The sequence below is a fragment of the Salvelinus namaycush genome, chromosome 8, assembly GCF_016432855.1.
Source record: "Salvelinus namaycush isolate Seneca chromosome 8, SaNama_1.0, whole genome shotgun sequence".
Taxonomy (NCBI): Eukaryota; Metazoa; Chordata; class Actinopteri; order Salmoniformes; family Salmonidae; genus Salvelinus; species Salvelinus namaycush.
In genome coordinates, this window is record NC_052314.1 from 39,042,971 (window position 1) to 39,187,149 (window position 144,179).

A 144,179-nucleotide genomic window follows, 5' to 3' on the forward strand; every position below is an offset into this window, starting at 1 on the left:
CAGCAATAGAGTTGGCAAGAGCACAAACAGTTAACTAGCTAGCTAAGTTAGCTCAACGGTAGCTAATTTACACAATTGTTTAGCTAACAACTAGCTACCATTCACACTAAATATTTAGCTTCGCGTTCAGTTTCCGGTGTAACAAGATAGATCCGAGACTCGTTCAAAGAAATGGATGCATGTCAAATAATTTAACATAAAAGTTGGCATTTCAGTTTAATATTTAATTTGTTACGTTATATAGCTAAGCTCCCAGTGTTTACATTTTGAGGATACAAAGCAACAAGCCAATCATGTGACTCTCGCAGTGTTAGCATCATTCTGCAACGCGAATAGAGCTGTCTATACCACTATATACTCTTAACTAATCCTGAATTTCTAATAAAATAAAATAATTCCCTACAAACCTCACTACTTCCATCACTCCCACCCAAAATAACACCTACTCCCCATTCCCGTCCAACAAAAAATGTAATGGCTCATGACATTATAAACCCTTATAAACTTATTTAAACACCCCTTAAAACTTGTTTGGGATAGGGGGCAGCATTTTCACTTTTGGATTAATAGCGTGCCCAGAGTGAACTGCCTCCTACTCAGTCCCAGATGCTAATATATGCATATTATTATTAGTATTGGATAGAAAACACTCTGAAGTTTCTAAAACTGTTTGAATGATGTCTGTGAGTATAACAGAACTCATATGGCAGGCAAGAGAAAAAATCCAACCAGGAAGTGGGAAATCTGAGGTTTGTAGTTTTTGAACTCACCCCTATCGAATACACAGTGGGATATGGGTTATTTTTCACTTCCTAAGCCTTTCACTAGATGTCAACCGTCTTTAGAACGTGGTTTCAGGCTTCTCATGTGAAGTGGGGCCGGATGGGAGATGTTTGAGTAAGGGGTCTGCCTACAGCCTCGTTCTCAGTCATGCGCTTTCACTTGAGAGGTTGCTCTCGTTCCAGTGCATTTCTACAGACAATGGAATTCTCCGGTTGGAACATTATTGAACTTTTATGATAAAAACTTCCTAAAGATTGATTCTATACTTAGTTTGACAAGTTTCTTCGACCTGTAATATAACTTTTTGAACGTTTCGTCCGAATGGACCAGATCGCGCTTTTGGATTGTTTACCAAACACTCTAACAAAAGAAGCTATTGGACTGAAATGGACATAAATTATGGACATTATCGAATAAAACAAGAATTTATTGTGGAACTGCGATTCCTGGGAATGCATTCTGATGAAGATCATCAAAGGTAAGTGAATATTTCTAATGCTATTTATGAATAATGTTGACTACCCAACATGGCGGATATGTCTCTGTCTGGTTTGGGCTCTGAGCGCCGTTCTCAGATTATGCTTTTTCCGTAAAGTTTTTTTGAAATCTGACACAGCGGTTGCATTTAAGGAGAAGTGTATCTAAAGTTTCATGTATAATAGCTGTATTTTCATCAACATTTATTATGAGTGTTTCTGTGAATTCATGTGGCTCTCTGCAATATCACTGCATATTTTGGAACTACTGAATCTAACACGCCAATGTAAAATAAGATTTTTGGATATAAATATGAATACCGAAGAAAACATACATGTATTGTGTAACATAAAGTCCTATGAGTGTCATCTGATGAAGATCATCAAAGGTTAGTGATTAATTTTATCTCTATTAGTGCTTTTTGTGACTCCTCTCTTTGGCGGGAAAAATGGCTGTGTTTTTCTGTGACTTGGTGGTGACCTAACATAATCGTTTGTGGTGATTTCGCTGTAAAGCATTTTTGAAATCAGACACTGTGGCTGGATTAAAGAGAATTTTATGTTTAAAATGGTGCCTAATACTTGTATGTTTGAGAAATTTGATTTATGAGATTTCTGTTGTTTTGTATTTGGCGCCCTGCAATTTTATTGGCTGTTGGCGAGGGGTTCCGCTCGCCTTTAACCCTAGACAGGTTAAAGGTAATTGATTTGTTTCAGTTGAGTTCCCTTTCAACTGATATGCATAAGTGGGATAGGCATAAGGCACTATTACTGTCTAAGGCATGGCCTGGTAAGCTGGCATGTACTGTAATAAGGCTGTTTGCCAAACTGTCATAGGTGGTACCCCATAAAACCCTACACTGCTAAAACGAACTATGTGGCTTGAATGATGGCTGATCTAATGACTGGTAAGTAAACATCTGTGTTGGCCTCCTACCACTTGCGGATCTCCTAACTGGGTCGGTCTGGTTATCAACTGTTTGAGGAATTACAGCTCTATTGTCTCACTCTGTCAGTCTGATTTCTTGTTGGTGGTAATTTTCTTCTTCTGACATTATAGGTGCCGCAGGTAAGTGCTCCTCCTCTGAGTGTATTTCTTCTCGCCTCTTGCCTAGTTTCTCTTTCAGGTGTGACCACTCTGGAACGTTCAGCTTGGCGTAATGTTTATCCATGCACCGAATTCCTTCGATTCTCACAGGGAAGTCTAGTGTTCTCTCTTTCAGGTCCTTTCCTAACAGGTACTCTCAACCAGTATTGACTTGCCTAGTTAAAATAAAGGTTAAATAAATAACAAATATTTTAAAACATTTACTTCTGGGATATTCATCATTGTTCAAGTCTGTTGAATCACTGTTGTCATCTGGTGTCATCTCACTTTGATTTTGTTCCATCATCTGTCTGTTTCTTCCTCTTTTCCCTTTAAGTTGGATTGTCTTCTCAGACTGTGGTCGACAGGTAGGTCATTGACTAAGTGTAGTAGGTTTCAGAGTAGGATTCTGGTCTTGTTTCCACTTGTCTCAGGATATACTTTACACACTGGATTTGCATTTACTTGTTCTTTGAACAACATACACAGTTTTCTCCCAATATGACCTTAACTTCCGTGGACCTCCTCTTTCACCCAGATTCCCGACAAGTATTCTGTCTCCAGAGTGAAGAACGACTCCTTTCATGTATCGGTCGTAGTACTTCTTCCCACTTGCACTTGACTGTTTGCTGTTTTCAGATGCAATTTGATACGCTTCTCTCATCCTCTCAGCCCACTTCTCGGCGTAACCCTTAGAAGAAGGAGCCACTTCACCTATCATCAAACTAAACAACAAGTCTACTGATAGGCGTGGATGACGGCCATACAGCAAGTAGAACTTGAGAATCCTGTCGCTTCATACTTGGTACAATTATAGGCATGTACAACCTGTGGAAGGTGGTCTTTCCATCTTGAGTAACGTCCTGCTAAATCTTTCTGCTGGATTACCCTGTTGGTGGTATGGTGTTGTCCTCAAATTACCCACTCCGGTGAGTTGCTGCAACGTCTTAAAGGTTCATTCTCAAACTCGCGGCCTTGGTCATGTTGTAATTTTGATGGATATCCGAACTGTGGAATGAAATCGCTGAAGATCCTTTCTGCCGTTGTTCTTCCAGACTTGTTTTTTATTTGGATACGCTTGGGCGAACCTTGTAAAATGATCAATGACACCCAGGATATGTTCATAGCCACCTCAGCTGACCTCTAAATACATGTAGTCAATAGACACAAGTTCCAAAGGGGAACTAGTAGTAATGCTGCCTATTGGTGCTCTGGTGTGTGTAACCGGCTTCTTTTGCTTTATACAGTGGCACCGTCGGGTTACATGCTCGTAGATGTCTCTCTTCATTAATTGGGCCAGTAAAACCGGTGCCTCGCCAGGATAAGGACTCTCTCAGTTCCGACAGTTGTCTTCTCTGGCATGTCTTACGGTATAGTAGTCTATTGTCGAGGTGAAGTTTCCCCCATTCATGCATCACCTTCCTTATTAAAGGAACACTGGCTCCTCGTCTGTCATTACTGGTCAGGACTGTGTTGGTTTCTTTCAGTCTGATTAGTTCTCCAATGGCCCTATCCATTCACTGAGTCCTCACAAACTCATTGTGGCTGATCATCGGCAAGGGTCCCCTTGAGTCTGGTTCCGAGTTGCCTTGTGACAGGTTAAGAGCGGCCACCCAGGCTATGTCTTGTCTCTGGGCAGCTTTGCATTCAGCGACATACATGTTGAAATCCAGTGGCAACCGGAAGAGTGTGTCTGCATCCATGTTCGCCTTGACTCGTCTGCATCTGCTGTCAGATCTGAAGTCGGCAAGTTCACCAACCCATCTGTGACCCACTGCACTCAGCTTGGAGGAGCTCATAATCTACAGTACCAGTCAAAAGTTTGGACACACCTACTCATTCAAGGGTTTTTCTATATTTTTACTATCTTCTACATTGTAGAATAATAGTGAAGACATCAAAACTATGAAATAACACATATGGAATCATGTAGTAACTAAAAAAGTGTTAAACAAATAAAATATTTTTGATTCTTCAAAGTAGACACCATTTGTCTTGATGACAGCTTTGCACACTCTTGGCATTCTCTCAACCAGCTTCACCTGGAATGCTTTTCCAACAGTCTTGAAGGAGTTTCCACATATGCTGAGCACTTGTTGGCTATTTTTCCTTCACTCTGAGTTCCAACTCACCCTAAACATCTATATTGGGTTGATGTCGGGTGATTGCGGAGGCCACGTCATCTGATGCAGCACTCCATCACTCTCCTTCTTGGTCAAATAGCACTTACACAGCCTGGAGGTGTGTTACGTCGTTATAATGTTGAAAAACAAATGATAGTCCTACAAAGCGCAAACCAGATGGGATGGACAGTCCATGGAGAATAAGAGCACCTCCTCCCAGCTGCCCACTGCACTGAGGCTAGGAAACACTGTCACCACCGATAAATCCACGATAATTGAGAATTTCAATAAGCATTTCTCTACGACTGGCCATGCTTTCCACCTGGCTACCCCAACCCTGGCCAACAGCTCTGCACCCCCCGCAGCAAACTGGACCAAGCCCCCCCCCCTGCTTCTCCTTCACCCAAATCCAGACAGCTGATGTTCTGATAGAGCTGAAAAATCTGGATACCTACAAATCAGCTGGGCTAGACAATCTGGACCCTCTTCCTAAAATGATCCGCCGCCATTGTTACAAACCCTATTACTAGTCTGTTCAACCTCTCTTTTGTATCGTCTGAGATTCCTAAAGATTGGAAAGCAGCCGCGGTCCTCCCTCTCTTCAAGGGGGAGATACTCTAGACCAAAACTGTTACAGACCTATATCCATCCTGCCCTGCCTTTTTAAAGTCTTCGAAAGCCAAGTGAACAAACAGATCACCGACCATTTCAAATCCCACCGTACCTTCTCCGCTATGCAGTCCGGTTTCCGAGCTGGTCACGGGTGCACCTCAGCCACGCTCAAGGTCCAAAACAATATCATAACCGCCATCGATAAAAGACAGTACTGTGCAGCCATGTTCATCGACCTGGCCAAGGCTTTCGACTCTGCCAATCACCGTATTCTTATCGGCAGATTCAACAGCCTTGGTTTCTCTAATGACTGCCTCGCCTGGTTCACTAACTACTTCTCAGATATAGTTCAGTGTGTCAAATCGGAGCCTGTTGTCCGGACCTCTGGCAGTCTGTATGGGGGTGCCACAGGGTGCAATTCTCGGTATATATTTATCTGTATATATCAATGATGTCACTCTTGCTGTGGGTGATTCTTTGATCCACCTCTATGCAGACAACACCATTCTGTATACATCTGGCCCTTCTTTGGACACTGTGTTAACAAACCTCCAAAGGAGCTTCAATGCCATACAACACTCCTTCCGTGGCCTCCAACTGCTCTTAAATGCTAGTAAAACCAAATGCATGCTCTTCAACGATCGCTGCCCGCACCCGCCCGCCTGACTAGCATCACTACTCTGGACGGTTCTGACTTAGAATATGTGGACAACTATAAATACCTAGGTGGCTGGCTAAACTGTAAACTCTCCTTCCAGACTCACATTAAGCATCTCCAATCCAAAATGAAATCTAGAATTGGCTACCTATTTCACATCAAAGCCTCCTTCACCCATGCTGCCAAACATACCCTCGGTAAACTGACTATCCTACCGATCCTTGACTTCGGCGATGTCATTTACAAAATAGCCTCCAACACTCTACTCAGCAAATTGGATGCAGTCTATCCCAGTGCCATCCGTTTTGTCACCAAAGCCCCATATACCACCCACCACTGCGACCTGTATGCTTTCGTTGGCTGGTCCTCGCTACATATTCATCGCCAAACCCACTGGCTCCAAGTCATCTATAAGTATTTGCTAGGTAAAGCTCCGCCTTATCTCAGCTCACTGGTCACCATAGCAACACCCACCCGTAGCAAGCGCTACAGCAGGTATATTTCACTGGTCACCCCCAAAGCCAACACCTCTTTGGCTGCCTTTCCTTCCAGTTCTCTGCTGCCAATGACTGAAACGAATTGCAAAAACCACTGAAGTTGGAGACTTATATCGTCCTCACTGCAGCTGTACACAGCCCATCTGTAAATAGCCCATCCAACCAACTACCTACCTCATCCCATATTTGTTTTTGTTTTTTCTGCTCTTTTGCACACCAGTATTTCTACTTGCATATCCTCATCTGCACATCTATCACTCCAGGGTTTAATTGCTAAATTGTAATTACTTCACCACTATGGCCTATATATTGCCTTATCTCCTTTCTTCATTTGCACACACTGTATACAGATTTCTCTATTGTGTTATTGACTGTACGTTTGTTTATCCCATGTGTAACTCTGTGTTGTTTGTGTCGCACTGTTTTTGCTTTATCTTGGCCAGGTCTCAGTTGTAAATGAGAACTTGTTCTCAACTGGCCTACCTGGTTAAATAAAACTAAAATAAAAATGGCGTATGGCTGCTGAATGCTGTGGTAGCCATGCTGGTTAAGTGTGCCTTGAATTCTAAATAAATCACTGACAGTGTCACCCGCAAAGCACCCCACACCATCACACATCCTCCTCCATGCTTCCAGGTGGGAACCACATGCAGAGATCATTCGTTCACCTACTCTGCGTCTCACAAAGACACGGCGGTTGGAACCAAAAATCTCAAATTTGTACTCATCAGACCAAATTACAGATTTCCACCGGTCTAATGTCCATTGCTCATGTTTCTTGGCCCAAGCAAGTCTCTTCTTCTTATTGGTGTCCTTTAGTTGTGGTTTCTTTGCAGCAATTCGACCATGAAGGCCTGATTCACACAGTCTCTTCTGAACAGTTGATGTTGAGATGTGTTTGTTACTTGAACTCTGTGAAGCATATATTTGGTCTGCAATTTCTGAGGCTGGTAACTCAAATGAACTTATCCTCTGCAGCAGAGGTAATTCTGTGTCCTTTCCTGTGGCGGTCCTCATGAGTGCCAGCTTCATCATAGCGCTTGATGGTTTTTGCAACTGCACTTGAAGAAATTTTCAACGTTTTGACTGACCATGTCTTAAAGTAATGATGGATTGTCATTTCGCTTTGCTTATTTGAGCTGTTATTGCCATAATATGGACTTGGTCTTTTACCAAATATGGCTATCTTATTTATACCACCCCTACCTTGTCACAACACAACTAATTGGCTCAAATGAATTAAGAAAGAAAGAAATTCCACAAATTAACATTTAACAAGGCACACTTGTTAATTGAAATGCATTCCATGGTGACTACTTCATGAAGCTGAGAGAATGCCAAGAGTGTGCAAAACTGTCATCAAGGACAAGGGTGGCTCCTTTGAAAAATCAGAGAGTAATGAAAGCTGTCATCTGTCGAGACCCTTCAGCCATAAAACCTTGGTGATAGGCTTTTCCTTGGTTCAGAACTGAAATTCAGCTGTATCCTCCCAGGGTGTCTGTGCGATCCTGAATGGGTGGTAGAGGATGGCTGTCTGGCACAGTCTTGTGATTGGGTAGCCTGTAGTCGATACACAACCTGCGTGTTCCATCCTTTTTCAGGAAACAGACTACCGCTGTGGAGCAAGGCGATTTCGACTTCACTATCCATCCCTTAGCTGTAAGGGGTGCGTAACTGGTGGCAGCGAAGTCAGACGCAGGAGAGCAGAACTGGGTAATAACCGGAGCAGTTTAATATATATATATATATATATATATATATATATATATATATATATATATATATATATAACCACCGGCATCCAGAATAATAAAGATTGGGTACAAACCCGTCGCACACCAGACAACAAATGTGCACAAGCACTTACAACAAACAATACCACACAAAGACATGGGGGGAACAGAGGGTTAAATACACAACACGTAATGAGGGAATGAAAAACAGGTGTGTGGGAAAACAAGACAAAACAAATGGAAAATGAAAAATGGATCGGCGATAGCTAGAAGACCGGTGACGTCGACCGCCGAACACCGCCCGAACAAGGAGAGGAACTTCGGCAGAAGTCGTGACATTAGCTAGCAGGTCTTATACATAGTCTTTAACCTCCTTGTAAGAGGGCTTATAACTGGGATATCATCCTATAAGTTGAATGCCATCTGGAGGCTGGGGATGCATCCTGTATCAGTATTGTCGTGGGAGAATGCACATGATTCTTAACATGGCATCTGCTTGACAATCTTTTGTTACTCTCATCTCAAGATGACTAACATTAAATGAGAATGTGTTCTCAGTCAACTTACCTGGTAAAATAAGTGTAAAATAAATACATTTAAAAAACTGGTGGGTGCCAGAATGTTGCTGTCTCATCTCTGTCACCTTTTGGGTTGGATGATGAGCCAAGGCTGTTTACTTCAATGGCAGTTTGCTCATGGCAGTCCAGTTGGTCTGTCTGCACAATTGTTGCTACTGGCTGGATACTGCCTAGAGCTGTTCTTCTACAGTAGGTAGAGTCACGTCATGTTTGGTATGATTCCCTATTGGCACTTCAACGTAAGGTCTTTCTGTCTGGCAGATCTCCATTCGTCCCTCGCCAATGTCAAACTTCTCCAATGACAAGTTCTCTTCACTGGGTTCGCATAACACCACTGGATTGGAGGTGTCAACGCTATAGCTGGCACCTTACACTTACTACAGGCAACCTGACCAGGGTGAATGACAACATCTTGTAGACCTACTTTCACCATGGCATACTCGCAGTGGTTGAAAAAATTCCCAAATTGTCGTACTTGAGTAAAAGTAAAGATACCTTAACAGAAAATGACTCGAGTAAAAGTGAAAGTCACCCAGTAAAATACTACTTGAGTTAAATTGTAAAAGTATTTGATTTTAAATATACTTAAGTATCAAAAGTAAAAGTATAAATCATTTCAAAATCCTTATATTAAGCAAACCATATCAAACAATTTTCTTGTTTTATATTTACAATAGCCAGTTAGCCTACAATTAGTGAATGTGTATTTGTATTTTAAGTAGCCTAGTAAAAGGGATTTTTTAAAATATTTTTATAATTAATTGGGCAACACATTACCTTTAGCTATACAGAATATCTTACCACCATGCGTTTCCATCTCCTTGTCTCTTCTTTTTCTATGGCATATTGTCGATTGCACTAATTAATGTGCATCAGCCACCGACGGTGCGGGATGGAAACCGGATTCCAAAAACTTAAAGACAAAAAAACTACCAAACCACTAAAATAAATAAATAACTTTTCTGTAAAAGAATATAACAGCTCTGATCCCTACACACGTTCAACTCAAACCTAGGAGGGAGGGTCTTCTGGCGCCAGTACTGCTTTCAAGTCTTCAGATGTAAAATCCTTAAGTCCCAAAAACTTTTCTGGCGCAGCCACAATAATGTCCAGTTTCTTAGACTTCTTTGAGACTTGTGTCGTACATTTTGTAACTGTGGCAATGAGCGCCACAAAATCCACCTTTTAAACACACATGGTATCTTTTGACTTCCAGCAAACATTTACTATAGGCTGTGGTGCGTCCACTACCACATCTTAGCTAGTATCACTTGTTTTCTCAATACTTTTAAATCGCCTTCGCATAGGAGATTCGATTGACCGCTCTAACTTTTGCCACCTCAATCTCCTTCACCCTTACAGGGCACTCCAGGAACTTCGGATCATGACCCCCACCACAATTATAACACCATTGTCCTTCTACACACACCGTTCTTCAGTATACTCTGTCCATCTGCATACACTTGAAACTTTACAATTCGTACACTGCAATGGTTTGGGGGCGAAAGCTCTTACAGCGTATCATATATAACCAAGCTTCATATGCATAGATATTTGCTCTTTATAAAAAAACAACAGGACCGACAGACTTTCTTCTTTTTCTCCATTCACCCAGCGCGTCAGACGCCAGGCACCAACCACACCAGGAATTCTCCTCAGGTATTTAACCTGAACATCCGTCGTCATCCCTGAGATGACTCCTTTGACGGGTGCTCTACTCCGAAGTTCAAAACACAAAACTTCTGTTGTCCGGATTCTTTTGAGGCTCACTGAAATCTTCCTCTGTTCTTCAGAAATACAATTAATGAAAATAAGACCAATCCTGGTCACTCTGACAGACTCCACTTTTCCCAGCGCATATTTTCAACACCTCAAAAGGGTCTCCCACATGTATCCTTACTCAACAAACGCATCCCAAAAAGAAGCGACTCATTATCATTCATACACGTATCCTCCACTTCAATTTTAGACAATTTCCTTTTTTGTTCCAGTTTTTCGATACTACTGTTGTCCATTCAGAACATTCGCCTTTACCAACTTTGATCAACCCGCTGCTTGATTCGAACTCCACTTCGCATCCACTTCCGCCATCTTTCTTCCATCTCCTCCTCACTCTCCTTTATTTCCTGCTCGATTGCGCAGACAGGCTGTCAACAGTTTAGTGAAATATGTTTTGTTGCGAAAACATTTTACTATGGGATGTTCCGGAACAGATTTCACTTGGTTTCCCAAATTAAGCACTGGGTAGCTGCAGGAAAAGGTTGGACAGCCCATGGCATACATAGTTTGGGTGCAATATCACCTGTTCGGGCAGCAAGAGCATGCTCCTCAAACAGTGGTTGAAGCATGGAGTGAAATGGAGTTCTTATATTTATTTCTCAGCTGCACATAATAAGCACATGCTCCACTATAAAACCAAAGTAGCCTACAGAACGGACAGGCAGGAAAGTGCAGGGCCACCATTCCCTATTCGAGTGGTAGTGAGGCACACATCTTTCTTGTGTTATTATATAAAACAAAGGTAGTTGAAGTGTACAGCTACATTTCAGATGAATTTATGTAGACTTGAACAGCAGTAGGAACAATCTACCTTGTTTTATTAGGGCTCTAAAGAAATACTATTACTGAACAAAAATATAAACGCAACATGTAAAGTGGTGTTCCCCTGTTTCATTAGCTGAAATAAAGATCCCAGAAATTTTCCAGACGCACAAAAATATTCTTTAACTCTCACTTTTTTTTTGCACACATTTGTTTACATTCCTGTTAGTGAGCATTTTTCCTTTGCAAAGAAAATCCATCCACCTGACAGGTGTGGCATATCAAGAAGCTGATTAAACAGCATGATCATTACACAGGTGCACCTGGGCTGGTGACAATAAAAAGCCACTCAAAAAATTTGCAATTTTGCCACACAACACAATGCCACAGATGTGTCAAGTTTTGAGGGAGTGTGCAATTGGCATGCTGACTGCAGGAATGTCCAACAGAGCTGTTGCCATGGAGAATTTGGCAGTACGTCCAGCAGGACTCATAACTGCAGACCACATGTAACCATACCATGTCTGTAATAAAGCCCTTTTGTGGTGAAAAACTCATTCTGATTGGCTGGGCTTGGATCCTCAGTGGTGTGGGCCTGGTTTCAAAGTGAATGAGCCTATGCCCTCCATGGCCCACCCATAGCTTCGCCCCTGCCCAGTCATGTGAAATCTATAGATTAGGGCCTATTGAATTTATTTAAATTGACTGATTTCCTTCTTTGAACTGTAACTCAGCAAAATCTTTGAAATTGTTGCACGTTGCGTTTATATTTTTGTGCAGTATAGTCGTGCCCCCCTATGGACTTATAAAATGCCCCCCTCAGGCATGTCATCCTGGAGCCTGACCTGGCCCCATCATCTGCAAACAGGGAGAGGCCAACACCAGGCCCGACATCCTGGAACATGTCATTCACCATTATATTAAACAAAACTGGATGAATTACACTTCCCTGGAGTGTCCCATTCCCTATCTCCACTGACTCAGAATAGGCCCCACCAACTCTGACCTGGATAGTTCGGCTCTTCAAGAAATAAAATAAAATAAAAGTTTATTGGTCGCATACACAGATTTGCTAGTAACAGTGACTAATGTTCAGGGCAGGGTACTGGGTGGAGGCCAGCTAGTGGTGACTGTTTAACAGTCTGATGGCCTGAAGTTAGAAGCTGTTTATCAGTCTCTCGGTCCCATCTTGGCTGCACCTGTACTGTCTCCCCCTTCTAGATGGTAGCGGGGTGAACAGGCTGTGGCTTGGGAGGCTGAGGTCTTTGATTATCTTCTTGGCCTTCCTGTGACACTGTGAGCTGTAGATGTCCTGGAGGTCAGGCAGTGTGCCCCCGGTGATGTTTTGGACAGACTGCACCACCCTCTGGAGAGCATTGTGGTTGCGGGCGGAGCGGTTGCTGTGCCAGGCGGTGATACAGCCTAACAGAATACTCTTGATGGTGCATCTGTGGTAGTTTGTGAAGGTCTTAGGGGCCAATATACATTTCTTCAGCCTCCCAAGGTTGAAGAGGCACTGTTGTGCCTTCTTTACCATGCTGTTGGTGTGGAGGGACCATTTCAGGTACTTAGTGATGTGTACACCGAGGAACTTGAAGCTTTTGACCTTCTCCACTGCAGCCCCATCAATGTGGATGGGGGCGTGCTCTCTCTGCTGTCTCCTGTAGTCCACGATCAGCACCTTCGTTTTGTTGAAATTGAGATTATATTCCTGCCACCACTCTTACAGTGCTCTCCCCTCCTCCCTGTAGGCGGTCTTGCCGTTGTTGGTAATCATGCCTACCATTGTTATGTCATCAGCAAACTTTTGGAGACATGTTGGAGATGTTGGAGTTGGAGACATGCATGACCATGCAGTCATGGGTGAACAGGGAGTGCAGGAGGGGGCTGAGCACGCACCCCTGTGGGGCCCCCGTGTTAAGGATCGGCGTGGCAGAGGTGATGTTGCCTACCTTCACCACCTGGGTGCCTGTCAGGAAGTCTAGGACCCAGTTGCACAAATCTAGGACCCAGTTGCACAATCCTGGATCCAATTAAACAGGTGACCCCGCACCCCAGCATCATGCAGCCTCAGCAGCAGTCCCCCTTTCCAGAGCATGTCGTATGCCTTTTCAATGTCCAGTAATAACGCCACCACTTCCTCCTTGTTGGCCATCGCCTTCTTTATATCACAGTTCAGTGCTAGCACCGAGTCCATGGTTAATCCGCTCTGGTATGGAGAAAAGAGACCTAAACTCTCACACATATGTACTCATTTGTCTGTGACCATTCTTTCCATTACTTTACACAGTACAGAGGTCAACTCTATGGGTCGGTATGAGCCCGGGTGGAATGCTTTTTTTCCCGGTTTCACGATTGGAACTATGGCATGTTTCCACGCTGCTGGTAACGTCCCTTCCTCCCATAATGTATTCAATAATTCAAATACCTCCTCCAGTACCAAATCAACAAGTTGGTTGCCCGGGTCAATATTATCTACAGTACGTTATCTACAGTACACTGTGGATAGCAGTGGTGGAAAAAGTACCCAATTTTCATACTTGAGTAAAAGTAAAAGATACCTTAAAAGAAAATGACTCAAGTAAAAGTGAAAGTCACCCAGTAAAATACCACTTGAGTAAAAGTCTAAAAGTATTTTGTTTTAAATGTACTTAAGTATCAAAAGTAAAAGTATAAATAATTGAACATTTCTTATATTAAGCAAACCAGACAACACAATGTTCTTGTTTTTTAATTTACGGATAGCCAGGGGCACAGTTCAACACAATCACAAACTAAGTATTTGTGTTTAGTGAGTCTGCCAGATCAGAGGTAGTAGGGATGACCAGGGATATTCTCTTGATAAGTGTGTGAGTGAATTAGACAATTTTCCTGTCCTGCTAAGCATTCAAAATGTAACAAGTACTTTTGGGTGTCAGGAAAAATGTATGGAGTAAAAAGTACATTATTTTCTTTAGGAATGTAGTGGAGTAAAAGTAAAAGTTGTCAAAAATAGAAATAGTAAAGTAAAGTACAGATACCCCAAAAAACTACTTAAGTAGTACTTAAAAGTATTTTTCTTAAGTACTTTACCCCACTGGTGGATAGCCTGAAACGTTTTGACACATACAAGTAAGTCATCTTTATCTTTATAATTTACAGTGATCTCTTCTCCATCCTCCAACACCGGCATACCCATCCGTCTGTAACTTTCTGACATTCGCCAATCACTGCCCACACTTCCCCCACTGGTGTATCGGCCCCCAATTTCCCGCAATATTTCTCCAACACTCCCACTTAGCTCCCTTAATGACCTTCCCCACCTCCCGTAGCTTTAATACTCCACCGCTGAACCCTCCAATGTATGTTGCCTCAGGGTCCTGTATGCCAAATTTCTAGCACGAACTGCAGCATCACAATCCTTGTTCCTCTGTGTCCTAGGGGCATTCTCTGTGGGATAGTAAGCACAGAAGCTTGAATTATCATTGAACGCAGGAATTCATTCCATTCTTCAACAGATCAGTCACTGTGAACCTCACTGAAACATTCTGCACATTTCTCTGCAAATTCCTCCCATCAAGCTTTTCCAAAGTCCAGGGGTCAATGTCTTTCATCCACTTCCAACAGTTTCCGGCCAAACCAGCTCAGAATTGGGAAATGGTCGCTCCCAATTGTACAGTATACCGGTCCATTAAATCCCAATCCTCTCTTCTGGCCAGATCCCCCGATGCCAGCGTCAGATAATGCATGACATAGTTGCTCACCCAATGTGAAATCTTGTTGGGCATCCATCTTTTATGCAGACTAATCTGTGGTTGTAAAAGTTAAGTACTGTAATTCTGCACTGGACACGCCACACTTCAACCGCTATACATTCCAACATTACTCTTCCATACTGTACACCTAGTTTCAGAAACATCACCCCCCCCCCCCCCCCCCCCACTCGCTCTTTCCGATCAGCCCATGTGGCCACATACCCAGGCAAAACAAAATCCAAACATGGTTTCAACCACATTTCCTGCGCATACTGTCTCATGCTTATCTTTATATATATATATATATAAAGATATATATATATACTGTATATATATATATTTTTTCACCTTTATTTAACCAGGTAAGCAAGTTCTCATTTACAACTGCGACCTGGCCAAGATAAAGCAAAGCAGTGCGACACGAACAACAACACAGAGTTACACATGGAATAAACAAGCGTACAGTCAATAACACAATAGAAAAAAAGAAAGTCTATATACAGTGTGTGCAAATGGCGTGAGGAGGAAGGCAATAAATAGGCCATAGTAGCGAAGTAATTACAATTTAGCAGATTAACACTGGAGTGATAAATGAGCAGATGATGATGTGCAAGTAGTGATACTGGTGTGCAAAAGAGTAGAAAAGTAAATAAAAACAATATGGGGAGGAGGTAGGTAGATTGGGTGGGGCTATTTACAGATGGACTATATACAGCTGCAGCGATCGGTTAGCTGCTCAGATAGCTGATGTTTCAAGTTAGTGAGGGAAATATAAGTCTCCAGCTTCAGCGATTTTTGCAATTCGTTCCAGTGACTGGCAACAGAGAACTGGAAGGAAAGGCAGACAAAGTAGGTGTTGGCTTTGGGGATGACCAGTGAGATATACCTGCTGGAGCGCGTGCTATGGGTGGGTGTTGTTATCGTGACCAGTGAGCTGAGATAAGGCGGAGCTTTACCTAGCAAAGACTTATAGATGACCTGGAGCCAGTGGGTTTGGCGACGGATATGTAGTGAGGGCCAGCCAACGAGAGCATACAGGTCGCAGTGGTGGGTAGTATATGGGGCTTTGGTGACAAAACGGATGGCACTGTGATAGACTGCATCCAGTTTGCTGAGTAGAGTATTGGAAGCTATTTTGTTGCTGGCATCGCCAAAGTCGAGGATTGGTAGAATAGTCAGTTTTACTAGGGTAAGTTTGGCGGCGTGAGTGAAGGAGGCTTTGTTGCGAAATAGAAAGCTGATTCTAGATTTAATTTTGGATTGGAGATGCTTAATGTGTGTCTGGAAGGAGAGTTTACAGTCTAGCCAGACACATAGGTATTTGTAGTTGTCCACATATTCTAAGTCAGAACCATCCAGAGTAGTGATGCTGGACGGGCGAGCAGGTGCGGGCAGTGATTGGTTGAAGAGCATGCATTTAGTTTTACTTGCATTTAAGAGCAGTTGGAGGCTGAGAGTTAGATTTGAAATAACTATTTGAAAATGTAATTTTATTCAACAGCAAATACGTGCCAAATTGCATTTTGAAACTGGCTTTAGGCTAATGAAGTGTTTGGTGTCATACAAAAACAGTCTGTCTGACTTGTGGCAGGGTGTGTTCACGTGCGCCTGCTTTATGACCTTTACGGTAGCTATTCCAGACTCATTTTTTTTGCCTTGGGAGGAAGCAGCGGAAAGTCTGGGACCCAAGCACATCAGCGTTTACAGTCATGGCTGAGCGCCGCGCATTCGCCCAAAAAATCAACAGGTAAGGGCGTTACTTCCAATTTTAACACTGATAGAACTGAGTCCCTCTTTCAAGCTACGCTGTTTTCAACATTTAAAAAACTCTCGTCCTCTGCCCTCCGTTTCAAGGCAAAGCCATCTCCAAATAAGGCCCTGCCAGCTAGCTAGTTATCGTTAGCCATATCAAAGATGCCCCAGTGCCAGTGATAGACCCGCCATATAGTACAGCGCTGTCTGTTTCTCGCAATGTTATTTTTGTGTATCGTGCAGTTGCATGCATACGGGGTTGAAGTTTAGCTACGTTTGACATCTATCATACTATCAAACCCAACCACTATCTGTCTTTACAAGGATTTAGGTAAGCATTAGTTGGACTGACTTGAAAATCCGTAGTAGACAGTTGCGGTAACTTGTTGGCTACGGCTGGGTAGCACTGACACATCGACGAGAGAAAGCAACACAGTACCTACGATGCCAGTTGAGCGACGACTAATGTGGGCGAAATCGAGCTCCTAAGTGGAGCTCTTTACTGTAGGTGCTGATTTCAGTACCCAAAGAATAGCCCGCAATTACACAGAACAATGACTTGTGTAATTGCGGGCTATTCTTTGGGTGCTGAAATCAGTAGTTTATGATAAATAATTGTTTTATGTGATGGAGCTCCAGTTTGCCCAAACTGAGTCACCGCCCAACTCCATCCTAAATCGTGCCCAACTCCATCCTAAATCGTGGAGTTGAGTTTAATCGGCTATACAGTTACGTTAACTAACATCGTCATGGACAGTGGTAGTTTACCAGCAAAAGCTCTAACATTCAAAGTTATGTCAACCACAGTTAAAGGTAATGCATTCAGATCTAATGCGTCTATTGAAACGAACAAAACCAGAAGCGCTGTATCAATTGTAGTTGCTTGCTGTTCATGCCAGTGGAATTAAAGCTGGATGTAAAACAATGCATTGCATTGTTGTGAAGAAATTGCTCATATGTGACTCACCACCTGGATTCGGTCTTATGTAGCAAAAATTTAAATAGATTTTTTTTTTTTTTTACATTGGTGAAAAGTATACTCAGAGCTGCAAAATGGTATATCATACACTGCATTTTTGAGGAACAATGGGAAAGTAATTCTGCTTTGAAAGTTGATGAACTTGTGAACTCACTTTTGAGGAAAGGGCCTTTGAATGTTTTGGTACCTACTTGACAGCTCTCCTTTGTCTACACCCATTCAGCATAGTTCACACCCTCTTAAGCCAGCCCCACCCATCTGTTTAAGGATTCACATATGAGGTCATGTGCTAAACAGTGAGTAGAGTAGTAAAGATTAAGACTAAAAGTGGTAGTAGCCTACAATAAGGAAAAATTCCAGGTAAACAGAAAGTGTCCAGATGTAAAGATACCTTATTAGAAAATTACTGAAGTAAAACTAAGTCACCCAGTAAAATACTACTTGAGTAAAAGTCTAAAAGTATGTGGTTTTAAAAATACTTAAGTATGTACTTAAGTATCAAAAGTATAAATCATTTCAAATTCCTTAAACCAGACTGCCCTATTTTTATTTTTTATTGACAGTTAGCCAGGGGCACACTCCAACACTCAGACATAATTTACAAACAAAGCATTTGTCTTTAGTGAGTCTGTGTGGTATGTCACAAAATCATGTTACGACCACACATGTCAATATTCATTTTATATATCAATATTTTGCTAAGTCTTGCAAAGTGGATGGGTCTCTACAGAAGGTGTAAACGGTACAGCCAAAGGTTACTTGCATAGTAGCAATATCAGAAATAGATGGTGTCAATATAAATAAAATATACAGTATGTACACGAACAATATCAATAACGATAGTGATAGACGAGGTAGTTGTATGCATACAATCAGGGGTAAAGTGGCTGAGCAGCAGGAACAAATATAATAGTAGCAGCAACGTATGGCGTGTGTGTGTTTGGTGAGAGTCATTTGAGTAGAGGCACTGCAGATGGTGCTGACTGGTCCGTCCGAACCACGCATGAGCAAGGGAATCTACAGTTGAAGTCAGAAGTTTACATACACTTAGGTTGGAGTCATTAAAACTGGTTTTTCAATCACTCCACAAATTTCTTGTTAACAAGCTATAGTTTTGGCAAGTCGGTTAGGACATCTACTTTGTGCATGACACCAGTCATTTTTCCAACAATTGTTTACAGACAGATTATTTCACTGTATCACAATTCCAGTGGGTCAGAAGTTTACATACACTAAGTTGACTGTGACTTTAAACAGCTTGGAAAATTCCATAAAAGGATGTCATGGCTTTAGAAGCTTCTGATAGGCTAATTGACATAATTTGAGTCAATTGGAGGTGTACCTGTGGATTAATTTCAAGGCCTACCTTGAAATCAGCCAAGACCTCAGAAAAAAAATTGCAGACTTCCACAAGTCTGGTTCATCCTTGGGAACAATTTCCAAACGTCTGAAGGTACCACGTTCATCTGTAAAACAATAGTACACAAGTATAATAAACACCATGTGACCATGCAGCCGTCATACAGCTCAGGAAGGAGATGCGTTCTGTCTCCTAGAGATTAACGTACTTTAGTGCGAAAAAGTGCAAATCAATCCCAGAACGACAGCAAATGCCCTTGTGAAGATGCTGGAGGAAACGGGTACAAAAGTATCTATTTCCACAGTTAAATGAGTCCGACATCGACATAACCTGAAAGGCCGCTCAGCAAGGAAGAAGCCACTGCTCCAAAACGTCCATTAAAAAGCCAGACTACGGTTTGCAACTGCAGATGGGGACAAAGATCATGCTTTTTGGAGAAATGTCCTCTGGTCTGATGAAACAAAAATCAAACTGTTTGGCCATAATGACCATCGTTATGTTTGGAGGAAAAAGGGGGAGGCTTGCAAGCTGAAGAACACCATCCCAAACGTGAAGCACGGGGGTGGCAGCATCATGTTGTGGGGGTGCTTTGCTGCAGGAGGGACTGGTGCACTTCACAAAATAGATGGCATGAGGGATGAAAATTATGTGGATATATTGAAGCAACATCTCAAGACATCAGTCAGGAAGTTAAAGCTTGGTCACAAATGGGTCTTCCAAATGGACAATGATCCCAAGCATACTTCCAATGTTGTGCCAAAATGGCTTAATAGCTTCTTACGGCTGAAATCCCGTCAACGGGATGGATTTGACAACAGCCAGTGAAAGTGCAGTGCGCCAAATTCAAACAACAGAAATCTCATTATTAAAATTCCTTAAACATACAAATATTATACACCATTTTTTAAAAGATAAACTTGTTGTTAATCCCACCACAGTGTCCGATTTCAAAAAGGCTTTACGATGAAAGCACACCATCTGATTATGTTAGGTCAGCGCCTAGTCACAGAAAAACAGCCATTTTCCAGCCAAAGAGAGGAGTCACAAAAAGCAGAATTAAAGATAAAATGAATCACTAACCTTTGATGATTTTATCAGATGGCACTCATAGGACTTCATGTTACACAATACATGTATGTTTTGTTCGATAAAGTTCATACACTGCTCAAAAAAATAAAGGGAACACTTAAACAACACAATGTAACTCCAAGTCAATCACACTTCTGTGAAATCAAACTGTCCACTTAGGAAGCAACACTGATTGACAATAAATTTCACATGCTGTTGTGCAAATGGAATAGACAAAAGGTGGAAATTATAGGCAATTAGCAAGACACCCCCAATAAAGGAGTGATTCTGCAGGTGGTGACCACAGACTACTTCTCAGTTCCTATGCTTCCTGGCTGATGTTTTGGTCACTTTTGAATGCTGGCAGTGCTCTCACTCTAGTGGTAGCATGAGACGGAGTCTACAACCCACACAAGTGGCTCAGGTAGTGCAGCTCATCCAGGATGGCACATCAATGCGAGCTGTGGCAAGAAGGTTTGCTGTGTCTGTCAGCGTAGTGTCCAGAGCATGGAGGCGCTACCAGGAGACAGGCCAGTACATCAGGAGACGTAGAGGAGGCCGTAGGAGGGCAACAACCCAGCAGGAGGACCGCTACCTCCGCCTTTGTGCAAGGAGGAGCACTGCCAGAGCCCTGCAAAATGACCTCCAGCAGGCCACAAATGTGCATGTGTCAGCATATGGTCTCACAAGGGCTCTGAGGTTCTCATCTCGGTACCTAATGGCAGTCAAGCTACCTCTGGCGAGCACATGGAGGGCTGTGCGGCCCCACAAAGAAATGCCACCCCACACCATGACTGACCCACCGCCAAACCGGTCATGCTGGAGGATGTTGCAGGCAGCAGAACGTTCTCCACGGCGTCTCCAGACTCTGTCACGTCTGTCACATGTGCTCAGTGTGAACCTGCTTTCATCTGTGAAGAGCACAGGGCGCCAGTGGCGAATTTGCCAATCTTGGTGTTCTCTGGCAAATGCCAAACGTCCTGCACGGTGTTGGGCTGTAAGCACAACCCCCACCTGTGGACGTCGGGCCCTCATACCACCCTCATGGAGTCTGTTTCTGAGCGTTTGAGCAGACACATGCACATTTGTGGCCTGCTGGAGGTCATTTTGCATGGCTCTGGCAGTGCTCCTTCTTGCACAAAGTCGGAGGTAGCGGTCCTGCTGCTGGGTTGTTGCCCTCCTACGGCCTCCTCCACGTCTCCTGATGTACTGGCCTGTCTCCTGGTAGCGCCTCCATGCTCTGGACACTACGCTGACAGACACAGCAAACCTTCTTGTCACAGCTCGCGTTGATGTGCCATCCTGGATGAGCTGCACTACCTGAGCCACTTGTGTGGGTTGTAGACTCCGTCTCATGCTACCACTAGAGTGAGAGCACCGCCAGCATTCAAAAGTGACCAAAACATCAGCCAGGAAGCATAGGAACTGAGAAGCGGTCTGTGGTCACCACCTGCAGAATCACTCCTTTATTGGGGGTGTCTTGCTAATTGCCTATAATTTCCACCTTTTGTCTATTCCATTTGCACAACAGCATGTGAAATTTATTGTCAATCAGTGTTGCTTCCTAAGTGGACAGTTTGATTTCACAGAAGTGTGATTGACTTGGAGTTACATTGTGTTGTTTAAGTGTTCCCTTTATTTTTTTGAGCAGTGTATTTATATCCAAAAATCTCTGTTTACATTGCGCGTTATGTTCAGTAATGTTTTGCCTCCAAGACATCCGGTGATTTTGCAGAGAGCCACATCAATTTACAGAAATACTCATCATAAATGTTGATAAATACAAGTGTTATGCATGGAATTAAAGATATACTTCTTCTTAATGCAACCGCTGTGTCAGATTTCAAAAAAGCTTTACAGCGAAAGCACACCATGAAATAATCTGAGTACAGCGCTCAGAGACCAAAACAAGCCAAACAGATACCCGCCATGTTGTGGAGTCAACAGAAGTCAGAAATAGGATTATAAATATTCACTTACCTTTGATCTTCATCGGAATGCACTCCCAGGAATCCCAGTTCCACAATAAATGTTTGTTTTGTTCGATAAAGCCCATCATTTATGTCCAAATACCTCCTTTTTGTTCGCTTTTAGTTCACAAATCCAAATTCACAAGGTGCGAGCACTAAGTCCAGACAAAGTCAAAGTTCTATTACAGTTCGTAGAAACATGTCAAACGATGTATAGAATCAATCTTTAGGATGTTTCTATTATAAATCTTCAATAATGTTTCAACCGGACAATTCCTTTAACTTTAGAAATGAAAAGGAACAGACCTCGCTCTCACGGCCGCGCGCCTGACTTAGCTCATGGCCTTCTGCCAGACCCCTTGGTCAAACAGCTCTTATTCTCTCCCCCTTCACAGTAGAAGCCTGAAACAAGGTTCTAAAGACTGTTGACATGTAGTGGAAGCCTTAGGAAGTGCAATATGACCCCATAGACACTGTATATTGGATAGGCAAACGTACAAACCTCAGATTTCCCACTTCCTGGTTGGATTTTTTCTCAGGTTTTTGCCTGCCATATGAGTTCTATTATACTCACAGACATTCAAACAGTTTTAGAAACTTCATAGTGTTTTCTATCCAAATCTACTAATAATATGCATGTCTTAGCTTCTGGGCCTGAGTAGCAGGCAATTTACTCTGGGCACGCTTTTCATCCGAATGTGAAAATAGCGCCCCCAGCCATAAGAAGTTAAGGACAACAAAGTCAAGGTATTGGAGGGGCCATCACAAAGCCCTGACCTCAATCCTATAGAAAATGTGTGGGCAGAACTGAATAAGCGTGTTCGAGCAAGGAGGCCTACAAACCTGACTCTGTTACATCAGCTCTGTCAGGAGGAATGGGACAAAATTCACCCAACTTATTGTGGGAGGCTACCCAAAACGTTTGACCCAAGTTAAACAATTTAAAGGCAATGCTACCGAATACTAATTAAGTGTATGTTAACTTCTGACCCACTGGGAATGTGATGAAAGAAATGAATGCTGAAATAAATAATTCTCTCTACTATTATTCTGACATTTCACATTCTAAAATAAAGTGGTGATCCTAACTGACCTAAGACAGGGAATTTTTACTTGGAATAAATGTCAGGAATTGTGAAAAACTGAGTTTAAATGTATTTGGCTGAGGTGTACGTAAACTTCCGACTTCAACTGTATATAATGTAGGTAGATGACATAATGACTGGGGCGAAGGTTCACCTTCCAACAGGACAACAACCCTAACCACACAGCCAAGAGTGGCTTCGGGACAAGTCTCTGAATGTCCTTGAGTTGCCCAGCCAGAGCCCGGACTTGAACCCGATCGAATATCTCTGGAGAAACCAGAAAATCGCTATGCAGCGACGCTCCCCATCCAATCTCACAGCTTGAGAGGATCTGCAGAGAAGAATGGGAGAAAGTGCCCAAATACAGGTGTGCCAAGCTTGTAGCGTCATACCCAAGAAGACTCGAGGCTGTAATCGCAGCCAAAGGGTCTGAATACTTATGGAAATGTGATATTACATAAAAAAATATATATGTATGTATTTGCCATTATGGGGTATTGTGTGTAGATTGATTGGGGGGGAAGCAATTTAATCAATTTCAGAATAAGGCTGTAACGTAACAAACTGTGGATAAAGTCTGAATACTTTCTGAATGCACTGTATGTGTGTAATGGATTATGGTCATTGTAGTAAAATTACCATATTTTATGTGCTAAACTGTTGATTATTGGCCTGTTGGAAACTACAACTCCCTACTACATCACACAGTTCAGGCTGAATCTGATTTATCTCTAGAGAAACTGTGCAATGTGCGCATTGAGTTCACTGAAAAAACACGAACAAAATGGAATTCAAATAACTGAACCGACCGGTCAATTAGTTGTTTAAAAACCGAAAAATAACCAACATTTCTGTTAATCAGTTAGCACTAGTATTGACTCGGGTGTGAATAATTATGTAAATGAGATTTCTGCATTTTATTTTCAGTAAATTTGCAGAAATGTGAAACACTTTCTCATTATAGGGTGTTGCGTGTAGATGGGTGAGAATTAAAAAAAATATTTAATCTATTTTAAATTTAGGCTGAATCGCAACCAAATGAGGAATCAGTCAATGGGTATGAATACTTTCTGAAGGCACTATAGGTATTACAGACGGTTAGGTAGAGGTTGAAAATGTCAGTGAAGACACTTGCCAGCTGATCAGCGCATGCTCCGAGATGGCGCTGCAGTGGATAGCGGCCATTTCACGCTGATCAAATTTTTTTGGTACATAATATTTCCTATGACTGAAAACGGCTTCTGGACATCAGAACAGCTGTCACTATCTTCTATTTGGATGAATATTTCTACTTCAACGAGTCGGCAGCTATAGACGTTCTGCTTACTCCGGACCAAGCCCAGTCTGGCCAGGGACCAGGCCACAGCAGGGACCATAATGGTGTCAGAGGGAACAGTAAGGACCGTAAAGGCGACCAGCATGGCCAGGAAGAGCAAACCCTCAGGGACCATAATAGTAATGTATGGCCCACAACAGAACTACTTCCCTATTTGTTCTGTTGTGTGATATACAGCAGTGTCAGAGGGAACCATAAGAACAGTAAGGCCACCACCAGGGCCAGAGAGAGAGAGCCCTCAGGCCACAGCATTTTCATTATTTTTTTATTTAACTAGGCAAGCCAGTTGGACACACTGGGCCAATTGTGCGCCACCCTATGGGATTCCCAATCATGGCCAGTTGTGATACCCTGGTTCGTTTCCAGGCTGTCTTGTGACGCTGCTAGCACTGAGATGCAGTGCCTTAGACTGCTGCGCCACTCGGGAGCCCTTATAGCAAGGACAATAATATATAATAGTAATGTTTGGCTCACAACAGAACGGCTGCCCTTGACTATACTGTACCTGTCCTTCAGAGTGACCAGACTACTGCAGCAAATGAACTGGCCTTATCTGTTAACTTATTACGCCTACACTGCCCTTTTCCACTTTTCCAACCCGTGTTTGTGTGTGTGTGTGAGACATCTTTGACTGTAAGCAGCTTGGAGGCAACTTCTGACTGTGTTTTCCATAAGCAAAGCCTAGATTGAATAGATTAGACTGTCAAGTGGCTAGCCTCTGTCTGTACTGAAGGGTTGCCATTTGTTGAAGCAAATCATTTAGCCTATAGCCATGATCTGTCTCTCTGTGTTTGACCTGTTAACTTAATCTTAAGGATCGACATTCACTGCTAAGCTTCTCTCTCCTCACCTCCCTGCAGGACTGTAGCAGCTGAGGTGAGAAAGCAGATTGCTGGTCAGTATGGGGGCTCCCCACAGCTCCTCAAGAACCTCAACGTGGGTGCCGCTGCAAGCAACACCGTAAGCGTCTAACCACAATGCATCTTGGTGTTTTTGCAGAGGTAGAGGTAAATGGAGGGAGGGGGAAAGGGGGAAGGGTTTGAGTGTATCAGCTAACAATTAACAGGTCCATTCTTCACATCCTTTCACCTCTACGGTGTGGTCAATGATAACACTGCCTTGCTCCTCTCACCAGTAATGAATGAGTAGGTGTGTCCAAACTTTTGACACCATCCCTTTTGACACCATCCCCACGTGCTTTAAGACCGCAACCATTGCGCCAGTGCCGAAGCAGTCGACCGCATCAAGCCTGAATTACTTCCGACCTGTTGCACTCACCCCCACGATCATGAAGTGATTCGAAAGACTTGTTTTGGCCTACCTTAATTCCTGCCTCCCTCCAACATTGGATCCCCACCAGTTTGCCTACCGACTGAACAGGTCTACAGAGGACGCCATCTCCACAGCTTTACACTCTGCCCTGACCCACCTGGACAAAACCAACACCTATGTGAGAATGCTGTTCATATACTTTAGCTCAGCATTCAATGGTCACCAAACTCCATGACCTAGGGATCAGCCCCTCTCTCTGTAACTGGACTTAGGACTTCCTAACCAACAGACCCCAGTCTGTCAGGTTAGACAACTTCACCTCCTCAACCCTGAACCTGAACACCGGTGGGCCACAGGGCTGCTTGCTGAGCCCCCTACTGTACTCTTCACCTACGACTGCGTTCCTGTACACTGTTCCAACACCATTGTCAAGTTTGCAGACGACACCACAGTGCTAGGCCTGATCAGTGACAATGACGAGTCAGCCTACAGGGAGGAGGTCAAGCACCTGGCTGCATTGTGCGCTGACAACAACTTGGTCTTCAATGCAAAGGAAACCAATGAGCTCATTGTGGATTACAGGAAGTCTAAAAGCTGCAGCCACGCCCCGTTCTCAATGATGAGGTGGAGCGTGTGCCCAACTTCAAATTCCTGGGTGTCTACATCTCCGAGGACCTTTCCTGGACCCTCAACACCTTCAACCCTGGTCAAAAAGGCGCCGCAGCGCCTGTACTTTTTGAGGAGGCTGAAGAAGTCCCACCTGTCTCCCAAGATCCTGATGAAGTTTTACTGCTGCACGGTCGAGAGCATTCTGACTAACTGCGCCACAATTTGGTTTGGCAGATGCTCCGTGGCCTACCGGAAGGCCTTGCAACGGGTGGTGAAAACCGCCCAGCACATCACTGGTGCCCAGCTCCCTGCCATTGTAGACCTCCAGAGCAAGTGGTGTCTGCGTATGGCGCACAGCATCATCAGGGACCCTTCACATCCATGCCACAAGCTGTTTGCCCTCCTATCATCAGTCAGGCGGTACAGGTCTCTACGTTTCCGCACTAGCAGGCTTAAGAACGGTTTCTTTCCAGCTACTGTAACCCTGCTGAACTCTGATACGGTACTATCCATATCCACCCGCCCACCGCTTAGTACTGCCTCTCAGGGACCTTGTTGCACTACTCTCTTTGCACTCTTCTCTTTTTTTCCCTTTTATTATTCCCACCCCCCTATTTGGAGTAAACTAATGGACAATATCACTTAGGCTTCTACTTCCAGCTTTTACAGACACGGTATATTTTACATTAGTTATCTTTTGTTTGTTTTTAGTCCCATCCTTCAGCTACCCTCAACACCCTCCCATCTACGACGACCATCCAGTTTTGATTTCTATTTGCCAAATATTTTTCAACTGTTGTTTCACAAAAGTTCTGAACCTATATGCATTTTACGGAGACAGTGTATTTATCTTGTTTTTTTTAGTCCCACCTTTCAGCTCCCCTCAACCCCTCCCATCTATCTCTGAACACCAGTTGATTTCTATTTGCCATATATTTTTCAACTGGTCTATGATGTTTCACAGAAGGTCTGAAGCTTTCTATTCTCATAGTTTTTACAGATAGCAAAAATGTTTCTTTATTTACAAAGTATTATTGATCGATTGACTCTGACTTATCAAACCACCCAGCAGTGCTATATGCACAGTTAACTCCAGGTAAATGTTGCAATTCTTCATCCTTTCCTGAACCTACGACAAACGATCTAGATAATGACAGTACCAAAACCAATGTTCTGATTGTCTCTTCGTAGAACAATCCAAGCTTTGCAGATTTATCTATCTCCCATATATATAACATTCTATTTGTTGAAAGAATTTTGTATAATAATTTTATTTGAAAAACTCAGTTTTGAATCTGGCGTCGTTTTGTGTATCAGTACATAAACCATGTGCAATGGAAACGGTACACTGAAATCTCTTCCCGACTACACTGAACAAAAATATAAATTCAACACGTAAGGTGTTAGTCCCATCTTTCATGAGCTAAAATAAAAAATCCCAGAAATTGTCCGTACACACAAAGCTAATTTCTCTCAAATTTTAACATTCCTGTTAGTGAGCATTTCGCATTTTCCAAGAAAATCCATCCACCTGACAGATGTGGCATATCAATAAGCTGATTAAACAGCATGATCATGGGTGACATCTGCTGATGTAAAAAGGTCATTATTAATTTAAAAAAAATCAGATTACTCAGGTGCACCTTATGCTGGGGACAATTTAATGGCCACCTTTAAAATGTGTAGTTTCGTCACACAACACAATGCCACAGATGTCTCAAGCTTTGAGGGTTGCATGCAATTGGCACACTGACTGCAGGAATGTCCACCAGAGCTGTTGCCAGATCATTTAATATTTATTTCTCAACCATAAGCTGCCGCCAACGTCACTTTAGAGAATTTGGCAGTACGTCCAAACGACCTCAAAACCGCAGACCACATGTAACCACACCAGCCCAGGACCTCCACATCCGGCCCAAAAATGACACCTGTGGTACACATTTTATACATACTGAACAAAAATATAAACGCAACATGGAACAATTTAAAAGATTTTACTAAGTTACAGTTCATATAAGGAAATCAAGTCAATTGAAATGCATTCATTAGGCTCTAATCTATGGATTTGACACGACTGGGAATACAGATATGCATCTGTTGGTAACAGATACCTTAAAAAATAAAATTGGGTGTTGATCAGAAAACCAGTCATTATCTTATATGACCACCATTTGCCTCATGAAGCGCGACACATCTCCTTTGCATAGAGTTGATCAGGTTGTTGATTGGCCAGTGGTTGGCCAGTGGAATGTTGTCCCACTCCTCTTCAATGGCTGTGCGAAGTTGCTGGATATTGGCGGGAACTGGAACACACTGTCATACACGTTGATCCAGAGCATCCCAAACATGCTCAATGGGTGAAATGTCTGACTTTGCAGGCCATGGAAGCACTGGGACATTTCCAACTTCCAGGAATTGCCTACAGATCCTTGCGACATGGGCCCATGCATTATCATGCAGAAACATGAGGTGATGGCGGCGGAAGAATGGCACAACAATGAGCCTCAGGTTCTCGTATCTCTGTGCACTCAAATTGCCATCGATAAAATGCAATTGTGTTCGTTGTCCGTAGCTTTTGCCAGCCCCACGCCACAATGGGGCACTTGTTTCACATCGTTGGCATCAGCAAACTGCTTTCCCACACGACACCATACATTAGGTCTGCGGTTGTGAGGCCGGTTGGGTGTACTGTCAAATTCTCTAAAACAACGTTGCAGGCGGCTTATGAAAGAAAAACGGACATTTATTTATCTGGCAACAGCTCTGGTTGGCATTACTTAAGTCAGCATGCTCCCTCAAAACATGAGACCTCTGTGGCATTGTGTTGTGACAAAACTGCACATTTTAGTTGCTGTTTATTTTCCACAACACAAGGTGCACCTGTGTAATGATCATGCTGTTTAATCAGCTTCTTGATATGTGACACCTGTCAGGTGGATAGATTATTTTGGCAGTTATAGGGGTATACACAAATTTGTGTACAAAATGTATGAGAAATAAACTTTTTGTGTGTATGGAACATATCTGGTACCTTTTTTATTTCAGCTCATGAAACATGGGACTAACACTTTACGTGTTGCATTTCTATTTTTGTTCAGTATATTTTGCAATCTGTATGGCACAGCTGTCAATTTTTTGGGTCCTTAAATGAAACTGGTAGACTTTTTCATTTATCATAATTTTCTTTAACCAATTTTGGTCTTTAATGCAGGGCTGACAGACAAGTTCCTTACTTTCTCCCCCTTCCACACTTCCATTTTTTACGATACTGCTACAATTACTTGGTTGTAATTTTGGATAGAGCAGAAATGTCCATATTTTTGTTAGCTGCATGTGTGACAACTTCACCAGTCCTATTTATGATAAAATTTAAGGTTATACAATTTTACATTTTGTTTTCCAAATTAGTTTTTATCAACTAGTATAATTGAGTTGAACCATTATTTGTTGTAATATTTGTTCTCTCTTGTTGTGGATTAAACTGAAATTGCAACAGACTTTCTGTGGCTTGTTTTAAAAATAGTGATATTTAGAGAGTGAGAGGTTGTAATCGGAATAAAGGAAAAAAGTTATTATTGAACAGGTGCAATGCATTTATAAAATAAAAAGCTTACCTTGGAAGAGTTTGAGTGTTGGATAGCCATTGCCAGCTAGCTAACATAGCATCCCTCTCTGTGTGAGATGGGTGTTTGAGTGGACTATACTAGAAAACTAGCTAAGCTAGTTAAGTAAGTTAAACTTGAAAGTTAAAAAAAAATACTACGAAATATAGCTAGCTCGCTCTTTCTCCTCTCTCTCTCCTTCATTTTTTAAGTAATTTCTTGAACTGTTAAACTTTTGTCTTTGTCAACTACTCACCACATTTTATACACTACAGTGCTAGCTAGCTGTAGCTTATGCTTTCATTACTAGATTCATTCTCTGATCCTTTGATTGAGTGGACAAAATGTCAGTTCATGTGGCAAGAGTTCTGATAGGTTGGAGGACATCTATGGAAGTGGGTGAGAACCATGAGCCTCCTAGGTTTTGTATTGAGGTCAATGTACCCAGAGGAGGATGGGTAGTTCTGTTTATACCATGGTGCAACCCTACAGAGTGCTTTTGAGGCTACTGTAGACCTCCATTGCAAAATAGTGTGTTTTTAATAAATTATTTGGTGATATGTGAATATATTTAGTATAGTTTTATCCCAAAATTATAGCTTTTTTAATGTGACACTTTTTTAAATGAAATTCACTGAGGAGAATGGTCCTCCTCTGAGGAGCCTCTACTCTCTGCCAATATAGAAAATGCAGTTCCCTGATAATTGGTTTTGAAACGTTCTCAGGTTAGAACTTGTCTCAACATTTATCAAGCCACGGCGTTTGCTGACAGCTAAGCCTTGATATTTCTTTGCTAGTAATACAGCTGGACCTTTTGGGGATGATTTTCTGCGGCTAACCCAGTTAGGTAGGCCTTTTTCAGATATATTCTCTGATTTTTGTATTCACTCTAACAAAGCCTCTCCTCTCTGTTGCCAGGTGCCTCTCACAGAGGCAGTGGAGCCAGTTGATTTTGAGGAGTACCTCAGCACTCACCCACCTATCATTGAGTCGGGCCCCCTGAGGGACCTGATCGAGTTCCCCCCGGACGACATCGAGGTGGTCTGCACCCCCAGAGAGTGTCGCACAGTGGGACAGGCCGTGCCTGAGGAAGGGTAGGTGCTGGACTGGGACAATACTGACTGGCTGGGTTAGAGTTGGTCCTGAGGAACTCAATCAGATCAATCAATACAATTAATTTAAAGCCTTTTTTTTTTATATCAACAGTTATCAAAAAGGGCTGTACCGTAGACCCCCCCCCCCCCCAAAAAAAAGCCCCATACAGTACGAGCTGAGTCTGTATTATCAGTTGAGACATTATCAGATTCCTCTAGGCCTACATCAGGTCTAACTCAGTTGCAGCAAACAGGATGCATCTCCTCATTTTAACACGATTACACCAATTGATTTACCAAATGAATAAAGCAAATAACTGTTCTGGTTTTGACATCCAGTTAGGAGGGGTGTGACGTTACGCAATGTTTAGATATAAATATATTGTCTAGAACAGACATGAACTAACAGAAATTACTATTTGTGAGGTAAAATAGCTGGAATTTTTCTGTCATTGAAATCCTTGGGCTAGCCGCCCAAGCGTTTTTTGTGGTCGCCAATTATTATAATTTTTATACATTTTCGGGATGGAAAAACACTTTCAGTGTAAACTTAAACGTCTGAAACCAGATAAAGTATGTAGAAAAGATTATGGACCTATTATTTATTTTTAATAATATTATCTCTGAGAATTAACAATCACACAAAATAAAAGCTAGAGTCAAGGAGAATTTAAATAAAAACAATTCATTTAGACGTAGCACTTTTGTTATTATGTTTGAGCAAAATAACACAGCATTAGCCATGGCAGAATGCATAGAATTGCAGGAAATTTGCTTTAAAACTGCAAAAATGTCTCTTCTCCATGGAGACATTTTGTAGAATTGTAGGAAATTGGCTCAAAAATGCAAAGATTTCTCCACACCACCAAGATGGGGGATGTCATACCAAAAAGTGTCCCCCTCTGCGTCACAATGGGATTTGATAAACTATTAGAGTTTGTTGCAATATCAACGGTGTGATGGGCTAATGATTTGAATTTGAGGTCACTACAGCCTAAATTACGTTATTTTCATCATCGCTATGCGAACAAGGCTGATTTCCGCGACAATTTCTTTGTTTAGCTAATAAAATGAAAACATTACTTCAAACTACTTTTGGGTACCTTGTTAATATTACAACATGAAATCCATGTGTTAAACGTTGCTACCTTTTGGAAATAGCAAGGAAAACGTGTAATCTGCTTTACACATTAAAGTTACTTAACTTACAGATCAGGAAGTCAGCTAATTTCCACTCCATTCATATGCAAATCCGTTTGATTCATACACTGGCTTGTCTGGCTGTCATGTTAATATTTTAACCCGCCCTTCCCTTTATCTACACTGAAATAATATAATTTCAGTAGTCCTCTACTCTGATTCATTTTTTTTCTATCTTGCATAGCTCATTAGTATAACCTTGTGGTTGAACATATCTATCTCTCTATCTCTCGCGCTGGTCCTAGGATACAACAAGGAATCATGTGGAACAAATAAATACCATCAAAGGATACCTTACGTCTTACTATGAACACCTTGTGAAACAGCTGTGAAACCAACCTGGCAATATTTAAGATTTTCATACATAAACTTTGATCGTTTTTGGTACAGTTGGCATTATTTTCACCGATTTTTATATATTTTTATATATATATATATATATATATATATATATATATATATATATATATATATATATATATATATTTTTTTTTTTTTTGGCGGGGACAGTCACATGGCAATCATACTAAAATACTGGATTCTGGTTTGTGGAATTTTGAGGGGGTTGCTGTGTGGGTGGGAGGTTCTGCCTGTCACTTGTTCTCAACAGGCATCCAGTCTCGAATGGGAGATATGTACTTTTCATAACTTTTGTAAGGTATAGCCTACCTCAATGTGGTTCCCCTCTGGCTGGGGGGTTTGGAGAGGTAAATTGAAGAAGATTACCATTTATTGCTTTCTTAAATGTCAACCAAATAATTTTTACCTGGTCAAAAACCTTCACATCCTTCTCAGTCTGTGCCTGAAGGTAGGACTCGAAGGTGTTCTGATCTGGTTTGACAACTTCCACCACATCAGGTGGTGTTTCAGTGATCTGAAAGTACATTATCCAAAAATCGCAATAGACAAACAACAAACAAATCACAAATCTGAAAGACTACAGTATATACAATAATTGTATATACAATCGCATTGTTTGCCTCAGTCAACAGCTGCGGCTCCCGTCCGTACTCGGCCTGGATGCTGCTGTTGTGTGCAAAGAGAATTACCTTCAGGTTGTTCTCCCACCCTTCCTGGAACCAATCAAGGGACTTGCCCATGGCAGTCTTGAGGGTCTGGTTGGTCCATTCAGAAAACCTGGAGCAGGGGGTAGGAAAGTGATATCTCTTGACAATGTAAGATATAGAAATATGTCTGATTTATGTACCATGGGAAAAAACAACAACATTGTAATAAATAAATAAAACAAACCATTGTTGACAGAATATAACTTATAACATCCATACCTTGTTCCAGCGTTCATGACTTCGGTCACTCAAGATGACCTCAGGAGAACCGTGGGTGTTGAAGATGTCCATCATTGCCTTGGAGTTGGCCACGCCAGTCTCGTCCTTGAGGGGTATCATACAAAACGAAAATCTATTTTTGGTTGCAAGCACCCTTTTTTAATGGGTTACAGAAGAAAATGTAGAGTTAAGAACGTACTCGTCCTTTACTGACCTGAATGGGTATTGCCTCCACCCACTTTTTAAAGTGATTGGTCGCTTTCAGACACCAGCTGTTGCCATTCCTGGATTTCGTGACGAGTCCGATGAGGGCCACCCCTAACATTTAAAGTGTTAGGGAGAAGATTACGTTATTCTTACCCGTATCTGTGTCATACAGTATGCATATTTTAATATTTGTAAGGATACTGACACACACATATTCTATAATATTGAACTGCTGTGGTCAAATAAAGCAACCATTACAAAACAACTTATCAGGGCAAATTTTGAGTTGGGACACTTACCGATCATGTGCCATGGTGAAACAACTTTGATGGGCTTCAACTCCGGTGCCACAGTCTTCGCCCTCTCAAACTTCTGTCAGGCTAGACAGGGTACTGACCTTTTTCAGCAAAAAGTGACATTCATTGAAATTATAATAATTTCAGATATAATAGAATGTGATTGATAAACAAAAGGTTATTTCATGCGTTTCACTCCGAAATGGCCAGCATACATCTCGGTCAGCACGGCCTCCTTCTGCTCCTTAGTAAAATAATCCCCCTCCTGTGTGGCTGGCCATCCTTCCCCTTTAGGTACATATGATTGCCTAACAAGTTGGAAGAGAAGAGTTGTTGAAATACTCGAGTCTAAGTACATTTGCACTGCTGTCTTTCTCTCTCTCTGTTTTTCTCTCCATCTCTGTCTTCCACTCTCTTCCTACCTCTCTCTCCCTCTCTCACGTTCTTCTGTCTGTCTGGCGAAGACACCTAGTTAAGGGCATTTGTAATTACCATTACTTTTTGAGAGGGGGACACACTTTTGTCATGACAGGGCCTCAAAAATGTTCTCTAAGCGGGCCGACCGCGCCACCTGCCACGCCCACCACCTAAGCCCCTTTTGAAATAGAAAGCCCCCAGAAATGGGTAATCAGTAATAGCTCTATTAATTACGTTTCCATCTGCAACATATGAACGTTAAACCTCACTGAACACATCTGGTGTTGAGGATGAGACTTTGACTGTAACGTGCGTTATCTCTTTGCCTTCCAGGCACAATGACGCCCACGTCAGAGACTGTGTCAGGTCCTACACTGAGGACTGGGCCGTGGTCAACAGAAGGTAAGGCTCCTTTCTCTTATTTAGGGAGTGTGTCCTTTTAAAAAAACGTATTCATTACATCTTAACACCCACATTTTAACCCTTATTTTACAGTTTTTTACAATTACACCTGGCAGCTAGTTATCTATTACACCTCAACACTCGCATTTTGGTCTACTTATTTCAACAGATACCATAAGCTTGGTACTGGGTTTAACCCTAACACCCTGGACAAGCAGAAGGAGAGGCAGAAAGGCCTGCCCCAACAGGTGTTTGAGGCTGATGAGATGCCAGACGTTAGCGCTTATCAGGGCGACCAGGTAACCCATAGCATTGGGGCAGTCAACTAGGTAACCCATAGCAACGGGGCGGTCATCTTACGCTTTCAATATTTTTATAGTGTGTGTATATATAGGCCCTCTCTAACCTGTGTGTTTGTCCTACCCCAGGATGACCTGAAGCGTAGGTCCATGTCCATAGACGACACTCCGCGTGGCAGCTGGGCCTGCAGTATCTTCGACCTGAAGAACTCTGTCCCCGATGCCCTCCTGCCCCATTTGCTGGACCGAGCCCCCAACGAGGAGATCGACCGGCACAATGAGGAGCACCGCAAGTCCAATCGCCATCGCGAGCTCTTCGCCCTGCACCCCGCCCTCGAAGAGGTTAGGACAGAGGCGCGCACACACTGCTGCATTTCTACGTAGAGACTGAAGTGCATTTTGACGTGTCAGGCCAGCGTTTGCTTTGCCAGGGTCTTGTGCTTGTCTGTCTCTTCACATGAATGTGTATCGTCAGCCATGATCAGGGTTGCCATGTCCTGCAGTTTTCCCGAAAATTGGGCTAATTAAAAAAATTATGTGGCAGGTGAAAATGTATTGGTTGCGGGTATTTGGGCCACTTAAAAAAAATATATATTTCACTGTGACCTGTTGCTGACTCAGGCAGTGAGGCAGCGTGTTGCTGAGGTGAGTGAGGTGTGGAAGTAAAGGGCCAGAGCGGTGTCTGTGTGTTGACACTGAGCGCTTCAAGCAGACAGCTGAGTCACGTGAGTGAGAGGAGACAGAGCGGCAGGTGTCCACGTCGTGATAACTTTTTACCAGCTGTGGGTAGGCTATTTAGATTGTCATTATGGAGACACCTATTTCCAACCCTTTTTTCCATAAAACATATTAACGCATTAGAACGGATGCGCATCAAGAATTAACGGCCATTAGACTTTAGGCGCTGTAGAGCGCATTAGATGAATTCGCTTGACGGTGGTTTAAACTGCATTATAAACTGGGTGGTTCGAGCCCTGAATGCTGATTGGCTGAAAGCCATGGTATATCAGACCGTATACCAAGGGTATGACAAAACATCTATTATTACTGCTAATTATGTTGGTAACCAGTTTATAATAGCAATAAGGCACCTCGGGGTTTGGTATATGGCCAATATACTACGGCTAAGTGCTGTGTCCAGACACTCCGCGATGCGTCGTGTAAGAACAGCCCTTAGCTGTGGTATATTGGCCATATACCACACCCCCTCATGCCTTATTGCTTAATGCGAGTGGGAATTTGAAATGGAAGTTATAGAACTACCTCTGTCCATAACAGAAGAACACGAAGATTAACCATCTATCTGTTGGCCATCAATTAGCCTATTAATTTCTATGCCGATGTAGGCTACTCTAGTCTGCTGTTCTATACAATAAATATCACTGGAGTCATTGCAAATCAATTTGTGTCACTTGTGTAGCCTTCCTGGAGCTGTCAAATGGATTTCAGTGTTGGAAAAAGTAGGCTACCCAATTGTCAAAAAAAAAGTAAACATACCTTAATAGAAAGTGAAGGTCATCCATTAAAATACTACTTGAGTAAAATTATTTGGTTTTAAATATACTTAAGTATCAAAAGTGTATATACAATTTCAAATTCCTTATATTAAGCAAATCTGACGGCACCATTTTATTTATTTATTTATTTATGCATAGCCAGGGTTTATCTCCAACACTCAGACATAATTTACAAATGAAGCATGTATGTTTCGTGAGTCCACCAGGTCAGAGGCAGTAGGGATGACCAGGGATGTTCTATTGATAATTGCGTGAATTGGACCATTTTCCTGTCCTGCTAAGCATTCCAAATATATTGTGTACTTTTGGGTGTCAGGGAAAATGTATGGAGTAAAAAGTACATTACGTTCCTAAAGAAAATAGTAAAGTAAAAATATAATTAGTAAAGTACAGATACCCCCCCCCCCCAACAACTACTTCAGTATTTTTACTTAAGTACCTTACACCACTGGATTTAATAAATAAGCTATATTATAACTTCAGTGTGTTGTAGCCTTGTGTTATTATGCAATTATTTAATGGCCATGTTTAGTTAATGAAATTAGAAGTTAGAACTGTGACCATGATCACAAATGATATCGCAATTGCCGATCAGCTGTTTAATAGAATGCATTAGATTGACGGTGACAGTCAGATTAGGCTACAGATCAAAAAAATAAATAAATACACTGGCTGTCATTGACAAGCACAGGCCTATTCAGTTCTTATCCATATTATTAATATTTGCTTCAGTGATCGAAATTACGACCCCATCCTCAGTAGCCTATTCCAGCAGGCTATTGGGCAAGGGAAGCACTTCTTACCTCGAAATCGCCTCGCTATTCATGTTGACTAAATTAGTCTAGTCAATTAGAACTAAGCAAGCTGCTAAATCATTCATTTTACATCTTGCCTAGGCTACTCTAGGATATCTGAAATGAGATGTAGGCCTACAGTGACTTGCAGAAGTATTCATTCATATTGGCGTTTTTCCTATTTTGTTGCATTACAACCTGTAATTTTAAATTTCTTATTTGGATTTCATGTAATGGACATTCACAAAATAGTCCAAATTGGTGAAGTGAAATGAAAAAAATTACTTGTTTAATAAAAAATAAAAAATGGAATAGTGGATCCGTGCATGTGGGGCCCCTAAATAAGATTCGGTGTAACCAATTACCTTCAGAAGTCACATAGTTGGATTGCACACAGGTGGACTTTAAGTGTCACATGATTTGTCACATGATCTCAGTATATATACACCTGTTCTCAAAGGCTCCAGAGTCTGCAACACCACCAAGCAAGCGGCACCATGAAGACCAATGAGCTCTCCAAACAGGCCAGGGACAAAGTTGTGGAGAAGTACAGATCAGGGTTGAAAATATCTGAAACTTTGAACATCCCACGGAGCACCATTTAAATCTATTATTAAAAAAATTGAAAGAATATGGCATCACAACAAACCTGCCAAGAGAGGGCCGTCCACCAAAACTCACGGACCAGGCAAGGAGGGCCTTAATCAGAGAGGCAACAGAGACCAAAGATAACCCTGAATGAGCTGCAAAGCTCCACAGCGGAGATTGGAGTATCTGTCCATAGGACCACTTTAAGCCGTACACTCCACAGAGCTGAGCTTTACGGAAGAGTGGTCAGAAAAAAGCCATTGCTTAAAGAAAAAATAAGCAAACATGTTTGGTGTTCGCCGAAAGGCATGTGGGAGACTACCCAAACATATGGAAGAAGATACTCTGGTCAGATAAGACTAAAATGGAACTTTTTGGCCATCAAGAAAAATGCTATGTCTGGCGCAAACCCAACACCTCTCATCACCCTGAGAACACCATCCCCATGAAGCATAGTGGTGGCAGCGTCATGCTGTGGGGATGTTTTTCATCGGCAGGGACTGGGAAACTGGTCAGAATTTAAGGAATGATGGATGGCGTGAAATACAGGAAAATTCTTGAGGCGAAACCTGTTTCAGTCTTCCAGAGATTTGAGACTGGGATGGAGGTTCACCTTCCAGCAGGACAATGACCCTAAGCATATTGCTGAAGCAACACTCGAGTGGTTTAATGAGAAACATTTAAATGTCTTGGAATGGCCTAGTCAAAGCCCAGACCTCAATCCAATTGAGAATCTGTGGTAGGACTTAAAGATTGCTGTACACCTGCGGAATCCATCCAACTTGAGGGAGCTGGAGCAGTTTTGCCTTGAAGAATGGGCAAAAATCCCAGTGGCTAGATGTGCCAAGCTTATAGAGACACCCTAAGAGACTTAGCGGTAATTGCTGCAAAAGGTGGCTCTACAAAGTATTGACTTTGGGTGGGTGAATAGTTATATGAATAAAACATTATTATTTTTTTGCATCTTCAAAATGGTAGACATGTTATGTAAATCAAATGATACAAACCCCCCCCAAAATCCATTTGAATTCCAGTTTATAAGACAACAAAATAGGAAAAATGCCAAAGGGGGTGAATACTTTAGCAAGCCAGTGTATCAGGGGCTATAGCCTGCATCTTGATAACCAAACCGTGGCAAAGTTTAATTACAATCATAAACTCAGATTTTAGTCAGTAGGCGTAGCCTAATTCTATTGAATGACAAGTCAATCTAATTGGCCATTAATAACGGTTTGTAGTCTTAACATCTGGCACATAATAACAGCACAATTGCCCGAAAATAATTTAACAGCAAATTATAATTTCTCTTGCTACATATTCAAATTATTTTATTAGTTCACAATTATTATTTTGATGGAAAACCACATTTGTCTTGGGTCATTAGAAGTGAAGTCGATATTCCTTCTTAATTCGCTTAAAAACGTTAATCTACTCTCTTGCTGCTGAGAAAGAAAAATGGGGTAGTTTTCAGGCCTTGTGGGCGGGTTTTGAGTAGTCATTGGCCTAGAAATTTTAGCTAGACCTGGCAACCCTATCGATGCTAATGCTGTCACATCACATGGCTTTTTAAAGCGGCGAAAATTCACGGAAGTAGACGCTACTGGTTTCACACGAATGTGAAAATACGTTTCATCAGATAGTGTTTATACACCGCATATTCCAATACATAATGTACCATACAAAAACTTACGTTCATGTTTTTCTTCTTCTTATTATTATTATACATTCTCTGCGTCCTCAGGAGGAACCAATAGAGCGCCACTGTGTGCCTGATGTTCCTAAGGAGCACTTTGGCCAGAGGTTACTCGTCAAGTGCTTGTCCTTGAAGTAAGTGGGGGAACACACCGACAACCTTTAAAAAAGCATTTTAGCTGCACTCTTTTTAACTGCCTTCTGCTTTCTACTGACCCAATCCTTTTTCCCCTTCAAGGTTTGAGATCGAAATCGAGCCCATATTCGCCAGTTTGGCCTTATACGATGTCAAGGAAAAGAAAAAGGTAAGCTGTTATGTTTTCCTCAATGCCACTCGGCCCTGAGTTGTTGGGTCAGTCTCTGAGAAATCATTAAGTGGTTGGAGTCCAACATGAACTAGATGACTGGGCTATAAAAGTTTACATATGAGACCTGTTATCATTGTGTGAATGCTCTTTAAGTCATACCATGTATCTGTATGAGTAACACTCAATCGTTGCTGATACGCATCAAACGGTAACCAATTTAAAATAAAGTCCCTCCAAGCCCCTTTTCCATGCTCAGTCAATTTACAGTGAACAAATATTTCAGAGTTTTTAGAAACTTCAATGTTGTCAGATTAAGTATTGGTAATGGATTGAGAAATACGTTGCACTAACCGATATCAATATCAGACTAGTCTCCTGTCTTTTTACACTGTTTATTCCACTCAAAATTTCACGTCTCTCTCCCTCATCAGATATCAGAGAACTTCTTATTCGACCTGAACTCGGAGCAGACTAAAGGGATGCTGCGCTCCCACATCCAGACAGCAGCCATCTCCACCCTGGCCCGCTCAGCCATCTTCTCCATCACATACCCCTCCCAGGACGTCTTCCTCGTCATACAGGTCAGCATCACGCACATTTCTAGAGTTGCAAAATTCCCTAAATGTAAAAAATAAGAAATAAATCAGAAGGGAATAAGATGTAAGTAAATCATCCAACAGGGATTTCTGAAAAAACTGGGAATTTTTGCAGTGTTAACTTAATCACTTCCTGTACATTGGATCTGCTGATCTGTATGTGAGTAGTGACTAACTTCCTTCCTGTGTGTTGGCTGTCCCCAGCTGGAGAAGGTGTTGCAGCAGGGTGATATAGGAGAGTGTGCAGAGCCCTACGTGGTCTTCAAAGAGTCCGACACAGCCAAGGTAAGAGCGTTCTTTAAAAAATACATTCAAATAAGCAATAGACTCAAAGTGATGGTAATCTTTTCATAGATTAGGTAGATTATGATGTTTATGGGTAGATTCAGTGGTGTATTCAAACAGAAGGAGGAGATGCATTGATTGTCTCTCCTTCCATATATATAGAACAAAGAGAAGTTGGACAAGTTGCGGAGCCAGTCGGAGCAGTTCTGCACACGTCTGGGTCGGTACCGGATGCCCTTCGCCTGGACAGCCATCCACCTGATGAACATTGTGAACAGCGCCGGTAGCCTGGAGAGAGACACTGAGCTGGAGATGGGACTTCCAGGTCAGAACGCTTGGGGATCAATAAAGTTGTACAGAGTTGAATTGATTACCACAGAGGATGGCCAGTTCTTCCTGGATGTCAGTGTCAGCTGAGAACAGAACAGGGCCATGCAGTTTGTCTATATGAGTCATCGGGTGGACATTAGTCATACTTTGGGGTAAGGTTTCTGATGGAGAGGTTTCATACTGGGGGAGGGGACTCAGGGAACACATCTAGGCCGCTTTTCATCAATTGTTAACTTTATTATCATATGAAATTAAACATATCATTGAATATAGAGTGTAGAGGCTGGTCTATATGATTACCTTTGACCTTGTGATGTAATGATGATTCTGTAACTCTGACGACCCTGGCTGTGGCTTTCTGTTGCCCCCCCCAGAGAGGAAAGGGTCATGGTCGGAGAGGAGGAACTCGAGCGTTGCGGGCCGGCACTCCCTGGAGAGGACCACCAGTGGAGACGAGTCATGTAGTCTGAGCAGCTTCAGACCTGCTACCCTCACCGTCACCAACTTCTTTAAACAGGAGGGGGACCGGTTGAGTGATGAGGACCTGTATAAGTTTTTAGCTGACATGAGGAGGCCGTCTTCTGTACTGAGGAGACTGAGACCTATCACAGGTACAGTAACACCACCACCATCAGCACTACTCACTGCGTCAATAAACACAATCTTTTGAATTAAGTCACCATATCAATCCATTAACTAGAAAAGGACCTTTAGTGAAGTAAATATGGTGTGCTTGCTAGTCTTGAAGTATTTATGGTTGTGAAATAGTATTACTTGTGTTAGTGACAGCAGTAGTAATGGTAGTAGTAATAGAGTTTTCAAAGGTTATGTATTAGTTATAGTAATCTATTTTGGCATGGTGGGTAATTATTATGGTGTGTTCTAGTCGGATAATATAGTAGGCTAGAGTGAGTACTACACTGAGTGTACAAAACATTAGGAACACCTACTCTTTCAATGACAGCCTGACCAGGTGAATCCAGATGAAAGCTATTATCCCTTATTGATGTCACTTGTTAAATAGACTTCAATCAGTGTATACGAAGAGGAGGAAGGTTTTTTAAGCCTTGAGACAATTGGGACATGGATTGTGTGCCATTGAGGGTGAATGTGCAAGACAAAAAATTAAGTGCCTTTGAACGTGGGTATGGTAGTAAGTGCCAGGCGCACGGGTTTGAGTGTGTCAAGAACTGAAATGCTGCTGGGTTTTTCACGCTCAACAGTATCCAGTGTGTATCAAGAATGTTCCACCACCCAAAGGACATCCAGCCAACTTGACACAACTGTGGGAAGCATTGGAGTCAACATGGGCCAGCATCCCCTCGTACCCACTACCCTGGCGTTACAAGCGTCATGCTCTACCAACTGAGCTACAAACAGTTTAAAAGCTGTGGCAAATCCAAATAATTCCCCTTCAAGCCTATGGAGAATTTATTCACATTTACAAATGGCACAGTTCTAAGCAATGTTGTATCTTTACCATTTCATGCCAACCCGTAGCTATTTTATATAGAGGGTTACCTACTGATCATATCATGTTTGTGTTGGAGACCGATCTGAAAACCCGCAGCTGTGGCCTTGGACTGTTTCATGTAAATGTTGAAAATGGATCTTATTGTAATTCTGGCTTCTCAAACCAACACAGACATTTTAGATAATGTTGAGACTTAGTTTTTAAAAATTGTGCCAGACTCTGATGTCTCTGAATGGATCCAATGTTTACAGAGCTGGCAGAGGTCGAGGTGTAGCCATATTCATAAAGAACATCTTGAAATTTGCTGTGTGTATTTCCACCTCTTTCCCCAAATGATTTGAATGTCTAGTCCTAAATGTGGGCCTTGGTAATAATTCCCAACTAACGTTAGTGAGAGTTTATCGCCATCCCAATTGCTCTGAGCAAATTATCTGTCTTGCTCTAACTGCTAATCTGAATTATTAATATTGGGTGATCTTAACCTGGATTAGTTGATGCTGGTATCAGATGGACTGAAAGATATTTGTACTGACTAAACCAACCCGCCCCAACTTAAAACACCTTGAAAAATCTATTATTTTAGATATCATTCTGACAAACACCCTTTGTAAGTATACAGCCAATGGAATTTTTGCTAACGAGCTCAGTGACCGTTGTCCCATTGCCTGCATGTGACATATCAAGCTACTTAAATAACGTTCACGCATTATTACAAAGATACATTTTAGAACTTTCACTTAACAACATTTCCTGAATGACCTGGACGTTGTATGATTGGGAGGGTGTGTCCTCTCTCTGATTCAGATCAGGACCTTAAATGTTTTGTCTCTCTGTTTAACTCTGTTGCAGATAAACATGCCCCATATACATGATTAAGGGTAAAGTACAGATCCAACCCATGGTTCATGTATGAATTGTCCCCAAATATTTGGGTTGGGTGTTCTCCAGATTTTCATAGTTTCTGTACTGTGGCGGGGTATATGGCATGACTGGAAGTGCACACAAAGGGCTCAATTTTAACAACAAAGAAAAATAGAAACAATAATATTTATTTTATTACATTTTTACGTACAAAGTAATTTAGGCAACAGGGATCTTGATGCAGGGATCTTGATTGAATGTCTCTGCTGTAACCAAGAAGTTTGATCTTGACATCTAGCAAGTTAGCAAACCAAATGCATAGCTAGAGCTGAATTTAATTAGATTAGATTTCTTATTGTTATACTTACAGTTAGTTATAAGCAGTAATGTAGCATGCACCCCCCAAAACAATATTAATTAATTATAGTGGTGGGAATCCAACAAAATGTCACGTAGGGCCCCCTAAAGTCTAGTGCCGGCTTTGTATGGATGTGGGTACGCTGACCCGCGAGCCACTGTGGCCCATCATGGTGAGTTCAGGTTTTGTGTGGCCCCCACCCCCATCAAGGGGTGGCAGGGTAGCCTAGTGGTTAGAGCGTTCGAATCCCCGAGCTGACAAGGTAAAAATCTGTCGTTCTGCCCCTGAACAAGGCAGTTAACCCACTGTTCCTAGTCCGTCATTGTAAATAAGAATTTGTTCTTAACTGACTTGCCTAGTTAAATAAAGGTAAAAAAAATTATAATTTTAAGTTACACATCCCTGCTCTAGAGGGAGTCCTTTATTCACCTCTAACAGGTAGAAAATCCACAATAGCTGATTTGCTTGATAATTTTTTACTGTAGCTTTCTGCCCCCCTCATTGTAGAACCATTTTTTTTATTTAACAATTGCTTCTGGTGCTATCCCTAAGATCTGGAAGGCGGCGCATGTCCTCCCCCTTCAAGGGGGATGCTTCTGACCTAGATAACTACCAACCAATTTCTTAACTACTGTAATATTTTTGCAAGGCAAGATACAATCAGTGGCAAACTCTCAGGTATTAACTTTTTTTACTTCAAATGATATTCTTAATGTGCACCAGTCTGGTTTTAGACCCGGATATAGCACCTTTTCAGCAGCTACACTTAAATGATGTGTTAAATTGCTTAGATCATAAGAATCACTGTGCTGCCTTTGATACTGTCGACCGTCCCCTACTCATTCAAAGGTTGTTTGAAATGAGCTTCGACCAATTGTCATCAAGTGGTTTGGAAACTGTCAGACAGGACACAATGTGCTTTCTGAACGTGTCAAGTTACCGCTGTATTACTAAAGGTGTCCCGCAGGGGTCGTTTTTTATTAATTACAGTGCATTCGGAAGTATTCAGACCCCTTGACTTTTTACATATTTTTGTTACGTTACAGCCTTATTCTAAAATGTATTATTTGTATTTATTTTTATCGAGTACACACAATACCCCATAATGACGACGTGAAAACAGGTTTTTAGAATTTTTCACATTTATAAAAAATAATAAACGGATACCTTATTTACATAAGTATTAAGGCTCTTTGCTATGAGTCTTGAAATTGAGCTCGGGTGCATCCTGTTTCCATTGATCATCCTTGAGATGTTTCTACAACGTGATTGGCATCCACCTGTGGTAAATTTAAATTGTTTGGACATGATTTGGAAAGGCACACACCTGTCTATATAAGGTCCCACCGTTGACAGTCCATGTCAGAGCAAAAACCAAGCCATGAGGTCGAAGGAATTATACTTAGAGCTCCGAGACAGGATTGTGTCGAGGCACAGATCTGGGGAAGGGTACCAAAAAATGTCTGCGGCATTGAAGGTCCCCAATAACACAGTGTCCTCCATCATTCTTAAATTGAAGAAATTTGGAACCACCAAGACTCTTCCTAGAGCTGGCTGCCCGGCCAAACTGAGCAATCAGGGGAGAATGGCCTTGATCAGGGTGGTGACCGAGAACCCGATGGTCACTCTGACAGAGCTCTAGAGTTCCAGTGTGGAGATGGAAGAACCTTTCAGAAAGACAACCATCTCTGCAGCACTCCACTAATAAGTCCTGTAAGTAGAGTGGTCAGATGGAAGCCACTCCTCAGTAAAAGGCACATGACAGCCAGCTTGGATTTTGCCAAAAGGCACCTAAAGGACTCTCAGACCATGAGAAACAAGATTCTCTGGTTTGAGGAAAAAGATTGAATAGCGTAAAGTATAGAGATGCTTGATGAAGGTTCACAACAACCCTAAGCACACAGCCAAGACAATGCAGGAGTGGCTTTGGGACATGTCTCTGAATGTCCTTGAGTGGCGAAGCCAGAGCCCGGACTTGAACCCGATTTGAACATCTCTGGAGAGACCTGAAAATAGCTGTGCAGCGACGCTCCCCATCCAACCTGATAGAGCTTGAGAGGATCTGCAGAGATGTCAGGCTTGTAGCGTCATACCCAAGAAGACTCGAGGCTGTAATGGCTGCCAAAGGTGCTTCAATAAAGTACTGAGTAAAGGGTCTGAATACTTATATAAATGTGAAATTTCTGTTTTCCAAAAATTTCTAAAAAACTGTTTTTGCTTTGTCATTATGGGTTATTGTATGTAGTATGAGGAAAAATAACAATTGAATCCATTATTAGAATAAGGCTGTAATGTAACAACATGTGGGGTCAAGGGGTCTGAATACTTTCCGAATGCACTTATATAAATAATATTGGTCTATATGCAAGAACCTATAACATTCTGCTGTATGCAGATGATACTCTTATGTGTGCTATTGCTCCTGTTGCTGACCAGAATATGTTAGAACTACAATCTGATTTTGTTGCCTTGTTGATTTAAAATGGGTAATTAATGTGGAAAAAACTAAATGTGTCCTTAGTTTACACATTTATGCATTGACGATTTAAATAAAACATACGGATGAGCTAGTTTAAGAATTTGAGATTTCAAGTAGGCTTCTTTTTATAGAAATAGATCATGCCTCTCCTTAAACAGCAGGAAGCAGATTGCACAGTCAACTTTCCTGCCAGCTCTTGGTTATGGTGGCACCATTTATCAGAATGTAGCAGCCACTACTCTAAAACCCTTGGATGCAGTGTACCATAGTGCCCTTCGCTTTATCACAGGTGACAGGTTTAATACTCTGCATCCTTTATCACTGCGTCCTTTATCAAAAGGTCGGCTGGACCGCTCTAAATTCCTGTAGATCACTTCATTGTTCCCTTTTTAGTTTACAAAGCTCTGCTGCACAAGCTTCTAACATGTCTCACTTCTCTGTTAAAGTATATAAGAGGCACCAAACCCGCTCACAGGATTGGTTAACTCTAGGTAAATCAGCCTTTAGTTTTAACTAGAGGTCGACCGATTATGATTTTTCAACGCCGATACCGGTTTATTGGAGGACCAAAAAAGCAGATACCGATTTAATCGGCTGATTAAAAAATCGGCTGATTTTTTTTTTTTTTTATACAGTGGGGGGAACAAGTATTTGATACACTGCCGATTTCGCAGGTTTTCCTACTTACAAAGCATGTAGAGGTCTGTAATTTTTTATCATAGGTACACTTCAACTGTGAGAGACGGAATCTAAAACAAAAATCCATAAAATCACATTGTATGATTTTTAAGTAATTAATTTGCATTTTATTGCATGACATAATTATTTGATCACCTACCAACCAGTAAGAATTCCGGCTCTCACAGACCTGTTAGTTTTTCTTTTAGAAGCCCTCCTGTTCTCCACTCATTACCTGTATTAACTGCACCTGTTTGAACTCGTTACCTGTATAAAAGACACCTGTCCACACACTCAATCAAACAGACTCCAACCTCTCCACAATGGCCAAGACCAGAGAGCTGTGTAAAAACATCAGGAATAAAATTGTAGACCTGCACAAGGCTGGGATGGGCTACGGGACAATAGGCAAGCAGCTTGGTGAGAAGGCAACAACGGTTGGCGCAATTTATTAGAAAATGGAAGAAGTTCAAGATGACGGTCAATCACCCTCGGTCTGGGGCTCCATGCAAGATCTCACCTCATGGGGCATCAATGATCATGAGGAAGGTGAGGGATCAGCCCAGAACTACACGGCAGGACCTGGTCAATGACCTGAAGAGAGCTGGGACCACAGTCTCAAAGAAAACCATTAGTAACACACTACGCTGTCATGGATTAAAATCCTGCAGCGCACGCAAGGTCCCCCTGCTCAAGCCAGCGCATGACCAGGTCCGTCTGAAGTTTGCCAATGACCATCTGGATGATCCAAAGGAGGAATGGGAGTAGGTCATGTGGTCTGATGAGACAAAAAATAGAGCTTTTTGGTCTAAACTCCACTCGTCGTGTTTGGAGGAAGAAGAAGGATGAGTACAACCCCAAGAACACCATCCCAACCGTGAAGCATGGAGGTGGAAACATCATTCTTTGGGGATGCTTTTCTGCAAATGGGACAGGACGACTGCACCGTAGGAAGGGAGGATGGATGGGGCAATGTATCGCGAGATCTTGGCCAACAACCTCCTTCCCTCAGTAAGAGCATTGAAGATGGGTCGTGGCTGGGTCTTCCAGCTTGACAACGACCCGAAACACACAGCCAGGGCAACTAAGGAGTGGCTCCGTAAGAAGCATCTCAAGGTCCTGGAGTGGCCTAGCTAGTCTCCAGACCTGAACCCAATAGAAAATCTTTGGAGGGAGCTGAAAGTCCGTATTGCCCAGCGACAGCCCCGAAACCTGAAGGATCTGGAGAAGGTCTGTATGGAGGAGTGGGCCAAAATCCCTCCTGCAGTGTGTGCAAACCTGGTCAAGAACTACAGGAAATGTATGATCTCTGTAATTGCAAACAAAGGTTTCTGTACCAAATATTAAGTTCTGCTTTTCTGATATATCAAATACTTATGTCATGCAATAAAATGCAAATTAATTATTTAAAAATCATACAATTTGATTTTATGGATTTTTGTTTTAGATTCCGTCTCTCACAGTTGAAGTGTACATATGATAAAAATTACAGACCTCTACATGCTTCGTAAGTAGGAAAACCTGCAAAATCGACAGTGTATCAAATACTTGTTTTCCCCACTGTATATATATATTTGTAATAATGACAATTACAACAATACTGAATAAACAATGAACACTTTTATTTTAACTTAATATAATACATCAATAAAATAAATTTAGTCTCAAATAAATAATGAAACATGTTCAATTTGGTTTAAATAATGCAAAAACAAAGTGTTGGAGAAGAAAGTAAAAGTGCAATATGTGCCATGTAAAAAAAGCTAACGTTTAAGTTCCTTGCTCAGAACATGAGAACATATGAAAGCTGGTGGTTCCTTTTAACATGAGTCTTCAATATTCCCAGGTAAGAAGTTTTAAGTTGTAGTTATTTTAGGACTATTTCTCTCTATACCATTTGTATTTCATATACCTTTGCCTATTGGATGTTCTAATAGGCCCTTCAATATTGCCAGCCTAATCTCGGGAGTTGATAGGCTTGAAGTCATAAATAGCGCAATGCTTGAGGCATTGCGAAGAGCTGCTGGCAAAACGCACGAAAGTGCTGTTTGAATGAATGCTTGCGAGCCTGTTGGTGCCTACCATTGCTCAGACTGCTCTATCAAATCATAGACTTAATTATAATATAATAACACACAGAAATATGAGCCTTAGGTCATTAATATGGTCAAATCCGGAAACTATCATTTCGAAAACAAAACGTTTATTCTTTCAGTAAAATACGGAACCGTTCCGTATTTTATCTAACGGGTGGCATCCATAAGTCTAAATATTGCTGTTACATTGCACAACCTTCAATATTATGTCATAATTACGTAAAATTCTAGCAAATTAGTTAGGAACGAGCCAGGCGGCCCAAACTGTTGCATATACCCTGACTCTGCGTGCAATGAACGCAAGAGAAGTGACACAATTTCCCTAGTTTAATATTTCCTGCTAACATTAATTTATTTTAACTAAATATGCAGGTTTAAAGAAATATACTTCTGTGTATTGATTTTAAGAAAGGCATTGATGTTTATGGTTCGGTACATTCGTGCAACGATTGTGCTTTTTTCGCAAATGCGCTTTTGTTAAATCATCCCCCGTTTGGCGAAGTTGGCTGTCTTTGTTAGGAAGAAATGGTCTTGACACAGTTCGCAACGAGCCAGGCGGCCCAAACTGCTGCATATACCCTGACTCTGTTCCACAGAACGCAAGAGAAGTGACACATTTTTCCTAGTTAAAATAAATTCATGTTAGCAGACAATATTAACTAAATATGCCACATTTTTCAGAATAAAAGCCTGAAACAATGTTTAAAGACTGTTCACATCTAGTGGAAGACATAGGGAACGCAATCTGGGTCATGTCCCTTTATATAGTGGATAGCCTTTCAATGGAAAAACACCCATTTCAAAATAATGTCACTTCCTGGATGGATTTTCCTCAGGTTTTTGCCTGCCATATCAGTTCTGTTATACTCACAGACATTATTTTAACAGTTTTGGAAACTTTAGAGTGTTTTCTATCCAAATCGACCAATTATATGCATATCCTAGCTTCTGGGCCTGAGTAAAAGGCAGTTTACTTTGGGCACGATTTTCATCCGGATGTGTAAATACTGCCCCCTAGCCCAAAGAGGCTAAAATAAATTCATGTTAGCAGGCAATATTAACTAAATATGCAGGTTTAAAAATATATACTTGTGTATTGATTTTAAGAAAGGTGTTGATGTTTATTGTTAGGTACACATTGGTGCAACGACAGTGCTTTCTTTCGCGAATGCGCTTGTTAAGTCACTCGTTTGGTGAAGTAGGCTGTGATTCAATGATAAATTAACAAGCACCGCATCGATTATATGCAACGCAGGACAAGCTAGATAAACTAGATCAACCATGTGTAGTTAACTAGTGATTATGTTAAGATTGATTGTTTTTTATAAGATACGTTTAATGCTAGCTAGCACCTTACCATGGCTCCTTGCTGCACTCGCATAACAGGTAGTCAGCCTGCCACGCAGTCTCCTCGTGGAGTGCAATGTAATCGGCCATGATCGGTGTCCAAAAATGCCGATTACCGATTGTTATGAAAACTTGAAATCGGCCCTAATTAATCGGCCATTCCAATTAATCGGTCGACCTCTAGTTTTAACGCCCCACCCACGTTTGGAATCATTTACAATCCTCATTACGTCTTGAATCGCTGGTGTCAATAGGGCCGTTTAGAACGCTGATAAGGAATGAATTCACTGAGTGTTTTGGTTGATTGTAATCATTTATTTGTGTTGTAATGTATCTTGGAGTATTTTTTGTTGTTGCTGTTTAATTGCATTATAATGTTGATATTTGAATTGTTTGTTCTCATTGCACCATTGAGAATGAGACACTTGTCTCAATTGGGTTCCCCTGAATAAATAGAAGTTAAATAAAAATAAAAATAAAATTATAATTGAAATGGTATCAATAAGCTGTATGCAACCTATTCCAGACTGCGCTTGAAACTTTGAATGGTGTTTCTATCTTAAACGGTGGAAGACTGGTTACGACCGGAATGTTTCCTGTCGGTCTATGGCCATTGAAATGCATTGGGATTTATGCAAATATGGTTGTAGTGTGAAAAGTGTAAGTAGTATCAAAAAGCATTCTGACCAGTGCCAATCTGCAAATTTTAAAGTTATTTTGGTGTTGGTAGCTTGTACAGTTTTTACAGTTTTTTAGTGCTAGAGTTTCCAGCGCAATAATGATAATAATATTACATTTCTAAAGCTGTGCTTTGCTTTCAGCAAGCACATCTAATTACTTACATCAGGCTTTTTCAAAGTCTGAGACAATGGGCCTCCCGTCAGAGAAAATCAAGAAAAATATATTCATTCAATTTCTCAAATACGGTAGTTTCAATAAAACTGTTAGAGAACAACTTTTTATTTATGGACACTGTCCTGATTGAAGGCATTAATTCTGAGACCCCAGAAAAAAGTAGCTTTTTATTTATCTGACTTTCCAGTCTTTATATTTAGCCTCACAATTAAGTGTTTTACCATTTTATTTTCAGGAAAGCCAGGTCTACAAGCGGAACACAAACAATTTGACATAAAAAGTTACATTCATGAGTTTTATTGACAAATGTCAAATTATGTTTTTCCAAAGCAAAAACCTGATAATGAATTTGTGTACAGAAATGTATACTTACAGATATTGTTTGCTCAGTGGAAATTAATATCCAACTAGTCAGTGACAACTGTTTGGTGTTTGACAGCAACTATGTGAGCTTATTACAGTATTATAGACCCCGCCCCTGGCCCCTTTGGGATTTGCCCTTGTCTCACAAACACTGCTCTAGCTCAGCCCCCATTAATCACAGACGAATGGTTGGTATCAATGGATGCAGAACAAATAGACAAATCCAATGGCACAACACAGAAGTCTTAGTTTTAAAGGGGTTAGAAGTCCAGAACACGCTGGCGTCACAGTGGGCCTGTAGGAGTTAAATCATGCTCTGCACAACTTAATGAACATGCTACTGACCTATTTAAAATGAAATCAATGAAAGTGCTTTCAGGATATCCAAGTAATTTATTATTTAATCTGAAAATAATATATTTTGGTTTCTGTTACAAAGTATGTCTGGCATTTTTAAAATGCCGCTGCCCTTTTAAGAGTTTGGTTGCACAGTTGTGCCTAAACCATGCTACAAACTGGTTGTTGTATATGCGTATTTTTTATGATGCCATGTGCACAACTCTAGGAGTTGAGAAGTAAATGTGGTATCACTGGAAAGCTGGGACACCCCTCTTTTTAAATGTATCCATCAAATCTGCTTTAAAAGGTGTGTTTTCCCTGCGATGGTATTAGAGAAGAGAATACAGTTTAACTTTCCTTTCACGCCTCCACTAAAACTCTCTGGCGCCCCACACTTTGAAAACGTCTGACTTACATATAACTTCCAGTGAGAGAGCACCACTGCCATATCAGTCCATTAGGCTTAGATATTCGTTGAGGTGTAGAGCTCTGTGTGTGATGTTGTTTACCCTGTCTTGTTCCCTCCAGCCCAGCTGAAGATTGACATCTCGCCGGCCCCAGAGAACCCCCACTACTGCTTGACCCCTGACCTCCAGCAGGTCAAGCCCTACCCAGACAGCAGGGTCCGCCCCACCAGGGAGATACTAGAGTTCCCACCCAAGGACGTCTACGTACCAAACACCACCTACAAGTAATGAAACAATACCACTTACTGTACATTACCTAGCTAGCATTACCCAACACCACCTACAGGTAATGAAACAATACCACTTACTGTACATTACCTAGCTAGCATTACCCAACACCACCTACAGGTAATGAAACAATACCACTTACTGTACATTACCTAGCTAGCATTACCCAACACCACCTACAGGTAATGAAACAATACTACTTACAGTGCATTCGGAAAGTATTTATTTTCTACTTTTTTCCACATTTTGTTACGTTATAGCCTTATTCTAAAATGGATTAACAAAATGTTTTTGCTCGTTAATCTCCACACAATACCCCGTAATGACAAAGCGAAAACAGGTATTTAAAATGGAAAAACTAACTTTATTTACATAATGAATACTTATGTAAATGTGATTTCATTTTTTTTTTTTTTTATATACATTTTGAAAAAATTCTTTACCTATTTTTGCTTTGACATTTTGGTGGAGTGTGTCTGTGTGTAGATGAGTAAAAAACAGCAATTTAATCCATTTTAGAATACGGCTGTAACGTAACATATGTGGAAAAAGTGAAGGGGTCTGAATACTCTTCGAATGCACTGTACATTACTTAGCCTTACCCAACACCAGCTACGTGTAATGATACACTCTACCAACCAGCAGGCAACATAACAAGATGACATGCATGGATATTTATTTAACCTTTATTTTAGCAGGGAAATCCCATTGAGACCAAGGCCTCTTTTTCAAGAGAGCCCTGCATACAAATACAGCATTTTACAAATGCAATGCAATAAAAACATACAGTACTTACAAGCAATTAATGAAAAGCAATCACTTTCCTCAACAGTTCAACGGGACTTATAGAGTTTGCCATCCCTGTGATCGGGTCTGGTAAGTCTGTAGTTTAACAATGAAGTAAGGTACAGCGGAAGTTTGTGCTAGAGGGCTTGAATTTGTAATCCAATACCATCCTTAGACTTACAATCTAATACCATCAACAGGGCATTCCTGACACGTTGATGTCATTCCTAGTCGTCAAGGGGAATGTGACACACATGAAGTCCTTTCTGTTTTTGAGACTGTGTATTTCCATCTAACTGTTCTGATCAAACACACTGGAGCCTGGAGGACACAGACAAACCAAACGGTCTTTCTCCCTTCCACTCTGTGTCTCGCTTTCATCTGAGCCATGGGGGTAACACTACTGTAACAGAGCAGCACAACACACAACCTACAGGCCTTCCTGTTGATATTAAGCTTTCCTTCTAGCCATGGCGCACCAGGTTCAACATGTAACAATCTGTAACAGCACCCCATGTCCCGTGTGACTGCCAGATCGACTGACTAACTGCACACAGCCTTGTGTTGAGTGACCTTTTGAGCCCTGCTGCTATTTTAGTCAAGGTCAGAGAGTGAGGGAGAGAGGACTTTTATCAGACGCTGTGTTGACATGGCGAGAGAGAAAGAGGGAGATGAAGGGAGGGAGAGAGGGCTCTTATCAGACACTGTGGTGGCATGGAGGGAATGAGAGAGAGAGAAAGAAAGAGCGAGAGGACCCTTATCACAGGTTGTGTTGACATGGCCACTTCAGCTGCCCTGAGGCCTTGTTTGTCTCCTGATAGCAGTCAGGGCCTTCCTAGATTGAGCTCCTGCCAGCTTTAGTAACTCTGCTTTAGTTGCTCTGCATACTTCCTGGTTAAGGAGATTGATGTGTTACAAACTATTACATTACTAGGAGGGATATATCATTAACTCTCAAAGTTCCAGAATGGTTTGGTAATGGCAGCCATTTTGGTCAGGGAGAAATCCAAACGATTCTAATTGGAATAAATGGCAGTAGAGGCATACTGTAGGTGATGCATTTCCTGCTTTTACGTATGCAGGAAAATAAAAGTAAAATGGGATATATCAGAAATCCTGTCATTAGGGATGCACGATATATCGGTGAACATATCGGAAATGGCCGATATTAGCTAAAAATGGCAACATAGTTTAATGCCCGATGTGCAAAACCGATGTCGAAGCTGACGTGCATATCTATATAACGAAGGTACATGACGTAATGACGCCACATAAAATTGTGCGCTATACGTGTAACACAGCATTCCTAAACTAGCCCACAATGTCTGCTGTGTGGATCGAGCAGTCAACAAGTCAAACAGTCATTTGAAAGAGTAACAAAATTTCAGTGAGACGACGCAAAGGCGAAAACAATTTATTTAATGTGATTAGTGATTAATTTAGGTTCTACCCTTTTTGGCAATTTTCTGGGGTTTTGTGGTTGAAAACTGAGCCGGTCGAGCATTACACGCCATCCCTCTTACTCAAAGATAGACGGGTTATAAATGTTTTAGCAATGACTTTTTGTGACGCTTGCATTCAATTGCCACTCCCTGTTGCACACAACAAGCTTCCATTCCCCCTGTCACACAGGGATTTATGACTGATATAAGATTAAGTCGTCGATTTAAATCGTCAACCCTGTTACTTTAAATAGGCACCTGCTATAGTTACCTCCTGAGATGGGGAAATATGTCAACGGACCATGTCTCCATTTTTGCTTTCTTGGAAAGCTATGAGTGATAGTACAATACCAGTACTTGCATTTCCAACTTGTCTAAGTCCTATCATCAACTTATTTCAGCCACTGTATGGCTGTGGATTGACTGCATTGTTTGTATGGAATGTTGTCGTGTTGGCAGTTTAATTTGAAGAACTACTGCAATCATTCCACTAAACCTGTCTGTTTAGCTAGCTAACATACGCACAGTGCAGGTCATCTTCAAATGAATTGTCTTACACTATCTTATCACAGCACTGGCATGGTTGACCAACTCACCAACATTGCTTACCATTTATACCGTCATAAGAAGGTTCATGTCCATTCTAGTATTCTAATTCTATGGTAGAAAATGCTGTGAGCTCTGAAGTTTATTTACCCGCTGTACATTTACATGTCGATTGGATAAGCGGTACAGTACATCTGGGTACAGTAGCAAATGCCATTTACTCACTGTAGGTTGAGTGTACTGTATATTGGCCTCTCACTTGCATAAGATGGTTAATGCAAATAATGTTTCAGGATTGTTGTCAGCATTGCGGGCTGATCAGACTCAACTGTTGCGTTTATAGGCCAGGGGTGTGATGACCTGTGGTTGGTGAAGCGTTGCCTAAAACTGCTTCGATGGCATTAGATCATTAGCTCAGTTTGTTGGTTTTTCCTTGGCAAAGAATACAAAGGACAGCAGTATATTTGTTTTGAGTATGATGGTTTTATTTGTCATTATAAATATACAGTAGTTTACCAGAGTCTCTCTGATAAGGTGGAAGTAATCGTGCTGAGCAATTAGTGTTTTTTTGGAGGATTTCGATTTTGGTTCAAAAAAACACTTTTACATTAAATGATTACCTTAAAATGATTTTAGAGCTTTTTAATAAATAATCCAAAGCCAAATATTGAGAACATCCAATTGCCAAAACATTCTAACAGTCTTATTACTTTTTATTCTATTTAATTTGTTAGTCATCTCATCTCTGCTCAGGCAGTAGCAGCCAGCCAGACAACCATCTGACGTTCTCTCCAACGAGTTATCCTATTTAGCTAAGCTAGTAGCTAGCTGCCTATGCTCTATGAAAAATAACTTTCAAGACTGCTAATTACCAAATACTACAACTGTCAATCGGGTAGAGCTACCTCTCAAACTGTCTCTATCCCTTTTGTCGGTTTTGTGTACATAACTCTCTCATGCATATGGCCGGGAGTAACATATGGAAGGCAGTACAGGCGCAATGGATTATGGGCATTGTAGTTAATTACCACTGCGCTGAACAAGGTTAAATATTATTCGATTGAAAAACTATGTTTAGCATTTCAGTTCATTCTTGATCTGATTTCTCTCTTGCTTGTTATTATTTCTCTAGAGGAACGGCGCGTTGAACTGACAAAAACAAAATGAAATGGAATTCAAGTAATTGAACCAACGTCGGTCAATTAGTTTAATAATGGGGGGAAAAAACTCAATTTAATTTAATCGCTCAGCAATAATTAGTAAGAAACATAAAATATGTACAGTAAGTAGCAGCCGTTTTAAATGCAGCAGAAAGATAAGAGTTGGCAGGAGACAAGAGTCAATATGACCAATGTAAATGACCTGACGTTAACTAACCTGGCAGCACATTTAATAGAACATCAAAATGGTTTTAAATACAGTATAAAGTTTTTAAAAAGATGGTGAAAACACTAAGCTCATATACATTTGAAGATCTATGCATCATGTTGATATTTTGTCTACTTACGTGTGAATATTTGGTACATTCAGCAACAGCCACCAAATGTGCAGAAACACAATATAGAGTGATAAATCAGTGGATAAGGACATGCCTGAGGATTATGCCTTTGTCACATGTAGTTCATTCATTTAACATAATGAGTAGTAACTTATCTAAAGCAGAGTGTTCTGTCGGTTACATAAATTGCTTAATTGAGAAGAAAAAAAAATCACCCATTGAAGGTAGCCTAACTTCTCAGTGCTGGGATGTGTTGCAGACCAGGACAGACAGTGTTGAATCATCTGACATTCCATCCAAACCAAAACTTGGCTCTTATAAAACTGATTACCCCTCCCAGTTGTTACCCAACTCTATGTGTTTCTGGAAACAATTTGTGAGGTCATTGACTGGCTGACTGCTAATTGCATCATTCTGACGAGTCAGCTTATTTTCTCTGTCATACAAATTTGTTGGCTGGCTGTTATTGGCGGCTGACATTTTTTCTACTGTCAACAACTGCTCTATCTTTTGCTACCATGCCAACAATGTGTAATGTGAGGGTGGGTAAGTGGAAGGTTACGGCGAGAGGGGGTGTATTTGTTGTTGCCATACCAACGAGGTGTAATGTAGGTGGGGACGAGGTTATGGGGGGCTTGAGGTGAGGGGGGCGGGTGAGGCGGGTCGTATGGAGATCTTGGTGGTCTTGAGAGAGTATGAGGTCCCCATAGGTTTCCACTGGATTCCTTTCCTCCTCATGGAACGACCCTTTGACCTCAGCCACATGTACCTGCCGTTCAGGTTGGTGTCACCACAGGCATTGAACCACCAGCCACCTGCCAGAAATGGGTTAAATTATATAACAAGTCTAGAACTCATAGTCAATCTCTGCTGCCTGCTTGGAAATGTCTTTAACAGGTGTATGGTACCAGCCAGTGCTGTGAACCTGTACCAAGTGTGTAGTCAGTACCTGTAGTTGCATCAGGTGTGTAGTCTATACATACCTGTGTAGTTTTTGGCGCAGTTGGAGTCCTGGTGGTTGTCGTTGTCTCTGTCCTTGGTTGAGAACCTCATGCCACTGTGGTTGCCCATGGCGTCGGGCAGATCACCAGACAGGTGGGTGAGGTGGAGGGTGTAGTGGGCCTGGGGTCCCTCCAGGGTGAACTGGTACTCTACAGACCTCCTCTCCTCCTTCCAGTCCTCCAGCTCAATACGCAGGATAGATTCACCCTGACCAGCAAGGCTGTGGATCTTCCTCAGGCCCAGCCAGAACTCTCCTACAATAACACCGATAACACACACAAATGTCATTGAATGGCCATAGAGCTACAACACACAGATAAAACACGCATTCTGTCAGAACTGTCCTATGATAACACAGAGAACAAACACATTCTGTTAGAACACTTCTATAGTAACACAGATCACACACAAATGTCAGAACTCTACTTTAACAGATCACAAACACATACAATGCCATCAAATGGCCATAAAGCTAGTTCAGATTCTATACTGTAGGCCTAGCTACTTTGTTTTGTTCTGTATGCCATGGCCCATGACTCGTGTTAAATAGTGTGGGGCAAGTTCTGACACTCAGTACTATTTTCCCTAGCCCCTGGCTGCATACTGTAGTCATGGGTGTGATGACATAATTACGCTCGTAGCAGTGACGGAAACTGACACTGAACAATTTATAGCTTAAAGGACCTGTGGCATTGTTGGAATGCAGTAGGACTATATGCCTATGAGCTGGGGTCCAAGCCTGGCTGAAGTTAAGTGCAGCTATTGCTTTGTCTAGTCAGACAATGGAGGAAGTCAACCTGTCAACGGGTGCCTGATAAGCTAATTTACAATAACTGTTTCCTGTCCACTGTTCCTTCAGGAAGTACTTAAGAGTGGTAATGTGTGGCTGTATTGGTTGTTTCCTGCTTTGAATGCCTACAGGCCTTTGTAGACTGGAATCAGGATATAAAGGCATAATCAGGTATGGGTGCTTGCAGTTGAGTTGAGCCATAAAGATATCATTCATTTTTTCGTTCTTTATGGATAGAGATGTATTGACTGTCTACTAGATCCCGACCGATATATTGGTTCAACGATATTATCGGCCGATATTAGTCCAACGATAAGCAACGCACAATAAATGTGATGAAAAAAGGGAATCTAATGCTTATCTGAACACTTGCGGCCATTCTCATGTCATTATTGTCACAATGTATTTAATCAACATTTGAAGCATAGAGATTGGACAATTGCTCATTTGGATGGCAATTTATGAGAATTCAGTGGGGAAAATGACACTTTCCTTAGTTTCCCCCGCAGTTAAACAGTATATCGGCATCTGTACCTTTTCTCCCCCCAAAAATCGGAATCTGTATCGAACCCCAAAAAACCTATCGGTCGGGCTCTACTGTCCAAACCGCTGACAAAATGTACTGATAGAAAGAAATAAGCCAAACTAACCTTCCAGATCCCCAAATCCGTTCTCGTATTTCTCCCATGCCTGGTCAAAATCCACAGACCCGTCCTCCCTACTCTGGATGACTGTTGATCCTCCTTCTGTAGATGTGGGAGATGGGACATGTAGTCAATACATGGACAGAGAAACACAACAACAACAAAGTCCTGTTCATTTCTCTAGACTGATTAGGGAAAGTCGTAGGAAGCACTTATTTCCTAGGATTGTCAGTCCTGAATTCATAGCTACGTGTGCTATGTTTTCATTGGTCTGAATCGTCTGTACATTGAGTCTGGAGCAGGATACTTGTTATTTGGTTGTACTGCAAGGACTTCTAATTGGTCAGCCACAGGCTAGTGTGTGGGGGGTTATAAATTACATCCTGTTGCTTTGTTCTGTTGAGAGAATCACTGAGGATGGGGGAGCATGAACATCTATCTACCTCCCCGCATGATTTGTTCTCTTTGGTGAATAAACCTATTTTCCTCCCCCTGATTTGCTTTGGGGTTTGTGTGTTTGAAGAGTAACATCAACTGCTAACGCTTGTATGTAGTGCAAAGAAATGGCTTGACACATTACTGTCACCTAGTTGGTTGAGAATTTGAGACGGGATTGTGTCTTACCTGAGGTCAGTTCACAGTACACGTTGAAAGGCTCAGACTGGTTTGGCTTGACAGAGTACACCCCGCTGTTTCTCTCGCCTCTGTTGAACAGATCACTGCAGTCCATGGATAGGTCTGCGTCCGAACCATTGGAGTTGCTTGTCAGGTATTCGAACATGTCTGGCGTCTCCAAGTTGGAATCAGCTGCTTTGTCAGTCGTGTCCTGGAAATTGTCAATGCTGATCTGGAATAGCAGGCAAAATTAAAAACGGTACGGTGTTGTCTCAAATGTTTTTAGTGGCCTTTTATATACACTGATTGAACAGGGATGAATGAAATGGCCAGCAACAGAGATGTGTACCTTTTCCTCCAGAGTCTTGATCTTAGTCTTTTGGTGGTTGAGCTGATCGTGCTGCTCCCTCACAGCTTTCAGCAGGTCCGTGATGGTCCTCTCCTGAGTCTCAATCACATCCTGAAACAGACCAGTTAACACTGTCTAGTTAATGCTCACATTAAAATACATTTCCCAATGGCATAACTTGAAATTGAAATCATTACTACTCATTAAAAATGTATGTGTTCATTAATAACTTAAACTTCTCAATGAATTCAGCAAAAGAACATTTGATGCAATATTCAGTAGGAATTGTATATGTTTAAATATGTTGAATATGTGTGCCAGAAACACTGAATCTTATTCTAGAACAAAGACATTTCACATTGAAACAAAATAAGTAATAAATCTCAGTACTGACTTAATGAGTGAAGGTCAGCAGTGTACCTTGAGTGACTTGATCTCGTTGAGCTGCTCTGCGGGTATCATGCTCTCCGACAGTCCCTTCAGTTTCTCCTCCAGCCCTCCTACTTTACTCTGTAGCTGGCTCCTCTCTTGCAGGATACTGTTGATCTTGGAGTTGATCTCCAGTGACAGGTTCCGGATCTCCTCGTTGTTGGCCTTGAGGAATGTGGTGGTCTTCTTCAGCTCCTCCTCTTCCTCCTTTATCTCAGAGGTGACCACAGAGAGCTGGTAGAAAGAGCGGTCAAAGATGTTGAGTTTTTGAAAGATGTCGTTGATCTGGGCCTTGGTCTTGTGGACAAACTCCCTGAGGCTCTGACCCAGTTGGAGCAAGCCGTTGGCAAGGAGACGGACATCGTCCAGCATGGCAAAGCGGGACTTGGCCTCGGCTGGAGGCTGCGTCTGGGGCTGGAGTTGCGAGGTTACGGTGGGGTAGACCCTGGAGGTGTCCTGATGAGCTGCCTGAACTGTAGACACACCCAGCAGGAACAAGAGGCAGAAGAGCTTCATGGTCAAATCTCTCTCAGCAATCGTGGAATAGCAAGAAGTAGTCTCTCTCTCTGTTCTTCCTTCCGCTGCCCTACTTTCACTCTCCGTCTGTCTGTACACCTCTTACTCTCTCTCTTTCCCTCTACCTCTCTCTCTGTCACTCTGCTAGAAAGATGTGAGAGCAGCAGGCAGGCCTGTGTTATATACCCCAGTCCAGCAAGGGAAGGGTAGATTAGTTGATCATTAAGCCCTGTTATGTTTGAGCTACTGGGCCCCCTGAAATCCCCTCGGGGGGCCCCCTCAACCCCCTCCCTTCATAAACAAACAAATCACTGCAGTGAGCGAATAGCAAATACACCCCTTTAGCATGACAGCTCGCCCCCCCCCTCCCGCTTAACCTCCCAAATCCCCCACCACACCCCACCCAGCCTCCATCTGCAGTGCCCTGCTTTAGCTGATCAGCAGAAAGCCCACAGTGGAAGGCCATCAGATGATGGCTCATTTGTCCCTATCAATCTCACCTTATAGCAGCCACACCTCACCATGATTCATAATGTCACACAATTGTTGTCTATGGGTTTGATTTAACGTCCTGCTGAATCAGCCCAGCATCACTCTCTCAGGTCCCTCTCGCTGGGCATAGATGAGGTGTGCTGTAGGTACTGAGAGAGGCAGGTGGATGTCATCAATGCTATGGTATTTGCTGTATTTTGCATTGGGGGAGAATAATGTCCTACATGTAGACGACTGTGAACTCATTTTGGTTTTGTTTGATCGTACTATTCTGATTTAATGTAGTCTAGTCTTTCTGATCTATCTAAATATCTATTTTAATGAATCACTTTTAATAGGAATTCCTAGTCAGTGGTTTGTTCTTGGCTTGTCGTTTCATATCCACTATATCGTTACTGTAAAATTCCAAGCTTCCACCAGTGATGATTATGAAGGCGGGCCTAAATTGTTATTGCGTTCTGTTGCCACATTTGACTATTCTAGTTCTGCAATCTGACCGTGCTCTCTTTGTGAGCATCTTTTGTTGCTCCTACTTAGCCAAGATTATTTTAATGCTCCCAATAATCTGACTACTTTGAGATGTTGGTCAAACTGTCTCGACAGCATGTTTCAATGTGGTTCAGTGACTCTAAATCATGTTAGTCCTACTCTACTATATGTTTTATTGGGTGTACGTGTGGGTGGGTTGGGGCAGAGAGTTGGTGGGGCCTCTAGGACTTTTTTTAGCAACTTTTGGCCTTTTTTAGGTTGTTTATCCAACTGAAAAGCGGTGGCTATACTTTATTTTGGGGTCCCCAAAAGTTTCAAATAAAACACCAATACGTAATGAGGAAAGAGTGATGGACAGCAACTTACCTTCAACAGAGGCACATTGTGGGGAGGTAGTTAGTTAGTTTCTTTAGCATTTGTATCCTGTAAATGCATGACACAACTCGCCATGCCATTACAGGTAACTCGGGTAACTCTAGTGCAGGGATGGGCAACTGGTGGCCCCCCTTTTCAAGGCCCTCGGATCAACACCCCCCCCATTATGAAATGTGTTTGTGCATCAGCAGTTTTTCTCTTATGTCAGTCACTGATAGTCAGTCAATTAGTCCATGCTAGCTAATTTATTTTAGATTACTAAGTTAGTTTAGCGGCCAGCTATCTAAACTTGTTATCATGGTCGAATTACAGGGCCCATTGATTTTGTTAGTCAGTCTCACTCAAATATCTTACTAAAAACTAACATTTCTCTCCGTCCCATGGCAAAATGTGTAGTACTTGGACCCGTGAGCAACTGCTGATGAGTTCAGATTTTTTTGGTGGCCCCCACCCCCAGCAAAGTTACTCATCCCTACTCTAGTGCATAGCAATGTTCATAGCAAATGCAGATACGCTGGCTATTTGTTCATATAGTACAGAGACTCTGGCTGTAATATGTCCTTAGTAAATATGGGTTTCTGAACAAACACCATTCCTACCTGATTCTGAGCTGTGCTTGCTTAGCTTAAAGCTGGCTACATGATTCCTTACTCCCTATATGTTCTCCTTCCTACATCTGTGGGGAGCACAGACGGTACAATATTCACATTGGGACATGTAGTAGGCCTACAGTGGGAGGCGAGTGTTGACTGTGTGACTCCGAAACGGTGCTTAGGCTCGGTTTGGTTATGCAGCTACTCTGAGTCAAATAATTGATTAACCTGAGATGAATCTGTTGAGGCTGAATGACCAATAGGAGAGAATTGGCCCCGTGCTGAAAAGGGAGCTGTATCTGGTCCGTATGTGTAAGAATGGCTTTTTCCTGGGGGTTATTGCAATGCAATTACATCATTCTAAAATCAACATGAGTGCCTCAAAGAACAATCAGGCAGATCAAAAAAATCATCCAGCTCTTCACCTTCACGGAGACACGTGACCAGCTACTAGACAGGGAAAGGAGGAGGGAGGAACAAAGGGAGAGGAAATTAGATAGATATAGCGTGAGTGAGGGAGATGAACCGAGAGAGAGAGGATGAGGGATTCCCACGGTTTCAGCCGTTTGTCGTCACAGCTGTGGTCCTAGGGGGACCTACCCTGCGGCGGAATCTACGTCAATGTGGTCAGGCCACTGCGCTGTGGCTGCCTCGGACGTTCTGTGGTCGTAACCTTGGGAACCCTAAAGCGTTTGTGTCCAGCTTGTTAACACTAGAAAAGCCTGGCCTCATTGTACCTCCCTTCGTGGCAATGACACGTCTTTTCAACATTCTAATCGTCTAATAAATAGATTAAATATATGCTATTGTATTGGTACCACCTTATTTGGATTGGATTGTAATGCATCTACAGATGGACTATCTACATACTGTCAGTTACATTTCAACTAACTATCTACTAACCCTTGTCCTAACCCCAACCCTTATCCCAACTGTAAATTAACCCTTAACCTAACCTTAACCCTTACCTAACCGTAACTTAGCAAGCAGTTGGTTATATACAGCTAGTTTATTGATAGTACAACCATCTGTATAGTATCTACAGATGGACTATCTAAATAAAGTGTGACTGCAACAAAAATAATATATATTTGATATAACGTAACATGTTCATTTGTTTGGTACTGTAGGCTATATGTAAAAACTAAAAACGACTAAAAACAGTTTCAAGTGTAAAATAAATGTTATTCGTGGAGTGTCTTTGTTACAACTATGAAACAAAAATCATGTAAATGGGAACAGAGTAAAAGCTTATTTTTATAACAACAAAACAAATATAAATACCTAAACCACCAAGACCCCCGGTCAAATCAAGAAAATATCAGTAGCCTAAACATCCGTATAAGTGCCAAGTGTGCTTGTGAATAGTGAAAATCAGCACAAACGCAATAATGGCATTATACTTTATACCATGACTTAAAAAATGGCAGTAATACATTTCTAAATTGTTTTGCGTCATTATGACACTCTCTACCTTTCTAGTGTTAACTGAAGCCCCGCTGCTTACTGCCTGTGGAGAAGAGAGGAGGACTTTTTTTAAACATCAACTTTTGGACCTATAGGCTACCACAGTATTGTCCAATTGCCACTATAGACACTTAAAAAAAAGTAAAATAACTGTCCAATTTACATATCTTTCATCGATGATGAACATTATACCTCTTTGACGGTATTGAACAAGCGCAGTTGGCCATGGCATTATTGCACCTTCCCCCAGCAGTGGTGCAGTAAGGCAAATGTTGCCCCCCCCCCCCCCACCCCCCCCACCACCACCACCACCAATCTAGCCCAGCAGAGGATTTAGTTGCCGTGGATCCAGAGTGATTGACAGGACGAGCCTCCTTTTTCCACCAGGCAGTGGCCACAGAGGCCTACCCTGATGGCCTTGGTCACTCCAGTCACTGACCTATTGATAGTACTGTACAGGTGTTATATTCAGTACATTATGTGTAGGAGGTATGTAATGTCCTAAGGAAAATGGCGAGGGGACAATGTTGTGAAATTCACTAAGAGCTGTTGATACATACAGTATCAACAGTGCTGCTATGTCAGTTGAGTTCATGTGTTCCTGTTTGATGGAAGGTGGTTTGGTTTCACGATGGAAAATGCGTGTCTATATACGTGTGTGTTCCAGCAACCTGCTGTATGTGAACCCACACAGCCTGAACTTCGCCAACCGTCAAGGCTCAGCCCGGAACATCACAGTGAAAGTGCAGTTCATGAACGGGGAGGACCCCAACAACGCAATGCCGGTAACAATCACACACACACGAGAATGCTTCTTAGCCCACCCAGCCACAATAATTCTTCTTAGCTCACCCTCTCACACACATTCTTCTTAGCTCACCCTCCCACGAGAATTCTTCTTAGAGTTATTAGTGTATTTTGGTGCTTTACCAGGTACTGCTGCACAATCCTGGACTGATTTCTTGGAAATGGATTGTGAAGAATGGTGTTCAAGTATATTTGAGCTCTGTTACTAAACACATCATTTTAACACATGCAGACAAACATAAGTCTAATGTCCACTGTATGTTGCCTCTCTTCCTCTGGTCCTCTGTAATTCAACCCCTGTATGCTGTTCTTCATCTAAGTTTCTTTCTCGTCTCTCTTCCCCCAGGTGATTTTTGGCAAGTCTAGCTGTGCAGACTACACCAAAGAAGCATACACTGCTGTAGTGTATCATAACAGGTGAGGGACTCAGATCCAGCTCTGACAACTCACTGATGTTTCCATTTTGTATGAAGTGTGCTTAGGCCCGTTCTTAAAATAAATATACACAGTACCAGTCAAACGTTTGGACACCTACTCATTCAAGGGTTTTTCTTTATTTTTACTATTTTGTACATTGTAGAATAATAGTGAAGACGTCAAAACTATGAATAACTCATATGGAATCATGTAGTAACCCCAAAAATGTTAAACAAATCAAAATATATTTGAGATTCTTCAGATAGCCACGCTTTGCCTTGATGACAGCTTTGCACACTCTTGGCATTCTCTCAACCAGCTTCATGAGGTAGTCACCTGGAATGCATTTCAATTAACAGGTGTGCCTTATTAAAAGTGAATTTGTGGAATTTCTTTCCTTCTTAATGCGTTTGAGCCAATCAGTTGTGTTGTGACAAGGTAAGGGTGGTATACAGAAGATAGCCCTATTTGGTAAAAAAACAGAGTCCAAGAACAGCTCAAATAAGCAAAGAGAAACGACAGTCCATTACTTTAAGCCGGGGGTTCTTAAACTTTTTCAGCCTGGGACCCACATGAGAAATTCTGTGTTTTCCTGGGACCCAAGCTTAGGAAAATATGCAACTATACATAAATATCGGTGCATTTCATTGCCTTTATGCCTAAAACAAATGCAATATAGACAAAAACATAACAATGAAATTGAATATCCATATAAATATCTATTCATGTTTATTTCACCCCATTTAAAAACACTCCTACATATCTGTCTAGGATGTAACTGTTGCTGTTAAAATACAATAAATCATTTTCATTCTGAACTGGAATAAACTGATCACATCACACAGATGAATAAAAGAACACACACACACAGTCTTTTTGATAGGTCAACCCTAAGTAACAGTACAGATGAAAAATTATCAGGCCTATTGTACATCTTACTGTAGAAATTATTGTTGAAAGTCTAGGTTGGAACTGTTGCTGTTCAGAATCAAAATATGTATTGTATTTTATCTGGAAATAAACTGATTCTGGGTTCCGTTGTTGACAGTGCAACACGGAGGTCATGCTCAGCATGGAGTCTGTTTCTGTACTTGTTTTTTTAAGTATGCTAGAGTTGAGAACCCTGACTCGCATAAGTATGTGGTGCCAAACTGGATCAGAACATCTACTGCTTTCTCTGTCAGGCAGGAGACCGCTTCCTGCTGTAGATGAGCAACCCAGAACTGTGTGTGTTTGCCTCAAAAAGCATCTTGCTTCAATCAGTTCATTCCAGTTCAGAATAAAAATTATTACTTGTATTTTAACAGCAACAGTTCCAACCTAGATTTGTTTTCAACAATAATTTCAAAAGTAAGATGTACAGTAAGCCTGAACATTTTTCATCTTCGTCTGTAATGTTACTAAGGGCTGTTAGCTTGCTTTGGCTAATGTTAGCTATTATTTGTCTACAAGGCCAGGGGATTGTTTTAAAGATAAACTCACAACTACTACTATGAGTTAGTAAGTACTCTTTTATTTCTGCTTATCACCACCTGTTTTAAAATGACAACAATGCCTTGCTAGCTGACTGACTTTTCCATTGTCGAAGCACTACTAAGCACTTCCCCGCACAAAACGCATTGTGGGCACTCCTCGTTATAAGTTTGTATGAAAGAGCGAGAAACTCACAGCTGTATATGCGTTTCATGACAATTTGAGCTCAGTCAGAACTTGTGGCTAGCATGAGTCCATTTGACGACAGTGGTTAGTGATGGCTAGTGGGAATGACAAGTCAGTGTCTGACAGCGAATCATATGTAGCTGAACGACCGCGCTGCATCGTGTGTCGCGGAGGGATCTTCAAGACTGCAGAAAAGAGATCCTGTAAACCAGGAAGCACACAGGCATCTCTCTCCCACAGCTGCCAAACTGAGCAGAGACCGCAGATGCACTTGGCCAAATAAATTCCTGTAAGGAAAAACAGCTCAGCATATGCGGGAACTCCAAGACTGTTGGAAAGCATTCCAGGTGAAGCTGGTTGAGAGAATGCCAAGAGTGTGCAAAGCTGTCAAAGGGTGGCTTTTTTGAAACATCTAAAATATATTTTGATTTGTTTAACACTTTACTACATGATTGATGTGTTATTTCATAGTGTTAATGTCTTCATTATTCTACAATGTAGAAAATAGTAAAATATAGAAAAACGCTTGAATGAGTAGGTGTGTCCAAACGTTTGACTGGCACTGTAAATATGATGGGAAATATTGGTTGATATGAGTTTACATTACAATTAGGCAACTTCTCAATTTTCAGGTTTAACCTTGCATCAGGTTTAACTGGTAGGAAAGAAAGTGATGACAAGTAATACACATACTTGAATATTGAATTCAAGTATTGAATATGAGACTCGTTTCAGGAAACTAGGTGTATGTCGTGCGACGTACAGGAGAGCCATTTGAATTTAAACTTTTTTTTATCAGAATGCGTTTTTTGGCAGAAATGCCTTCTGGAAGATGTGAACTTTCATGTGCCTTAATAACAAACTTGTTTGCCATCTGTAAATATGAATAAAATGGTTAGATTATGAGCAATTACAAGCAAGATGACGCCGATAGAGATGGCAGCTTAGCTTCAAGCCCTTAGGAAACTGTGCAGTATTGTTTTTTTAATGTATTATTTCTTACATTGTTAGCCCAGAAAACCGGCTATATGCAATAAGTGTTATTGCATATAGCCGGGAAGAACTATTGGATTTCAGAGAGACGTCAACTAACCAGCACTAAGACCAGGAATACGACTTTCCCAAATCAGGTCCTTTGTCTGCACCTCCCAGAGGCCGACCCAGAAACAACGCCGTCGGAGGAGAGCGTGCCGGAGCGGTTTTCTAGTGAGGCTTCGGATGCACGCACACCACCCACCACTTCCGAGTATATTACTTGCTAATGTCCAGTCCCAAGTTAACAAAGTCGACGAAATTAGGGCAAGAGTTGCTTTCCAAAGAGATATCTGTGAATGTAACATACTCTGTTTCAAGGAGACATGGCTAGCTGGGGACATGCTGTCAGAGTCTGTACAGGCAATGGGATTTTCAGTGCATTGCGCCGACAGGAACATAGAGTTGAAGTCGGAAGTTTACATACACCTTAGCCAAATACATTTAAACTCAGTTTTTCACAATTCCTGACATTTAATCCAAGGAAAAATTCATTCCCTGTTTTAGGTCAGTTAGGATCACCACTGTATTTAAAGAATGTGAAATGTCAGAATAATAGAGAGAGGGATATATTTCAACTTTTCTTTAGTCACATTCCCAGTGGGTCAGAAGTTTACATACACTAAATTAGTATTTGGTAGCATTGCCTTTAAATTGTTTAACTTAGGTCAAATTTTTCAGTTAGCCTTCCACAAGCTTCCCACAATAGGTTGGGTGAATTTTGGCTCATTCCTCCTGACGGAGCTGGTGTAACTGAGTCAGGTTTGTAAATTTAAAGCTGAAATAAATCATTATCTCTACTATTATTCTGACATTTCACATTCTTAAAATAAAGTGGTGATCCTAACTGACCTATGGCAGGGAATTTTTACTAGGATTAAATATCAGGAATTGTGAAAAACTGAGTTTAAATGTATTTGGCTAAGGTGTATGTAAACTTCCGACTTCAACTGTATGTAAGAATGCTGTTCATTGGCTACAGCTCAGCATTTAACACCATAGTACCCTCAACTCATCATTAAGCTTGAGACCCTGGGTCTCGACACCGCCCTGTGCAACTGGGTCCTGGACTTTGTCTATAGAGCTTGTACCTTCAGACACATGAAACTGCAACAGTTTGCCTACCCGGCGCGCAGGGCAGTTGAATTGGCTGCACCTACCATCAACGGCCCGAGACTTTATCGGTGGATTTTTTTACAGAAATGTTTGGCGATTGACTAGAAATGCCTTGGAGATCGACAAGTCGCCGTTTTGGTGACCAGTGGCCAAGGGGTTCACATACTTTTTCCAACCTACACTGTGAATGTTTAAATGATGTATTCAATATAGACACGAAAAATACAATAATTTGTGTGTTATTAGTTTAAGCACACTAGGTTTCTCTATTGCTGTGACTTAGATGAAGATCAGATCAATTTTAATGACCAATTTATGCAGAAATCCAGGTAATTCCAAAGGGTTCACAAACTTTTTCTTGCCACTACGTTATATGATCTATGAATGGCAAAGGGATATAGGAGATTGACTTTTTTCACTCAGTTCAACACCTTTTATTAACTAGTCAACACTTGCTGTTCGGTCGTCAATGAAAGGGGAGGGGGAATGACATGTCCTCTTAACTGCTTATAACACAAATTCTGTTTGTGATATTAAGATGTTGACAATGTGTATTAGATTTATTTAGGAACAGTCAAGGACATGGGGGACATGAATTTAAAAATGGCAGAGTAATAAAACATGTACATTTGTTTTGCGTCCGTATGACGCTCTCGGCTTTTCTAGTGTTAAGGATTAACATATATATATTTTTTTGAAAGGTTTCACCTTTTGCACTTTGACTGTTTGGGGTTTAATTCCCTCGGCCTGTCCAATAATGTTATATTTTCCATTAGGGGAAAAGGTTGCTCAGGCTCCTTCGCTCCAAAGGATGTTTCTACCCTTTATCCACAAACAATCTATTTTGTCTTCTCCATGAGAAAAAGGCTTGCTCTGTACTCATTTAGATCGTTTTTTTCTATAGCTGTTAAAACCCCTTGCTTCTTTCTTTGCAGTCTTTAGTGTGTTGTTTATTCCTATAAACCTCTGCCCTAACCAACCGTGACATTTAGATGCTTATTCCAATTCCTTTTAAAGCCTTAACTTACCATCACTCTGTAATGGGTGTTGTGCTTCTCAGATTCCCTGACTTCTCTATACTCCGTTAGATGTCTATTCCTATACGACCCCAGTCTTTCCCAGACGGTTATTTCTTATAAAGCCCTAACCAACCATTAATTCAACTCTGTGTGTGTAATGGTTGTTGTGTTTCCCCCCAGGTCCCCAGACTTCCATGATGAGGTGAAGATCAAGCTGCCGGCTTCTCTGACTGACCACCACCACATCCTGTTCACCTTCTACCATGTTAGCTGCCAGCAGAAACAGAACACCCCTCTGGAGACCCCCGTGGGATACACGGTAACTACTGCACATGTGTGCGCACATATGCACAAACAAATGCGCGCACACACAAGCACATGCCTTTTGCTTTTCAGGCCCTAATCATCTGTATTTCTCTCCTGCTCTCTCTCCTTAGTGGATTCCTATGCTGCAGAACGGTCGTCTGCGTACAGGAAACTTCTGTCTGCCTGTGTCTCTGGAGAAACCTCCTCAGTCCTACTCGGTTCTTTCCCCCGATGTTCCTCTACCTGGGATGAAATGGGTGGATAACCACAGAGGTGTTTTCAACGTTGAAGTGACATCCGTTTCCACTGTCCACACACAGGTATAGCCTACCACAACCAACATTTTCTGTTGCAAAACGTTTTGCTACAGTGTGCCTCAATTGAGCACGACCCAGGTATTTCATGCAAAGGAGCCCCTACACTTTCCATTCACTACCTGGTATACATGTATAGCATATATCTGTGTCAGACTCTGAGACTGATAGATAGACCAAATACCTCAGCATGGGTAGTGGAAGGAGGAGAGGTGAGCGTGATGTGTCCCTCCCTCAGTTTATTACTGGTTGAACTTCACTGGTGTTATTTAGTGCAGCCCACTCCATCGCTCTGTTCTTTTGGCTGTAGTGTGAAGAGAGGGAGAGTCTTTCCCAGGAGCTTAGCCCGGTGGTAGTGTGATCATAAATCTCTGGGTTATTTTACCTATAGCTCTGCTCACTGCATTACCCTACTGTAGTCTGTAGTAGCGGTCGACCGATTTAATCGGCATGGACGATTTTAATTAGGGCCGATTTTCAAGTTTTCATAACAATCGGTAATCAACATTTTTTGGATGCGGATTATGGCCAATTACATTGCAATCCACGAGGAGACTGCGTGGCAGGCTGACCACCTGTTACGCGAGTGCAGCAAGGAGCCAAGGTAAGTTGCTAGCTAGCATTAAACTTATCTTATCAAAAACAATCAATCAACATAATCACTAGTTAACTACACATGGTTGATGATGTTACTAGTTTAACTGTTAATTTATCATCGAATCACAGCCTACTTTGCCAAAGGGGTGATGATTTAACAAAAGCGCATTCGCGAAAAAAGCACAATCGTTCCACCAATGTACCTAACCATAAACATCAATGCCTTTCTTAAAATCAATACACAAGTATTTTTTTTAAACCTGCATATTTTGTTAAAAGAAATTCATGTTAGCAGGCAATATTAACTAGGGAAATTGTGTCACTTCTCTTGTGTTCAGTGCAAGCAGAGTCAGGGTATATGCAGCAGTTTGGGCTGCCTGGCTCTTTGTGAACTGTGTGAAGACCATTTCTTCCTAACAAAGACTGTAATTCATTTGCCAGAATTTTACATAATTATGACATAACATTGAAGGTTGTGCAATGAAACAGCAATATTTAGACTTAGGGTTGCCACCCATTCGATAAAATCCGGAACGGTTCCGTATTTCACTGAAAGAATAAACGTTTTGTTTTCTAAATTATAGTTTCCGGATTTGACCATATTAATGACCTAAGGCTCGTATTTATGTCTGTTTATTATATTATAATTAAGTCTGCTTTGATATTTGATAGAGCAGTCTGACTGAGCGGTGGTAGGCAGCAGCAGGCATGTAAGCATTCATTCAAACAGCACTTTCCAGCGTTTGCCAGCAGCTCTTTGCAATGCTTGAAGCCTATCAACTCCCGAGATTAGGCTGGCAATACTATAGTGCCTATAAGAACATCCAATAGTCAAAGGTATATGAAATACAAATGGTATAGAGCGAAATAGTCCTATAATTCCTATAATAACTACAACCTAAAACTTCTTAACTGGGAATATTGAAGACTCATGTTTAAAGGATCCCACCAGCTTTCATATGTTCTCATGTTCTGAGCAAGGAACTTAAACGTTAGGTTTTTTTCATGGCACATATTGCACTTTTACTTTCTTCTCCAACACTGTGTTGCATTATTTAAACCAAATTGAACATGTTTCATTAGTTATTTGAGACTAAATTGAATTTATTTCTCTATTTTATTAAGTTAAAATAAGTGTTCATTCAGTATTGTTGTAATTGTCATTATTACAAATATATAAATATCGGCCGATTAATCGGTATCTGCTCTTTTTGGTCCTCCAATCGGTATCGCCGTTGAAAAAGCATAATCGGTCGACCTCTAGTCTGTTGCTCTTACCGCAGAGCACACAGTTCAAGCACTTCTATTGTGTGGTGGAGTTTAACATATTTATTTTATCAAAGCCAGGTTTTCTTTGTTACTGACTTCTCCCATCCCCCCCATCTCTTTCCCACCCTCTCTCCCTCCATCTCTCCCTCCTTCCATCCCTCCCTCCTTCCCTCCCTCTCTCCCTCCTTCCCTCCCTCCCTCCCTCTCTCCTTCCTTCCCTCCCTCCTTCCATCCCTCCCTCCCTCCCTCTCTCCCTCCTTCCATCCCTCCCTTCATCCCTCCCTCCCTCCATCAGGACCAGTACCTGGATAAGTTTTTTGCGTTGGTCCATGCCCTGGACCACATGTTCCCTGTGCGGATAGGAGACATGCGGATCATGGAGAACAACCTGGAGGAGGAGTTAAAGTCCAGCATCGCCGCGCTGAACTCCTCCCAGCTGGAGCCCATCGTCCGCTTCCTCCACCTCCTATTGGACAAGCTGGTGCTGCTGGTGGTGCGGCCGCCCGTCATATCAGGACAGATAGGTACCGCATCCAGGCTCATAGGAACTGTAGCCTTTCAATGACTTCATTTAAATAATTATATTCCGTCATCTAACCTTCCAAATTATTAACAATAATAGGAAGATCATAAATGACACACAAATATTCAAAGTGTACATATTTTAAGAACAAACCTGAAACATGTGCCTTTTGAACTTATTTATTTGTGCTGCCACTGAACTGGCACTGAATAAAACGACTGTACTATCTGATCCTAAATGTGTTGTCCATGTCTGTATGTGTAGTGAACCTGGGCCAGGCGTCGTTCGAGGTGATGGCGTCCATAGTGAACCGGCTCCATAAGTACTTGGACACTAGTCAGGACATGCACGGCAGAAACAGCCTGCTCTCCTCTTACGTATACTACGTCTTCCGCCTGCCCAACATGGACCCCAACTCCTCCTCACCAGGTACCTCAGCTTTATTTATTTTTTTACCTCAGTTTTACTTCTATTAAATTATATTAAAATCAATTAAATTGTAAGAGCCATTACATTTATTGTGGAGTAATAACTACTCTTTTCTTCTCTTCCATGTGTGCGTTTGTCTTAGGTCCAGGTCTGGGTGGTTCAGTCCACTATGCCACCATGGCCAGGTCCGCCCAGCGACCGGCCAGCCTAAACCTCAACCGCTCCCGTAGCCTTAGCAACAGTAACCCTGATATCTCTGGCACACCCACCTCCCCTGACGATGAGGTCCGATCCATCATCGGTAGTAAGGTAGGAGACACGCCACAGACCAGACATGGCTTACGTTATGTTTCTCAGTACTTTTGGGGTGTAGTCAGTCCACTATGCATCAATGGTGCAGTGTTTTCCATTAGCGCCAGCCGTCGGCTAATCAGACGGTTACAGACTCATTTTGAGCCGGCTACTTTTCCCACTTTATATTAACTAGGCTACTTTTAATTTCAAAGTTTCAAATCGCTAGTCCGTCGCACCCTTTCCCGCTAGAATGAACGATATGCATCTTCTAGCGATCTATTGGGGTGCCGCCGCCGTGCTGAAGTTTGCAGGTCTGTGAGTGACTATCGTCTCGTTAGTCAGTGTAGTCTACCGACTCGCATCGGTGAGAGAGACGTTCATTTGCATAGGCTACTGGTAGGCTTTTTGGAAATGATCTGCGAATAAATTATGAAAAGGTAAGATGAAGATGGTGAGTCATCACTGCAGGAACAATAGGTAGTGGAGAGCCTCATTCTGGTCCAAATACGATAATTAGGGCCCTCGCGCAATCCAGCCATTGAAACGGAATTCAACAATATAAAAAAAACAAAAAACATTGACCTTAGTAGGGAATCAACTAAATGTATACATTTCTCCAAGTTTATTGTAAGTCATGAGCAGAATGCATCATTGGTTCATATTTCCTGCTACTTTCTGAAGAAGCAATGAGAATGCCCCTGTCTCTGTGTGTACGGCACGCTCGTCTAGAACTTTGTGTAGCTGTTAGTGATGATGCTAATGCAAACAGTCTTCTGGAAGTTGGAAAGGCTTTCCCAAAAACTTTCTCAATTACATTTCTACTGCAAAGTAGCCTATGCTTACCTGGCAGAATTATATCATGATTTGTTTTTCATTAATCCAGTGGGTATTTGTTTAGCAAACTCTACCGCTACAAAACCACTGCTAAACAACAGCCTCTTGCTTTGTGCGCACTTGAATTAAGGGTAACTACACCCCAAAAAATATATTTCTCCGATTTTTCCCAGACATCAAAAGTGGTCTCCTGATGTGTTTTAAGCATTGTTGTGGACTTTAAACATAACATTTGTTGTGAAAACCTGGAAAAACAAAACGGACTCAAGCATATTTTAATGGATTTTATAGGGCCCTACCCAAGATGGCGCCGACAGACATAGCATCTCTTTTTTTATATATCTTTTTTTAATTTAACCTTTTATTTACCTAGGCAAGACAGTTAATAACTAATTCTTATTTACAATGATGGCGTACCAAAAGGCAAAAGGCCTCCTGCGGGGATGGGGGCTGGGATTAAAAATAAAATATAGGACAAAACACACATCACAACAAGAGACACCACTACATAAAGAGAGACCTAAGACAACAACATAGCATGTCAGCAACACATGACAACACAGCATGGTACAGTAGCAACACCACATGACGACAACATGGTAGCAACACAAGATGGCAGCAGCACAATACGTGGTACAAACATTATTGGGCACAGACAACAGCACAAAGGCAAGAAGGTAGAGTCAACAATACATCACGCTTAGCAGCCACAGCTGTCAGTAAGAGTGTCCATGATTGAGTCTTTGAATGAAGAGATGGAGAAATGTCTCCAGTTTTAGTTTTTTTTGCAGCTCGTTCCAGTCGCTAGCTGCAGCGAACTGAAAAGAGGAGCAACCCAGGAATGTGTGTGCTTTGGGGACCTTTAACAGAACGGATGTTGCATGTGAAGGATGAGGGCTGCAGTGGGTATCTGAGATATGGGCGAGCTCTGCTTCTAGCTCCTAAGCAACTTTGCAGTATTTTGTTATTTCTTACAAAAAAAAACATTCTGGGCTAATAATTTGTCATTACATACAGCCGGAAATAACTTTTGGATATCAGTGCGGCGGTAACTTACCTGCATTACAACCAGGAATACGACTTTCCCGAATTGGATCCTTTGTTCGTTTCCCCCAGGGCAATTGAACTTATCCCAGAACCTGCTCCAAGATGCCGTCAGGGGAGAAGAGGTATTCGGAGTGGACTTCTAGTCCGACTCAGGAGGCATGCACACCTTCCACCGCTTCGGAGTACATTACTCGCTAATGTTCAGTCTCTGGACAATAAAGAAGACGAGCTCAGGGCGAGGATCTCCTTCCAGAGAGACATCTGGGACTGTAACATACTCTGTTTCACGGAATCATGGCTCTCTCGTGATATACTGTCCCCATCCATACAGCCAGCTGGGTTCTCAGTACATCGCACAGAGAGGAATAAAAAAACTCCGGGAAGAAGAAAGGCGGTAGTGTTTGTTTCATGATTAATGACTCATGGTGTGATTGTGATAACATACAGAAACTCAAGTCCTTTTGTTCACCCGACCTAGAATACCTCGCAATCAAATGCCGACCGTAATTGTATTGAGGTAATATATATATACATTTATTTTTTTTAAATCTTTATTTAACTAGGCAAGTCAGTTAAGAACAAATTATTATTTTCAATGACGGGACAGTGGGTTAACGGCCTTGTTCAGGGGTAGAATCTTTGGTTATAGTCAAAGCAGTGTATAATTCCCCCTCAAGCCGGTACCATGACGTCCCTCAAGGAACTACACTGGACTTTATGCAAACTGGAAACCACATCCTGAGGCCGCATTTATTGTAGCTGGGGATTTTAACAAAGCAAATTTGAGGAAAACGCTACCGAAGTTCTGTCAACACATTGACTGTAATACTCGCTCTGGAAAAACACTAGACGACTGCTACTCCCCCTTTCGAGATGCCAAATCGGATCACAACTCCATTTTGCTCCCCCCTTCCTATAGGCAGAAATTCAAACAGGAAGTACCCATGCTAAGGTCTATTCAACGCTGGTCTGACAAATCGGAATCCACGCTTCAAGATTGTTTTGATCACATGGACTGGGATATGTTCCAGGTATCCTCTGAGAATAACATTGACGTATACACAGACACAGTGACTGGGTTCATCAGGAAGTGTGTAGGGGATGTTGTTCCCACTGTCACTATTAAAACTTAACCAAACCAGAAAACGTGGATAGATGGCAGCATTTGCGCAAAACTGAAAGCACGAACAACTGCATTTATCCATGGCAAGATGACTGGAAATATCTTTTAAAAAAGAAGTGTAGTTATTCCCTCCGTAAGGCAATCAAACAGGCAAAATGTCAGTACAGAGACAAAGTGGGGTCTTAATTCAACGGCTCAGACACGAGATTTATGTGGCAGGGGTCTACAGACAATCACGGATTACAAAGGGAAAACCAGCCACGTCGCGGCACCGATGTCTTGCTCCCAGACAAGCTAAACACCTTCTTCACCCGCTTTGAGAATAACACAGTGTCACCAACGCGGCCCGCTCCCAAGGACTGGGGGCTCTCGTTCTCCGTGGCCGACGTGAGTAAGGCATTTAAGCGTGTTAACCCTTGCATGGCTGCCAGCCCAGACGGCATCCCTAGCCGCATCCTCAGACAATGTGTAGACCAGCTAGCTGGAGTGTTTACGGACATATTCAATCTCTCCCTTTCCCCTTACTGCTGTCCCCACTTGCTTCAAGATGTCCACCATTATTCCTGTACCAAAGAAAGCAAAGAACTGAACTAAATGACTATGGCCCCGCAGCACTCACTTCTGTCATCATTAAATGCTTTGAGAAGCTAGTTAAGAATCATATCACCTCTACCTTACCTGACACTCTAGACCCACTTCCCACCCTAGACGCACCTAGACCCGTTTGGTTTACTGCCTCAATAGATCCACAGACGACTACCAACAATGATGAGACCGCCTACAGGGATGAGGTGAGGGCTTTGGCGGAGTGGTGCCAGGAAAATAACCTCTCCCTCAAGGTCAGCAAAACAAAGGAGCTGATTGTGGACTTTAGGAAACAGCAGAGAGAGCACGCCCCTATCCACAACGACGGGACTGCAGGGGAGAAGGTGGAAAGCTTCAACTTCCTCGGCGTACACATCACTGACAATCTGGAATGGTCCACCCACGTAGACAGTGTAGTGAAGAAGGTGCAACAGCGCCTGTTCAACCTCAGGCGGCTGAAGAAATTTGGCCTGGCCCTTAAGACCCTCGCAGACTTTCACAGATGCACAATTGAGAGCATCCTGTCGGGCTGTATCACCGCCTGGTACGGCAACTGCTCCGCCCGCAAATGCAGGGCTCTCCAGAGGGTGGTGTGGTCTGCCCAACGCATCACCAGGAGCACACTGCCTGCCCTCCAGGATACCTACAGCACCCGATGGCACAGAAAAGCCAAAAAGATAATCAAGGACATCAACCACCCGAGTCACGGCCTGTTCACCCCGCTATAATCCAGAAGGCGAGGTCAGTACAGGTGCATCAAAGCAGGGATTGAGAAACTGAAAAACTGCTTCTATCTCAAGGCCGTCAGACTGTTAAATAGCTATCACTAGCCTGCTACCACCCGGTTGCTCAATCCTGAATCTTAGAGGCTGCTGCCCTATATACATAGACATGGAATCACTGGCCACTTTAATAATGGAACGCTAGTCACTTTAATAAAGTTTACATACTGCTTTACTCATCTCATGTGTACAGTGCCTTCGGAAAGTATTCAGACCCCTTGACTTTTTCCACTTTTTGTTACGTTACAGCCTTATTCTAAAATGTATTAAATAAATATACATTCTCAGCAATCTACACACACAATACCCCATAATATCAATGCAGAAACTGTTTTTTAGACATTTTTGCTAATTTATAAAGAGTAAAAAATGTATCACATTTACATACGTATTCAGACCCTTTACTCAGTACTTTGTTGAAGCACCTTTGGCAGCAATTACAGCCTTGAGTCTTCTTGGGTATAATGCTACAAGCTTGGCACACCTGTATTTGGGGGGTTTCTCCCATTCTTCGCTGCAGATTCTCTCTAGGAAGTGGCCAACTCTAGGAAGAGTCTTGGTGGTTCCAAACTTCTTCCATTTAAGAATGATTGAGTTATTGGGGACCTTCAATGCTGAAGAAATGTTTTGGTACTCTTTCCCAGATCGGTGCCTTGAAACAATCCTGTTTTGGAGCTCTATGGACAATTCCTTTGACCTCGTGGCTTGGTTTTTGCTCTGACATGCACTGTCAACTGTGGGACCTTATATAGACAGGTGTGTGCCTTTCCAAATCATGTCCAATCAATTGAATTTACCACAGGTGGACGCCAATCAAGTTGTAGAAACATCTCAAGGATGATCAATGGAAACAGGATGCACCTGAGCTCATTTTCGAGTCTCATAGCAAAAGGTCTGAATACTTATGTAAATAAGGTATTTCTGTTTTTTATTCGTAACATTTTCTTTGTTATTATGGGGTATTATGTGTAGATTTAGGACATGTTTTTGTTTTATCCATTTCAGAATAAGGCTGTAACAAACGTAACAAAATGTTGAAAAGGTCAAGGGGTCTGAATACTTTCCGAATGCACTGTATGCAGGCTATATACAAGGAGTAACGCTACCGCCTTTCTTCTTCCTGGAGAGTTCTTTTCCCTCTCTGCGTGATGTACTGAGAACCCAGCTGGCTGTATGGATGGGGACAGTATATCACGAGAGAGCCATGATTGCGTGAAACAGAGTATGTTACAGTCCCAGATGTCTCTCTGGAAGGAGATCCTTGCCCTGAGCTCGTCTTCTTTATTGTCCAGAGACTGAACATTAGCGAGTAATATATTCAGAAGCAGTGGAAGGTGTGCACGCCTACTGAGTTGGACTAGAAGTCCACTCCGAATACCTCTTCTCCCCTGGCGGCATCTTGGAGCAGGTTCCCGGGATAAGTTCAATTGCCCTGGGGGGAACGAACAAAGGATCCAATTCGGGAAAGTCGTATTCCTGGTTGTAATGCAGGTAAGTTACCGCCGCACTGATATCCAGTGCTCTAATTATATTGGTAACCAGCTTATAATAGCAATATGGTATCTCGGGGGTTTGTGGTATATGACCAATATACCACAGCTAAGGGCTGTATCCAGGATTTCCGCTTTGCGTCGTGCATAAGAACAGCCCTTAGCCGTTGTATATTGGCCATAAACCTAACCCACTCTGGCCTTATTGCTTAATTATATAAAAGGGGTACACTGAAGCACTTTTTTCCCCCTCATTTACATGGATTCACTGATTTCAAAGAGGATTGGATTGAAAAGCCCCATTGTTTCTGCCTCCACATAAGCGTTCACTGTACAACTGTATCACTTACTGTACACTATGAACCTGAGAGCAGCATTTCTCAACTGTGTGACTTGTCAACCCTATAGCTGATGGACAAACATCAGCAGGAACACCTTATCTCTGTAACCCCTGTATTGGCAACCTGACACACAGAAGAGAGAGGGCAACCTCTGCGACGAAGGCATAGCAAAGCATACACTAGCACGCTTTTAGTAAAGTTAAACAATCTTCATGGCTCTGTTAGTTGGGTAATTTCCAGGGGTATCCAAGTGTATTGCAGAGACACTTTGTAAATTAGTTAATAGCATGGACTTCGTACAATGATTTGGTACTTTGATCAAATTACTTAATTTGACCCCAAAAGTACTTAACAGATGAGTGAGTGATGAACACTCCCTTCTCGGTCTTTCTGAATAGTCTGGTCTAACGTGATGCTAGTGATGGATGCTACCCCCATAGAAATAGAATAGCCACCCACGATGGCACATCGACTTGAATGGAGATTCCTGTTCAAGGTATCCTAGTAATTCTAGTTCTATGGCTTCCTCTGTGTGATGAATGATACCTACAGTATAATGCTACTAAACTAACCTGTATTCTTTTTTTCTGAACCAAGGGTGCAGATTATCATGATGCGATATGCAATCTAATCTGTTCATGCATTGCTGTTTTCATGAATCAGGAGTTTCTAATGAAATTATTTCAGATCTTTAACTAGCTAACTTTATTATTCCGCCTTGCTGCTTACGATTCAATCATCTTAACCTTTAACCTCTATGCTATTCCTTCCTCCCCTGTGCTGCTCTGTCTGCTTGTTGCTCCCTTAATCTTGCCTACCCTTTGACTTGGGACCCTTGACGTCTCAGGGCCTAGACCGCTCCAACTCCTGGGTGCACACCATGCGGTGTAAGAGCACCCCCTGGAGATCCAGCCACAGTTCTGACACTGACACCGACACCATGCAGGTGCTTCAACAATAACTCCCTTCCTCTCCCACCAAAAAATACATCACCGTCACTCCCTACCCTTCTTAACCCGCACCTCAACCACCCCTCACCTACACGCTCTACCCGACTTAGGAAGTCAAAGTTCCCGCTATGAACCTTAAACCGCCATCTTTAGTTCCTTCTTCTTTAGTTACTTCCCTTCTTGTCATCCTTTCAGTTTTTACACACCTTTCTCTCTCCAGTTGGCTGTAGAAGAAACATCTATGCCCATTCTGACAGTCGTGGTGTTGTCACTGTCTTGAAACGAGTGCAGAAGGATTTCTCACCGCACTTTCTAGTACCCCTAGTGTAGGAGAGGTGTTGTACGTACGTTGCGGCCAACTTCTAGCCAAGACCCATGTGACTCCGTTTGTGCTATTTTTCTTTTCTCATACTTGAAATCTATACTATTTTTATTGGCAATCCAGAGGTTATCTTCATTTTCCCAGCATTCATTTTAAATTGGCTTTCTTCACCCTGTCATTTCCAGTCCTGTTTCATTTTCACCATGATCATTTAAACCCATGCATGACCTACTACTAATTTCGTTCAGCGTGTGGGATGGGCATGATGTGGAGTGTGCTGCGGGGGTTTGGGAGTGACTGCGAGTGTGTACGTGCTTGACTTTGTCTGTGTTGTGACTATGGTTGTCGTCATGAAGGGTGTTTTGTGGCTCTAGTCATGTCCAAAGATTCAGTAGGAAATCCTATATGCATTTTATTTAACTGAGGTAAGTTGTACGCACAAGTTAACCCACATTTGGGGTGTTTGTTGTCCCTTTTTCCCCCCACAGTTGATACAAAGCACGAACTGCATGTCTAGGGGCAGTTTGTCCACTTGTATAAAATGTATCTAATGAGGTGTGTAAGAAATGTAAATATGAGGGAACTCACACACTGCACTTCTACATTGGTACTGTATGATTTTGTATACTGTAGTTTAGATTATGATGTTTTGTGCTCATGTGTGTTAATTGTGTGCGTGAGAGCGGGATTCTGCTGCAGACACATCTCCTTGGGTTGAGAAGGTGCTACAGCTAGACCCCACACCTGTTTCCCCTCACTAACCTGTTGTTGTTGTCACCGTCCCGTCCATCCCACCCATAGGCCGTGGAGCGCTGTGGCAACCGCATGTCTTCGCACACTGAGAGCGCCAGTTTCTTGCAAACTTTAACAGGACGGTTACCCACCAAAAAGGTACCTGCCACTGCAGAATGCCACCTCACCTTATTCGCCAATCTGTCTTTGAATGTGTGCCTCTTGATTGGATGGTGTATTTGGGAATTGTGGTCTTTTTGGATGTAGAGCAGGGATGGGCAACTTTGATGGGGGTGGGGACCACAAAAATCTGAACTCCTAATGAGCGGCCGCAGTGGCTTGCAGCTATGCATACCTACATCCATACACACACATTTGTGGACCCCAGGAAGAGTAGCTGCTGCTTCTGCAAAAGATAATGGGGATCCAAATAAGCATGCGACCCTAAGTGACATTTTGTTTGGGGGGGTCCCCCCACCTTGCGAGCAAAACATTTTAGCAGCCCCCCTCTTGACAGGTGAGAGAAAAAATGTATGTTTTATTAGTTCATTTTCTGCAATTCTACTACACATTTTGCCATGTGGCAGTTTTAAAGCAAGTTTGCTGTAATTCTACACATTATGTCGTGGGGTGGAGAGAACATTTAGCAATTTTATGTAATTCTACAAATGTTTCATGGAGTGGAGATATAAATTTGCAGTTTTACATCTAATTTCCTGCAATTCTACACATTTTGCCATAGGGTGGCGAGAATTGTTTGCCGTTTTTAATATGATATCTGATTGAGTGACTAACAAAATCCATGGGGGACCCCTGGTTGGTAATTCAACTGTGATTTAGGTTTAGACAGCTGGCGAGACTAACTTACCGATCTAAAAAAAATGTTAGCTGACATGGGATAATTGAGTGACAGTGACTGACATAACAGGAGAAAAACTGCCGATGCACAACCAAATTTTTAAATTGCACCTTGTGTATTCTAACTCTAACCAGTAAGTCAAGACCTCGACTGACAAAAGGGGGGGTCGCAGGCCTGCAGTTCCCCTTCCCTGATGTGGAGTGTAGATTTCCCACCTCTTGGCTGTGATTGAATTGTGTGTGTGTGTAATGTACCACTAACTATAGCACTTTTACTCTTGTTCAGGGAAACAGCACACACTTTTATATTTATTTATATATTAATGAAGCCTCCCTTTTCAGTGTTACCACCAGACACAGGTGCACCAAGTGGATTATTTAGTTATTTTGAGCAAATATTACATGATTTAAGATAAGCTCAAACTAAATTGATATGTGTCTAACTGTCTAGTCTGTGTGTCTCCATCTCTCTGTGTCTCAGTTGTTCCATGAGGAACTGGCCCTACAGTGGGTGGTGAGCAGTGGCATCGTCAGGGAGGGAGCTCTACAACAGGCCTGGTTCTTCTTTGAGCTCATGGTAAGACAAGACTACACACAGCTGCATCTCTGGCGCCCTTTTCACACTACTAAGCTGTGCCGACCTGTACTGCTCTGGCCTGGTTGCATATCCAACATAATTGCTTGGTTAGTTTTAAAAACTGATTTTAAGAAAATAAATTGTAGAACCACGTGGGGCTTCCAACTTTGCAACTTGGCCAGATCTTGACGACTCATGACTACCACTATGTGTTGGGCCCATAGACTTACACACCACTGTGTCTGTCCCATTATGGAGTCTGTGAGAGCATGGGCAGCACCATTGAGGACATCTTCATTTTGAAGTAGTACATTTTCTTCTTCTACTACTTGAGTTGGCAAACAAACTGAAAATGTGCGTACTGCCACCTTGTAGTGTGTTGTTTGAACAGGTATTATGCCAAGGTTGGCGACGTATTGCCACCTGCAGTTATGGAATGTTTACTCACAAGTACAATTCATTGGCTGATGACCTGGATGGAATTATGTGATCCTTCCTTAACCCAAATGAAGTCCCACCAAGTTACTACTTCAAAATGATGAAAGTCCTCAATGGCACAGCCCATGCAAAAACAAGCCTATCATCTGTTAAGGTTGGGCCCTGTCTCACCTTGATGACCTCACTCCTCAGGTGAAGAGCATCATCCACCACCTGTACTTCACCGACCGGCTTGAGTCGCCCAGAAAGAACCGTTTCCCCGAGCGCTTCATGGATGACATCACAGCCCTGGTCAGCACCATCGCTGGGGACATTGTCTCACGCTTTCAGAAGGTAGGAGTGAAAATTTGAATTAACTTTGTCACCAGCATAGGACACACGGGACACTACAGATCAGGCTTACATCAACACAGCAGTTTCTAATGCCACTAACCACACAGGTACTTCAAATAAATTGACCTTTTCTGGTTCTGAGTCAATCAGATCGAGCAGTGTTCTCGAGACTTTACCCTGACCTCTGACCCTGTGTTTCTGTCCAATCAGGACCTGGAGTTGGTGGAGCGTCTGAACACCAGCCTGGCCTTCTTCCTGAATGACCTGCTGTCTGTCATGGACCGAGGCTTTGTCTTCTCCCTCATCAAGACATACTGGAAACAGGTACTGGGAGAGCAAACCAACCCAACACCACCTCAATGACAACGTCCTTGCAGAATCTGCTTTCATTTAAAAGGCTTGGTGATGAAACCACTATGATAGATTAGAGTGACCTTGTGCACAGGATTTCGGAAGTAACGCTACAGTAGCTATCCTGCCAATTATCAATCCTGCTAACCTGCCTAAATGATTACCGCCCTGTAGCACTCACGTCGGTAGCCATGAAGTGCTTTGAAAGGCTGGACATGGCTCACATCAACACCATCATCCCGGAAACCCTAGACCCACTCCAATTCGCATACTGCCCCAACAGATCCACAGATGACGCAATCTCAATCGCACTCCACACTGCCCTTTTCCACCTGGACAAAAGGAACACCTATGTGAGAATGCTGTTCATTGACTACAGCTCCGCATTCAACACCATAGTGCCCACAAAGCTCATCACTAAGCTAAAGACCCTGGGACTAAACACCTCCCTCTGCAACTGGATCCTGGACTGACGGGCCGCCCCCAGGTGGTAAGGGTAGGTAACAACACATCTTCCACGCTGATCCTCAACACTGGGGTCCCTAAGGGGTGCGTGCTTAGTCCCCTCCTGTACTCCCTGTTCACCCACGACTGTGTGGCCAGGCACGACTCCAACACCGTCATTAAGTTTGCTGACAACACAACAGTGGTTGGCCTGATCACCGACAACAGTGAGACAGCCTATAGGGAGGAGGTCAGAGACCAGGCCAGGACAACAGCCTCTCCCTCAATGTGAGCAAGACGAAGGACTACAGGAAAGGCGGGCCGAACAAGCCCCCATCAACATCGACGAGGCTGTAATGGAGCGGGTCGAGAGTTTCAAGGCCCTTGGTGTCCAAATCACTAACAAACTATCATGGTCCACCAAACACACCAAGACAGTTGTGACGAGTGCACGACAACACCTTTTCCCCTCAGGAGACTGAAAAGATTTGGCGTGGGTCCCCAGATCCTCAAAAAGTTCTTCAGCTGAACCATCAAGAGCATCCTGACCGGTTGCATCACCGCCTGGTATGGCAATTGCTCGGCATCTGACCATAAGGCGCTAAAGAGGGTAGTGCGTACGGCCCAGTACATCAGTGGGGCCAAGCTTCCTGCCATCCAGGACCTATATACTAGGCGGTATCAGAGGAAGGCCCAAAAGGTTTATAAAAACTCCAGTCACCCAAGTCATAGACTGTTCTCTCTGCTACCGCACGGCAAGCGGTACTGGATTGCCAAGTCTAGGTCCCAAAGGCTGCATAACAGCTTCTACCCCCAAGCCATATGACTGCTGATCAATTAATCAAATTGCCACCCGGACTATTTACATTGAAACACCTTTGTTTTTACACTGCTGCTACTCGCTGTTTATTAACTATGCATAGTCACTTTACCCCTACCTACATGTACAAAATAACTTGACTAACCTGTACCCCCACACATTGACTCGGTACCAGTACCCCCTGTATATAGCCTCGTTATTTTATTGTGTTACTTTTTAACTCTTTCTTGAATTGCGTTGTTGGTTAAGGGCTTGTAAGTAAGCATTTCACGGTAAGGTCCACTACACCTGTTGTATTCAGAGCACGTGACAAGTAAGATTGGATTTGAATTACAGTATTGGATATCACTTCCCTGACTTGGAGTAAAGGGCCTGAACAGTGCTTCTCCATCAAACCCTGTTTTGGGAAGTTTTCTAGACCTCGTTCCATGTCTTTCCCCAGGTGTCCACTAAGCTGTACATGCTGCAGAACCCGACTCTGGAGTCCCTGAGACTCGACTTCCTGAGGATCGTCTGTAGCCACGAGCACTACGTCACACTTAACCTGCCCTGCAGCCTCCTCACGCCCCCCGCCTCGCCTTCACCCAGCGTGTCATCCGCAACCTCACAGGTCAGCTATACACAGTACATAGACACTGGACACACACATACAGCTGAAGTCGTAAGTTTACATACACCTTAGCAAAATACATTTAAACTCAGTTTTTCACAATACCTGACATTTAATCCTAGTAAAAATTCCCTGTCTTAGGTCAGTTAGGATCACCACTTTATTTTAAGAATGTGAAATGTCAGAATAATAGTGGAGAGAATGATTTATTTCAGCTTTTATTTCAGCTTTTATTTCTTTCATCACATTCCCACTGGGTCAGAAGTTTACATACACTCATTTAGTATTTGGTAGCATTGCCTTTAAATTGTTTAACTTGGGTCAAAGGTTTCGGGTAGCCTTCCACAAGCTTCCCACAATAAGTTGGGTGAAGTTTGGCCCATTCCTCCTGACAGAGCTGGTGTAACTGAGTCAGGCTTGTAGGCCTCCTTGCTCGCACAGGCTTTTTCAGTTCTGCCCACAAATTTTCTGTAGGATTGAGGTCAGGGTTTTGTGATGGCCACTCCAATACCTTGACTTTGTGGTCCTTAAGCCATTTTGCCACAACTTTGGAAGTATGCTTGGGGTCATTGTCCATTTGGAAGACCCATTTGCGACCAAGCTTTAACTTCCTGACTGATGTCTTCATATGTTGCTTCAATATATCCACATCATTTTCCCTCATGTAGCCATCTATTTTGTGAAGTGCACCAGTCCCTCTTGCAGCAAAGCACCCCCACAACATGATGCTGCCACCCCCGTGCTTCACTGATGGGATGGTGTTCTTCAGCTTGCAAGCCTCCCCCTTTTTCCCCCAAACATAACGATGATCATTATGGCCAAACAGTTCTATTTTTGTTTCAACAGACCAGAGAACTTTTCTCCAAAATGTACGATCTGGCTTTTTTATAGGCCAGGACAACAGCCTCTCCCTCAATGTGAGCAAGACGAAGGAGCTGATCGTGGACTACAGGAAAAGGCGGGCCGAACAAGCCCCCATCAACATCGACGAGGCTGTAATGGAGCGGGTCGAGAGTTTCAAGGCCCTTGGTGTCCAAATCACCAACGAACTATCATGGTCCACTAGTCTGGCTTTTTTATGGCGGTTTTGGAGCAGTGTCTTCTTCCTTGCTGAGCGGCCTTTCAGGTTATGTCGATATAGGACTCGTGGATATCGATACTTTTTTACCTGTTTCCTCCAGCATCTTCACAAGGTCCTTTGCTGTTGTTCTGGGATTGATTTGCACTTTTCGCACCAAAGAACGTTCATCTCTAGGAGACAGATTGCGTCTCCTTCCTGAGCGGTATGACGACTGCGTGGTCCCATGGTGTTTATAATTGCGTACTATTGTTTGTACAGATGAACGTGGTTCCTTCAGGCGTTTGGAAATTGCTCCCAAGCATGACCCAGACTTGTGGAAGTCAAAGAAAAATTATTCTAAGATCTTGGCTGAGTTCTTTAGATTTTCCCATGATGTCACGCAAAGAGGCACTGAGTTTGAAGGTAGGCTTTGAAATACATCCACAGGTACACCTCCAATTGACTCAAATGATGTCAATTAGCCTATCAGAAGCTTCTGAAGCCATGACATCATTTTCTGGAATTTTCCAAGCTGTTTAAAGGCACAGTCAACTTAGTGTATGTAAACTTCTGACCCACTGGAATTGTGATACAGTGAAATAATATGTCTATAAACAAATATTGGAAAAATGACTGGTCATGCACAAAGTAGATGCCCTAACCGACTTGCCAAAACTATAGTTTGTTAACAAGAAATTTGTGTAGTGGTTTAAAAATGAGTTTTAATGACTCCAACCTAAGTGTATGTAAACTTTCGACTTCAACTGTATATACACACCAGATATACGCACGCACACACGTCCTGGAGTAGTAAGTGGTGTGTGGACAATGTCTCTAAATCATCCCCTGCTTCTGTTTCTCACTCTCCATACCTCTCTCCATCTCCACAGAGTTCTGGCTTCTCTGCCCAGGACCAGAAGATAGCCAACATGTTTGAGTTGTCTGTCCCTTTCAGAGAGCAGCACTACCTGGCTGGTCTGGTGCTGACTGAACTGGCTGTCATCCTGGACCCAGAGGGCGAAGCGTCAGTAATCGTAAACTGTGTTACTGTCTGTGTGTTTGTGTGTGATAGGGAGACCGAGAGGTTATGTAATTTGCCTCCTTTGTCGCTCTCTGTCATTCTCGAGGCAGGCTCCTAGGCGGTTAGTACATTGTGTTACTGTGTGTGGGGGTTACTGTGGTCACATGGACCTCATGTTTCTCTCGGTCATTCTGTACTTTCTGAAGGTCTAGAAGGGGTACTGTGTGTGATGTGCTATTTGAGAAAGTGTCTCTCCTTTGACCTATACTGTGTGTCTTTGTCATTCTCGACCCTCTCAAGGCTAAGGGGCAGTACAATGTGTGAGTGAGTGACTGTTAATAAGCGGGGTTATCTGCATTTACCCTATTGGGCTAATCAATCACCACCACCTGGTGTATCACTGTGTGTACTTCTTACAGAAACCCCTTCTCACCGAAACCACCATGTCACCCCCCCTCAAACAAATCAAATCAAACTTTATTTGTCACGTGCTGAATACAACAAGTGTAGACCTTACCATGAAATGCTTACTTACAAGCAGTTCAAGAAGAATTAAGAAAATATTCACCATAGAAACTTAAGTAAAAAATTATTAAAAGTAACACAATAACGAGGCTATATACAGGGGGTACCAAGTCAGTGTGCAGGGGTACAGGTTAGTTGAGGTAAATGTAATTAGGGGTGGAATGACTGCATAGATAATAAACAGCGAGTAGCAGCAGTGTACAAAACAAATGCTGGAGGTCATTTTGCAGAGCTCTGGCAGTGCTCCTCCTTGCACAAAGGCGGAGGTAGCGGTCCTGCTGCTGGGTTGTTGCCCTCCTACGGCCTCCTCCACGCCTCCTGATGTACTGGCCTGTCTCCTGGTAGCGCCTCCATGCTCTGGACACTACGCTGACAGACACAGCAAACCTTCTTGCCACAGCTCGCATTGATGTGCCATCCTGGATGAGCTGCACTACTTGAGCCACTTGTGTGGGTTGTAGACTCCGTCTCATGCTACCACTAGAGTGAGAGCACCGCCAGCATTCAAAAGTGACCAAAACATCAGCCAGGAAGCATAGGAACTGAGAAGTGGTCTGTGGTCACCACCTGCAGAATCACTCCTTTATTGGGGGTGTCTTGCTAATTGCCTATAATTTCCACCTGTTGTCTAGTCCATTTGCACAACAGCATGTGAACTTTATTGTCAATCAGTGTTGCTTCCTAAGTGGACAGTTTGATTTCACAGAAGTGTGATTGACTTGGAGTTACATTGTGTTGTTTAAGTGTTCCCTTTATTTTTTTGAGCAGTGTATTTATATGTACATATTCTTATTTATCCCTTTACATTTATGTGTATACGGTTGTTTTTGTGAATTTGTTAACTTGTTAGATATTACTGCATTGTCGGAACTAGAAGCCAAGCATTTCGCTCCACTCGCATTAACATCTGCTAACCATGTGTATGTGACCAGTAACATTTGATACCCCAAAAAGTTTTTGGATCAAGAATGACAAAACAATTGTTTAAAATTAGCATCAGCTAGAAACGCTATAATGCAATGCATCAGGAAATTGTTTGGTCAATGTGTTTGGACTTGTTCCTGTCCAAATACACCAAAAAAACAACCTCTGCCTTTCTCCCTCCCTAACCTAAAGGATGTTTGGCTTACATAAGAAGGTGATCAGTGTGGTCCATAACCTGCTGTCCAGCCATGACTCCGACCCCCGCTACGCTGACCCTGAGGTCAAGGCCCGTGTCGCCATGCTCTACCTGCCACTCATCGGCATCGTCATGGAAACGCTGCCCCAGCTGCACGACTTCACAGGTGGGTCTAAATTCTACATTTAGCCTTCTGTGTCCCAAACTTTCAGGAAGATTCTGAGTCTGTTGATATGTGGAGTTTATCCATACTTGAATGGCTGTGTGATTAGATAAAAGCACTATCAGGTGGCTTTAGAAATCTTTGGGCATCCCACTGGTTCTGGTGCTGCTCAGGAAAAGCACATTAAACAATGTCTGCAACTCTGATGTGCTACTCCCGACTAATTTTGTTTTGTGCTTGTTGATCCTGATTGGTTTCTCTTCTCTCCCCCCTCATTTCTGTAGAGTCCCATATCCAGTGGGGCCGCCCTGGGGGAGCTCAGGGGTCCGCAGATGGTGCCGGGGGGGATGAGTCTGTGGAGGACGGCAACAGCATGATCAGTCAGACTGTTGCCATGGCGATAGCGGGGACCTCATCTCCGATGTCCCGTCCCAGCAGCTTCCTGCTCAACCCACAGGCAACTACAATTCCTGTTCCCTCTATCCCTTCCTCGCTTATTCCCTCTGTCTTTGCTTCTGGAGTCTCTTTCTCTCCTTCTGTTAAGCTCCCCCTTTCTACCTCTACTTTCATAACTCTCTGTTTTGCTCACCTTTTTTCCCTTGTTCTCTTCCCATCTCTCTCTCTCTCCAGGCCAGTCGTCCGCACGCCACATTCTCAGCAGAGTCCAGTCGCAGTCTGTTGATCTGTCTGCTGTGGGTTCTGAAGAATGCAGATGAGTGTGTACTGCAGAAGTGGTTCACTGACCTGTCTGTCTCCCAGCTCAACCGTCTGCTGGACATGCTCTACCTCTGTGTCTCCTGCTTCGAGTACAAGGTAACGTCACAGCTGGAGCACAGAAAAAGCATGTGCGTGTTGTAGATCTATTGTAGTGTCTTTGGCTATGCCGGATTAAGTGATATGACATGCTATTCTACAAAATCCTTTCTCTGTAATTAATATTACCTGATTAAGCTAATCATGTAACTGTAATTAACTAAAAAGTCGGGGCACCACAAAATGTTTATAGAGCTGTTATCTTCCGAATAAACTCTTAAAGACCTAGTAATATTTTACATCAATAGCAGTCATTATTAATCGTCACCTTATTTCAGTCTCATCTGAAAGTTGTACATTCTCTTCACGAACCCTGTCTAACAAGTTGAATCAGCAATACAAACTTTGGTTTAATTATTTATTTACTAAATACCTAAATAATCACACAGAATTACATATACACAGAATGCTAATTATGTCATACAGAAAATGTCCCTGGTGGACGGAGCCGACATGACGGCTGGTTACACAAAGGAAAGGGGGTTGGGTTTGAGTGAAAGAGTGGGAAGACTGAGGAACAAAGGGAGAAGCTATGCTATCGTAAATACAGTATCTTATACATTCTAAATTACCGCCCATTTGGAAAAGGAAAATGCAATAAATATTTACTCTGAGCTGCGCTTCGGTAGGTTGGTCGTAGATGCTGGCCGTGTTGCCCAACAGAGATCTTCCTGTTCTTGGAAGAATGTCTCTGGTGGTAAACTGGATACGTTGAAGTATCGTCGTTGTGTGTTAGACTGGATCCGTCGTCCATCCTTTCCTAGCCCACGTTTACAGCGGCCGCTGCTAACTCAACGGCTAGGAGGTATCACTTCTGTAGTGAATAAGAGTTCAAAGTTCATACCATTCGCAACCAAAGCTCACGCTGAGGTTGGCTTAGTTCTGTAGTTGACATGTTAGTCCTTTTAACGTGGGACCGTCGTCCTCACGTCCTCAGAACAGGAGGTTACATTTTCGTCAAGGGCTTTATATAGTGGTAGGAGAGAGGGCATGTTTCATAGTTTACAACCAATGTCTCTTCACATGGGCGGGCCACTGAGTGAGCAGAGATTTACCCTTATGAAAACCCAATTCTCTCATTTGGAAGCTAAAATTCCATTTAAACTTTTCACAAATAGTTTCATATTTAAACATTTAAATTGCACAACAATTCCATGTGAATTTGATAACTATAATGTGTAGACTTTCCAGGATACAGTTTGTCATTCTATCATTAATAAGAATGTCTCAGATGACAACCGAACTGACATCATATTCATTAAGTACCAACGCATATTTTCAACTGGTTGGATTACCGAAATATGGTTCCTTTCCCCCCACCTTTTGATGTTCCCCGACTCTCTATGTATAACAAAGGCTTTTCAAGAGTCCTTCAGTAGAGTCAAGAGAGGAAAGGGAGAAAGGTATTTATGGGAGGACATAAACCTTACCCAGGGGCCAACGTCATGACAGTAGTAATGCCTCAATTCTGTAGAAGCACGTCAAGTGTATTGCCTCACTTGACAGTCCATTATTTCGTGCCTGGATAAGACTGGGTGGAAAGAAACTTATTTCAAAAGGTGCTATGAAGTTTTACTTCCCAGGCGCTTATGAGTTGGTTTTCAAATCGGTGTATGTACAGTTGAAGTTGGAAGTTTACATACACCTTAGCCAAATATATTTAAGTTCAGTTTTTCACAATTCCTGACATTAATCCTAGTAAAAATTCCCTGTCTTAGATCAGTTAGGAACACCTCTTTATTTTAAGAATGTGAAATGTCAGAATAATAGTAGAATGAGTTATTTCAGCTTTTATTTCTTTCATCACATTCCCAGTGGGTCAGACGTTTACATACACTCACTTGGTATTTGGTAGCATTGCCTTTAAATTGTTTAACTTGGGTCAAACGTGGGTGAATGTTGGCCCATTCCTCCTGACAGAGCCGGTGTAACTGAGTCAGGTTTGTAGGCCTCCTTGCTCGCACACGCTTTTTCAGTTCTGCCCACAAATTTTCTATAGGATTGAGGTCAGGGCTTTGTGAAGGCCACTCCAATACCTTGACTTTGTTGTCCTTAAGCCATTTTGCCACAACTTTGGAAGTATGCTTGGGGTCATTGTCCATTTGGAAGACCCATTTGCGACCAAGCTTTAACTTCCTGACTGATGTCTTGAGATGTTGCTTCAATATATCCACATAATTTTCCCTCATGATGCCATCTATTTTGTGAAGTGCACCAGTCCCTCCTGCAGCAAAGCACTCCCACAACATGATGCTGCCACCCCCGTGCTTCACGGTTGGGATGGTGTTCTTCGGCTTGCAAGCCTCCACCTTTTTCCTCCAAACATAATGGTCATTATGGCCAAACAGTTCTATTTTTGTTTCATCAGACCAGAGGACATTTCTCCAAAAAGTACGATCTTTGTCCCCATGTGCAGTTGCAAACTGTAGTCTGTCTTTTTTATGGCGGTTTTGGAGCAGTCGCTTCTTCCTTGCTGAGCGGCCTTTCAGGTTATGTCAATATAGGACTCGTTTTACTGAGGATATAGATACTTTTGTACCTGTTTCCTCCAGCATCTTCACAAGGTCCTTTGCTGCTGTTCTGGGATTGATTTGCACTTTTCGCACCAAAGTACGTTAATCTCTAGGAGACAGATTGCGTCTCCTTCCTGAGCGGTATGGCGGCTGCGTGGTCCCATGGTGTTTATACTTGCGTACTATTGTTTGTACAGATGAACGTGGTACCTTCAGGCGTTTGGAAATTGTCCCCAAGGATGAACCAGACTTGTGGAGGTCTACGATTTTTTTTCTGAGGTCTTGGCTGGTTTCTTTTGATTTTCCCATGATGTTAAGCAAAGAGGCACTGAGTTTTAAGGTAGGACGTGAAATACATCCACAGGTACACCTCCAATTGACTCAAATGATGTCAATTAGCCTGTCAGAAGCTTCTATGAGCTGCTAGCCATGACATAATTTTCTGGAATTTTCCAAGCTGTTTAAAGGCACAGTCAACTTAGTGTATGTAAACTTCTGACCCACTGGAATTGTGATACAGTGAAATAATCTGTCTGTAAACAATTGTTGGAAAAATTACTTGTCATGCACAAAGTAGATGTCCTAACCGACTTGTCAAAACTATAGTTTGTTAACAAGAAATTTGTGTAGTGGTTTAAAAACGAGTTTTAATGACTCCAACCTAAGTGTATGTAAACTTCCGACTTCAACTGTATGTGTGTGTGTTTTTCGGAGAGTTTGGGATACAAGTGGAAGTATCAGTTGGACCTTGTGTGCAGTTGACTAACAAAGTAATCTTAATCAGAGAGCTTTCCTACTCTTTTCGGCTCACCTTACTCTTATATAATCCATCTCTATTCCATTTTACCTCTCTTGCTGTGGTGGTGTGGCGCAGTAACCCTGTGTAACTTCTCTCCATCCTCATCATGGAAAAAGGCCCATGTTTTTTTTCACCATGCAGGGGAAGAAGGCCTTTGAGCGCATGAACAGCCTGACCTTCAAGAAGTCCAAGGACATGAAGGCCAAGCTGGAGGAGGCCATACTGGGGAGCATCGGGGCACGGCAGGAGATGGTCCGCCGCAGCAGGGGACAGCTAGGTACACACGGAACACACACACCTTGGGAAAAGGGATTTGCCTTCAACTTCTCTTTCCCTTTCGCTCCACATCTCCTCACCCTCTCTACCCCCTTGCCTGCTTTTCCCCCTTGCCTGCTTTTTCCCCTCTCTCCTCCCTATCTTCTCTCCTCCTCTTATGTCTTCCCCCCGTAGAGAGGAGTCCGTCAGGCAGTGCCTTCGGCAGCCAGGAAAACCTGCGCTGGAGGAAAGACATGACACACTGGCGCCAGCACAGCGAGAGGATGGACAAGTATGCTTACGCTTTTTACACACACACACAGAGAGAGAGAGAGATGCACGCACACATCGCCATCTCACAATCCACTCAGGCCCTATAGTGGGCTTCTTCAAAGAAACAAGAATCTAGTTTGAACTAAACAAGCCCACACCGAGCGATACGGGTTGGATTCCTGATGCTACAACAGAAGAATACACGCTGATAGACCCTATCCCATTGTTTTTAGATGCTCAATGTTTAGAACGCCTGTAAGGCACATGCATATTTTCCTCTGTCCCATTTCATCTGTTAACTCACTCCTCCGAATGTTCTCTCGTGTCTCACTGTGCCTCTGTATAGGAGCACCAGATCACTCAGGTATTGTATTGAATGGTCCCCCTGGAGTCAGTGTGCTGCTGTGCTCTGAGTTCCTCCTGCTTGCTTTGGTGACCTGACTCATTCCCTCCGAACCCTGACCTCTGACCTCCAACCTTTCCTGTAACGGTGCTTGTGGTTTATGTCTGTCTGGCGCCTGCAGTGGGACTGCTGGTCATTTAACCAGTGTGCAGTGCTCACTGATGTGTGTCTATTCCCTATTCTGGGTTTAGATGGGTGAAATCAATGTGATTCTGTCGCAAATGGTAGGCTCTCAATTGGTTGATTTAGCATGTGACAATTTGCACAGTAGAAAATGTAGATGATTGTACAGCATGTGTACTTGCCAATTAGACCCGTTTGTAATACTGAATGTCCAATAAATCAACAAAAAAAATGGATAAGCACTTTCATAGAAATCACATCTTCTATTGGTGTGGCCTCTCTACCTCTACTGCTCTCCATGCAACCAGTGCCCCCCTAACCTTCCTCCTGTCTTACCTCTGCTGCCTAACATGCTGACCACACCACTCGCGTCACGTGCGCGAGCATTGCGAAATAAATGTACACATACATGTTATTCAATCATTGCACCCACACTGCTCGCGACTGTCTGCGTGGCCAGAAATTGGTTCTATTTGTGACGGTCAATGTGATGCAAGTCCAGCCTCTCCCATCTCCTCATTGGTTTTTAGGAGTATATACCCATGTGGGTGATTGAAAGATGAACCTAGGTCCGCACTCCAGTCAGTTGTAGTAATGCACTGTAAAGTTGGTTGCCAACCTTCATGTAAAGTCCAAAGGGGAAAAAAAGAAGCCTGAAGAAAGGAGGAGAGATGATGAGAACCTAATTTGGTTTATCGTTTTATCTGTGGATTAATTGTCAGAGTAGAGGACCTTGTGCATTTCACGTAAAATAACAACCCAATGTTTATATCCCAGGTCAAATGAGCTAGCAACAGCAAGTTGCATCTAGCTAAATTGCCATAAATGTTTAATGCTCTTTGACCTGTTCCCAAATTAATATATTTGGTTCAGAGTTTGTTTTGATATTTCAACCTGCGTGTCCTGATTGCTTCTGGTGTGGGTGAACAAAATCAACGTGTGAGCGTTGATGCGCGTCCGGTTTGGTCAGCATGTAACTCCCCCCAAGGGTTGGAGGTGTGTTTGGGTCCCTGGTCCCCTGCTCTCCTCTCCGTGTGCTAGCCATGCAGCGTGTAGCTACCGTGTGCACTGTGTGAGTACTGTGTCGTGCAGGTTTAGAGACAGCATCCTACTACACAGCCCAGGGAGTCCAACCCAAACCCAGGAGCCTTTAGTAGTTAGGTGTGTGACTCATCAACTGTAACAAAACATGTCATAACCCCCCACCACCATCATCCTACTCTTCAACCCCTCCATACACCAAACCCCTTACAGTTCATTGCACATGGAAGAACTCCTGTCTGTGTGCGATGGCTTGAATGTGACTGATAGGCATGATGAGTGCTGTGGCATTCAAGGGGACCCCATGAATATGGAGCTGGCCGGCGGCCAGTTTGGAGAGTGTCTGACCGCCTGTCACGTCCTGTTTCCTGTGACAGGACCCGAGCGGAGCTGGAACACGAAGCACTTATTGACGGTAACCTGGCAACGGAGGCCAATCTGATCATTCTGGACACTCTGGAGATCATCGTCCAGGTACAGAGGAATGACATTTCCACCAGCAGCCCTGCAGATATTGGCGATGAGCGAGATGCAAGACTTTGCTCTCACACAGTCACTAGCAGTATCGGCGCATGTGTACGTGCACAGGTTCGCTTCACGCTGTTGCAGCGTGGCAGCCAGGGCACCAAATTAGCTGATAAGTATAGCCTCGCGCGTCAACGCTCTTAGTTGTTGTGGAAATGTACCCACTATGCTGTTTACTCTGTGCACCTATGTCATATCGCTGAGTCTACCTTTAAGAGGCACCAGACTCCGCACACAGTCAGGTTGAAAGATGGACACATTTGTAAACCAAATTTCCCTCTGGGGATAATACAAATGTATTGATTGATTGTGATATGTATTTTTAAATTTTGTTTTATTTAACCTTTATTTAACTAGGCAAATCAATTTAGAGCAAATTCTTATTTGCAATGACAGTATTTGTGTATCCTAGACGGTGTCTGTGACAGAGTCGAAGGAGAGTATCCTGGGCGGAATGTTGAAGGTGCTGCTCCATAGCATGGCCTGTAACCAGAGTGCCCTCTACCTCCAGCACTGCTTTGCTACACAGAGGGCTCTCGTCTCCAAGGTCCGAATTGACTTCCTGTCTACAATCGTGTCGATATTTTCCATCGAAGAGTTGCACTTTTTAAAGAGATTTTGTGAAGTCAATTTGTAAAACGCCTGCGTACTGTCATAGTATTGTCTGTTTATCTCTGTGTATCTGTCCTGTTTCATACTTACGTACATTTGTGTGTGTGTGTGTGTGTGTGTGTGTAGTTCCCAGAGCTGCTGTTCGAGGAGGAGACAGAGCAGTGTGCTGACCTGTGTCTGCGTCTACTGAGGAACTGTAGCAGCAGTATTGGCGCCATCAGATCCCACGCCTCCGCTTCGCTCTACCTGCTCATGAGGCAGAACTTTGAGATTGGCAACGTAAGTACAACGTCAGGGCAACCCACAGCAAACACGGACACATAAGAGTACTGTCTACCTGCCAGCTACTTAACCAATTTTCAATACAACTATTGATCCCTTTAGGGGTCATTATTGATGAAACGCAGGAGAAGGATTGCACGTCTTGTACATATTCCACATGTAACGTATGTTCCTCCTTTTCAGGACAGGTTCCATGTAGGTGTTCTATGTTCTCGCCGTTTCTCTGACTGGCCCTGCTCCTTTTGTAGAATTTTGCTCGGGTGAAGATGCAGGCGACCATGTCCCTGTCCTCCCTGGTGGGAACGTCTCAGCACTTCAACGGGGAATTCCTCCGGCGTTCCCTGAAGACCATCTTGACCTACGGCGAGGAAGACCTGGAACTCCGGGAGACCACCTTCCCTGACCAGGTAACCGCAGCGGACATGCTGGATGTCAATAGATTAGTACGGACTTACTGACATTTAACCCTTTTTAGTTATTGTAGTACAAAGCAGTGGAACTACTTGTTCAGTATATAAAAGTGTTTCAATATACAACGCACACAAAAACAAATGATGAAAATGTCATCAGAAAATGGCTGACCGGAAAGGGAATACCTTGTCCAATCACGTGAGATGATGATGTCACCTTATTACCCATGCTTCATGTTTCTATCTTTTGTGTGTACTGTAGGTCCAGGATCTGGTGTTCAACCTGCACATGATCCTGTCTGATACAGTCAAGATGAAGGAGCACCAGGAGGACCCAGAGATGCTCATAGACCTCATGTACAGGTATGGAACACACACACACACACACACACACACACACATTGAGCTTTGCTTCAAGGCGGTGCTGCGTCTGTGTCCAGGATCGCTAAGGGTTACCAGACGTCTCCAGACCTGCGTCTGACGTGGATGCAGAACATGGCGGGTAAACACTCTGAGAGGACCAATCACGCGGAGGCAGCCCAGTGTCTGGTGCACAGCGCGGCCCTGGTGGCAGAATACCTCAGCATGCTGGAGGACCGCAAGTACCTGCCTGTCGGCTGTGTCACCTTCCAGGTGAGGACAAGAGAAAATACTATTTTAGGACCTGATAGATTTGACTACTTTGTTTTGACCAGGAAATCATCCTGGAGAGACATGATACTGCAGGTTTAGTCCTAGCTCAGTGCCATCACAAGTGACTCAATTTATCAACTGAATATATAGAGTAACATGTTGTAAAGAAAATGTAATACCATGATTAACCCATTAGAGTATTATGTCTGTGTCTAAATAATGAGTGACCATGTGTGACTCGTCTTTCTCCGTTTCAGAACGTCTCTTCCAACGTGCTGGAGGAGTCTGCAGTGTCTGATGACGTGGTGTCTCCCGATGAGGAAGGTATCTGCTCGGGGAAATACTTCACTGAGGCTGGCCTAGTGGGGCTGCTGGATCAGGCTGCTTCCTCCTTCTCCCTGGTGAGACTCTGAGAAATAACTACTGCACTAAAGATAGACCAGAGGCAGTCCACAGCTGGTCTATCTATGACACATGGAGCGTTGTCAAGGCTTGATCTAACCACTCATAGGAATAAGTACTTCACATAACCAGACCTGGGTCAAATACTTAAGATGCACTTGATCGTTTTTGCCCGGTATAGTGGAACCAATGGAATAGTCCCGAAAGTGTAAGCCCCAAGCTAAATCAAGCGCACCAATACTTTCAATACCTTTTCCCAGGCTGGTATGTACGAGGCGGTGAACGAGGTGTACAAGGTCCTGATCCCCATCCACGAGGCCAACCGGGACGCCAAGAAGTTGGCCACCATACATGGTAAACTACAGGAAGCCTTTGGCAAAATCGTGCATCAGGTAAATCCACGTGCTTTTATCTAGCTCTTGCCCTATACATACTGTAGGTATAGAGAACAGACGGACAGGACTGTTATGTGCCCCACCTCTGTGTGGAAGTCGTTTAGGACTGCCTGTCTGTGGATGTTACGCGTGCATGTCTGTGATTCTGGGACAGAGAAACACGTACTGTGACTGTACTGTGCCATGTGTGTGTTAGGAGCATGGACCCACCAGTGCAATGCCCTGTTGTCTGTCGGAGACATTGCAGGAAAGAGCATGCCAAATATGTACACTCTCAGACCGACAGTCACTGCAGTGTGCCAACGTGACTGTAAACGTGTTTCTGTTCTATTTTTTTTGTCACCACAGAGCACTGGCTGGGAGGTAGGTCCTAATGGTTCCTGCTTGGCCTGCTTGGCCTGCTCATTTACTTTTTGTCTCTACTTCATATTTATTATTTGCTAGTCGTGTTGCTCTCTGCTGCTGTGTTACATTATACTGTACCATCCATTAACATCTACCTAGACTGGGTGCTGTCCGTTTGTCCCTCCGTCCAACCAACTGTGGGACTGCTGATGCCATGTTACGGGCAGCAACCCTCCTCCTCTTCCTCCTCATTCTCCTTTCCTCTTCTGCTCTGTCTGCGGAAGGTTGTTTTAACGTGACCGTTTTGGCAGGCCGTGCATGGGAGCCCCAGTGTGATACTAATGGCAAGTCTTGGTGAATGAGGGCTTCACCTACCTGCACCCCTGCCTTGTCAGACCATCTCTCATCAACAACAAACTGTCTGGTCCGGTCGGACGTCAACATCTGGTCTGTTGCTCGCTCGCCTGTTGTCACAACTCATCTCATCTACGGCCACAGGGTTCGATTTTAGTCAGATATTCATGCTGAGGATACCCACTCCCCCAGGTTGTTCTCTCAATACACACTCCCACAAACCAGAGCCTTTTTGTAATAGAATGCTCTGACAAACAAATGAACCACAAACTATTGCAAACTTGCGTTTGCCATATGCAGTTCCAACTGAATCCACATTCGGTTAAGAAACGTTGAATTTCAAGAGGGTGCAAGTCCAAGGATTTTGGACTGGATTGTTAGATTTGTCCCACCTCAAAGTGAAATTTTCTCCCTTTTTATTTGGAAAAAGACAAACTAAATCGACCCCTGAGTTCCTTCATTCATACTGCTGCTGTTGTGTTAACTGGTATTAACCCGGTGTGTTGCATGACAAGGACAGAACACTCCTCCGTTTTCTCCTGAGGGAACGTAAGGACTGGGAGTACAGCTCCCTGAATGTTTCCAGGGACTGTGGAGCTCCATCACCACCATCCATCACCACCTCTCTCCTTTCACCTCCCTTTACTTCACTCTCTCTTTCTCTGCATGTTTCGTGTCGTGTGTTCTTAAAGTCAAAAGGAATTGTTTTGGTATTGGTGGTTGCTGTCTATTCTGTTTGCCTTGGTTTGTGGTGTTCTTGTGTTGTTCTTGTTTAGTTTCTCTAGTGAATTACCTGGAATCCTGATTAAAATGTGTTCTTGTTTAGTTTCTCTAGTGAATTACCTGGAATCCTGATTAAAATGTGCTCTTGTTTAGTTTCTCTAGTGAATTACCTGGAATCCTGATTAAAATGTGCTCTTGTTTAGTTTCTCTAGTGAATTACCTGGAATCTTGATTAAAATGTGTTCTTGTTTAGTTTCTGTAGTGAATTACCTGGAATCCTGATTAAAATGTGTTCTTGTTTAGTTTCTCTAGTGAATTACCTGGAATCCTGATTAAAATGTGCTCTTGTTTAGTTTCTCTAGTGAATTACCTGGAATCCTGATTTAAAATGTGTTCTTGTTTTCTCCTTTTGATTTCCCTGGTTGCCATGCCGACCCTTCCTTCCCACTTTACTTATTGTGTGTTGTGGTAAGTTTCTAGTTTGAGGATGACTTTATTTCTGTGACTTTTTGAAGGGGAATGTAATGCAATGAACCACTGACAAACAACCACTGAGCCAAATGGCAGAGCAACTGATCACAGGAAAATATGCTATGTATTTCACTGCTGTACTATATACCTATATATAATGCCAAAGCTATGTCAATTCAAATAATTGTTCAATGCAACCAATAGGAGCAGTACTGGGAGCTTGCAGCCTTGAGTTGATCTGGTCTGTCTCAGTCCTGACCTGTTTCTGTACAGCCACGTATATATCCTCCTCCCCCTCTTCACACACACACACACACACACACACACACACACACACACACACACACATACAACACCGACACACACCCGTTTCCTTAGCTGCTCCACTCCTTCCTGAAAAACTACAGAGCTCTCTGCTTGACCAGCGCCTGTTCATTTAATTTCGCTCTGTCCATCCTCATTCATCTGCCAGTTTAAAGGCTTTGGTACCGGGCCATAGACCGTGACAGACTTTTCACACGTGTACTCAAATCAAATCAGATGTTATTGGTCACACACACATATTTAGCTGGTGTAGCGAAATGCTTGTGTTCCCAGCTCCAACAGTGCAGTAGTATCTAACCAGTCACACGTCAACACAACACCCAGAAATACATACTGTTTCTAGGTCAGTGCACATATTCCAATCTGATCAGCAATAACACATCATTGGTCAACATGGTCATTGATAGAGCCTCTGAAAGTTGTTCATATTTGGTGTTGCAATTGAAGTGTTTGCTGATGATGAACTTGAACTTGATGGTTTCACTGAGTTGGATGGATTTCAGCTAATGTATCAATAGTCTGGCTCAGACATAATCAGACTGTCACCATCCACGGGGTTACTACCGTGCTTTATCCTTACACTTCTGATGACATTCTGTGTAAAAGCAGCATGTTTTTGTTCAAGTAGCATGCATGCATGCGCTTATATTTTACATTTGCACACGTAAAACATGTTTTCTGTCTCACAGGATGGGAAGAGAATGTTTGGTACTTACTTCAGAGTCGGATTTTACGGCTCTAAATTTGGGGACTTGGACGAGCAGGAGTTTGTGTACAAAGAGCCTGCCATCACCAAGCTAGCAGAGATCTCACACCGACTCGAGGTAAATGGCAGTTTGGAGGAGTGTGTCTCAAACTATCTTTTGATATTTTTTCCATTAGTCTACTGTTGATAACAGTCCTGAAATGTTTCACATGTCAGCAGTCAAGATGTTGGACTTTCAAGATGCAAAGTGTCTCTTGCTACAGTACGTTATGGGACCATATCAACAGTGGACTAATGAAAGCAATACCAAAAGATTGTTTTTCAGTGGATTTTTCCTTTAACCTCTCTTGGGTACGTGAGACGTTAGCGTCCCACCTCTTCAACAGCCAGTGAAACTGCTGGTCGCCAAATTCAAATACAGAAATACTCATTCAGAAAACAGAAAATTCAGAAAAAAATTCAGAAAATTCAGAAAACAAAACATATTTTACATAGGTTTAAAGATTAACTTCTTGTGAATCCAACCACGGTGTCAGATTTAAAAAAAAAAAAAAAAAAGCTTTACGGCGAAAGCATACCATACGATTATTTGAGAACATAGCCCAGCAGACAAATCATTACAAACAGCAACCAGCCAAGTAGAAGAGTTACACAAGTCAGAAATAGAGATAAAATGAATCCCTTACCTTTGATGATCTTCATATGGTTGCACTCAGCAGACATTCATTTACTCAATAAATGTTCCTTTTGTTCGATAAAGTCTCTTTATATCCAAAAACCTCAGTTTTGTTCGCGTTTTCTTCAGTAATCCACAGGCTCAAACGCAGACAAAAAATCCAAATTGTATCCGTAAAGTTCATAGAAACATGTCAAACAATGTTTATATTCAATCCTCAGATTGTTTTTAGCCTAAATAATCGATAATATTTCAACCGGACAATAATGTCGTCAATATAAAAGGTAAACAAGAAAGGCACTCTCTCGGTCACTAGCATGAAAAAGCTCTGTGACACTTTAGGGTCCACTCATTCAGACTGCTCTTACTTCCTAATTTTTCAGAATACAAGCCTGAAACAATTTCTAAAGACTGTTGACATCTAGTGGAAGGCATAGGAACTGCAATTTGAGTCCTAAGTCAATGGATACTGTAATGGCATTGAATAGAAAACTACAAAACCAACAAAAAAAACTACTTCCCGAATGGATTTTTCTCAGGTTTTCGCCTACCAAATCAGTTCTGTTACACTCACAGAAACTATTTTAACAGTTTTGGAAACTTTAGAGTGTTTTCTATCCAAATCTACCAGTTATATGCATATCATATCTTCTGGGCCCGAGAAGCAGGCAGTTTAATTTGGGTATGCTTTTCATCCAAAATTACGAATGCTGCCCCCTACCCTAGAGAAGTTAAGTAATGGTCTCTTCTCAGTTTTTGAAATGGTCTCGGTCTACGCTGTGAGAGAGCTTGAGCACCGAGTGTGTCCTGTGTGTTTGATCTCTTAGGGGTTTTATGGCCAGCGCTATGGAGAAGACCAGGTGGAAGTCATTAAGGACTCCAATCCAGTGGACAAGTGCAAACTGGACCCAAATAAGGTGTGTGTGGCGGTGGGAGAGAGGGTTTGTGGATAAAGATGTAATTCCAAATCACTTATTGGAATATTAATTGGTTATTTATGTGTATTGTGGTTCATGTTGGTAAAACAACATGTTAACTAGGTGCCACTGTGTATCTTTACTGTGTCCAGGCTTATGTCCAGATCACGTACGTGGAGCCGTACTTTGACACCTATGAAATGAAGGACCGCATCACGTACTTCGACAAGAACTACAACCTGCGGCGCTTTGTCTACTGCACGCCGTTCACGCTGGACGGGCGTGCGCACGGGGATCTGCACGATCAGTTCAAGCGCAAAACCATCCTGACCACCTCCCACGCCTTCCCCTACATCAAGACCCGCATCAACATCATCCACAAAGAAGAGGTGAGGCACCGGCACGTCATCTGACACCGTGCACCATATGCTACTGTTACATGAAATCCACGACACATTTCAGAGTGACCACTACGGTAATGTTCTTACTGACACACATTCGTATGAAAAACAGGCATGTACCTCTGTTTATTTTAAATATTGACGCAAATGTCTCTCGTGTGCTTTCTCCATCTGATCGTCAATCCCTGTCTCTCTGGCCCTGTGTTAGATCAGCTCCATGCCCATCGAGGTGGCCATAGAGGATATGCAGAAGAAGACCCAGGAGCTGGCCTTCGCCACCCACCAGGACCCCTCCGATGCCAAGATGCTGCAAATGGTCCTGCAGGGGTCTGTGGGGACCACCGTCAACCAGGGACCTCTGGAAGTGGCCCAGGTATTCCTTTCAGAGATCCCCAGTGACCCTAAACTCTACAGACACCACAACAAACTACGCCTCTGCTTCAAAGACTTCACGAAGAGGTAAAGTACCAGTTTCCGCTCTAGAGGTCAATAAAGTTTATTAAATTCAAAGTACTGTTGTTTGTAAATCGAGATTATAGACTCCAATTCCCTGTGCTGTATGCAACAGGTCATATTGAAGTACAGTGCTCTGCTCACACCTGTCCTATTCTCCTCCATACAGGTGTGAAGACGCCCTCCGTAAGAACAAGAGTCTGATTGGTCCAGACCAGAAGGAGTACCAGAGGGAGTTGGAGAGGAACTACCATCGTCTGAAGGAGGCGCTACAGCCACTCATCTGCAGAAAGATACTCCAGCTTTATAAACCTGTGCTGCAGGTCAACTCTCACAGGTGTGTGTGTGTGTGTGTATGTTGACAAGCAGGAACATACTGGGGCCATACTTGTGAACATTAGAAATAGAAATAGTTTAAACTAGGGGTGTGCCGATCTCGTCATACTCGTATGCGGAATCGTATCCGTTTTATCACACTTGATACTCGTAATCAGATTTACTCTTGATCGGAAAACCCGGACGTGCGCTTTAAATGCTGGTAAAGCCTATACCTCAAGTGCACATTACTGCTCTATCACTCAGAGTGCATCTTTATGTTTCTTGTTGTGGAATTATTCTAATCAAAAGGGGAGACTTGTAAATTTCTTCAAAACAAGTAAACGTTCTTATTTAATTACTGCAGTAATGGAGCTTGTCAACGAGCCCCCCCGTAGGTGATTCGTTGAGAGCCCAACCAGCAGGACTAAGCCACAGCATTTATAGCAAAGTCCATCCTCCTGGATAATCATGACAAACAACAGATGTATGGAATGGGTCACAAGGTTAAGATTCATATGAAAGATGCTAATAATTCACAGCAAAGGCTATCCGCTGTCAAGACTGTTCTTGTTGTGTAGAAACCAGAGTCTGGCCCCACCAACTCAATACTGGAGCCATCTCCCCATGGTAACCCAGTACAGAAACGGTAACTCATGCTATGGAATGCGGTCTTGTTAGGTTCATCACCCAAAGACATGGTAAATCTTCTGTCAGCATTAAAACTCCGAGGCCCATCCTCAGTAGAACACACACAGATGAAAGTGTTCAGAGAACCCCCTATTCTGTTGCATAAAACAAACATTTGATGCAATAACAGTATTATAACACAATCTTGCAATTTTCTCCACCATGTCCTTCATTCACTCACCCACATTGTTAAACGACCCCGACAGATGAAAATGCACATGATTTACTTACTTAGTCCTATTCAATTATCAACAAAATAGGCTAATAAATAGCTTAATGTATGGCTGGCTACTAGTGCCTGCATTTATTGCAGACACAGATTTAAATGAAGGTAGGCTAATTCTCTTGACCCCGTATATTGTTTCACTTTCGAGAGAATCAAAACGTATCTCTCCTGACACTTATGCCACAACATTTGTATAATACAAATAAACTACATTTGTAATTTTATTTTCTAATGATATGTTGCTCGGTAAACATGCCTGGGCGAGAATAAGTAATAATAGCAAGCAAGCATGGGTTTGGATCACGAAATAACGACAGACATCGTCAGCAATGGAATAAATATACCTTCAGACAAAGTAGGCTTACTAAACCATGCCAAGTAGACAGACAAAACAACCAAATAGCATCAGCAAAGTGGACAGGAAATAACTAGAACAACAATGGCTAGCTACGGATTCTGATTCATACGCAGTGTTTGGAGAAGGGGAGACTTGAGAGCGGCTTGTTCTAATCCAAATCGTTGCAGCTGGCTCAACCGATACCCCGCCCGTTTCTTTACAGACAGAAGAACTAACCAATAGTTGTTTGGAGCACACAGCCCTTCACTTTGTTTGAGTGAAAGAGAATGTGTGCTGGCAGCTGAAAATTACTTTTTTCCGTATAATTACAAAAAATACTTGTCATAATCGTGTTCGGAAAATTCTCCATATCCGTTACGGTACTCGTTTTGTCCGAGTACTTGGCTCACCCCTATTAAACTGTTTCTCGGTCTCAAAATGTGCATCAGCCAATTAAAATAGCTGATTTACTTGAACGTGATAGAGCACTACATTGTACTTGGTCCCGTCAGCCCTATGCTAACCTCACCAGCTGACTGATTATGTCCTATAATAAATTCCGCATCAGCCTATCAATGGCATTTCTTAAAATAGGTCAACTCTGGCCACCAGAAGGATATTTTAAACCTACAAATTCAAGGTTTACTTTTGTATCAAAATGTTATGTGCCAATATTGCATTGATTAATCCTTGACTAGGCTACTAGTACTAACTTTACACACAATTGTTTTCACATATGACAAAATCCCAAGTTTTTGCGGAGAAAAGGTCAATTAGGTCCTTACAAACATGTACGTGTATCATACATCGAATAAATAGACTAAGAGCCTTATGGACTTGTCGATTTAGCGGTCATGTACCGTTATTACCATCGCTTCGAAGTGGCACACAATACTAAAGCGGTTGACTCTAAATCCATAGGGCTTTTCACTGACTCGTTGATGCGCGATTCAAAATGTAACAAAAGTGGATGATTTATAATAATGCATATAAAATGTTGTAAGTGTAGCCTACATATGATATGGTGTTTCTGGTCTAACAGTTACATGAAACTATGCTATTATATATTCGGTATTTTGGGCTTATGTAGAATACTGATGAATCATTAAGTAATCTTGCGAGACATTGATTCACCTTAAGTTATAACACTTTATTAAACAAGCACCATTCTGAGAAGTGACGAAGCATCGCTCTAGTGCGATCTGGTCGATCTACACCCCTGTATAATAGAAGCCTATTTGTCGGTCTACGAGAGGAACTCAGAGAAACTCCTCATTAGATATATTTGTAATCTTCATTTACAAGGTTTTGGCTGCACCCTTCGCAACACACTATCACAATAAATGTAGGTCTACATTTCAAAGGAAAAAACGATCTCACCTGGGATTAGAAGCCTGACTGTGAGCTATCTGTCCAGCTTAAGTTTTGTGCATGTTTTACTAACTTTGATTAGCAGATGGTGCTGTGTGACTTCTGTTAAGGACGCTCATGGGAAAAAAGGGGTTGGTCACGTCAACGTTTTTAATTGGCCGATACAGAATTTGTCACAGGAAAAATCATGTCCAGCTGGTGTTGTTAACCTGGCATACTTATCCCTATGCTATCTGATGGGGAAAAGCTAACAAGTAGCGTTATATCACGTGCAACTATGGCAACAAATGTTTTTTGAGACATAGAAACAGTTTAAATGTAAACTGCTTCTAATGTTCGCGGCTCCACTCTTTCTTTGGCGCGTTAATGATGTGCATTTGGACGTATGAAATACTCATATTGCTTATGTTTTGTCATGCCTTCCCCTCCACATAAATATGATTCCCTGCTTTTGCTTCTGTTAAATGCAGCAAACGGGCAGCTTCACCAGGTAGTTTGGTGTTCTGTGATTGGAATCACCTGTGTAAAACTGTCTGCACTGGGTCTCTACTGCATGGCCAATTTGGTATGACTTGGCTTCTCCATGTTTCACTGACTTTGCATTCTGTGTTCTTTTTTTCCCACAGGGATTCCTTCAGCAGAATGAGTCTCCGCAAGCTTGAACTTTGAAGATGAAGAAAAATTGAAATTAAGAATCATTACCTTAATTTATTCATGTGCAAAGACAGAGTCAGCGTTCCCGATAGCGAGCAGAAGGAAAGCTAAAGGAGTGTTACCACGAACTTGGTACGTCATTCAAGTGTCTTATTTGTTGACAGGCAGGCAGCCTGTTACGCAATCAGTGGGTTTAACAAAGTGGATCTTACTACGTATAATGTCAAATCTGTATTCATATTTCATGTGTGCACTTTTTTAAATTACTGTGTATCAATGCATTTTGCGACTTGAACGTTTTAATATTTAAGCAAAAATGCGATGGAAAGAAAACTTGCAAAATATGTACCGACACTATTTATAATGCTTTATAATTTTTAGTTAAGCTCCATTTTGTTTTTAGTTAGGGAAATGTAAACATTAACATTGAATAGTAATGTATTTTTTTTGTTTACTTTAAATATTTTACTAAATAAATATTTGAATGTCCAAATGGGTGAGTACTGTTCTTTGAAGACAAAAAAGACAATCTTGAAGAACTCTTGGGCAAACAAAGAAAAACTTTGCATATGCTGGTGTTTTATTAAATGTACAAGAGAATCTACAAATTATAGCAGGAGCGAGAAGTAGAAAATATGTGGGAATTATTATTATTTTCTACACGTGCAAAAATTATCTCGCCAAGAACTAGACCGAGATGGCCTCCTTTATCTGTATCTAACTGAACTTAAACATTATGGGCCAAAACTGAGCAGCTTATTTCTGACGGTCCAACAGTATTTGAAGGCATGAAACCAATGTTTTCCCTAAGTAAAGCCAGCTATGGACTTCCCGGACCGTGGGGGCTTAAAAAAAAGGTTGGCAAATAAGCTCTATTTTGGTGGCCTCTGGTATGTTATAATAACTTGATTCCATCTAAAATACACAGCAAAATGATTGGATGCTTTATCAAGTTTTCCTCCCAGATTGATAAAATGAGTTGTGGTATTGTGTAGAAAGACACGACTTTACAATTTAAATTACTGCAAATGTATACGAATTCAGTGTATTAGTTATTTTGGATGTTGTCTAGGCCTATATGAAAAGACAGGTTTAAAGTCTTACATACAGTTTTACTGCACGACATGAATTACTGTGTCCGTAGGAACCAGGGCTATCGCTCAATGCAAGCCATTTCGGTCTACGGTGTCCACAGATCGATTTATAAGCGGAAATGTCGGGTCGGATCCGGTACCAGTAACCCAAAACGGGACCTGACATCTAAGAGGTTTTTAAAACAGAAAAATGTGTAAAATGGGGCACATCTTCAAAAAAAAAAGGTTACATTTTAAAATTAAAGGTTTATAAGTATTATATATTTCTGACTTCACAGATTTATTTATATTTTTATCATTGTCATATTTGGAACAGAATAAGTCTCTTTCCGCTACCTATTGTTCCTGCAGTGAGGAGTCACCATCTTTATTGAATGCTTTCATAATGTATCTACAGATTAACAGCCAAAAAGGTTACCAGTATGCAAATTAGGGAGCCAAATGAACGGCTCACTCCAATGTGATTCGGTGGGCTACACTGAGTCAACATGCACACAATAATGCGATTATTGTGGGTAGTCAGATTAATACATTTGATTAAAATGTTTACATACTTTGCAAGAAGAATGATACCCCTAATAATCCTGTTTACATGCATAGCCACGGGAAGTAGGGGTGTTGCAGATCCCCCCCCCCCCCCCCCAAAAAAAGATTATTACAAAAAAGTCACATTGTTTTTCACTGAGCCTTTACTAGTCCTGTATTAGCGGACCGATATCGCCGTGGGCATGTAGCGTGGGCAAAAATCTGAAATCAGGCTACCTGATGGCACTCTGATAAATGCAGAAAATGGCCAATCGAAATAAACGTTCTACCACAGCGACCGTGTTATTTTTGGGAAGCATATTTGATTCAGAGTTTGCACATAACGTTTGTATGTGAAAACTACTTCTACTAAGCACTCGTTTAGTTGTTCCGAACTCACTCCACTAGCTCTAAAGAGGGGGGCTTGCTCGGCTGGTGGAAGCAGATCAAATTGTTCACATGTCCTAACAATTTGAAAGATTGTCAGAAAAACAGGTTTTAATCTGCGTATTCTTACTTCAATTTTGACCTTACGCCCGATTTAAGATAAACTGAGTAAGGTGTTTACATGACTTTTGCATAATCTGCCTACTGCCATATGTTTCATTTCAAATTATTAGTGTGCATGTAAACATACTCAATCACTGACGAATCTCTCACTTTAGCGTCACTGTCAGCCATGTCCCGATATGGGCTGCATATCCGAGGAAAATACAAACAAGATATTTGGTTTAATTGTCCCGGTGGGATACCATGGACATGCAACTACGTTGTATGATTTATGAATGGTAAAGGGATATAGTAGATTGACTTCGTTCACAGTAGGAGTGCGTGGGTAAAATCACGGGGGGAAGCCAATCCAGGAAAAAAAAGCCATATTACAATCTGTGTTGTGATAATTGCGTTGTTTGCTCTATAACCTGTTAGTTCATATGCCTTGCAACCGTGATATAGGCCTAAGGTTGATGCAATAAGAAGACAGTAACAGAATCAATTCAACCAAACCTTTGTTTCATCACAAAACCGGAGCACCGTCTGTCCACAAAGCATAATGCACTTAATAAACAGTTATATGACCTACAGCATGGTCACGCAAGATAATGTTTCTGACATTTTCGGACCGTTAAACAACTATTAATTTAGAACTACGGAGAGTTACCGCTAGTTACAAAGAAAACAGGAGCTGCCTCCACTATTCCAGCACCATTTCAACATGTCAACACCATCTAATCACCTCTGCTTAGTCTAATAGTGTCAACTAAAAGATACCAAAAACGATTTAGTCCAATCAAAGTAAGCTGTGGGTGTGCGCGCCAAGTAGAAAAAACGTCGACTCACCCTAACTGTAGAGAAAAGCCAATGCCACCATCCTCTTTTATGTTGCCAAAACGGTCTATGACTGTCATACAGTACACGCTTTTAGCTTTTGTTATCCTCGGCTACCTGGTTAAAATAAATACTTGCCGAACTTCCTTTTAATGGGCAACGATGCGCCAGGCCAGCTAGTTAACTACATCTACACTGAACAAAAATATAAACACAACATGTGAAGTGTTGGTCCCATCTTTCATGAGCTGAAATAAATGGAATGGTGACATTTGCATGATCGGTTTTCTATCGCTCATTTGCACGTCACGTCAATGATATCATGCCACCGTGTGGGACTGTGGGTCAATTAACTTTGTCGGAGTGGGCGCCCTGATTCTAGTTTGTGAGCTAGGCAGGCTACTGCCTGGGAAGGTCTCCCACTCAGAAGTACGAGAGAGGGAGGGGGGCGGGGGTAGGTTGACCTCAGGTCTCCCCACTGGAAGCCCGAGGCAGGGGGAGTGGGGGAATCTATCAAATAGCGCACCTCTAACTTTGTACAGCACTAATGCAATTAGTAAAATCAGTCACACTACAAAATGCTACCAAATAAACCACAATTCATAATACTGTGAATATATAGTTTCACAGACATATTGTCTGGGGGGGGCTGAAGGGTGTGTTCGCCCAGGGAGCCATACAAGCTAGAACCGCCACTGACCCACACACATACAAAGTGGTGTCACTGGCGGGTGACCCTCCTGTAAAATAACAGGTATGGAGTAGAAGTAGAGCAGGCTCTCAGGAAGTCCTCCTCAAAGAAAAACACTTCAGCGTCATCAAAGAGCATCCACTTCCCCTCGTACTGCAGCAGGCTGCTCAGGGCCTGCTCCCGGGTGGCGCAGTGGTCTAGGGCACTGCATCGCAGTGCTAGCTGCGCCACCAGAGTCTCTGGGTTTGCGCCCAGGCTGGGCTGGGTTCGCGCCCAGGCTCTGTCGCAGCCGGCCGCAACCGGGAGGTCCGTGGGGCGACGCACAATTGGCATAGCGTCGTCCGGGTTAGGGAGGGTTTGGCCGGTAGGGATATCCTTGTCTCAGTATGTAAAATGTAATAAAATGTATGCACTCTACTGTAAGTCGCTCTGGATAAGAGCGTCTGCTAAATGACTAAAATGTAAATGTAAAATGTAGACACCCCACCTCCAGCCCCCTCGCACCCAGTCACAAGGACCTCCTCAGACTCCTCCTTTATCCCTCCATTACTACTGTGTCCCGGGGCCCTGGAAGTTCGTCTGGATGATCTGGTGATGGTGTTCTCTGTCCCAGTAGAGGCTGGTCTGGTTTGCCTTGTCTGGGTTGGCTGTCTGCTTGTTGCCCCCAAGGTCGTAGCTGGACAGGCTCCTCTGCCCCCCCCCCCAGCAGTCCCACCCCCTCTGAGGCCTTCTTGGCCCCCAGCTTGCTGGTTATTGTGGTGCTAGCAGAGTTGGCGTTAGCAGAACCATTTTGTCCTTTACCATTGAGACTATAAGACACTTCCCCGTCATCATAATCCAACACCTCTTCCTTGGGTTGCGGACCATGCAATTTCCCACCACACTCCTCTTCCTCTCCGCTCTACTTCTCATCCCCCTCGGGCAGGCGGACCTTGGTGTCCTTGAGGTCCATCATCCTGATGTAGGTGGTGTACCGTCCGCTGGAGAGCGTGACACCACTGTGAATGACCACAGCAAACAGCTGGTAGTGCTGCCCTCCAGTGGCTGAGAGGTGCATGCACCACTCCTCCAGAGAGCACTTGAAAGGGGTCTGTAGGGGGGTATTCACCTTTGAGAGGCCGGCGTACGGGTCCATCCTGAACAACACAGAGAGAGAGAGCGTCAGTTTACACATGCTGAGTAGCTTGAGACACAGAGGTTACAAAGATGGTTGTAAAACAAACACTGAACTAATTTTAACACACACTGAACCTTACACCTTCCTTTTTTCCTCAGATCGGCTTACCAAGTACTGTTGTATAATATGGTGTTGCGCTTCTGTGTTATATTATATCTGATTGTGTGTTGACGTTGTATGTAAGTGACAAAGTATCCATCCACTGTAACTAGAGTAAGAGCAAAACCAAGCAGACTTCAGACAGAGGGCATTATAAAGGACGGAGAAGCACTTGAGGTGGACGGTGACGACCTCTGGGGGGTTTTATCAAACGGCAGACTCCTCTCAGCCTCAGTGTAGTGGTGGCAGATCTCACAGAGGTACTCTCCTACGATCCTCTCCACTGAGGCAAACTGGGAGATGGCCCACTTCAGAGTTTCCAGCTTGGGGTCAGGGGGGACTGGAGGGGTGGAGAGCAGAGCAGAGCCGAGGGGTTAGAGTGAGATGGTTGTAATATGAGAGGATATACATTGTGGAGACTGTTGCTTGGGCTGATCTTTGAAACAGCTTGTATAAGTGGTGACTGTTCATGTATGTGTGACCGTGTGCTAACTTGTGTGCGTGTATAGTACAGTCTCTAGGCTGCAGGTTTGCCGTATTAAACAAGAACCCTGTGTGAGTGTGTGTACACATAATAACACCCCTCACATTCCGAGCTATTGTCTGGGCTGCGGTGTTCGTCCACCTGCACTGGGACACTGATGTCCTGGATGTCTTCTCTGCTCTCAGCGTGACACTCACATTCCAGACAGCGTGTCTTCAACACCAGAAGGCCCTGGAACAAACGCTCCATCAGGTCCACACCCAGGCACTCTGGACAGGGGAGAGGAAAAGAGCAGAGTCCGGATTCAACATAGTAATAGACAAAACATAATGGCTAAAGCAAGGGTACAAAAAAATGCGACACAGGACACGGTCGATGAAGTGGATTTCCAACGACATGTACTTAACTCTGACCTCACTTTCACTTTTAGCTTTCTCCTCCGCTTCCTCTGTTACCTTCTCCCGAGAGTTTTTCCTGTGTTCCCCACCGTTCTCCTGAGGTTGGTTACTCTGTGTCTCCTCCTGGTCAGGTTCGGCTGTCTCTGTCTTCCCTCCTGTGTGGCAGCTAATCCATCTCATGCTCATGAACTTAGAGAAGATACTGGGCTGCTTCCCTGAGGACAGCCAGCTCAGCTTGGGCCTCTTCTTCACCTCTGACTCTTTAGGGGCCACCTCTCCTTTCCCCTCCACGTCGCTTTCCTTCTCTTCTTCCTGCTTCTTCTCCCCCTCTTCTTCGCCTTCGAATTTTGGCGCTACAGTGATGTCACTGGAGGACTTCCTCTTGGGTTGGGTGAGAGGTTTCCCGTTTTCGGCTGCCGATACTGACTCCTTGGCCTGCCTCTGTGTCACTCTTTCTCTTACTGCTTGTTTGACCATCATCGTTAAGTGAGATTTCTGAAGTTTTGGCCTGCTCCTCTGTTGCAGTTTGTTTTGGTGCCCACAGTGGTGGCAGTGCCTGGCTTGACCTCTGACATCATCGTCCTGGTCACCCTCCTGTTCCTTCCTGATGGTCTATGAGGCCTCCTGCATGTATCCCAGGATGCATTGGAGCACTTCCTGGGTGTAGTGGTGTAGGTAGCCCTCGTATTTGGGATTCAGCTGAATGTAAAACACTAATTAGAGTCAGTCAAATATTGAATTTAATATTTATTTATACTGGTTATTCTCATTGAGAATCTTTTTTTTTTTTTTTACTTCTAAAAGAGACATATCAAATACCTACCCCTCTTTCAGCAGTCAGGGGGTCCAGAAGAGGTGGTGCTGATGCACATGGAGTTGCTGGATAGTTTCCACAGTTTGATCACCTTAAAACCTCTTGAGCCTATGGGGGCGCCATTTCGACTTTGTAAAAATGAGTTCCCAAATTAAACTGCCTCGTACTCAATTCTTGCTCGTACAATATGCATATTATTATTACTATTGGATAGAAAACACTCTCTAGTTTCTAAAACCGTTTGAATTATTTCTCTGAGTGAAACAGAACTCATTCTGCAGCACATTTCCTGTCAGGGAGTGAGATTTCAGAAATCGAGGTCCCTGTTCTGAGGTCAGTTTATAAGTCCCCATGTAAGCCATCGGGCTACATGCACTGCATACGTCTTCCTCTAGATGTCAGTAAGCGGGGAGAATTTGAATGGAGTGGATTGCGCAATCTGGGACCCTATATATAGACCGTGGAACGGAAGTACCGTCCTTTTCAACGGTGCGCCTGGCGCAAGAAGACATCACAATGGCGTCCTGCAAACGCTTTCGTTTTAGTAGTTCTATATCTCCGGTCATGTTTTTATTCGTTATAGGTGTTAAAGACATCATAAGGTAGTTAATTTAAACCGACTTATAGCAGTTTATTGCGATTTTCTGGGATTTCTTTGTCATGCGCTTTCACGAGTTGGACACCTCTCCAGTGGGTGGCTATCGTTAGCTGCTATTTCGACAGGAGAAGAGGACATCTTTCAACCCAAAGACGATTGTTCTGGAGAAAGGACACCTTGCCCAAGATTCTGATGGAAGCTCAGCTAATAGTAAGCAGTCTTTATGCTGTTAATTCGTACTTATGTTGACAAATGTCAAATAATAATTCCGCCATGAATTATGGGGCGGTCTCGCTTTAGCGCACGCTGTATTGCGCAGTAACGTTAATTTTAAAAATCTAACACAGCGATTGCATTAAGAACTAATTTATCTTTCATTTGCTGTCCAACTTGTATTTTTTAGTCAAGTTTATGAATAGTTTTCGATTAGAATAGGTGCCTTTCCCAAGATTTCTCCTGACATTTTCTTTGCAGCTTGGCTACTTTTCTCATTGTATAACCACGATTTGTGCCGCTAAATATGCACATTTTCGAACAAACTCTATATGCATTGTGTAATATGATGTTATAGGACTATCATCTGAAGAATTCTGAGAAGGTTAGTGAAAAAATTAATATCTTTTGGTGGTTTATACGTTATTGCTATGTTTGGCTTGAATCAATGCTGTTGTGATGTTTGCTATTGTGGTAAGCTAATATAACGCTATATTGTGTTTTCGCTGTAAAACACTTAGAAAATCTGAAATATTGTCTAGGTTCACAAGATCTGTGTCTTTCAATTGCTGTACGCTGTGTATTTTTAAGAAATGTTTTATGATGAGTAATTAGGTAATACACGTTGCTCTCTGTAGTTATTCTAGTCGCTTTGGTGAGAGTTGTGATTACTGGCTGCAATGGTAAACTATGATTTATACCTGAAATATGCACATTTTTCTAACAAAACATATGCTATACAATAAATATGTTATCAGACTGTCATCTGATGAAGTTGTTTCTTGGTTAGTGGCTATTTATATCTTTATTTGGTCGAATTTGTGATAGCTACTGATGGAGTAAAAAACTGGTGGAGTAAAAAAAGTGGTGTCTTTTGCTAACGTGGTTAGCTAATAGATTTACATATTGTGTCTTCCCTGTAAAACATTTTAAAAATCAGAAATGATGGCTGGATTCACAAGATGTGTATCTTTCATCTGGTGTCTTGGACTTGTGATTTAATGATATTTAGATGCTAGTATTTACTTGTGACGCTATGCTAGGCTATGCTAGTCAGCTTTTTTACTGATGGGGTGCTCCGGGATCCGGGTTTGGGAGGAATTAGAGGTTAATGGAACAGCTCCAGTCCAGCTACCTACTCCTCCCTGACAAGTTCACTGACGGAGAGCTGGCCAAGCCTCCACACAAACTACTCAACACACTCAGTTCAGACCCCAGCCCAACTACAAGTCCCTGCAAGACTGGGTCACATTCATTAGGCAAAATGTTTAAGAATGTTTGGATATAATGGTTGTGTAATATAGAGAATGTACTTAGGTTTTTCTTCATTTATAGAGGCAAGGAGCAGTTTCACTTTTTTATAAAAATTGTTTGCTCTTTTGTCAGTAATAAAGTACAAATACTGTATCAATAGGTCTGTATAGCAGCAGATCAGGTTTACAGTATTTGGGTGGTACAGCTAGCTAATCAGGTCTAAAAACAACAGGGATATAGGCCAAATCTGAAAACTAAGTGAATATATTGATAAAAGTCACCTTGTCCTAGACAGATTTACATGGTTATCAAAACATCATGCCAGGGTAAGCCTACACAAAGCACAACCCTTATTTGAAGTATTTCTAAATTCCCCTATGGAAAAAATGAATGTTGGAAAAACAATTGGAAACATTTCCCTGTTTGACCTCTAGGTTTTATGGGTATTATGACTCAGACTGTGATACTCTATGGGGCAGGTGGACGGGGCATTGCGATGAGTGTGGAAAATGGTGCGGTCCTGTTGGCTGCAGTGACAAAATGTAGCTGTTTTAAAGTGAATTTCCTGCAATCCTACACATTTTGCCATCAGGCCGAGAGAAAAATGTGCAATTTTAAAGCAAATTTCCTGGAATTCTACACATTTTGCCATGGCTTATGCTATCCGAGTGACACAAACATCCTAAAATCTATGGGGTCCCCATGCCATGACAAAAATACTCCTAAATGCATATTCTTTTTTAAATTTTTGATTCTCCCGGACTGTCTGGCTTTTATGTTGGTGATTGTTAGTTCTCAAAGATTATCAAAGAAAAAAAGATATAGGTCCATTATCTACATACTTTATCTGGTTTAAGTTACACTGAAAACGTTTTTCCACCCCCAAAATTATATATTTCTTTTACTGTTTGGTCATAGGCAACCCCCCCCCCCCCCCCCCCCCCCCCCAAAAAAAAACACCTAGATGGCCCGCCCAAGACTTTTCTATGCAGAAGAAAACCCTACCCTCCTCTCCTTGACACCTCACTGCAGACCTGGGAAAGACGGAAGGGTTTGAATGTCTCTCTGCTGTTAGTCTGGATATAAATGCCACATGCAACAATTTCTAAGATTTTACTGAGTTACAGTTAATATAAGGGAATTGAAAGGAATTCATTGGGCATTTCCCATGACTGGGAATACAGATATGCATCTTTTGGTAACAACAACAATAAATAAGTAGGGGCATGGATCAGAAAATCAGACAGTATTTGGTGACCACAATTTGCCTCATGCAGCGCGTCACATCTCCTTTGCATAGAGATGATCAGGCTGTTGATTGTGGCCTGTGGAATGTTGTCTCACGCGTCTTCAATGGCTGTGCGAAGTTGCTGGATATTGGCGGGAACTGGAACACACTGTCGTACACGTCGATCCAGAGCATCCTAAACATGGTTAATGGGTGACATCACAGGAGGTTTGTGGCACCTTCATTGGGGAGAATGGGCTTGTGGTAATGACTGGAACGGAATCAGTGGAACGGCATCAAATACTTTCCGGGCCTTATTCGGGGCCATTATTATAAGCCGTTCTCCCCTCGGGAGCCTCCACTGGGCAGTGGTGTAAAGTACTTAAGTATTTTAATATTTTTAATACTTTTAATATTTTTGGCAACTTTTACTTCACAACATTCCTAAAGAAAAGGATGTACTTTTACTCCATACATTTTCACTGTCACCCAAAAGTGCTCGTTACATTTTGAATGCTTAGCAGGACAGGAAAATTGTCTAATTCACACACTTATCAAGAGAACATCCCAGGTCATCCCTACTGCTTCTGGTCTGGCAGACTCACTAAATATATGCTTCAGTTTGTAAATTGTGTCTGAGAGTTAAAGCATGCCCCTGGCTATCCGTAAAATAAAATAAAAAACTAGAAAATGTGACCGTCTTCTGAAAGGATTTATACTTTTACTTTTGATACTTAAGTACATTTGAGCAATTAGATTTACTTTTGATACTTAAGTATATTTAATACCAAATACTTTTAGACTTTTACTGAAGTAGTTTTTTTACTGGGTGAGTTTCACTTGAGTCATTTTCTGTTAAGGTATGTTTACTTTTACTCAAGTATGACAATTGGGTGCTTTTTTCATCACTGCCACTGGGTGACATGTCTTGTGAGTATGCAGGCTTTGGAAGAACTAGGACATTTTCACCTTACAGGAATTTTGTACAGATCCTTCAAACATGGGGGTGTGCATTATCATGCTGAAATGTGAGGTGATGGCGGTGGACGAATGGCACAACAATTCTATCAGTTCGGTTGCCAGAGACGCGACCCAGTCGTTAACTGTTTTTGTTCCTTTTATGGACACGACCCAGTCGTTCGTTCTAAATGTTGAGGGCTGGCAACGTTCTTATCCCTTGCTTGTTAGCTAACCAACTACAGCTAACTTAGTCACATCAAACAGTGCAGCCAGAATAACAACAAAGTAGCTGCATTTGTATTTGTTTACGAAAAAAGTATTGTTAGTCGTTCTGGATAAGAGCTTCTGCTAAATGACTAAAATGTAAATGTTTAAGCTATTTTCTAGTGAAATTTATTTGGATACATCCATAACAATGAGCTAATGAAGGGAGATTTCACCTGGCATAGAAAATGTGCTCTTTCGTACAAATCTCCACCGTTGAAAACTAAATGTTAGTCTAAAAAAAGTCTAGATGTTTTTTTTATAGTGGAGATCAAGTTGATACAATTTCTGGCTGGGCTGATGAGACAGTGGATTGAGCAGTCAGATGGAAGAGAGTAAATAGGCATTTTAACGTCATATATTTAGCCAGTGGTAACTTGTGGAATAGACACAGGCTGGAATGTGGTTTTAACCAATCAGCATTAGACCCACCCGTTCTATAAAAAAGCAATAAGGCAAAGGAGGCAGTGCTATATCATGAATATAGTCACAGGTAAATGGGTTGACGAACAACGCCATTTACCTGTGACTATATTCACGATACAGCACTGCCTCTTGTGCCTTATTTCTTAAATCAAATGGGTGGTTTGGATCCTGGATGCTGATTGGTTGATATACTGGAGTTATGCCATGTCCCACAAAATGCCATGACGTGTTAATGTCATAATTCCACTGTCCTGCAGCCCATGCAGGAAATTCATAATCTTTATCTCCCTTTGGAAGAAATTGTCTTCAAATACATTTTCCATGCTACTATTTGGTTTGCAACAGTTGGGGGTTGTATAAACCTACCAGTCTGTCTCTACGACATTTGAAACGATACATCATTTTACAAATGCGATCTCTCCCATGCAGGGCCGGTCCTCATATTAGGCGGCTGCCTACGGCGGCAATTGAATTTGGGGCGGCATTTTGGCAATTGGCTGCCGCCCTCTGGCGCCCCAGCCACCAGCTCATAGCCTTTGCTGCAGATCCCCACCCCATTCCCACTTTTCCCGAAGTTCAATCCCACTGTCCTTGGTAGCTATGGTGATGTGTGTGTTTATATGGGTATATCCAACTGTGATTTTTTTTTTTAAATGAATCTGCCAATTAAATGATTGTATTGTTTTTTTATGTTTATGTTTGGATCCTGTTAACGTTAGCTAGCTGCTACTACTAGTGGGGGTACGTACCCCAAAGGGGCCATGGATTACAGGCAACATCCGCACTGAGCTAAAGGGTAGAGCTGTCGTTTTCAAGGAGCGCGACTCTAACCCAGACGCTTATAAGAAATCCCGCTATGCCCTCCGACGAACCGTCAATACAGGACTAAGATTGAATCCTACTACACCGGCTCCGACGCTCGTCGGATGTGGCAGGGCTTGCAAACTGTTTCAGACTACAAAGGGAAGCATAGCCGCGGGCTGCCCAGTGACACGAGCTCAGATGAGCTAAATGACTTCTATGTATGCTTCAAGGCAAGCAACCAGCTGTTCCGGACAACTGTGTGATCACGCTCTCCGTAGCCGATGTGAGTAAGACCTTTAAACAGGTCAACACTCACAAGGCCGCAGGGCCAGACAGATTACCAGGACGTGTACACCGAACATGCACTGACCAACTGTCAAGTGTATTCACTGACATTTTCTACCTCTCCCTGACCGGGTCTGTAATACCAACATGTTTCAAGCAGACCACCATAGTCCATGTACCTAAGAAGACCAAGGTAACCTGCCTAAATGAATACCGACCCATAGCACTCACGTCTGTAGCCAGGAAGGGCTTTGAAAGGCTGGTCATGGCTCACATCAACACCATTATCCCAGAAATCTTAGACCCACTAATTTGCATACCGCCCCAACAGATCCACAGATGATGCAACCTCTATTGCACTCCACACTGCCCTATCCAACCTGGACAAAAGGAACACCTACGTAAGAATGCTATTCATTGACTACAGCTCAGTGTTCAACACCATAGTGCCCTCAAAAGCTCATCACTAAGCTAAAGACCCTGGGACTAAACACCTCCAACTGCAACTGGATCCTGGACTTACTGACGGCCGCCCCCAGGTGGTAAGGGTAGGTAACAGCACATCTGCCACGCTGATCCTCAACATGGGGGCCCCTCATGGGTGCGTGCTCAGTCCCCTCTTGTACTAAATGTCAGGAGTTTAAATGTATTTGGCTAAGGCGTATGTAAACTTCCGACTTCAACTGTAGCTTCTCAATTCTCATGTGTCTTTTCAGGTACCCTAATCGAGAAAATGTCTTCCCACCCTGGGAGCAGTGGTAGGGCTTCTCTCCTGTGCATATTCTCTCATGCTCCTTCAGGGTCCCTAACCACCTAAAACAATTTCCACAGTGGGAACAATGGTAGGGCTTCTCTCCTGTGTGTGCGTTCTCTCATGCCTTTTCAGGTCCCCTGACTGGGTAAAACTCTTTCCACAATGAGAGCAGTGGTAGGGCTTCTCTCCTGTGTGTGTTAACTCATGCTCCTTCAGGTTACCTAACCACCTAAAACTATTTCAGCATTGGGAGCAATGGTAAGGCTTTTCTCCTGTGTGTGTCCTCTTATGCACTTTTAGGTTCCACAACTCAGTAAAACTCTTTCCACACTGGGAGCTGTGGTGTCGTCTCGCTGGTTTGGACGTCTCTGGGTCTGGTTCATTGGAGGGACTCTTCCTGTTATCATCGTGAGTGTCTGGTCTCTCATGCCTTTTCAGGTTCCCTAACTGGGTAAAACTCTTTCCACACAAGGAGCAATGGTAAGGCTGCTCTCCTGTGTGTATTTTCTTATGCTCCTTCAGACTCCCTAACCACTTAAAATGCCTTCCACACTGGGAACAGTGGTAAGGCTTCTCACTTGTGTGTGTCCTTTCATGCGTTTTCAGGTCCCCTGGCCGGGAAAAACTCTTTCCACACATGGAGCAGTGGTAAGGCTTCTCTCCTGTGCGTATTTTCTTATGTTCTTTCAGACTCCTTAACTGGGTAAAAGTTTTTCTACACTGAGAGCAGTGGTAAGGCCTTTCTCCTGTGTGTGTTCTCTCATGCCCTTTCAGCTTCCATAACCACTTAAAACTCTTTCCACATTGGGAGCAGTGGTGTGGTCTTGCTGGTTTGGATATCTCTGGCTGTGGTTCCTCTGAGGGACTCTTCCCGCTGTCAGGACGAGAGTCTGGTCCCTCTCCTGCCAAAGACAAATCGAGAATTTAGTTCAGAAAGGAAACACTACACATTTGTTTAACCATTTATTATAAAAGATGAACAATACATTAGGTCTTGACTAGGGATGTGCACGGTATTCGAATACTCTAATATCCGAACGGATGTTAGTATTTGAATACTTGTGAGCATTCATTTTTGCAACAACAAAAAAGGTGACATATTTTAACACTGAAAAGTTTTCTAAATTAAATGAAGATATCCATCTGACATTGTTACATAAAAGGACATACTATGACATTTACATTACCTTTTCATTGTAGCCGTAGCCTTCACACGTGTAGCTTGATGTTTATTTTGGCCAATCAAAGCAGCTCAATGTGTAGCAAGTGAAGTGAGAGTTCACTAATGCAATGCAAGATGGAATAAAATGATGGAATTAAAAGGAGTAGGTAGGCTACAACGAGGCTGTTGTTTTATCTGAATCGGGTTGGGGAGAAAGCACAGCATGTCGCCTCAATTAGCCTAGCTAGCTAGCTTCTCTAGGCTACTCCAGCCAAACAGGTGTGAGGCTGGGGTGGGGTTGGCATAGCAGAAATACTTTGGTGCAATCTCTGCTCATGTGATCAGCTGATACCAGCACTCGGGTTTCCCTTCTGAACCGGCTTCACTTTATATAAACAGAGACCTGAATGAACTGTTTTCCTATGAGGTCTAATCCAGACCAGATCACTCAATAACCCCAGGCAAAGCTTCACAACATTTCATAATACAAAATGTTAACTTGCGGGCCATCATAATAATAAAGAGTTTCAAATCTAATCTTGCTCTCATGGTATTTCATGTTTTAAGGCTGATCAGATCTCTATAATAATAGATATTAAGAAACATTTCAGTCAATGTCATTGGATACATTTGATACATTGTTAATAAAGGTCTGTTGGTGGCCCACTCTTTGATGGGGTAGAAATCTTACAGAGTGTGGCTTTAACAATTCCTAAATTATTTTAAAAAAACACGTAAGTGTAGGGGTTTGAGTTGTAAGACAAAAGCAGCGGACTGTAGATAAAAGTCGACGAATAAAGTCAGGGAGATGCATTTGCGACAGTCAAGTCTGACACGGCTGTGGTTTTCCAACAGCAAGACTCAGATCAGCATGGCAGTGTTGACGTAATTGACATTGTTTATAAAACAATTTCTCTATAATTTCGAAATAAACATCTCCAACCCCATATTACACACTCACTCACACACTGAAATAATGTGTGTAGCCTACATTGTACAATCAATTGGTGAGAGAGAGCCCCAAATATCACATTCAATTTGTATTTATCCACTGTACATGAATCGCGGCAAAGTTAGTTCCTGTTTCAGTCACGTCTTTTGGGCACAGTCGCGTGGGTCAAACTTCAACACCCTAATGATTGGTTGACAATACATCCTCCCACAATGCAGGTGATGGCTGCAGGATGAAGCTGGTGAAGAGCAAATGCAGAAACTTGCAATTGACTGCAGTAAAAAAAAAAGAAGAACTTTGAACACTTGGTTTTTGTAAAGTTAATGCAGTCTGACAATTGTTAAATCGTTATAATGTAACACACTTTAAAAGGCAGAGACGAACGATGGTCTCCGACTTGACAAAATTGCTCCGCGCGAACCTAGAATTTCAGTAAGAATGCCCCTTTAAAGCCAATATCAAGAATTCATAAATTGTGGGACTTTCAAATTAATGATATAGGCTATCAGGGCAGATTTTGTCTTGAATAATTACTAATAATTTGTAGACTGCAAATTGATCAAACAGATATAACATTTGACTAAAACAATCATTTCAAAACTTGCTTACATTTGTATATGACCACATATATCTTTATATTCTGTGTGGTAGGTGTAACAATAGTATTGTTATGTGTTGCAGTGGGGACACTAATGTGTGCAACACTCGCTCATACCGTTCTACTGCAGTGACCAGCGTCTCTATTGATGATGAGATGTTGACTGTTAATAATAAACAATAGTTAAGCAGCTGAAATGCTTTAACCGTCCTATCTGAAAAGTCTAAGAGACAGAACAGATATGAAATATGGTGACAGCGGAGACGAACTTGTCGGCAGGAAAATGACTTTCGCCGTCGAGAGGCTGTGAGTAGCAAACTTGGAAGTGACTCGCCAACAGTGAGCTATGTAGCTATATAGCAAGAAGGCCACCTAAACGGGTGACGCAGAGAGAAACCACGTTGCAAGATGGAAAGCGCGCTTGGATTAAAAGCACCAACAACATTATGCTTGGACACCAACAACCTGGCGAAGAGCTGGACATCGTGGAAAGAGGAGTTGACACTCTACCTGGTTCTTACTACACTAGAGGATGCGGAGGAGACCGTGAAAGTGAAACTTTTCTACCATCTCATTGGAGAGAGTGGTAGGAAGCTGTGTGAGACAATGACGTGTTCAATGTCCGCGAGGTCGTCAGTGAACCAGTTTATTGAGGCGTTTGACACGCATTGCAACCCAAAATTGAATGAGACTGTTGAGAGGTCAAGGAACTGATGAAGGTATTGATAAATATGTGACAGATTTTAAAACGCTAGCCAGTACATGCAATTTCGGTGATATTAAAGACTCGTTGATCCATGCAACTTTCATCTTAGAGAGAGACTGCTAAGAGAGGATAACCTGACAGACAAATGTATGCCGATATGTAGATCTGCCGAGTTGTCAAGTAATAACAGTAAAACAATTCAAGGTAATACAGTTGAGGAAGTCCATGCAATAAAACATACAACAAATAAAGAAAAGGACTAGTATCCAATCTCATGCAAATTATGTGGGAAAACACATGAGAGGAATAAAAACAAATGGCCAGCTTTTGGAAGCAGTGTAAAAAGTGTGGGAAGGACAATCGTTTTGCTGCAAAGTGCATGTCAAAGCAAGGGAAAGGAAAACGAGTGCATGACGTGAGAGACAGATGAGGATATTCTGAGTGTTACTACAGACGAGAGACCTAGTCAGTTATTTTCGGCAAATGATCACTGTCAAAGAACTTGTGAGATTCCAGTTAGATTGTGGAGCAAGCTGCAATATTATCCCAATAAATCCTAGTGATGTACAGCAAGAGCACACTACAGCCACTGGGCAAATACAAGATTCAACTGAGAAATTCACGAAACAAGATACTGTGCCGCCTGTCTAGAGTGCCGATACTAGGAAGTAAAGCAGTTCAGGCCATGAACCTAGTAAAATGGCAGTTTACTTTTCTTTTTTTTGTTGCTGTGGATAGCATTGTGACAGAGGGTTACGGACACAGATGTTCAATGGACTATGGAGAGCATAAAAAGTTCATATTCATTTGTCTTCACAGGAGACGATAGGAAACTACAAAATCCAGATTGACCACAAGGTGGAGCCAGTGAAACTACCTAAAAGAAGAGTTCCAGTCGCAATGATGAAGCCATTGAAAGAAGGCAGAGCAGCCTTCAGGACAGGAGGATTATTACACCGGTGGAGAAAAGAACCCGATTGGATAAGCAGCCTTGTGATTGTGAAGAAACCAAATGGTAAACTGAGAATATGTATAGACCCCAGACCATTGAACAAGGCACTAAAGAGAAGTCACTTTCCTCTACCTCTATAGATGCATTCTTACTGGACCTTTTTAAAAGAAAGAGTATTCACAGTGTGTGACGTCAAGAATGGTTTCTGGCACATACAGCTAGAAGAAGAGTCAAGCTATCTGACAACATTCTCTACACCGTGTGGCAGATACAGATGGTTGAAGATGCCGATGGGGATTAGCCCGGCACCTGAAATGTTCCAAAGGAAATTGTAAGAGCAATGAAGAAGGGTCGTGGCTGGGTCTTCCAGCATGACAACGACCCGAAACACACAGCCAGGGCAACTAACGAGTGGCTCCGTAAGAAGCATCTCAAGGTCCTGGAGTGGCCTAGCCAGTCTCCAGACCTGAACCCAATAGAAAATCTTTGGAGGGAGCTGAAAGTCCGTATTGCCCAGCGACAGCCCCGAAACCTGAAGGATCTGGAGAAGGTCTGTATGGAGGAGTGGGACAAAATCCCTGCTGCAGTGTGTGCAAACCTGGTCAAGAACTACAGGAAACGTATGATCTCTGTAATTGCAAACAAAGGTTTCTGTACCAAATATTAAGTTCTGCTTTTCTGATGTATCAAATACTTATGTCATGCAATAAAATGCAAATGAATTACTTAAAAATCATACAATGTGATTTTCTGAATTTTAGATTACGTCTCTCACAGTTGAAGTGTACCTATGATAAAAATTACAGACCTCTACATGCTTTGTAAGTAGGAAAACCTGCAAAATCGGCAGTGTATCAAATACTTCTTCTCCCCACTGTATAACATTGAGGTTACATATGTTCCTGGGAAGGACATGTTGCTTGCCGATACTCTGAGCTGAGCATACTTACCAGGAAGTACCACAGAAGGATCAGTTGAAGCTGAAATAATCGAAAGCATTGTGGCCCAATACCTACACATCTCAGAGGAGAGGCTCAAAGCTAGTCGCTCTGAAACCACAAAAGACAAGAAAATGCAGACACTGACACAGACCATTCAGTCGGGATGGCCAAAGAAGAAAATGGATACACAGAAAGATGTCATACACTACTACTCATTTCAAGACGAACTGAGTGTTCAAGTTGGAATCATATTCAGAGGAGAAAGAGCAGCTATTCCAGACACACTCAGAGGTGAAATAACTAACCGGATTCACTTTTCTCACATTGGGATTGAAGGATGCCTCAGGAGGGCAAGATAATGTGTATACTGGTAAGGCATGAACGAACAGGTTAGGACATTCATAGAAAAGTGTGACGTCTGCAGGATGCAAAATAACAAAAAGAGACACTTTGTCCACATGAGCTGCCTAGCCGACCATGGGAAAAGATAGGCACAGACCTGTTAACCTTTGACAACAGAGATTATCTGATTACTTTCCAACTTCTGGGAAATTGACTACTTACCTGTCCACTACTGTGATCCGCAAGCTTAAATCACACTTTGCAAGGGATACCAGACGTCTGTTTCTCTGATAATGGACCTCACTATTCCTCCCATGATTTCAAAAGATTCGGTGAACTGTAGGAATTCGAACACAAGACCTCGTCACCTGATTACCCTCAAAGTAACGGGAAAGCATAGTCATCCGTTAAGGGGAGGCAGGTAGCCTAGTGGTTAGAGCGTTGGACTAGTAACTGAAAGGTTGCGAGATCGAATCCCCGAGCTGACAAGGTGAAAATCTGTCGTTCTGCCCCTGAATAAGGCAGTTCACCCACTGTTCCTAGGCCGTCATTGAAAATAAGAATTTGTTCTTAACTGACTTGCCTAGTTAAATAAAGGTTAAAAAAATCAAATAAGACGGCAAAACGTCTGATGCTGAATGCCAAAACAGCAGGCAAAGACCCTTACCTGGCTATAGTGGATCATCGCAATGACACGTTTTGTTGTTTTGTCTCTGTACTCCAGCACTTTGGATTTGAAATGATACAATGACTATGAGGTTAAAGTACAGACTGTCAGCTTTAATTTGAGGGTATTTTCATCCATATCGGGTGAAGTGTAGAGAAATTACAGCGCTTTCGCGACATAGTCCTCCCATTTTAGGGGACCAAAAGTATTGGTGTGTATTAACGTAGTCAAAAGTTTAGAATTTGGTCCCATATTCCTAGCATGCAGTGATTACATCAAGCTTGTGACTCTACAAAACTTAGATGTATTTGTTGTTTGTTTTGGTTGTGTTTTAGATTATTGTGTGCCCAATAGAAATGAATGGTAAATAATGTAGTGTCATTTTGGAGTCACTTTTATTGTAAATAAGAATAGAATGTTTCTATACTTAACTAAAATATAAACACAACATGCAACAATTTCAACAATTTGACTGAGTTACAGTTCATATAAGGAAATCTGTCAATTGAAATAAATAAATTAAGCCCTGATCTATGGATTTTACATGACTGGGCAGGGGCGCAGCCATGGGTGGGCCTGGGAGGTTATAGGCACACCCAGTTGGTAGCCAGTCCCCCCCAGCTGTCCGGATGGCTGGTGTCAGACGATCCCGTAGCTGAAGAACCCAGATGTGGGGGGGGGTCCTGAGCTGGTGTAGTTACACGTGGTGTGCAGTTGTGTGGCTGGTTGGATGTACTGCCAAATTCTCTAAAACGAGGTTGGAGATGGCTCATGGTAAACAAATGAACATTAAATTATCTGGCAACAGCTCTGGTGAACATTCCTGCAGTCAGCATGCCAATTGCATGCTCCCTCAAAACTTGAGACATCTGTGGCATTGTGTTGTGTGACAAAACTGCACATTTTAGAGTGGCCTTTTATTGTCCCCAGCACAAGGTGCACCTGTGTAATGATCATGCTGTTTAATCGGCTTCTTGATATGCCACACCTGTCAGGTGGATGGATTATCTTGGCAAAGGAGAAATGCTCACTAACAGGGATATAAACACATTTGTTTACAACATTTTAGAGAAATAAGCTTTTTGTGCGTATGGAAATTTCTGGGATCTTTTATTTCAGCTCATGAAACATGGGACTAACACTTTACATGTTGCGTTTATATTTTTGTTCAGTATACATTAATGTGGATGCTACCATAATTACGGATAGTCCTAAATGAATCGTGAATAATGATGAGTGAGAAAGTTAGACGCACAATATCATACCCCACCCAAAAATGCTAACCTCTCCTGTTATGGTAATAGGGAAAGGTTAGCATGTCTTCGGGGTACGATATTTGAATTCAGGCTGTAACACAAAATGTGAAATAACACAACTTGATGGCAGTAGCTAACTACTGTAGCTATTGTAGGAGTAAAATGAGACACATGGATGGCATGTGGAGGCATAGGACAGCTGAACATTGAAGTGGCAGACCACATGACGAGAAGAGACACATAGTCTGCTGATTCCACTAAAAGCACACATACCAGACAAATAGGCGCCTAAAACAATTGGACACACTAGACTTATAGTCTACCCATTCCACTAAAAGCACACATACCAGAGAAATATGCCTAAGGCAACTGGACACTAATGATAGAAGAGACACATAGTCTGCCGATTCCAATAAGGGCACACATACCAGAGAACATGCTGAGGCACTGAGTTAAATACAGGGCTAAGTCATAGGCCTATAGGATAGATGGACATATATTATTTTTAAGACAAGCATGGGTCTGGCCACGATTATAATCTAACTGAAAGCAGATATGGGCGTTATTGGGCGTGAACAAGTAGGAAGACTGAACTAAAAAGATAATGATGGCAGGAAGAATTAGGGGAAGTATGCTTATTTGCATATGGGGTGGACCTATATGCTATTTGTGTATAAATGTTGGAGCCGGGGCTGGGAAGCGGTGTGTGTGTTCCGCGGGACATTCCAGCTGGCTATACAATTGTATTAAAAAGCATGTTTGATTTTACAAGTTCTTGTAAGCGTTATATTTGAACTGATTTTCCACGACAGAATTTGGCGAACTTGCCAGGAGGGACAGGGACTGAGGAATGGCGTTCAGGGCTGGAGATAGTTTCTTTGGACAATCTTGCAAACACTATGGCCACAACTATGAAAAAGGTAAGCTTGTTCTTACATAGTTGAAATGTTTGTATGGATTGCTTCAGAGATCCTGTCTCAGCGAGAGGGGCGCCATGTAAGTCTCTCTTTCAAATTTCCTAAAAAGAAACCAGTAAATACTAAAGAACTTTTGAATTCAATGAATTTGCATGTATGTGTAATTTGGGGAATTGTATTAAATATAAATGTATGCGCATGTAGTATAGAGACTGAGTGAATAGGCGCTGTGAACTTTGCTTGTGTTAGGTGTTTAGCGGAGTGGGCATGCATGCGCTCGTTCTGATCAGACCGTTCGAATGTGTAGCTTAAATGATGCGGTTGTTTGCGCATCTGGCTGAGATGGCTGGCTATAATAAGGGACAGATAATGTAGGTAGAAAATCCTGTGATACCTCTTCAATAAAATTAGTAGAAGGAATGCTTGGACAGGTTACTTATGAATAACGGCTCTAAGAATAATAGAGAACTGCATAAATAAGTAGTTAGGAAGCCACGATACCGCTCTTTAAAAAAGGAACATTTTTGAAGAGGTCTGCTTGGGTGGGATATTCACGGCAGAATAGTCTGTGGGTGGATATTTAGTAAATAAATATTTCATGGTTACCGCTCTGAAAGGAGGACTGTACGGGTGAAATATTTAGGTTGCAGGAAAAACGTTGGCCCGATTGTGCGGCGTTCAACTGCAAAAGCAGCTTATACGGTTAAAACATAAATCAGTAGTTAAATAAATATTCATGGTTACCGCTCTGAAAGGAGGACTGTACGGGTGAAATATTTAGGACGCAGGAAAAACGTTTGCCCGATTGTGCGGCGTTCAACTGCAAAAGTAGTTTATACGGTTAACCTCTTGGAACTATAGGGGGTGCTGTTCCGCATTAGCATATTTGGGTCTCCAAATTAAACTGCCTCGTGCTAAATTCTTGATCGTACAATATGCATATTATTGTTATTATTGGATAGAAAACACTTTATAGTTTCTATAGCCGTTGGAATTTTGTCTCTGAGTGGTACAGAACAATATCTACAGCACTTTTCATGACAGGGGTCAGATTTCAGAAATTTTTACCTCTGATCTGGAGTCTGTTTTTAAGGCGACAGTGAATGCTATGAAGAAACCGACACTGCCTACGTCTTCCTCTGGGTGTCTGTACGTCATCACGTTTTGAATGGAATCGATTGCACAATCCCAGCCCATATAAAACCACAAAACGTGGGAGTACACTCTCTTTTGTTCGCGCGTCACAAGCGGGATGGACATCGGACTTGCCTCATTCCAAGTCGTTGTTTAACCAGTAATATTTCTCTGGTCATGTTTTTACTCGTTATAGTTGTTAAAAACATCATAATGTAGTTAATTTGAACCGTTTTATAGCAATTTATATCCGTTTAGTGCGATTCTGAGGAATTTCTTTGTCGTGCACTTTTTAGCTTTGGGAACGTTTCGGGGGTCTCGGTCGTTGGTAGTGGACATTTCGAAGGACAGAGGACATCTATCGACCAAAAGAAATTTATAACATAGAAAGGATACATTGCCCAAGAATCTGATGGAAGAACAGCTCAAAGTAAGCAATATTTAATATGATAAATCGTTGTTCTGTCGAAATATTTTAAACGCATATTTCGCCATTTTGTTTGGTATAGCTTCACTTGGCGAACCCTGTATTGAAAAGTAAGGATAATTTTAAAAATGTAAGTCAGCGGTTGCATTAAGAACTAATTTGTCTTTCGATTCCTGTCAACTCTGTATTTTTTAGTCAAGTATATGATTAGCTTTCGATTAAACTAGATCACTCTGAAAGCTGACGTCCCTCATTTTGATGCTTGAGTTGTGACTATTTCCATTGTATAACCACGGTTTTGTATGGCTAAATATGCACATTTTCGAACAAACTGTATATGTATGTTGTAAAATGATGTTACAGGAGTGTCATCGGAAGAATTCTGAGAAGGTTAGTGAAAAAATTAATATATTTTGGCGATGATAACGTTATAGCTCCCTTTGCCTTGAATTCATGCTCTACTAACGTTTGCACATGTGGTATGCTAACTTATCGATTTATTGTGTTTTCGCTGAAAAACGCTTAGAAAATCTGAAATATGGTCTGAAATCACAAGAACTGTGTCTTTCCATTGCTATGCTTTGTCTATTTTTATGAAATGTTTTATGATGAGTAAATTGGTCATACACGTTGCTCTATCTAGTAATTCTAGTCGATTTGTGATGGTCGGTGCAATTGTAAACTGTGATTTCTACCTGAAATATGCACTTTTTTCTAACAACACCTATCCTATACCATAAATATGTTATCAGACTGTCATCTGATGAGTTTTTTTCTTGGTTTGTGGCTATCAATATCTTAGTTTAGCCGAATTGGTGATAGCTAGTGGTGGAGAGAGAAAATGGTGGACAAAGAAAGATGGTGTATTTTGCTAACGTGGTTAGCTAATAGATTTACATATTGTGTCTTCCCTGTAAAACATTTTAAAAAACAGAAATGATGGGTTTATTCACAAGATCTGTATCTTTCATCTGGTGTCTTGGACTTGTGATTTAATGATATTTAGATGCTACTATTTACTTGTGAAGCTATGCTAGCGATGCTAATCAGTGTGGGGGGGGTGGGGGGTGATCCCGGATACGGGGTTGAGAGGCGGTAAAAGTTAAAACATAAATCAGTAGTTAAATAAATATTCATGGTTACCGCTCTGAAAGGAGGACTGTACGGGTGAAATATTTAGGTTGCAGGAAAAACGTTTGCCCGATTGTGCGGCGTTCAAATGCAAAAGAAATCCTGCGAATAAAAAACGCTCTGTCTAGCTAACGGGGTTTTGTAATTCAGTAGGTCACGCCACAATACTACTCTAAAATAGAAGAAAAGATCAGTATTGGGGGGTGAATAGGATATGAAGACAAGCTGATCCGATTAGACAGTAGTCTCGTCATATTGTAGAAATCCTAGCAGTCTAGGCTTATGTAGGAGGAAGTGAATTAAGTCAATAAAGAAAGACTAAGTTGTTTTGAGGTAAAAACAAAGGGATTGAATGAACAGATGAAAAATAAAAAGGATGAATGAAAATGTTGTAAGAAATGAGTAGATCTGTGTAGAGATAGAACAAAGGAAGAGGAAAAAACAGGCCGTCAGTCACTCTGTGCCTACAGAAGCTACGGTCTAAAAATAGCCTGAAGAGCAGAGAGGGGTGCAAAATGGAGTGGCCAGGATAAAACAGGAGAACAGGGGAGGCTTGACTCACTAGTAAATTGACCATAGGATCAAACAATAAGAATATAGAGAAGAGGTAAGAAAGTATAGACAAAATAAATAAATAAAGGTAAAAGTAAGACGTTAGATAGAGATCTTAACGGAGCGGGCAGTGGATCTGTGTGGCTCAGTTGGTAGAGCATGGTGCTTGCAACGCCAGGGTTGAGGGTTCAATTCCCACGGGGGGACCAGGATGAATATGTATGAACTTTCCAATTTGTAAGTCGCTCTGGATAAGAGAGTCTGCTAAATGACTTAAATGTAATGTAAATGTAATCATAAAATTGATTAGAACTATAAAAATAGAATAAACCAAACGGATAAAATGAATAAATAATGATATCTGTAAAGGGAAAAACATAGTGATATTTGAAGTACTGTACTAGAAAAAGACATTAAGTCATCTGTAGTATTCAGAAATAATGTCTGTACTATATAGAGTAGGCTTCGATAAAAGGAATTAAGTGATGTGACAAATGAATTATTAATTGGAAAGGGGATTAGCTCTACCTCGGAAAAATAGTAAATAAAAGGTGTATAATACATGGGAGTATTTAGGAAAAATAAATAAATAAATAGTGGCATGACAACAAAATGACTGTTTCCATAGCATAGAGAGAGAAGGACACTATTACCTGATAAACAGGATGAATAGAATAAGGGAGGCACAGTCGCATGGGACCAAAATGTGAAGCTCGATTTGCAGGCGTTCTGATGTCAACATTCTATCATCAGAAAATACATTGCGATGAGGTACAAATGTGGTTCCTCTAGTCCTCGCAGACGTGCGGGTGATTAGCAGAACTATTGACAATATCTAAGAACGAATAAGAAAATAGCTCTCTGTTTTGAATATGGGTATAGCGGGTATGGGGAAAATTAGTGTAATGTGACACTAGAACTTAGTGCGGTAGCAGGAAATGCCGCTATACAAGAGTTTATATCCTTGTCAAAATAACAAACAACTAATCGGTTTGAGGTTAGTGAGAATGGAATTTTTACTTGGCGGTGTATAGTCTCTGAGCAAACAATGAGTGTTTCATAGAGATTACAGTTTATATGTGGTCAAGAAGAAGTATTAGATCACGTTTGACTTGACATCTAGTAGAGTACAGATGGAATTTTAATTGTTAGACATTCTATACCGTCATTCTCTGAAAACTGTTAAGATGTTTATGGAATAAAAACTATTTGCTGATTAAAAGGTAACATTGTGAATATTAACGATATGTATACTTTCTTTTCCAGGAAAAAAAAAAAAAAAGGTTTAATCTTCTCTGGTCAAAATGTCATTGGAGACTGCATTACTGTGGAAAGCAGTTCTTAAAGTCAGTTGCTTTAAAAATAAAAATATCTGGATAAGGCTAAAAAATGGAGTTCTGGATGAGTGAGTCCAGTCCCTTTGCGTTATTGGCTTATGGTTCACTAGTAAGTACACCATGTACTGGGAATGAATATGCATTAGTAGATTTATTGGAAGGGTTTTTTCCAATTCAGTTTCAAATTGGGTATGCAAAAGGATGGAAATGTTTTTGAAAAATGTATTTAAGTTGTTCCTAAAGAAAGGGGGAGTGGAAACATATTAATGGTGTCAAAATGCCCTGAATCCTAAGAATTGCCTGTGAAAGACTGATCACCTTTTACTAGAAATTGTTGGAACAGGTGGGATTGAATTATAAAATGATTGAAAGACACCAGACTCTATTCAAACTGTATAATTACTTTGAAAATCTATTATGTCCCTGGGAAAATTATGAAGAGTTGTACCCTTAAATTGAATAACTTATTCAAATAGGTTGTATTTTAATTATAATTTTGATATAACATGAGTTCATAGGTAAAAATTATCAGTTTCTTGGGGTCATGGTCTTTGGGTAAATACACAAATGTGCTTTGTTCATTCTGCATATAAAAAGTGTTGAAAGTTATTCCAAAGGGTTTATTGGAGTGTGGGTTTCTGTGAGGGTTTTGTTGATTAATACCTCATCTGTAATTCATCTGAGAGATCACCAGTAGAATAAGGGAGTTATCATAAAAGGTGACGTCAGAATGCTTTAAGGCATGGGAGAGAATATCACCACAAGTGGGTGTGGAGCTCAAACCCACCCTGACCGACTGAATAGTGAGGGACAACTGTGTCTGATGACCTGTGAACTGTATTTAAAAATAGACATGCTGAAATTATATTTGTTGGGTGAATAATGACTTAAAGGAATTGGGGTACTGACCTTTTATTATCAGGCCACTCATGAGAGAAAAACTGAGACAAAAGGGCTATTGTAAAATAGATAATACTGGTATTTAAAGTGTTTAGTATAAATGTTAATTATTAAAGGGATGTTGTGTATTGAATAGATAAGGTCAAATTTGAGTTAAAGTAAACACTAAGGACTGTTATCCTGAATATTGGGTTGGAAAATGTATTTTTTTTAAAAATAACTGTTTAGTTATTTAGATATAGAACTGTTTAAATTTAATAGGCCTAGGGAAGCTCTGGAAACTAATCCTGAGACAAGGAGGTTGACAAAACTTACAGAATTTTAGATAAGGTTTTTTGTTTCTTTTGTTTTATAATGTCATTGGAATTGTAATGATAAAATGTAATGTTTAATTGAATAAAAAGGTAGTCTGTTGTGCGATGATACCCAAGAATGAAGAAGAAAGAGACCAATAATAACATGGGCATAGAATGAAACAGATGGACGTTTTCTCCAGGTTTAATTACATTACAAATAGTGGTAATTTATTGCAAATGTGTAATTATTATAATTTTTTTTTCTCTTTTTCTCGTTTGGTCAATTTATTTTTGTTTTGAGGAACATAAGGTTGTGTATATGTTCCTGAGGAGGGACTGATACTGATATAAATGATATATAAATTGACTTAAGGATGTTTTAAGTATGTATCAAACAATGGCTGTTATGGGTTAGGGGACTCATAAATGAAGGTAATGGTAGTGAAGGGGTGTTATTTCTAGAAACTATGTATAAAAATAGAGATAATTCACAGAAAAGGAAAGACAGCTGGCTGTGTAAAATATAGGGACAATTCTAAAGTAAATAGAACAATTCACATATCTAAAGATATGGTAAAAAGAATAAGTGGTGGCATTTTGAACATTAGAGCAAAAGTTTAAGAAACTTATGACTTAGTTTTGTTAGGATTGGATATTAATCCAACTGGAAGACACTTGACTGATTATATGTTATTTTACAGCAGTTGCTGTAGGGACCATCATTTGACTATCATTATGAATATTTCTGTGGCAGGAGGCCAGGTATTTGAGGCAGAATGGTTACATAGGGCTGTTATTAAAAATTAAGATTTAGTGATCTTGCTATAAGAAGAAAGTCTGTTGTCAGGAAATAACCCATGTGTTAGTGTGTATGTCCTCAGGAAAAAACAGCCAGAAATGGAAGGGCTTGGGCTGCATTCTGGAGACTGAGTGTACATCAAGATACACCAGGCTGGTGGTATACTTCTTACAACACTGCAGTGGTAAAGATCTTCATGTCTCTCTTTGGTGGGTGCATAAGTCTCACGAGAAGTGAGGTCCAGCTGAATAATGGGTGAGCTTGAAAACACCATGACAGAGGACGTGGAACCAGAGAGAGAGAGAGAGAGAGAGAAAGACTAGATTCCACTATAGACATACTGGGTTGAGTTTGGGGGCTACTGGTTTTATTTTTTAATGCATCATGTGAAAAAGAATGGATGATAGGGTATAGATGATAGGATATTGTACTCTAAACAAACATGTTAAAGGAATTGATGTGAAAGCATATACAGTGTTGAATTACTTCAAGAAGAGATAATGTTGATTAAGGTTATGCACATGATTGTCAGTTGAAATGGAGCAGATGGGAAACTAAGTAAAAAATGACATGATTTGGGAACACCTCTCAGAACCTGGGGCCGAAAGGGGAAGACTGGGTGGAAGCATGAGGAAGCTTTTTAGGGCTTTTATTTTTGTGGAGTCCAGCAGAAAAGTATCCTGGAGGCATAGAGTCAGGTGAAGAGAGAGTGGGAATTGTCATGGTCTCAAATTTCAGTTTTCATGAATATATTTATGCATAACACATAACATTGTCAATACTGTTATGTTTTGTCTGTTGTTTTCCAAGTCTTATGTTTAGGAAACCAGAAGGAGAGGGGTTCGCCAGCTTCAGCTGGAATGTCAGTTTGTTGTGTGATGAGTGATGGAAAAAGAAGGCAGAAACCTGAACCAGGACGAGAGGTTCCGCGTCTGATGATCCAAGGGGACCAGAAGGACCTCTCCCAGTGATACCAGGAGATCTAGTCCATGTTCGAGTGTTCCGGAGGAAGTGGGATCAACCGAGGAGAGAAGGACCCTATGAGGTGGCCAAAGCAACAAGAACGGCCGTCCAAGTGAAAGGAAGCCAGACGTGGTACCATCTGAACCACTGCACCTGAGTCCCAACAGAGAGAAGGACACAACCATATAGAGATGAAGACACAGAGGATGCTGATTCACCAGGGAGGAGCCAAGAAAACAGCAAATCAAGTGAAAGCCAAAATACGACAAGTGCACCGACTAATGCACCCAGAAGAGGAGGAGAGGCCTCACAAGGAACAGAATGAGAACATCTTTTCCCTAAAAATTGAAACCCTTCCAGATGGAAGCTAAGTCCGGCCTGAGGAGGGAGCCTCAGGTGAAGAAAGAGGAGGAAAAGTCCCGCAAGCTGAAGAAAATGGGGATTTCCCCACAATTGACTTTTAAACTTTTGAATGGCCTCCTTTACAGACAATTGATGTTAGAACAACAAAAGAATAATGACATTGACATAACAGAAGTAACAGTGAATGCTAGTATAGAAACAACAGACTAATGCACAATCAAGATGTATGGTGGAAGCAGGAAGAGAAGAAAGGAATCAGCTGAACAATCCAAAAAGACTGACAAGGTTAGAATCTCTGTTCCACCTCAACTTATAACAGAAGCAGGAGAACTGAAGTCTATCTCAATCATAAGGATCAAACCCTTACCGGAGATGGCACTCTGTGGATGGACACATCACCAAACAAAGGGACAAGTCGTTTGGGATCCGAAAGGATGTGACCTGACATTAATCAAAGAAAAAGACGAGAGGGTGCTCATCATGAATCAGATTGAACCAGTTGAAGGTGAAGAATTAATAGTTGAAATAACAAGAACAACAGTGACCGAAGGGAGTAGCACCACGGTCATTAAGATTGATCCTACCCCTGCACCTGAACAGGAAGAACCTGTGACAACAACAAGGGTGGCGGCTGCTGTGACGACCACAGTAGCTACCACTAAGATGACATCGACTGCCCTTACCAAGCAGACCACCGTACCCACAAAGCAACTTGAGACATCAGAGTCAGGAGAATTTTTTACTGACATTTGGAACTTTCTGATAAACTCTAATGATCTACCTCAAGATAAGAACATTGAAAAAGCAACAGAATTAGATATATCAGAATCAGAACCACTCAAGGACAGCACACGAGAAGAAGTAGTGAAGAAGGAGTGATACGAATGAGCTAAGTATATGGCAAACAAACACAAAAAATGGACAATTGTATTTTGTGTAGAAAATCAACTTTGTCTGATCTTTTAATAGTCTCTGAACCAGCATCATTTAAAAAACTGTGTAAGTTGGAAAAATGACCATTGTACCAATAGAAAGTATTCTATTCCCTTGTGTGACATAGAATGTAGGATTGCTCTGGGTAAGCACTAGGGGTAAAACTATGTTTAATGAGACCATGCTGGGAGACAACGATTGTGCTGCCTATAACATTAGAACTGAATCAAATGGACCTCAATTAGACAGAAGTACCGTGGTTAAAGGAAAATATGAATGTTTTTACAGACACCACACTGAAGGAATGGATGTAGGAAACACCACTGTAGAATGTGATACTATTTGGGTCTTAGAGAATGTGGGAGTACGTAGAAATAATGATAAAGGGTTGATAATGAATAGAGAAGGGTTGTGTGGTAAAATAACTCAGGTTGCGCCATCTCTTACTATGTTGAAAAATCAAGACAGAGGTATTGCTGATTGTTCTTTCCACACATCCAGAAACTAACTGTTGAATGTATTGTCTGATGAATGGATTGGTCTTTGTGCCTTAGTTATAGCAATTAAATAGGTTACTATTATTAAATCACCCCATGATGACTATGTTAATCCTAGAGTTAAAAGGGCTTATGAGAAGGATCCTGAGGTATACCTTAATGCAATTGGACTGCTTAGAGGTGTACCTAGGGATTTCAAGGCGAGAGATGAGGTTAAATCAGGATTTGAATCTATATTTTTGTGGATAAGACCAAATAAAAACTTAGAGTGGATTAATTATATATACTACAACCAACAGAGATTCATTAACTATACTGACTCGGATCTGACGGCGTTGGGGGAACAGGTACAGGCTACCAGTAAAATGACTTGGCAGAATAGACAGGATCTCAATTGGCTCTTAGCGGAGAAGGGTGGAGTTTGTGTCATGTTTGGGGATGATTGTTGCACCTTTATTCCCAATATTGCTATGGCCAAACTCAAAGGATTACGAGCAGAAGTAAAGGCTAATGCTGGTTTAGACTCTCATGTATGCGTTTGGTTGGACCTAGCGTTAGGAAAGTGGGGAGCCATGTTTGCTAGGATGGCCATCATGTTGGGAGGAGGGTTGTTGGCTTTGGGTATTGCATTTTGTTGTGTTATACCCCTGGTAAAGTCAATTGTGGTTCAGACAACAGTTAAATAGATGTCTGTAAGGAGAGATGACCCTCCTGTGGTGATTGATCCTGTACCGGGTAGCCCAGGCAAGTATACTAATAAGTATGGAAAGCCTTGTAATGCGGTCGGTGGACCTTTGGACTGCCCCTTTGGGAATCCAAACTGTCTATATAGAGTAGTTCCTGGAGGTGGTCATGCGTGTCACGATTTTCATAAGGATGGTTTCCATGTATATGTTCAATTATCCAGTTCAGATGAATGTTTACTTATACATGTACACAAAAAGTGTCATTCGCGTTACAATTGCAAGTGGTGTACAAAAATTCATGAGGATGGTCATAACCATCACCCAGAACCTTTTTTCCTGTGCCAAGTGTTAAAGAGGAGATTGTCTTATTTGTAAGGATGAGGGCTGTGCTCCTAGATAATGGGGTTTTAGCATTTTTATTTTGCCTAAAGCTTTGTGTTCTTTGTATGTTTCTTTGAATTTTTAGATATATATATTGATGAATATATATGGTTTTCTTTAATTAAAGCTAGTTATGCCTTCTAAAAAACTAGGTTAATTTCAAGAACATGTTAGATGACAGAGGGTATTCTGGTTACAAGTGTCTACGGACCATGTCCTTAATCTTCTAAACAAAGGTTGGTATCATTGATATCACTTTATTAGAGAGGTGTCTGCGAGGGAGGATCATGTTGAAATGCTTCAATTTAGAATGATGTTGTGTCAATTTTCTTTTGTAACTGCATGTAGGTCTTTGATTTTCTCATATTCAATTTAGTATTATACTTATTGTATTATTTTTAATTTTTTAATTTTTAATTTTCACATAACTGAGATAACCACAGGCAAGGCTAAGTACCTACACGCTCATGCTTCATCAAATATGTAATATTATATCTTTCTAATTTTTACACCTAATTAGATCTTTTACTCTTATGCAAACTGGAGATGTTTGGTCTAGTTAGGTTTTCATTAATGTTTCTAATTGGATCTTTTACTCCTATTTTAGTTTTAATCATTTGGAGATGTTTGGTCCAGTTGGTTTATGTGTTTTACTCTGTTTTTGTATTTTCTTGTTTATCATAGGTATTCTCATTTACTATCCCAAAGTCATATTTGTATGATTTATGTGGCTGATTAGCCCCAGAGGAGGGATTGTAGGAGTAAAATGAGACACATGGATGGCATGTGGAGGCATAGGACAGCTGAACATTGAAGTGGCAGACCACATGACGAGAAGAGACACATAGTCTGCTGATTCCACTAAAAGCACACATACCAGACAAATAGGCGCCTAAAACAATTGGACACACTAGACTTATAGTCTACCCATTCCACTAAAAGCACACATACCAGAGAAATATGCCTAAGGCAACTGGACACTAATGATAGAAGAGACACATAGTCTGCCGATTCCAATAAGGGCACACATACCAGAGAACATGCTGAGGCACTGAGTTAAATACAGGGCTAAGTCATAGGCCTATAGGATAGATGGACATATATTATTTTTAAGACAAGCATGGGTCTGGCCACGATTATAATCTAACTGAAAGCAGATATGGGCGTTATTGGGCGTGAACAAGTAGGAAGACTGAACTAAAAAGATAATGATGGCAGGAAGAATTAGGGGAAGTATGCTTATTTGCATATGGGGTGGACCTATATGCTATTTGTGTATAAATGTTGGAGCCGGGGCTGGGAAGCGGTGTGTGTGTTCCGCGGGACATTCCAGCTGGCTATACAATTGTATTAAAAAGCATGTTTGATTTTACAAGTTCTTGTAAGCGTTATATTTGAACTGATTTTCCACGACACTATATAGCCAGCAAGCGAAATAATTGCAAACGGGTTAGCATCTAAATACTAGCACGTTAGGAACGTATTTCCTCCAACGCTAGGAACGTATTTCCTCCAATGAAAAGGTGCCTTGGTCCCAAAACACACTTTTTCTGGAGACTTGTGGGCAGAGTGCTGATGACGTCTCCCACTGTATGCACTTTAGAAGCCTGATTGCATCCAGACTGAGGAGAAATCTGCACAAAATGAGTCCCTGACCCCCTCCTGAGGTGGTCAGCCAGATCTGAACACAATCAAACCACAAAGCAACTTTTGTGCATCTAGACCTGTCTTTTCAATGTGATCTTCGTATTCGGATAGCAGAAGTTGCATGTAAGTGTCAAGTGTAGACACGGCCTGATATGATTGTATCCCGCGGTATGAGCCTCTTGTCTTCCTACCCTAGGCTGAGTTAGCAGTTAAGCCCTGGGCTCCACTTTATCAACTCAGATCACCCCTCTTGGTCTATCTCTACTTGCCAAAGAGGTTAGCTCACTCCTTCCTACTGTTAACACTTTATGTGTAGTTTGTGACAAGATATACTATGCGTCAGCAGGGGCTATTTTTTGTGTACAACACCAAATGAGCAATCCATTATTTATTAATAGTCTGCTCTGCACTATTTTAGCGTGGCCCTTACTACGTGTTATCTCGCCTTTCACGCTGAATACGTTCATCCACGGGGTATAATGGCGGCTGGTCCTCCCTTTCTAGTTGACCAGACAACAGCCTCACGGGTGAGTCACACTCGCTAAGTCCCGGGTATAGGGTGTCAGCTAAGACTAATTTCATGAAATTAATTCTTAGCTGAAAGCAGGGGTTCAGCACTTTGTCATTCAGTGCTCCTTTTGTGTGTTTTTTACAGTTACCCTCGAGCTCCTCTGTGGTTTCCTGATCGAGCCCACAATATGGTCTGACTGCGGGACACCTAAGGTGAACCCCCTGAGCATGTAGTTGTTATA

At 42.1% G+C, this 144,179-nt stretch overlaps 2 protein-coding genes and 1 pseudogene across 2 annotated transcripts; 1 reads left to right on the forward strand and 2 right to left on the reverse strand.

The window, feature by feature from the left end:
• The first annotated feature begins 16,506 nt into the window (after nt 1-16,506).
• LOC120052660 (dedicator of cytokinesis protein 7-like) lies at nt 16,507-109,982 on the forward strand. The gene is made up of 47 exons (XM_038999706.1): nt 16,507-16,569; nt 25,233-25,332; nt 30,774-30,949; nt 34,689-34,757; nt 34,927-35,056; nt 35,186-35,398; nt 39,697-39,782; nt 39,886-39,952; nt 40,387-40,536; nt 40,756-40,836; nt 40,999-41,161; nt 41,541-41,777; nt 52,545-52,707; nt 65,412-65,529; nt 65,898-65,968; nt 70,975-71,113; nt 71,232-71,420; nt 73,576-73,804; nt 74,068-74,232; nt 74,375-74,541; nt 82,802-82,891; nt 84,072-84,167; nt 84,798-84,938; nt 85,149-85,262; nt 86,996-87,163; nt 89,114-89,247; nt 90,886-91,055; nt 91,337-91,509; nt 91,683-91,865; nt 95,319-95,454; nt 95,628-95,724; nt 96,052-96,069; nt 97,324-97,392; nt 97,650-97,746; nt 98,210-98,344; nt 98,536-98,688; nt 98,940-99,098; nt 99,364-99,464; nt 99,542-99,734; nt 99,992-100,135; nt 100,397-100,528; nt 103,438-103,572; nt 104,958-105,047; nt 105,200-105,436; nt 105,657-105,907; nt 106,071-106,238; nt 109,467-109,982. The coding sequence occupies exons 1-47, from the start codon at nt 16,532-16,534 to the stop codon at nt 109,507-109,509; spliced, it is 6,378 nt and encodes a 2,125-aa protein (XP_038855634.1). The 5' UTR covers nt 16,507-16,531; the 3' UTR covers nt 109,510-109,982.
• LOC120052662 (angiopoietin-related protein 3-like) lies at nt 55,949-61,477 on the reverse strand. The gene is made up of 6 exons (XM_038999707.1): nt 60,804-61,477; nt 60,384-60,494; nt 60,044-60,266; nt 59,426-59,521; nt 57,967-58,239; nt 55,949-57,798 (listed from the first exon to the last, which is right to left on the reverse strand). The coding sequence occupies exons 1-6, from the start codon at nt 61,326-61,328 to the stop codon at nt 57,608-57,610; spliced, it is 1,419 nt and encodes a 472-aa protein (XP_038855635.1). The 5' UTR covers nt 61,329-61,477; the 3' UTR covers nt 55,949-57,607.
• A 3,178-nt stretch (nt 109,983-113,160) lies between the features above and the next one.
• LOC120052121 lies at nt 113,161-119,723 on the reverse strand (annotated as a pseudogene).
• Nucleotides 119,724-144,179: the final 24,456 nt, after the last annotated feature.

What these genes read in the sequence shown, in the direction of transcription:
- LOC120052660 (XM_038999706.1), top strand. Translation starts at nt 16,532, where the DNA reads ATGGCTGAGCGCCGCGCATTCGCCCAAAAAATCAACAG. An exon ending in ATGTCAAGGAAAAGAAAAAG is followed by an intron (nt 39,953 to 40,386) that starts GTAAGCTGTTAT and finishes CTCCCTCATCAG; the next exon opens with ATATCAGAGAACTTCTTATT. An exon ending in AGAACTTTGAGATTGGCAAC is followed by an intron (nt 98,689 to 98,939) that starts GTAAGTACAACG and finishes CTCCTTTTGTAG; the next exon opens with AATTTTGCTCGGGTGAAGAT.
- LOC120052662 (XM_038999707.1), bottom strand. Translation starts at nt 61,328, where the DNA reads ATGAAGCTCTTCTGCCTCTTGTTCCTGCTGGGTGTGTCTACAGTTCAG. An exon ending in CGGATTTGGGGATCTGGAAG is followed by an intron (nt 58,240 to 59,425) that starts GTTAGTTTGGCT and finishes GTGTTATTGTAG; the next exon opens with GAGAGTTCTGGCTGGGCCTG. An exon ending in CTGCGCCAAAAACTACACAG is followed by an intron (nt 57,799 to 57,966) that starts GTATGTATAGAC and finishes CATTTCTGGCAG; the next exon opens with GTGGCTGGTGGTTCAATGCC.